General features: G+C 43.7%; 1 protein-coding gene, 1 non-coding gene and 2 pseudogenes across 2 annotated transcripts; 3 read left to right on the forward strand and 1 right to left on the reverse strand.

The window, feature by feature from the left end:
* Nucleotides 1–1,269, forward strand: part of LOC123458686 — a 2,573-nt pseudogene extending 1,304 nt beyond the window's left edge.
* A 27,405-nt stretch (nt 1,270–28,674) lies between these two features.
* LOC123459128 lies at nt 28,675–28,801 on the forward strand. Its single transcript, XR_006636039.1, has one exon. It is a non-coding gene; the product is annotated as a small nucleolar RNA SNORA31 (small nucleolar RNA).
* A 7,955-nt stretch (nt 28,802–36,756) lies between these two features.
* Nucleotides 36,757–88,992, forward strand: Hpse (heparanase). The gene is made up of 12 exons (XM_045143538.1): nt 36,757–37,073; nt 52,330–52,475; nt 56,073–56,198; nt 67,725–67,898; nt 69,724–69,892; nt 70,529–70,576; nt 72,836–72,929; nt 73,785–73,891; nt 76,736–76,850; nt 80,070–80,188; nt 83,754–83,900; nt 88,663–88,992. The coding sequence occupies exons 1-12, from the start codon at nt 36,757–36,759 to the stop codon at nt 88,820–88,822; spliced, it is 1,722 nt and encodes a 573-aa protein (XP_044999473.1). The 3' UTR covers nt 88,823–88,992.
* Nucleotides 67,193–67,283, reverse strand: LOC123459079 (annotated as a pseudogene).
* Nucleotides 88,993–115,890: the final 26,898 nt, after the last annotated feature.

Here is a 115,890-nt window from a genome sequence, read left to right on the forward strand (position 1 = left end):
CTGGATATTAACCCTCTGTCAGTTGTATAGCTGGATATGATTTTATAAAGAAGCTTTGAAGAGCCAGGCGTGGTGGTGCATGCCTTTAATCCCAGCACTCGGGAGGCAGAGGTAGGAGGATCACTGTGAGTTCGAGGCCACCCTGAGACTCCATAGTGAATTCCAGGTCAGCCTGGGGTAGAGTGAGACCCTACCATACCTCAAAAAAACCAAATAAAAACCAGAAAAAAAAAAAAAAACTAACAAAAAAAACAGCTTTGAACATAAAGGTTTTCTTTCAGTTTCAGGCTGCAAAAATAAATACCAGGAATTGGCCATAGAGGGGATGCACAGAGAGCTTGTGTTCTGGCTCAGTGGAGTTCAGACACTGCTTTTGGCTCCATTCTGTCCACATTTGTGTGATCACATCTGGTCACTCCTGGGAAAGCCTGGCTCAGTGATAAATGCCCCATGGCCTATGGCAGGTCCCATGGACGGATCCTTGATACATTCCCCACAGTATCACGTGCCTTAGATTACGACTCAAGAACTGCATGCTGCCAGCTGAAGGGAGGAAGACTGACAACAGCCGCCTCACGCTGCACCATCTACATGGCAAAGAATTACCCCCTGGCGGCACCCTGCCCTGTCGGTTCTGCATAAGCACTTTGAGGCTGACAATGGAAAATTGCCTGATTACAAAGTCACTGCTGGTGAACTAGATAATTTGCCAGAATTGAAGAAATTTATGCCTTCTGTTACCATGGTTAAAGTAAATACAGAGAAGAAGGGGTCTCATGTCCTGGATTTGCGGTTGGAGTTTGATGAGCAGGCAGTGCTTATGGAGAATATAGTTGTCCTAAGTCTCTTGAGCTGGAACACACAGAAGTCAAGTTTGCCTGGACACAGACATAATGTCAAGGAAGATTGTTGTCCTGGGAAACCACTTAATGTTTTCAGAACAGAACCTGGTGTGCCAGTATCCCTAGTGAATCACCTGTCATCCAATGGCCACTTCTCAACCAAAACTGATATCAAACAAGGAAATAACTATGAACTGATGATCAGGCGTTTAATGAGAATAGACCGAGGAATCAAAGATCTTTATGTGGTTAGACGACCCACTGCTGAGTTCTGGTCCCAGGAAGAGAGCACACTGAGAAGACCCTCATTTGTGAGCATGTTGTTTTCCATGTGGTCCTCATGAGCAAAAAAATCCACCTCACTGAGAATGGGCCACGGGCCAATATTGGTAACACAATTGTTTATCTGGTGTGGCAGTTTGAATAGATGGCCCCCAATATACTCAGTGTTTTATTAGGTTGTAGTTTGCATCTGCAGCCACCTGGCTGGAGGCAGTGTCACTGGGCTGATCTTAAGGTGTGGTGATGGCTTTGAGATTTCAATCTAAAGATAGGCAAAGTGTGCCTAGCTGGAGTTCCTGAAGTGTGCTGTGCTGTGTGGCTTTTGACCTTTAGGCTTGTGCTTCTCCCTCTGCTTGGACTTGTGAAAGCAGGCCAGCTTCTTCTGCCATTATGGAACTTCCCCTGGATCTGTAAACTTCCATGAATCCCTTCCTCCATAACTGTGCCTGGTCTGGACGTTCATCTCAGTGAACCTGAAGCTGTCTGTTACATCTGGCTCATACAAGCTCATACAAGTTGGAGATTTGTTCTGATTTCTAGGGATATAGCTAGACCTAAGTATATATCATTTCTAACTGTCAAATTCTGTATCTAGTCATCGTTATACCAATTCTTCTTTTCTCTCTGGATTGAATAAACTTGTGTCGTTCCCCCCACCCCCATAAAAAAAGAATACTGCAGCCTCTTTGTGTCTGGAAGATAGCATTTATTGTAAGCACTCCTCCCCTTCCTTTGGCTCTTTTGTTTGTTTGGATTGGGGTGGAGGGGTAGGGTCTCACTCTAGCCCAAGCTGACCTGGTATTCACTCTGTACTCTGAGGGTGGCCTTGGACTCACAGAGATCCTCCTACCTCTGCCTCCCAAATGCTGGGATCAATGGCATGCGCCACCACCCTTGGCTCTTTGGGATCTTACATCCTTCCCCCCACCTCTTCCAAAATTGTCCCTGAGCTTTACAGGGTGTGACAGAGATGTTTTACTTAGTGCTGAAGACTCCACTGTCATTTCTTCTCAGCATTTTACTGAATTTTGAGTCACCCCCCTCTGAAAAGAGAAGCTTCTCTAAGCAAAAGTGAGAGTACCCTTAATATATATGGACGTAAACCCAAGTATTTAGAGGGCAGTTTGATGGCTATAATATATCCATTTAGCCAGATAACTGTAGTACACCCCCCCACCCCCCAGAGCTTATGACCTCCCCAGCCATAGGCTTTTGACTAGGTTTTCAGTCCCAGGCAGGAATTCCCTCCCATAGAGCAGGTCTCAGTTCAATAAGATAGCAGTTGTATGTGTGTGTGTGTGTGTGTGTGTGTGTGTGTGTGTGTGTTTCCCTCCCAAAACAGACATGTCACTTGGTACATTTGGCCTGGCTGGCCAGCCATAGAGCTTGCAAGGTCCACTGCTGGTTAAGACCACTGATGACTTTTCTCCCCCAACAGGCTACATAGGTCTCTGCAGCATGCTGACAGCTAGTCAACAGGGAGGAGCTGCAGCGACTTCTCAGTGTCTGCAGCACAAGCATGTGGTGTCTTCAGCAACAGGGTCTTACCATCTACGTCTGGTGGGCAGCCAAGAGCTGCAGCAATAGCCTTGAATGCTTTAATGCTCTGACCAAGAACTTGCTAGAAGGTATGCAACCCCTGGTACTGAAATCTTCTTTTAACAATCTATGGCTTCTGGACATAGCATTATCCACCCATAGGGTAATTCTGCCCAGATTCACTTGCTTTTTAACACATGTTATTAGCTAGTGAAGAAGGAGGTTTCCATATGGCTTATTCATATCTTTTTAAAATATTTTATTTGGTTTTTATTTATTTATTTGATAGACAGGCAGAGGGAGAGAGAGTGTGTGTGCCAGGGCCTCCAGCCACTGTAAAAAACTCCAGATGCATGTACCCCCTTGTGCATCTGGCCATCATGGGTCCTGGAGGAATTGAACCAGGATCCTTTGGCTTTGCAGGCAAATGCCTTAACCACTAAGCTAACCCTCCTCTTGCCCCCTCCTCTTCTCCATTGCCTCACCTGATCCCACTTAGACCATTTCATCCCTAGCACTTTGCCCCTCTATTTACATATCTATAATGCCCTCCCCTTAAATCTTCCCCTCTCCTCCCTCTCTGATAGCCCCTTTCTAGCTTCCTGGCCTCTGCTACTGACTTTTACTCCAACTCAGATACAAATCTAAATATTTGTAGCTGGGATCCACATACAAGAGAGAAAATGCAGCATTTGACTTTCTGGGCCTGGACTGCTTCACTAAGTTCACTAAGTATGTAGTCTTTTCCAGATTCATCCACTTCCTGCAAACTTCATAATTTTTTAAAATTTTGTTCTACGATGCAGGGTCTCTCTCTAGTCCAGGTTGACCTGGAATTCAAGGTAGTCTCAGGGTGGCCTTGAACTCACTGTGATCCTCCTACCTCTGCCTCCTGAGTGCTGGGATTAAAGGGTACCACCACACCCAGCTCAAATTTCATAATTTAATTTTTCTTTACATCTGAATAAAGCTCCATTGTGTAAATGAACCACATCGTTATCAGTTGATGGTCATCTAGGCTAGTTCCATTTCCCAGCTATTGTGAATAGAGAAGCAATAAACAGATGAGCAAGCATCTCTATAATAATGTGTTGAATCCTTAGAATACATGCAAAAGAGTGGTATATCTGGATTACATGGTAAATGCTGGCTTTCTCAGGAACCTCCACACTGATTTCCACAATGGCTATACTGGTTTACAATCCTACCAACAATGGAGAAGGGTTCCTCTTTCCCATATCCTCATCAGCATTTCATTATTATTTGATTTCTTTCTTTCATTTCTTTCTTTTCTTTTTTTTTTTTTTTCAGTTTTTCGAGTTAGGGTTTTGCTCTGGCCCAGGCAGACCTGGAATTCACAATGTAGTTTCAGGCAGTGGCCTCAAACTCACTGCGATCCTCCTGCCTCTGCCTCTCTAAGGATTAAAGGCTGGGATTAAAGGCGTGCACCACCATGCCCAACTGATTTCTTTTCTTTTTAAATATTTTATTTATTTATTTGTTTGTTTATTTTTATTTATTTATTTGAGAGCGACCGAGAGAGAAAGAGGCAGAGAGAGAGAGAGAGAGCGAGAGAGCGAGCATGCCAGGGCCTCCAACCACTGCAAACGAACTCCAGACGTGTGCGCCCCCTTGTGCATCTGGCTAATGTGGGTCCTGGGGAATCCAGCCTGGAACCACGGTCCTTAACCGCTAAGCCACCTCTCCAGCCCACCATCTGATTTCTTTTTTTTTTTTTTTTTTTTTTTTTTATTTATTTGAGAGCGACAGACACAGAGAGAAAGACAGATAGAGGGAGAGAGAGAGAGAGAGAATGGGCGCGCCAGGGCTTCCAGCCTCTGCAAACGAACTCCAGACGCGTGCGCCCCCTTGTGCATCTGGCTAACGTGGGACCTGGGGAACCGAGCCTCGAACCAGGGTCCTTAGGCTTCACAGGCAAGCGCTTAACCGCTAAGCCATCTCTCCAGCCCCCATCTGATTTCTTAATGATAGCCATTCTGACAGGAGTGAGATGTATCTCAAAGAATTTTTTTTTTCATTTTTATTTATTTGTTTGAGAGCAACAGACAGAGAAAGAAAGAGGCAGAGAGAGAGAGAGAGAGAGAGAGAGAGAGAATGGACACGCCAGGGCCTCCAGCCACTGCAAACAAACTCCAGACGCGTGCGCCCCCTTGTGCATCTGGCTAACGTGGGACCTGGGGAACTGAGCCTCGAACCGGGGTCCTTGTGCTTCACAGGCAAGTGCTTAACCATTAAGCCCTCAAAGAAGTTGTAAAATATTAAGCCAACCTTTTCTTCCCAGTACTGGGGATTGAGCCCCTGGCCTTGTAAATGTTACAAAGTGTTCTACCATTAAACTAACATCTCCAACCCTGTTTTACTTAAAAGACAACTTGGGCTGGAGAGATGGCTTAGAGATTAAGGCACTTGCCTGCAAAGCCAAAGGACCCAGGTTTGACTCCCTAGGATCCATGTAAGCCAGAGGAAACAGTGACACAAGCATGCAGTGGCGTGCATGCCCACAGGGAGTGCACACAGTTTGTTTCATACTGGCTGAAAGGCCCTGGTGGTGCGCCCATTCTCTCACTCTCTACCTCTCTCTCTTTTTTGTGTTGTTTTATGTAGTGTTGTTTTTCAAGGTAGGGTTTCACATTAGCCCAGGTTGACCTGGAATTCACTATGTAGGGTCAGGGTGGCCTCCAACTCACAGCAATTCTCCTACCTGTGCCTCCAGAGTGCTGGGATTAAAGGTGTGACTACCAGGCCCAGCTTTTCTGCCTCTTTCTGTCTCAAAAAAAAAAAAAAAAAAAGACAGCACTGCAAAGAACACAGTGAAAAAAAGTGAAAAAAGCAAAGAGGCAACCTACAGAATGGGAAAAAATCTTCGCCAGCTATATATCTGATAGAGGATTAATATCTAGGATATACAAAGAACTCAAAAAGTTAAATAATAAGGAATCAAACAAGCCAACCAAAAAAATGGGCTATGGAGCTAAATAGAGAGTTCTCAAAGGAAGAAATACGAATGACATATAAGCATCTAAAAAAATGTTCTACGTCACTAGTCATCAGGGAAATGCAGATTAAACCTACATTGAGATTCCATCTCACTCCTGTCAGATTGGCCACCATCATGAAAACAAATGATCATAAATGTTGGCGAGGATGTGGAAAAAAAGGAACCCTTCTGCACTGCTGGTGGGAATGCAATCTGGTCCAGCCATTGTGGAAAACAGTGTGGAGGTTCCTAAAACAGCTAGAGATTGATCTACCATATGACCCAGCTATAGCGCTCCTAGGCATATATCCAAAGGACTCATCTCATTTCCTTAGAAGTATGTGCTCAACCATGTCTATTGCTGCTCAATTTATAATAGCTGGGAAATGGAACCAGCCTAGATGTCCCTCAACAGATGAATGGATAATGAAGATGTGGCACATTTATACAATGGAGTTCTACTCAGCGGTAAAGAAAAATGAAGTTATGAAATTTGCAGAAAAATGGATGGACCTGGAAAGTATTATACTAAGTCAGGTAACCCAGGCCCAGAAAGCCAAGCGCCACATGTTCTCTCTCATATGTGGATCCTAGCTACAGATGATTGGGCTTCTGCGTGAGAATGAAAATACTTAGTAGCAGAGGCCAGTAAGGTAAAAAGGAGACATAAAGGGAAGAGAAAGGAAGGGAGGAGGATACTTAATAGGTTGATATTGTATATATGTAATTACAATGATTGTAATGGGGAGGTAATATGATGGAGAATGGAATTTCAAATGGGAAAGTGTGGGGGTGGGGAGGGAGGGAATTACCATGGGATATATTTTATAATCATGGAAAATGTTAATAAAAATTTTTAATTAAAAAATAAATAAATAAATAAAAATAAAATAGTTAAAAAAAAAAAAAAAAGACAGCCTTGCCAGGCATGCTCCACTATGCCGGGCAAGTTTCAGGAGATATTTTTTACCTGATTAACACTGTACAGCATAATGCATGTATTGAAGTATGAAGGTGTCACATTAATGGACAATTTCAATGTTATCAGTTAAATTTTAATAAATATTCTCTTTGGGAAAAAAATAAAAATAAAATATTAAGCCAAGTATTTCCTTTTTGTTTTGTTTTGTTTGTTTTCAAGGTAGGGTCTCACTCTAGCCCAGGCTGACCTGGAATTCACTCTGTATTCTCAGGGTGGCCTTGAACTCACAGCAATCCTCCTACCTCTGATTCCTGAGTGCTGGGATTAAAGGCGTGCGCCACCATGCCTGGCTTGTATTTCTTTTTTCATTAATTAATTTATTTGAGAGAGAGGCAGACATAGGTTTTGGTATATTATATTTTCATTATCATTTTGTTCTGGGAATTTTTTTTTTTAGTTCCTTCTTGAGTTCTTCAATGATCCATTCATCACTCAGTAGTATATTGTTTAATTTCCATGAGTTTGTATATTTTCTAGTCTTTCTTGATGTTCATTTGTAGTTCAATCCCACGGTGATGAGACAGAGTACAAGGAATTATTTCAGTTTTCCTGTATTTGTTAAAATTTGCTTTGTGTCCTACTATGTGGTCTATTTTAGAGAATGTTCCATGTGCTGCTGAGAAAAATGTCTTCTGCAGCATTTGGATGGAATGTTCTGTAGATGTCTGTTAGATCCATTTGTTCTATGATGTCATTTAATCCAGATGCTTCTCTGTTTATCTTTTTGCCAGAATGCCCTGTCGTTGGTGAGAGTGGGGCATTGAAGTCGCCCACTACCATTGGGCTTAGAGTTGTCTTCAACTTTACACCTAGGAGTGCTTGTTGAATGACATTGGGTAAACCCATATGCGGTACACATACATTTGGAAATGTAATAGCCTCTTGTTGGATTGTTCCCTTAAACAATATAAAGTGATTGTAAAGTTTGGGAGTGACTGAGACCACGCAGACCACGCTGAGGCAAAGATGAAAGCTTTTATTCTGGAAAAGCACAAGCTGCCAGTGCTGACTCACAAGAGAGGAGCCCAGCCAACTTGGAATTCCAGACAGTACGCTATATAGGGCTCTTCAGTAGGGGGAGGTGAGGAAAAGAAAAGGTTGTGTTTTCTTTGTGTGTTTTTCCTTAAAGGTTTCTTGGGCTGGAGGGATGGCTTAGTGGTTAAAGCATTTGCCGGCAAAGCCAAAGGACCCAGGTTCGATTCTCCAGGACCTACATTAGCCAGATGCACAAGGGGGCACACACATCTGGAGTTCATTTGCAGTGGCTGGAGACCCTGGTGTGCCCATTCTCCCTTTCTCTCTCTCTCCTTCCCTCTTTCTCTGTCAAATAAATAAATAAAGGTTTCTTTAGGGGTGATCTAAGATAGCCAGGGTGTGACATCAGAACAGTGACCACAAGATAAGGGGGGCAGGAAATCATGACCTGGGGGCATTGTTAAGCAAGGAAGGGATAATGGCTGGGCAGTTTCTTGAGGAATGTGGATAACCTACTTCCTTATCTCTGTCACCACATGGTGACTCCATCTTGGGAGCCTGGCCCAACCTAACGGTGACCTTTTTTTAACTCTTCCGACTAATGTTGGTTTGAAGTCTGTTCTGTCCAATATTAGAAAAGTAACACCTGCTTGCTTCCTCGGCCCATTTGTTTCAAATACTATTTTCTATCCTTTCACCCTAAGGTGCTGTCTTTTATGGAGAGGTGAGTTGCTTGGAGGCAACAAGCAGGATCCTGCCTTAAAAAAAAAGGGAGGGAGAGATGGGAGAGAGAACAGAGAGACACATAAATAAAGAGAACAGACACCCCAGGGCCTCTGCCACTGCAAATGAACTCCAGACGTATGCGCCACTTTGCACATCTGGCTTTACATGGATACTGGGAAAATAAAACCTGGGTTGTTAGGCTTTGTGGGCAAGTACTTTAACCATTGAGCCATCTCTCCAGCCCCCCTTTTTATAGTTATTACAAGTATTTCATGAGATACATGGCTACAGAAAGTTCCTCAACCTAACAAAAGCCAACCCCACTCCCCCAAGGAGGATGGCACGGCCCACACCCTGAGTCCATAAAGGGGAAGCAACAGCATTGGTTTCATGCAAATTATGTATTGCAAATTTTTTAAAATCTTCTTAGTACTTTTTTTTAAAGTTTTTATTTTTATTTACTTGTTAGAGACAGAGGGAGTAAGAGAGAGAGAGAGAGAGAGAGAGAGAATGTGCACACCAGGGCCTCTAGCCACTACAAACAAACTCTAGATACATGTGCCACCCAAGTGCATCTGGCTTACGTGTACCTGGAGGATTGAGCCTGGGTACTTAGGTTTCACAGGCAAGTGCCTTAACTGTTAAACCATCTCTCTAGCCCCTTCTTAGTACCTTTAAAAATATATTTTTTTATTTGCAAGGAGAGAGAGAGGGGCAGACAGATAGACAGTAGGCATGTCAGGGCCTCTAGCCACTGCAAACAAACTCCAGATGCATGCACCATTTTGTACATCTGGCTTTACATGGGCACTGGGGAATCAAACCTGAGTTATTAGGCTTTGCAGGCAAGCACCTTAACTGCTGAACCATCTCTCCAGCTGGCCTTAATACTGTTTTTAATTTGTTTATAGTTTGAATGGTCAGACATCATGAGCCCCTTTTTTTGTCCCCCCAACTTAAAATGTATGAAGGCTTTTGGTCTCCCTGGGAGTGGATTGAGGTGTAAAGGCAGCCTGGACTGACATGGTGATGCACACCCTTAATCCTAGCACTTGGGAGGCAGAGGACATCGCCTTGAGTTTGAGGCCACCCTGAGACTTCATAGTGAATTCCAGGCCAGCCTGGACTAGAGTGAGACTCTACCTTGAAAACAAAACAAAACAAAACCAATTATAATTTTTTCGAGGTCACCCTGAGACTACATAGTGAATACCCAGCTGCTTTGCCTCTGCCTTGTCCTTTAGGCCGGATCTGCGCTTTGCTGGGTTGCTTCACTTTCCCTCTTTGGGGCAGGCTCCTCAGCCTTTTCCCATACTGGGTTGGCAATGGCTGTGCCCCTCCACCTCCAGTAGCCTCTCTCCCAACACGTACCAACAATTCCCAGAAAGAAGTGACCAAGCTGAAGTAAGGTTTCCACTCTCGGTCAGTCAGCAGTAGCCAGGAAGCAATGGCCATCACATAGGATAAACTTACAACACGGAACCATTTCTAGATGGGTGGGGGTACAGTTCTCAGAGGCATGAAGACCAAGCAAACATATCATAGAATGAGCATAAGAACAAAGGAACAAAGGCTGTTGTTCTTTGTTTGTTTATTTTTGATACTCTTATTTATTTATTTGCAAGCAGAAAGAGAGGAAGAGAGAGAGAGAATGGGCATGCCAGGGCAGGGCCTCTAGCTGCTACAAATGAACTCCAGCTGCATGGGCCATTTCGTGCATCTGGCTTTACATGGGTACTAGGGAATTGAACCTGGGCATTGCTGGCAAGCACTTCAATGGCTAAGCCATCCCTCCAACTGTGTTTCTTGTTTTGAGGCACAGTCTTGCTCTAGCCCGGTGGTGGTTTAGATCAGATATCCCACATAAACTCAGTTGGTGGAAGTTTAGGAAGCAGAGCCTTGCTGGAAGAGATGTGTAATTGGAGGTGGGTTTAAAGCATGTTATAACTAGCTCCTCCTTGCTAGAATTCAGCTCACTCTTCTGCTGCTGTTTTCCACCTGCTGTGGCAGAGGTGATGTCCAGTCTCTGCTCATGCCATGCTTTCCCCTGCCATCATGAAGTTTCCCAGACTGTAAGCCAAAATATATCCTTTCCTCCCATCAGCTGCTTTTGGTTGAATGCTTTGTCCCAGCAATGAGCAGGTAACTATAGGCCCAGACTGACCTGAAACTCCCTTTAGCCCACGTTAGCCATATATTCATAGCAATCCTCCTACATCACTCTCCCAAACTCTGGTATAATAGGCATGAGCCACTGGCTCAAGATTTTGTAACGTTAAAAAAAAAAATTGCTCAGGCAATAAAACCACAGATTAATCACTGGGACCTCATGAAATTACAAAGATTTTGCACTGCAAAGGACACAGTGAAAAAAGCAAAGAGGCAAACTACAGAATGGGAAAAAATCTTTGCCAGCTATATATCTGATAGAGGATTAATATCTAGGATATACAAAGAACTCAAAAAGTTAAATAATAAGGAATCAAACAAGCCAATCAAAAAATTGGGCTATGGAGCTAAATAGAGGGTTCTCAAAGGAAGAAATACGAATGGCATATAAGCATCTAAAAAAATGTTCTACGTCACTAGTCATCAGGGAAATGCAGATTAAAACTACACTGAGATTCCATCTCACTCCTGTCAGATTGGCCACCATCATGAAAACAAATGATCATAAATGTTGGCGGGGATGTGGAAAAAAAGGAACCCTTCTACACTGCTGGTGGGAATGCAATCTGGTCTAGCCATTGTGGAAAACAGTGTGGAGGTTCCTAAAACAGCTAATGATTGATCTACCATATGACCCAGCTATAGCACTCCTAGGCATATATCCAAAGGACTCATCTCATTTCCTTAGAAGTACATGCTCAACCATGTTTATTGCTGCTCAATTTATAATAGCTGGGAAATGGAACCAGTCTAGATGTCCCACAACAGATGAGTGGATAATGAAGATGTGGCACATTTATACAATGGAGTTCTACTCAGCAGTAAAGAAAAATGAAGTTATGAAATTTGCAGAAAAATGGATGGATCTGGAAAGTATTATACTAAGTGAGGTAACCCAGGCCCAGAAAGCCAAGCACCACATGTTCTCTCTCATATGTGGATCCTAGCTACAGATGATTGGGCTTCTGCGTGAGAATGAAAATACTTAGTAGCAGAGGCCAGTAAGTTAAAAAGGAGACATAAAGGGTAGAGAAAGGAAGAGGGGAGGATACTTAATAGGTTGATATTGTATATATGTAATTACAATGATTGTAATGGGGAGGTAATATGATGGAGAATGGAATTTCAAATGGGAAAGTGTGGGGGTGGGAAGGGAGGGAATTACCATGGGATATATTTTATAATCATGGAAAATGTTAATAAAAATTTAAAAAAAAATGGAGCCAGGTGTGGTGGTGCACACCTTTAATCCCAGCACTTGGGAGGCAGAGGTAGGAGGATTACTGTGAGTTCAAGACCCTGAGACTACATAGGGAATTCCAGGTCAGCCTGGGCTACAGTGTGACCCTACTTGAAAAACCAGAAAAAAAGAAAAAAGAAAGAAAAAGGGGCCGGGCGTGGTGGCGCACCCTTTAATCCCAGCACTCGGGAGGCAGAGGTAGGAGGATCGCCATGAGTTCGAGGCCACCCTGAGAATACAGAGTTAATTCCAGGTCAGCCTAGACCAGAGTGAGACCCTACCTTGAAACACCAAAAAAAAAAAAAAAAAGAAGAAAAAAAAAAAAGAAAGAAAGAAAAAGGCAAAAAATGGTGCTAGAGATATGGCTTAGAGGTTAAAGGTGCACACTTGCAAAACCTACCAGCCTGGGTTCAATTCCCCAGTGCCCATGTAAGACCAAAGGCACAAAATGGCACATGTACCTGGGATTTGTTTGCAGCAGCCTGAGGCCCTAACATGCCCTATACTCTCCCCCACCCCCACCATCTTTCTCAAATAAATAAAAACAATTTTTAAAAATTTCATACATGTGTATGTTGCACATTGAGCATATTCCCCTATACCTCTCACCCCTCCTTTTCCCCATAAGATTTTGTAACTTTAGTGGGAAAATAATATCATTGTTAAATTGTCTACATATAGGAATTTCATGATTTTCACATTTAAAAACTGATACTCTTTGCATATGAATATGTATTCTTTTTGTTTGTTTGGTTCTGAGGTAGGGTCTCACACCAGCTCAAACTAATCTGAAATTCGTTGTGTCATCTCAGGGTGGCCTCAAAGTCACGTTGATTCTCCTACCTCTGCCTCCTGAGTGCTGGGATTAAAGGTCTCAGCCACCACGCCCGATTAAATATGCATTCTGAATAGCTCACATTAGCTCAGTGGCTTTAGAATTTCCCTGTGCAAGCAGTATCACAAGACTGCTGTGAGAATAGTTATCACACCAACTAGAAACTTAATTAGTGAAATAAATAAAAATAGAATCCTAAATGTGCCAGATGGCTAAATTGAGCTCAGGATGCAAATTAGGCGATTAGAAAGGGCCACCCATTTACTCAAGCCACTAGAGCCCCGTTGAAGGAATTCTGACTCTGGCAGATGGGGGTAAATAGGACCCTGGTGACCGGACACTTCAGCTCTTCCCAAAGTTCTAATTTGCACCTGGGAGTAAAGAAGAGTCTGGGGGAAATAAACAGCCAGGGAAATAATGCCAAAGTCAAGTATCTGGGCCAAGGGAGGAGCTGTGTATAAGAAACCTGCCACTGCCGGATGTAGCGGCACTCGGGAGGCGGAGGTAGGAGGATCGCTGTGAGTTTGAGGTCACCCTGACACTACATAGTGAATTCCAGGTCAGCCTGAGCTAGAGTGAGACCCTACCTAAAAAAGAAAAGAAAAGAAACCTGGCACCAAAGGGCGTTTTACAGCGTACTTCACAAAGACCCACGGCAAGCTGGTTGGCACAGAGCTTTGGCACTGGGATGTCGGCACCTAGCAGGTATGGCTCACTGGTCCACATGCGTCCCAAGACAGCTATGAACACAGAGAAACATCTGTAGATGACAACCAGTGTCATGTCTCAATGTCAAAAGTTGACTAGGGTTCTTGTACATATGAATTCACAGTTATCTACGTTCCTAGACAAAGTTACCTTTGAGCTTGGGATTTAGACTCCACACATGGCAGATGCCAGTCTGGGCAAGGGGAGCAGGAGCCTCTGCCACCTGGCTGGTGGTGACTCTGCTTTCCACACCTGTGCTCCTCACTGTGGGTGCAACACAGATCTCTCCTCGACGGCACACAGATTTTTAGGACAAGGGTTTTCTATATCTACACTACTGGTGTCTGCACACAGAGTTGTTTTTACTTTAAAATTTATACTGAGGGGGGCTGGGGAGATGGCTTAGTTGGTTAAGCGCTTGCCTGTGAAGCATAAGGACCCTGGTTCGAGGCTCCATTCCCCAGGACCAACGTTAGCCAGATGCACAAGGGGGCGCACGCATTTGGAGTTCGTTTGTAGTGGCTAGAGGCCCTGGCGCACCCATTCTGTCTTTCTCTCTCTCCCTCTCTCTCTCTCTCTCTCTCTCTCTCTCTCTCTCTCTCTCTCTCTGCCTTTCTCTCTCCGTCTGTCTCTCTCAAATAAATAAATAAAAATAAACAAAATTAAAAAAAAATTATACTGAGGGGTGGAGAGATGGTTTAGCAGTTAAGGTGTTTGTGTGCAAAGCCAAAGGACTCAGGTTCAATTCCCCAGGACCCACATATGCCAGATGCACAAGGTGGCACATGCATCTGGAGTTCATTTGCAGCGCTGGAAGCCCTGGTGTGCCCATTCTCTCTCTGTCTCTCTCCCTCTCTCTCTCTCTCTGCCTCTTTCTCAAATTGTTCTTCATGTCATAATTTAAGTATTTATTATGCAGAGGCACAGTGCTTTGGAGCCATGGTAATTTTTTTTCCCTTGAGGTAGTCTCACTCTAGCCCAGGCTGACCAAGAACTCATTCTGCAGCACCAGGCTGGCCTTGAACTCACAACAACCCTCCTATGTCTGCTTCCTGAGTTCTGGGATTAAAGGTATATGCCATCATGCCTGGGAGCCATGATAATTTGGGGTGACAATAAATGCTTTATCTTTACGTTCTTTTAAAAATTGGAAAAAGACTTTAATTTAAGAATCATGGCCTATAAAAGCATATACTCCACAAAGTATGAAAATCTGAAAGAAATGGATGATTTCCTTGATTTATATGACCTACCTAAATTAAATCAAGATGAGATTAATCACTTAAATAGACCTATAACAAACATGGAGATCTGAACATTTATCAATAATCTCCCAACTAAAAAGAGCCCAGGCCCAGATGGATTCACTGCTGAATTTTACCAGACCTTTAAGGAAGAGCTAACACCATTGCTTCTTAAGCTTTTCCAGGAAATAGAGAAAGAAGGAATTCTACCAAACTACTTCTATGAGGCCAGCATCACCCTGATACCAAAACTAGGCAAAGATAGAACAAAAAAAAGAAAATTACAGACCAATCTCCCTCATGAACATAGATGCAAAAATTCTCAACAAAATATTGGCAAACAGAATACAAGAGTATATCAGAAAGATCATTCACCCTGACCAAGTAGGCTTTATCCCAGAGATTCAGGGATGGTTCAACATATGCAAATCTATAAATGTAATACATTATATAAACGGGTTGAAGGACAAAAATCACGTGATCATCTCATTAGACACAGAGAAAGCATTTGACAAAATCCAACATCCCTTCATGATAAAAGTCCTACAGAGACTGGGAATAGAAGGAACATATCTCAGAAGAATAAAAGCTATTTATGACAAGCCAACAGCCAACATATTACTAAATGGGGAAAAACTAGAAGCTTTTCCACTAAAATCAGGAACAAGACAAGGGTGTCCACTGTCCCCACTTTTATTTAATATAGTTTTGGAAGTCTTAGCCATAGCAATAAGGCAAGAGAGACACACATAAAAGAGATACAAATTGGAAAGGAAGAAATCAAGTTATCATTATTTGCAGATGACATGATTCTATACATAAAGGAACCTAAAGAGTCCACTAGCAAACTGTTAGAGCTGATCAAAACCTACAGCAATGTAGCAGGATACAAAATAAATACACAGAAATCAGTAGCCTTCATATATGCTAACAACAAACACACAGAGGATGAAATCAGAGAATCACTCCCATTCACAATTGCATCACACACACAAAAAAAAGTACCTTGGAATTAACCTAACCAAGGAAGTAAAGAATATCTACAATGAGAACTTTAAAACACTCAAGCAAGAAATTGCAGAAGACACTAGAAAGTGGAGAAAAATCCCTTGTTCCTGGATTGGAGGAATCAATATTGTGAAAATGGCAATCTTACCTAAAGCAATCTACACATTTAATGCAATCCCTATCAAAATTCCAAAGGCATTCTTCATGGAAATAGAAAAAACAATCCAAAAATTCATTTGGAATCACAAAAAACCTCGAATATCTAAAATAATACTGAGCAACAAAAATAAGGATGGTGATATCACCATACCTGATTTTAACCTGTACTACAGAGTCATAGTAACAAAAGCAGCGTGGTACTGGCACAAAAACAGACATGTAGATCAGTGGAACAGAATAGAGGACCCAGATGTAAGCCCAAGTAGCTATAGCCACCTGATATTCGATAAAAATGCCAAAAATACTCATTGGAGAAAAGACAGCCTCTTCAGCAAACGGTGTTTTGAAAACTGGATATATATCTGCAGAAAGATGAAAATAGATTCTTCTCTCTCGCCATGCACAAGAATTAAGTCCAAATGGATTAAAGACCTTAACATCAGACCTGAAACTCTGAAACTGTTAGAGAAAAAAGTAGGGGAAACCCTTCAACATATTGGTCTTGGCAAAGACTTTCTAAATAAAACCCCAATTGCTCAGGCAATAAAACCACAGATTAATCACTGGGACCTCATGAAATTACAAAGATTTTGCACTGCAAAGGACACAGTGAAAAAAGCAAAGAGGCAATCTACAGAATGGGAAAAAATCTTCGCCAGCTATATATTTGATAGAGGATTAATATCTAGGATATACAAAGAACTCAAAAAGTTAAATAATAAGGAATCAAACCAGCCAATCAAAACATGGGCTATGGAGCTAAATAGAGAGTTCTCAAAGGAAGAAATACGAATGGCATATAAGCATCTAAAAAAATGTTCTACGTCACTAGAAATCAGGGAAATGCAAATTAAATTAAATTAAATTAAATTAAATTAAATTAAAACTACATTGAGATTCCATCTCACTCCTGTCAGATTGGCCACCATCATGAAAACAAATGATCATAAATGTTGGTGGGGATGTGGAAAAACAGGAACCCTTCTACACTGCTGGTGGGAATGCAATCTGGTCCAGCCATTGTGGAAATCAGTGTGGAGGTTCCTAAAACAGCTAAAGATTGATCTACCATATGACCCAGCTATTGCACTCCTAGGCATATATCCAAAGGACTCATCTCATTTCCTTAGAAGTATATGCTCAACCATGTTTATTGTTGCTCAATTTATAATAGCTGGGCAATGGAACCAGCCTAGATGTCCCTCAACTGATGAGTGGATAATGAAGATGTGGCACATTTATACAATGGAGTTCTACTCAGCGGTAAAAAAAAAAAAAAAAAAAAAAAAAAGAAGTTATGGGGCTGGAGAGATGGCTTAGCGGTTAAGCGCTTGCCTGTGAAGCCTAAGGACCCCGGTTCGAGGCTTGGTTCCCCAGGTGCCACGTTAGCCAGATGCACAAGGGGGCGCACGCGTCTGGAGTTCATTTGCAGAGGCTGGAAGCCCTAGCGTGCCCATTCTCTCTCCCTCTATCTGTCTTTCTCTCTGTGTCTGTCGCTCTCAAATAAATAAATTAATTAATTTTAAAAAATGAAGTTATGAAATTTGCAGAAAAATGGATGGAACTGGAAAGGATTATACTAAGTGAGGTAACCCAGGCCCAGAAAGCCAAGTGCCACATGTTCTCTCTCATATGTGGATCTAGCTACAGATGACTGGGCTTCTGCGTGAGAAGGAAAACACTTAGTAGCAGAGGCCAGTAAGGTAAAAAGAAGACATAAAGGGAAGAGAAAGGAAGGGAGGAGGGTACTTAATAGGTTGACATTGTATATATGTAAGTACAATGATTGAGATGGGGAGGTAATATGATGGAGAGTGGAATTTCAAAGGGGAAAGTGTTGGAGGGAGGAGGGAGGGAATTACCATGGGATTTTTTTTTTTATAATCATGGAAAATTTTAATAAAAATTAAAAAAATTAAATAATAAAAATTTAAAAAAAAGAATCAAGGCCATATAATATCAACTTCTGCTTGGATTGTATTCATCTGTATACCAGTACAATGACAAGATATATTTTTTCCCACAAAGAAAAAAAGTTTTCATAGGGCCCAGGAAGTCAGACTGTGGCCTTAGTCATTTTTCTTCTTTCCTCTTCTCTTCCCTTTTTTTCTCTCCTCTCCTTCTTTCCCCTCCCCTCATCTCCTTTCTTCCTTCCTTTGCACTTTTTGGAAGCAGGGTCTCACCGTAGCCTAGCTAACCTGAAACTCACTTTGTAGCTCAGATTGGCAGTGATCCTCCTAGCTGAGCCTCCGGTGTGCTGGGATCTTAGGTACAAACCACTTCACCCAGCTGGGACTTAAACCTTGAATGCTCTTCCAGGACTCTGACGACGTGCCACCTGGACTGGCCCATCATGTCAATACATTTTGCAATTCATTGGCTTTTCAGAGTTTTACATCTCTGAATTCACAGAATCTTGTGTTTTATTTATTTATATATATTTCTATGTGGAAGGGCACATAAGCCTTAAACTCATGAAAATACTATCTGGTGAGCAAGTATTTTGACATGTTATAAAGGAGCCCATTCAAATGGTCAATTAGCATGTAAAAACCATTATTAGTCATCAGAGGAATGAAACTAAAACCTCAGTGGATAAGACTATACTCCCACCAGTATAGCCAAAATCTTACAACTGGCTGGGCGTGGTGGCACATGCCTTTAATCCCAGCACTTAGGAGGCAGAGGTAGAGGATGGTATCATGTTATGAAATGGCTATCACACACACGCAAAAAAAATGGCTGTCACTTTAAAAAATGTTTTGTCTAGAGCCAGGCTTGTTGAGGCATGACTTTAATCCCAGCACTTGGGAGGCAGAGGTAGGAGAATTGCCATGAGTTCACGGCCAGCCTAAGACTACATAGTGAATTCCAGGTCAGCCTGGGCTAGAGTGAAATCCTACCTCAAAAAAAAAAAAAAAATCATTCTCTCTCAAATAAATCTTTAAAATATTTTTTAAAAAAATTTAAGAAGTGCTGGAGAGATGGCTTAGTGATTAAGGTGCTTTCCTGCAAAGCCTAAGGATCCAAGTCTGATTCCCTAGGACCCATGTAAGCCAGATGCACAGGGTGGCACATACATCTGGAGTTTGTTTGCAGTGGCTAGAGGCCTTGGCATGCCCATTCTCTCTCTCTCTCTTAAATAAATTAATTCAAAAAATTTAAAAATCAAAAGAAAATATGGGTCTGTAAGAAGATTCAAAGAATGTGCTTAGTAAAGAAAAATTTCAGTAGCAGGTGTGAGATACCTTCCAATGAGTTGTTGGCTCCTTGATACCCCCAAAACATTACAGGCCACTGCTAAGTCTCTTGGTTTCCCACCAGAAGTAGATGGTTAGACCCTATTGATGAAGACTCCACATGCCTGGGCTGCAAGGTCACTGAGAAATCAAACTGGGGCTGAGCTGAAAACCTCCCTGTAGGCCAGCTGACTGAAAGCTGGAAAAAGCCGCAGTGCATGCAGCCTTATGGGAGACAGAAGCCATCAGTAGTGAAAACAGTGGACACTGCAAGCCTCAAGTTTGGCCAGACAGGCCAAATGACCAAATGGGTGCAATAGTAGCATATCTGTTCTGGAGGAAACAAACTGCTCTCTAATTAGACTGGAGACCCACTCTATGGGAGGGAATTCATGCCTGATACTGAAAACCTAATCAAAAGCCTATGGTGGGGGAGGTCATGAGCCTTAAGAGTGTAACACCTGCTCTTATCTAGCTAAATATATATATATTATGCCCACCAAACTGCCCTGTGAGCACTTTACTCTCAGGCTTGGTTAGAGAAGCTTCTCTATTCCAATGGTGGGGACCTTGGGATAACCCAAAAGGCACCATCGTGCTGAGAAGTGACAGAGGAGTGCTCCGCATTGAAACATCTTTATCCCACCTTCCAAGGCTCAGGATCCATTGTGGGAGAGGGGGCAAAAAGAATGTAAGGGCCAAAGGAAGGGTAGAACTGCTTACAATGCAATCATCTACACAGAAATTGGTCTGGATATCCATGACCTTGCAGTGCCTAGCACTACCTTCACAAGACCCTCAGAATAGGAGGAAAAGATGATAATATCAGAATAAAAGAAAGACTAATGGAGATGGGCAGAGGATATGATGGAGAGTGGATTTGTGGAGGGGAAGGGGGGGAGGGGAGGGAATGATCATGGTCTATTGTCTATAAGCCAGCCAGGCCAAATGTGCCCACAGTTGCAATGGTGTCACGTCTGCTCTCTCCTTGCACTGTAGGCACACTCCATGGGATGGAATACATACCTAGTATTGACAATCTAGTCAAAAACCATTGTGGGGGGAAGTCTAGAGCCCTAGGGGAGTAATGCTTGCTGTTGTCTGACTAAAACTGCCCTGTTAACACTTTTTAAGGTTTATTCCCATATATTAATGCTACAATTTTGGCTACCAAAGCTTCTCTTGGGGCTGGAGAGATGGCTTAGTGATTGAAGTACTTGTTTGCAAAACCTAATGGCCTGGGTTTCATTCCCCAGTGCCCACATAAAGCCAGATACACAAAGTGACATGCGCACCTAGAGTGCATTTGCAGGGGCAAGAGGCCTTGCTGCATCCATTCTCTCCCTCTCTCTCTCTCTCTCTCTCTCTCTCTCTCTCTCTCTCTCTCTCTCTCTCTCTCTTTGCTTACAAATTAAGTAAAAACATTTTTAAAAAGCAGGACATCAAAAGACAACATAGTGCTGAGAAGAAGGGATGGAGGAGTGTCGAGCACTGAAACATCTCACACCCTCCAAGGCTCAGGGTCCATTGCGGAAGAGGTAGCGGAAAGAATGTAAGAGCCAAAGGAAGGGCACCACTCCTTACATACAACTGTCTGGACAGAAATTGGCCTCGATGTCCAAGTCCTTGTAGTGCCTAGCAATACCTTCACAAGACCCTCATAATAGGAGAAAAACATGATGCCATCAAATTAAAAGAGAGACTAATGAAGATAGGGAGGGGATATGACGAAGAGTAAAGTTATGAACAGGAAAATGGTGGAGGGGAGGGAAACACCATGGTTTGTTGTCTATCAGTATAGAAGTTGTCAATAATAAACTATCAATAAAAAGTTAAATTTAAAAAAAGAATGTGGGCTGGAAAGATGGCTTAGCAGTTAAGGTGCTTGCCTGCAAGGCCAAAGGACCTAGGTTCCTCAGGACCTATGTAAGTTAGTTGCACAATGTGGCACACATGTCTGGAGATCATCTGCAGCATCTGGAGGTCCTGGAGTGCCCATTCTCTCTCTGTTTTTTTCTCTCTCTCTCAAATAAATTAAATTAAATTAATATTTATGATTAAAAAAGGAAGAATGTGGGGCAAGAGAAATAGATTAACAGTTAAGACACTTGCCTGCAAAACCAAAAGACCCAGGTTCGATTCTCCAGGACCACATAGGTCAGATGCACAAGGTGGTGCATACCTCTGGAGTTCATTTACAGTGGCTGAGGCCCTGGCACACCCATTCTCTATCTGCCTCTCTCTCTCTCTCTCTCTCTCTCTTTCTCATGAATAAATAAATAATGCAATTTTAAAAATGAGATTCTTAAAAATGTGTTTAATAACTTTATTGACAGCAGCCAGAACCCTCAACACCTCAAATGTTCCCAAATAGGAAAATGGATCAGGAAGTTACTGTATATTCATGCCACAGAGACTACTTAGAGATGCCGGGTATGCGCCCGCACAGCAGGCACATGTGAATTTTAATTGGAGAGAAGCTAAACTCACTTATAATGAACAAAGTCAGAATAGCGATTGCCTCTGGGGGAGGGTGGGATTTACTAGGAAGGACTTCAAGGAGCCTTCCAGAGTGAAAGAGGTTTGGGTTCATACATTTATTGAAACATCCAATGTTATATTTATGCTTTGTATATTTCACTGCACAACTTTTACCTAAAACCAAAAAGAATCATAAATAAATGCTGAACTTGGGCGGGAGGGATGGCTTAGCAGTTAAGGCATTTTCCTACAAAGCCAAAGGACCCAGGTTTGATTCCCCAGGACCCATGTTAGCCAGATACACAAGGGGTACACATATCTGGAGTTTGTTTGCAGTGGCTGGAGGCTCTGGCGTGCCCATTCTCTCTCTCCTTCTCTGTCAAATAAATAGAAATTTTAAAAAATAAATGCTGAACTCTAGCTGATAATAAGATCGAAGTATAAGAATAAAGCATCTTGCTGGGAGTGGTGGCGCATGCCTTTAATCCCAGCACTCGGGAGGCAGAGGTAGGAGGATCACTGAGAGTTCAAGGCCACCCTGACACTACATAGTGAATTCCAGGTCAGCCTGGGCCAGAGTGAAACCCTACCTCAAAACAAACAAACAAACAAAAAAAAACCCACAAAAAACAGCATCCTAATGTCTGCTGCTTACATTGAAATGTCACATGAAACATCTGGTGATAGACGAAAGATATTTTGGGGACAGAGGTGGCTGAGACAAGGTTTCATGCAATCCAAACTGATCTCCAATTTTCTATGTAGCTAAAGATGATCTTAAACTCTTGCTCTTCCTGTCTCCACCTCCCAAGTGCTGGAATTATAGGTATGTACCCTCATATCTGCCTAGGCAAAAGGCTTAGACATTTCTCCAAAGAAGACGTGAAAACGGCCCATGAGCATATGAAGAGACAGACGTTCAGCGGAGAAGTACAGATCAAAACAGCAGTAAGCTGTCACTTCACAGCCAGTGGGAGAGTGAAGGGATTCCGTACATAACACCTCCAAATATGCCACTTTTGCCTACTGAGTATTTTGATCATGAGAGGCGGGGGACTTGAGAAACAGCAGATGCAAGAAGAACTCTATGCACCCTCCCCAAGTCCACACAGAAGCAGGCTGGGAGTTTTACCCACCCTCTCAAGTATACAATTCATGTATGAAAAGGTACAGAAGATTTTGGGCTAACTGGCTTCTTTGAGTTTTCATCTTTCTTCCAAGCACGTGCGTATACCTGTAGAACTCCTATGTGAGTTTCTATGTGTGTCTCTGGCTGATCTGTCTGCCAGCATCTTTCAATTCTTAGGCACATCAGAGAGCGTCAGAGACTTCCATGGGATAAGAACCAGATAAGTTCTCTGGCCCTAAACCACAACCACTTATCCACTAAAATAAAATATGTCTTTCCCCTACCCTGCCTTTATAATAGTCTGTGGAATGTGCCCTTCCCTCCCTTCCCACTCTTAACTGGGGACCAGATCAGCTGAGTGCGTCATCATGACCAGGGTAGTGCCATGATGTCTCCAGTGATGAACTGGCTGCTGATCTGTATCTTAGGAGGAAATTTCTTAATAAGCACTGTACCCAAGACCAGTGGAACATTACCAGGCCCTAATCTACTCCAACAACCCAATAAAGGGCCTGCCATTCCTCCATGGCCAATATTCTAGTTGTGTGATATTTCCCTCTGGTGCTGTCCCCACGTCTGGAGGAAGACCCTCCACTGTGTTCATACTCTTGAGCATGGCTCATCTCTCCTGTCCCCAGAGAACACTCCTGGTTGGGGTGCCACAGCTACAGCATGGAAGAGGCAGAAAGATTTTTCCCTTCTGTAATCAGACCCCAAACAAGGGTCAATGAAAATGCAGGGAAAGGGGGACTCAAACTGCTGATGAAAATGTAATTTGAGGGTTGGAGAGATGGCTTAGCACTTATGGCACTTTCTTGCAATGACTAAGGACCCAGGTTTGACCCACCAGTACCCACATAAACCAGATGCGCAAGGTGGCTCATGTGTCTAGAGTTCATCTGCAGTGGCTAAAGGCCCTAGCGCACTCATTCTCTCTTTATCTACCTACCTCCCCCCCCCCACTCTCTCTCTCTCTCTCATAAATAAATAAAATATTTGCTGACACAAAGCTGGAAAAAGCCATTCTGTATGCAGTTCAATGGGAAAAAGAGAAATCACCGGTGAAGACACTCAACAGTGGATATTGCATGCCTTATATTTGGCCAGCCAGGCCAAATGAGCCAACAGGTGCAATAGTGGCACATCTATCACGGTGGAAACCAACTGCTCTCCAATTGGACTGTAGGCCCTCTCCATGGGAGGGAATACATCCCTGATACTGAAAACTTAAATCAGGGGTAGTCATGAGCCCTAGGGGTATAACAACTGCTGCTGTCTGGCTAAATGTATAGACTATGCTTATCAAACTGCCCAGCAAGCACTTCTCTTAATGTTCATACCCTTATATTAATGCTACTCTCACTTTTGGTAGAGAATCTTCTCTTTTCAGATGGCAGTGACCTTGGGATGACTCAGAAGGTATCATAGTGCTGGAAAGAAGTAACTGGAGTGCTCAATACTGCAATATCTCTATCACACCTTCCAAGGCTCAGGGCCTAATGTGGAAGAGGTGGCGGAAAGAATGTAAGAGCCAAAGGAAGGTTAGGACTCCTTACAACATGCTCTTTCCAGACACAAAATAGCCTGAATATCCATAACCTCACAGTGCCTGACACTAGCTACATAAGACCATCATAAGAGGAGGAAAAGATCATGACATCAAAGTAAAAGAGACTGATTGAGAGGGGGAGGGGATATGATGGAGAGTGGAGTTTCAAAGGGGAAAGTGGGGGGGGGAAGGTATTACCATGGGGTATTTTTTATAATCATAGAAGTTGTTAATAAAAATTTGAAAAAATAAATAAAATATTTAAAGAAAAACAAATGTAATTTGGCACAGTTCCCTACAGAAAGCAGTTTGGCACTTGTCTGAACAGTTAAACATAAGGTTACTATTACATAACTCACAAATTCCACTTCTACATATACACCCTTATGTAGGAGAATATAACCCAACAGAAAAAATTCTTTTTATACATTTTGATTTATTTATTTGATCAAGAATGGGAACACCAGGGCCTCTTGCTGCTGCAAACCAATCCCAGATGCATGTGCCACATTGTGTACTGGCTTTATATGGGTACTAGGGAAGTGAACCCAAGCCTGCAGGCTTTATAAGCAAGTGCCTTTAACCACTGAACCATCTCCCTAGCCTCCCTAAGATATTGTACATAAAAGCCAAACAGCATAAATGTTCAACTGACTAATGAACAAATGCATGTGGTATATTCAAATAGTAAAATATTATTTGGTCATAAGTAGAAAGAAAGTACTAATTCATGCCACAGTACAAATGATGTGAGAACATTGTAAAAGAAGTGATAGAGTCCAGACGCAAAAGGTTATATACTCTCTGGTTGCTTTTGTATGGAATGCCCACACAGGCCACTCCTTGGAGACATAAAGAAGATGGCAATGGTGAGAGGCTGCTTACTGGGAATGAGGTTTCTTTTGGAGGTAATAGGAAGATTCTGAACTTAGCAGTGATGGTCGTGCAACCTAGTGGGTATGCTTAAAACATTGAACTTTATAAAGGTGAATTTATGATATGAGAGTTACATCTTAATTAAAAAACAAGATGGGGGGATGGAGAGATGGCCTAATGGTTAAAATGCTTGCCTGCAAAGCCAAAGGACTCAGGTTCAACTCCTAGGACCCATGTGAGTCCAATGCACAAGGTGGCGCATGCATCTGGAATTTGTTTACAGCAGCAGGAGGCTCTGGCCAGCCCATTCTCTCTCTATCTGCCTCTTTCTTTCTCTAGTAAGTAAATAAAAATATTTTTGAAAAATGCAGGGCCAGGCATAGTGGTACATGCCTTTAATCCCAGCACTCAAGAGGCAGAAGCAGGAAGATTGCCATGAGTTCGAGGCCACCCTGAGACTACATAGTGAATTCCAGGTCAGCCTGGACTACAGTGAGACCTTACCTTGAAAAGCCAAAATAAATAAAATAAAAGCAAGATCAAGATAGGGGAGCCATGGCAAGATGGCTCAGCAGTTAAGGGTGAGTTTGATTTCCCAGTGCCCACATAAAGCTGGATACACAACGTGATGCATACATCTGGAGGCCCTATCATCCATTCTCCTCCCTCTATCTGCCTTTCTTTTTCTCTCAAATAAATAAAATATTTTTTAAGAGTAAGATATAGAACGGGGTGTGATGGTGCATGCCTTTAATCCCAGCACTCTGGAGGCAGAGGTAGGAGGATCACCGTGAGTTTGAGGCCACCCTGAGACTCCGTAGTGAATTCCAGGTCAGCCTGGAGTAGAATGAAACCCTATTTCAAAAGAAAAAGTGCTTTCCTGCAAAGCCTAAGGACCTTGGTTCGAGGCTTGATTCCCCAGGACCCACATTAGCAAGATGCACAAGGGGGCGCATGCGTCTGGAGTTTGTGTGCAGTGGCTAGAGACAAGCATAGAGAGATAGAAAGATAAAGAGAAACACGGAGGGAGAATGGGCATGCTAGGGCCTCTAGCCACAGCACACAAACTCCAAAGGTATGTGCCACCCTGTGCATCTGACTTTATGTGGGTACTGGGAAATCAAACCTGGGTTGTTAGGCTTTGCAGGCAAGCACCTTAACTGCTAAGCCATCTCTCGAGCCCATATCTAGCACTCTTCCATAGGTTCTTTAACATCAAGTTCTCCTTCAGAAATGAATGTACATTTGATATGTTTGAGTCTGAAAGACGTGAGATTGAGGCTACACTTGCTTCAGATTCCTGATCTCAAATACACTAACCCTGATTTGCACATTAATGTTGCAGTCAGGTTCGCACCGCTGGTAGAAATCACCCAACCACGAACAGCTTCTGGGAAAAAGAGGTTTATTTTGGCTTACAGGCTTGAGCGGAAGCTCCACGATGGCAGGGGAAAACTATGGCATGAGCAGAGGGTGAACATCACCCCCTGGTCAACATAAGGTGGACCATAGCAACAGGAGAGTGTGCTAAACACTGGCATGGGGAAATACCCAAAAGCCCACCCCCAACAATACACTCCCTCCAGGAGGCGTTATTTCTCAAATCTCCATCAGCTGGGAACCTAGCATTCAGAGCACCTAAGTTTATGGGGGACACCTGAATCAAACCACCACATTCTACCCCTAGCCCCCATAAACTGATAACCATACATGATGTAAAATGCAATGCATTCATCTAACTTTAAAAGTCCCCATTGATAGTTTTTAATCAATCCCAATGATGTTCATACATCCCTATAGTCAAGATCTTTTAACTGAGCCATAATACCAAAAAATAACCTCAAAAAATCCATAATGGCACAAAATAAACATTCATACTGCAGAAGATGGCATTGGGCATAGTAAAGAAACATTCAGCCAATACAGGGCAAACATCAAACTATAACTCCAACTCCAACAACTCTAGTCGATGACAAATCTCCAAGTCTGATAATTCTAACCAATAACAAGTCTCTGGCATTCCAATCCCGCCCCTCCAGCTGGCTACTCACGGTCCTGGAAAACTTCATCAGGGCAGGCAGCTTTCCTTAGCAGCCATCTCATGGTCCCATCTCCACTGGGTCTCTACTGCAAGCTACGGATCATCCTCATGGCCCCATAGGGTCTCTATGCAGGCAACCAGCAAACCTGCCTCACACTCCCATGGCCATTTTAAAAACACAAGATCATGTTGCAAACTCAATGACCCTCTCTTTCCTGCATTTCTTATACTCCACAATACCAGGTAGGGTGCCAATTTGTTAATCCAGTGGGGAATAAAGTAGACTTTGAAGAACAGGACACTCCTTGAGCACTCAGCCCCTCCAAAAGAGTCGACATTCTTCCTGTTACCCCAGTACAGGTCAGCTGGCCCAGTCTCAAAGGTTGTAATCTCTCAATTGCAGCTGAACAGGCAGCAGTTTTGACCTAAAGATTTCTTTCTGTGCCATATCCTTCTGCTCACACCATTTCATCTCTACACAAAGCAACCCTGCACAACTTCTCAGGACATGGGCATAAAAGCAAGCTTCTCACACAAACTGCTAGCCCAGTCCAAGAAAAGCTCTTTCTCACCCTCATAAGCCAAACCTCACAGTCCATAGTTCTTACTGCATTCAGGTCTTTCAACTCTAACCAGAATAGTCCACCAAGCTGTACTTACAGCACTGCAAGGCATCTCTTAGGCCAAGGTTTCAAATCCTTCTATGTTCCTCTTGAAAATTAGCTCCAAAAGGCCAAAGCCACATAGTCAGGTGTCCAGCAGCAACCCCACTCCTGGTACCACTTTACTGTTGCAATCAGGTTCACGTTGCTGGTAGAAATCACTCAACCAAGAGCAGCTTCTGGAATAAAGAGGTTTATTTTGGTTTACAGGATCAAGGGGAAGCTCCATGATGGCAGGGGGAAATGATTGCATGAGCAGAAGGTGGACATCACCCCCTGGCCAACATAAGGTGGACCATAGCAACAGGAGAGTGTGCCAAATACTGGACGGGGAAACTGGCTATAACACACATAAGCCCACCCCCAACAATACACTCCCTCCAGGAGGTGTTATTTCTCAAATCTCCATCAGCTGGGAACCTAGCATTCAGAGCACCTAAGTTTATGAGGAACACCTGAATCAAACCACCACAACATGGTACCCCATAAATATTTACAAATTTTAAAAAATATTTTTATTTATTTTATTTGCAAGCAGAGTGAGAAAGAGAGAGAATAAATGGATGTACCAGTGCCTCTAGACACTGCAAGTAAACTCCAGACGCATGTGCCACCCTGTGCATCTGGCTTTATGTGGGTACCAGGGAATTAAACCAGGGTGACTTTTTTAAGGTTTTGCTAAGCAAGTGCCTTAACCACTGAGCCATTTCTTTGGCCCTCTGTACAAATTTTTTATGTTCCACATTGGATCTGAAATGTCCCTCAAAGGCCACATGGTGACAAGCTCCCTGATGTGTGCTTCCATCAGGATGTGCACACGCCACCTCAGGCCCAGTGATGATGTCACCGTGTACTGAAACCTTCAATACTCTGAATGAACCCGGGAAGCAGAGGTAGGATCGCTGTGAGTTTCAGGTCACTTTGATAGTACATAGTGAATTCCAGGTCAGCCTGGGCTAGAGTGAGGCCCTACCTTGAAAAATTAAAAAACTACATGCACTGATAAACCGGGAAGAGTTTGCGGTTCTTGTGGTTTGCACTAGGATACAAAAATGAAGAATCCTATGCTTTCTGCCTGTCTTTGTGGTAGCCCAGATTGAACTGGGGAAGCACACCAATGTGGTAGGAAAGTTGTGCTGAAGTTGGGAAGAGGTGTTAATGCACTCTCCTGACTCACAGCAACACACTGGTAGTCATTTGGATCTACCTCCTGTCATTGTAGCTAGCTGCTGCTTGCCATCCGTACAATACTAGGACTAGATGAATGGAACTGATGTCATCTTGACCTTTTATTTTGACTGTTTATTTGGAGTGGAGGCATTTTTTTTAAAGAAAAAAAAAGTGTCATGTAGGTCATCTAAAAATAAAGTGTGTTTAAACTAAACAACAAAAAAAAGTGAACCAAATAAACTACTGCTCTTTTTAAGAGGATTTTCCTCGGGTATTTCTTACAGTTATAGAAAGTTGACTAATAGGCTGGAGGGATGGCTTAGTGGTTAAGGCACTTGTCTGCAAAGCCAAAGGACCCAGGTTCTATTCCCCAGAACCCATGTTAGCCAGATGCACAAAGGGGCGCACTCATCTGGAGTTCATTTGCAGAGCTAGAGGCTCTGGAGTGCCCATTCTCTCTCTCTCTTTATCTCTCTCTCTCTCTTTCTTGTTCTGCAAATAAATAAAAATAGAAAGTTGACTAACGCATAAGCTGGGCATGATAGTTTTTTAAAAAAAATTGTTCATTTTTATTTATTTATTTGAGAGTGACAGAGAGAGAGAGAGAGAGAGAGAGAATGGGTGGGCCAGGGCTTCCAGCCACTGCAAACGAACTCCAGACACGTGCGCCCCCTTGTGCATCTGGCTAACGTGGGTCCTGGAGAATTGAGCCTCAAACCAGGGTCCTTAGGCTTCATAGGCAAGCGCTTAACTGCTAAGCTATCTCTCCAGCCCAGTTTTTAATCCCAGTACTAAGGAGGCAGAGGTAGGAGGATCACTGTGAGTTCCAGGCCACCCTGAGAATACAGAGTGAATCCCAGGTCAGTCTGAGCTAGAGTGAGACCCTACCTTGAAAAAAAAAGAAGAAGAAGAAGAAGACTAACACATATGTCAAAATGTCTCTAACAGTATAGCTAATGATTTTTAGCTGGTTGCAAAGTAAGGAAGCTAAAGACCCATACCACTTACAAACAGATTTATTTTCCATTTTTCTATTCACTTTATGAATCATGACAGAACCTAATACAACATTCAAGCAATTGCAGAGTTATTAACTACCTCAGTCTATTTTGTGCTGCTTTAAGAGAATTCCTGTGATGAGCTGGGTCTGGTGGTACACACCTTTTCCTTCTTTCTTTCTTTCTTTTCTTTGGTTTTCTGAGGTAGGGTCTTATTCCAGCCCAGACCGACCTGGAATTCACTACGTAGTCTCAAGGTGGCCTTGAATTCATGAAGATCCTCCTACCTCTGCCTCCAGACTGCTGGGATTAAAGATGTGCGCCACCCCGCCCAGACTTGGTGGTGCATGTTAGGTCAGGACAAAGTGGAGTCACCCAGGACAGCAGGAGGGCAACAGAGACACAAGGGAGTGGGTCATCCACATTCCTCGATGAACCACCCAGCCATCACCCCTTCCTTGCCTAGCAATGCCCCAGGTCTAGGTTTCCTGCCCCCTTATGTCCCAGGTCACCAGGTTACTGTTCTGGTGCCACACCCTGGCTATCTTAGATCTCCCCTAGAGAAACCTTTTCTTTACTTCTCCCTTCCTCACCTTCCCCCAGCTGAAGAGCTCCATAAAGCCCACTATCTGTAAATCCAAACTGACTGCCCAGCTCTTGAGAGTCAGTCCTGGCAGCTCTTGTTTTTCCTGAATAAAAGCTTCCATCTTTGCCTCAGAGTGGTCAGCGCGGTCTTGGTAGCTCCTGTACCTTACAGTGCACACCTTTAATCCCAGCATGCAGGAGGCTGAGGTTAAGAGGACCACTGTGAGTTTGAGGCCAGCCTGGTGTTACAGAGTGAGTTTCACATCAGCAGAGAGAGACAGAGATTGAGAAGGGGGAATTCTTGTAATGAATAATTGATAACTAACGGACATGTATCCTTCATAGTTCTGGAGGCTGGGCTGAGAGGCCAACATCTCATAAAAGCTTTTGGCTGCATCATCCCATAATGAAGGGTGGAAAGCAAGGGCAAGAGAGAAAGCACCAGAAGGGTTGAACACATCCTTTTATAAGGAATCCATTCCCATAATTTTATTGTGTTTTTAATATTTTTATTTATTTATTTGCAAGCAGATAGAGAGGAGAGATGGACAGAGAAAATGAACACACCAGGACTTCTAGCCATTGCAAACAAATTTCAGATCATGTGCCACTTTGTGCATCTGGCTTTACATGGGTTCTGTGTCTTTAGCATTTGCAGGTAAATGCCTTAACCACTACACCATCTCTCCAGCTCTAATTTTTATTTATTTATTTTTATTTGGTGGGGGGTTTGGAGATAGGGTCTCACTCTGGCCCAGGCTGACCTGGAATTCACTATGTAGTCTCAGGGTGGCATCGAACTCAAGGCGATCCTCCTACCTCTGCCTCCCGAGTGCTAGGATTAAAGGTGTGCACCACCATGCCTGGCTTATAATTTATTTTTTATTACTTGAGAGCTACAGTCAGTGAAAGAGACAGAGAGAGAGAGAGAGAATGGGTGCACCAGGGCCTCCAGCCACTGCAAACGAACTCCAGATGCATGCACTACCTTGTGCATCTGGTTTATGTGGGTACTGGGGAAGTGAGCCTTGAACTGTGGTCCTTAGGCTTCACAGGCAAGCGCTTAACCACTAAGCCATCTCTCCAGCCCCATTCCCATAATTTTTAACTTGTTCCCCCCAAAACCTTTTAAAGATCCTGCCTTTAAATTTTTGTTGTTGTTGTTATTGTTTTTTTTTAATTTTTTGTTTATTTTTATTTATTTGTTTGAGAGCTACAGACAGAGAGAGAGAGAGAGAGAGAGAGAGAGAGAATGGGCGCGCCAGGGTTTCCAGCCACTGCAAATGAACTCCAGATGCATGCGCCCCGTTGTGCATCTGGCTAATGTAGGTCCTGGGGAATCAAGCCTCGAACCGGGCTCCTTAGGCTTCACAGGCAAGCACTTAACCACTAAGCCATCTCTCCAGCCCTGTTGTTATTGTTTTTGAAGTAGGGCCTCACTGTAGTCCAGGCTGACCTAGAACTCATTCTGTAGACCCAGGCTGGCCTCAAACTCACTGCGATCCTCCTACCTCTGCCTCCAGAGTGCTGGGATTAAAGAGGTGCATCACCACACTTAGCTGTTCCTTCCATTTAATAATATTACAGTGGCAATCAAGCTTTACCACATGCTTTTGGAGTTTGCATTCAAACCACAGCAATGCCAGGACAACTTGGGCAATAAAACTTGTAGAAGCAATCATTTAGTGAGTCAGTGACCACTCCACTCTCCCTGTACTCGGGCCAATATCTGGATGCAAACAGCAGCTAATACCAGGCCCCAGTCACCAAGCTGAATCAGTTCCACCATGAGAACTATACCTGAGGGACATTTTCTGCTGTCGCTAATATATTTTGGCTCAGTGGCTGCTGCCCTTTACAGATCCCGAGCGACACGTATCTTCTGTTACATAATGTAGCATATACATTATAACAACATGTGCCCATGTAAACTCAATAAAAGAAATGAAGGTCGGGCGTGTGGCGCATGCCTTTAATCCCAGCACTCAGGAGGCAGAGGCAGGAGGATTGCCGTGAGTTCGAGGCCACTCTGAGACTCCATAGTGAATTCCAGGTCAGCCTGAGCCAGAGTGAGACCCTACCTCAAAAAAAAAAAAAAAAAAAAAAAGTAGGAAAGCACAGAAGCACAATCTATATCTTCAAGTATGGATCTGTCTTTGAAGTTGTCCTAAGAATTTCTTCCTGAATTATTTTCATAATATACTAATTTTCTTATATGGTGAGTTATTACTGGGATAGGGGCTGACCTGGAATTCACTATGTAGTCTCAGGGCGGCCTCTAACTCACGGCAATCCTCCTACCTCCTGAGTGCTGAGATTAAAGGCATGTGCCACCACACCTGGCTTTTTAAGTTAATTTTTAATTTTAATTTAATTTAATTAATTAACTTATTTTGGGGTTTTTTGACACAGAAAGAGGGAGAGAGGGCGAGGGAGAGAGAATTGGCATGCCAGGTCCTCTAGCCACTGCAAACAAACTCCAGATGTGTGTGCCCCCTTGTGCATCTGGCTAATGTGGGCCTGGGGAACTGAACCTGGGTCCTTTGACTTCGCAGGCAAACGCCTGAACAGCTAAGCCATCTCTCCAGCCCTTTTTTTTTTTTTTTTTTTTTTTTAAGGTAGGGTCCCTCTCTGGTACAGGCTGACCTGGAATTCACTGTGTAGTCTCAGAGTAGCCTTGAATTCATGGTGATCCTCCTACCTTTGCCTTCCGAGTGCTGGGATAAAAGGTGTGTGCCACCATGCCTGGCTGATAAGTAGTTTTTAAATCTTTCATCTATTGAAGACATACTTCACACTGCAAATGGCACTAAGTGTGTTGCATATACTAAAATCAATTAATTTTTTTAAACTTAATTTAATTTTAGAGAGGGAGATAGGCATGCCAGGGCCTCAGCCACTGCAATTGAACTCCAGACACTTGTGCCACCTAGTGGGCATGTGTGACCTTGCTCTTTCCTCACCTATGTGCATCTGGCTTATGTGGGATCTGGAGAGCCGCACATGGGTCCTTAGGCTTCGCAGGCAAGTACCTTAACTGTTAAGCCATCTCTCCAGCCTCAATTAAGTTTTGAAAAGAAAAAGAACTTTGAGCTAATGTATTATTACCTCTACTTTTCAGATGAAGAAATTGAATTTCTGAGAAGTTAAAAACCTGGTCCAACACTCTGTACCCTATTCAGCACCAGGATGAACATAAAGGGACTTTAGCTAGATGTAAAATGTCCTATTCTGAAGTGTCTCTGAAGGCGTTGCCTCTTACCCATAACTGATGGCTAGCCCCACAGTGCATGACCCACATTTCTCAAAGAAGAGGGTCCCTGCGGGGAGAATAGGGAGGAGGCTAATGATGGTACCATCATGGTTGTATGCACACTATGTACGTAACTAATAATAAAATAAAGCGTCTCTGAAGCGACAATTTACATATTTGCATGTCTTCCTCCCCCCTGTGAGCCTACATAGGCCTCTTCTCTGCCATCCTGGGTCAAACAACATAGTCAGGAGCCAGCAGTGCTGGCCTCAGCCAGCAGATCATCACGAGCAAGTTGCCTCTCTGCTTCCTCATTTGTATTTTCAGTTTCTTTATGAATACCTTGTGTGTAGACCACCCTCACCCACATCTCAGGATGTCACCAACACAGAAACATAAAGGCTTTGCAAGGCCCAGGGTTTTTTTCTTTTTCTTTTACTTTGTATGGATACATCATGGGTTGGCACAATCTTTTCCCTCCTCCCTGCCCCCATTCCACTGAGGCCCCTCCTCAGTGGGGTTGTGGGTTCTGCATTGTGGGGGCAGCAGCCAGTTATTGGGGGAAGGCACGACCTCTGGGCACGACATCCCAACCTGTGACTCTTACAATCTTTCTGCCCCTTCCTCTGCAAAATTCCCTGAACCTTGGTGGGTGTGTTTTAAGTCTAATGCAGTGACGAGCTCTTTAGGAGCCTCTGGGTCTCTGTTTTGGTAGGTGTTGAGTGTCCTCAGCATCTGTCGCCTTTACCGTGGCGGCTCACCACGGAAGCCACGTTCTTGCTCTTCTCCCCAGTTCCTCTGTGGTTTCACCTGGGCCTTGGCTGGAATGAGAGGAGTGGTTTATCTCCTTGGTGTGGATAACTTCTGAAAAAAGAAAAACAGATTTCTGTGTGCACCCTCCTGCACAGGGGATCCAGGAGTTGGGGGCCCAGAGGCAGGTCAATCAGGAAGCCCAGCAAAAGGCCTGCTTCGGAAGCATATCCTGTCTTTTTTCTTTCTTTTTTTCTGAGGTAGTGTCTTATTCTAGCCCAGGCTGACCTGGCACTCACTCCATAGTGAGTCTCAAACTCCAGGCTGGTCTCAAACTCACAGGGATCCTCCTCTCTCTGGGTACCTCTGAGTACTGGGACTAAAGCTATAGACCACCACCCCCAGCAACAGTCCAGTTTTCAAACCACCAAAATATTTCAAAGAAACTGGCATGACTTTTCCTGGTGACACCAGGAGACAAGGGCACCCAGCGAGATGTAGGATCATCAGATACAGATACAGGTGGAAAACTAGTCTACTTTCCCACTTCCATAGGATTGTGTCATCTGGACAGTCTTATGTGTACTTATGAGAGTTCTCCTCATGTATACTGTCACTGTAGGATACCAACCCGGTTCCTGTTACAAAATTATGCATGTAACTCTTTTGTTTTATTTATTTTTATTTTAAAAATATTTTATTTATTTATTTGAGAGAGAGAAAGGGGCAGAGAGAGGAGAGAGAATGGGTGTGCCAGGGGCTTCAGCCACTGCAAATGAACTCCAGACGCATGCACCCCCTTGTGCATTGGGTTTATGTGGGTCCTGGAGAGTCGAACCAGGGTCCTTTGGCTTTGCAGGCAAACGCCTTAACCACTAAGTCATCTCTCCAGTTCCTGTTTTACTTTTTTGAGGTGGGGCTTCACTCTAGTCCAGGTTGACCTGGAATTCACTATGTAGTTTCAGGGTGGCCTCGAACTCATGGCAATCCTTCTAGCTCTTTCTCCCGAGTGCTGGGATTAAAGGCGTGTAACACCATGCCCAGCTGTTTTCTTTCTTTCTTTCTTTCTTTCTTTCTTTCTTTCTTTCTTTCTTTCTTTCTTTCTTCACGTAACTTTTAAATTGCTTGAGGAAAGACAGATTGAAGCAAATTAGATATCCATTTCAAAAGAATCCCCTTTTATTTGTCACTTTACCGTTGGTATAATCCAAGCAGAAAAGCCTAAAGATTTTGGTGTCATTTGCTTGAACCGTGTGTGAGCTGTGGCCAGACCCCATTTCCGCTTTGGAGGCATCTTCAATCCAGTGGATAAAACCAGTGCTAAGGTACCTCCCGGTCCTAACAAGGGCCGTCAGTTCTGCCCTGTTCAGGATGCTCCGAGGGTTTGCCCTGGGGCGTCATGGCTGTCTGAGGTGCAGGGAAAGCGTGAGCGCGCTTGTGGGCAGACAGGCTTCCATCTACTTGGGATCCTGCAGCTGCAGTCACACCTCACCAGGCGCTTGTGTGTAAAACGAAGCAAATCTGGTTTTGGTAGGGTAGTTGTGGGAAGGTGAGGTGACTCTGGTTCGAGCTCCTCTCACCTGTCAATCGTACAGTAAGCCCCAAGCAGACAGTGTTCGCTATAATTATGTATCAGTGTAAGCATGAAGATACACCAAAGCAAAGTTTGGGCGATGGCTAAAGATTCATGCATGGAGTTGACTGGGCTGGGGGGTGAGCTTGCAAAGGCTCTGGACTCAAATACAGTCCGTGTGCACGCTTGTATGGGGAGGGGAAGGGGGCTTCGTGTCCCTCTTCAGATCCAAGCACTAGAACTCTCAGCTCCTCTAAACAGTGTTTTCACGCATCCGTAGAGAATTCTTGAGGGTCGATTTCTTTCTACCTGCTACTGTGCAGCCAATCAGATTTTTTCAAACTCAAGGAAGCTATCTGGGAAACAGCTCCCCAGACCGAAGACCCAGGAGTCATCAGATTTTTCTGGCGGACCCAAGTGACAGGCATGTGTTTAAGGCAAGGGTCTCTGGACGTTCTGGTGGGGCCCGGAGGAGGGAACGCTCGGCTCCTTCCCCCACCAGCGGGCGCAGGTCACCGGGAAGCTGGGTCCCGGCGCTCCCGGCCCAGGCCTCGCGGACGCTTGGACCCTGGCCATCTCCGCACCCTTCAGATGGGTGTGAGCGCTTTCCCAGCGGGACGTGACCGCCACCGGGGCGAGGGCCAGCCCGTGAGGAAACGCAGGCGGAGCGTGGGAGGAAGGGCGGGGAGGCGGGGAGGAGGAGGAGGGGGAGGAGGGGAGGAGGGATGCAGGCGGAGGGAGGGATGGGGCGCGCACGGAGGGTGGCGCAGGGCTTGAAAGGCGAGGCGCGCGAGCTCCCGGCCGGGTGGCGGTGGCTGGCGGCGCGGCCAGGTGAGCCCGAGATGCTGCCGCCCGCCGCGCCCGGGCCGGGGCCGCTGCTGCCGCCGCTGCTGCTGCTGCTGCTCCTCGGGCCGCTCGGGCCCCGCGCCGCGCAGGCCCCCGACGCCGCCGAGCTGGAGCTCTCCACCGAGCGGCCGCTGCACCTGCTCAGCCCCGCCTTCCTCTCGGTCACCATCGACGCCAACCTGGCCACCAACCCGCGGTTCCTCATCTTCCTGGGGTAAGCCAGCGCCAGCCTGCACGTCCCGCCCGCGTCTCTCGGGTCCCCTGCGGACGCCCGAGCCCGCCCGACGGCGCGTCTCCTCCACCTCGCGGAAACTTCACGTTTGGATCTTGGGCTCCTCCCCTGCCACCTCCAGCCAATCCCAGCCAGCCCCATGCAGCTCGCTCCCATCCCATTCATTCAGGGCTCTTCGCTGAGCACCTCCTAAACCCAGGAGAGGGAGAGGGAGAGAGAGAGAGGGAGGGAGAGAGAGAGACAGGAAAGAAAGAAAAGTAAAAATAAACCTACCTCAACATCTCAGTAGGATGGGACCTGGGCAAAACCCCTGGAGCGCTTAAGTCTTTGAATTTGATGCCCAGTGTAGGACAAGTAAGCTTGTGGACAAGGCTATTGTCCTTAAAACTCTGTTAGGAAGATGCTTTAGATATATATAATTTATTTGAGAGAGAAAGGTGGGGGGAGAGGCAGAGAGAAAGAGAGAATGGACACATAGGGCCTCCAGCCACTGCAAACAAACTCCAGACGCATACGCCCCCTTGTGCATCTGGCTTACATAAGTCCTGGGGAATCGAACCGAGGTCCTTAGGCTTTCCAGGCAAACGCCTGCCTTAACCACTAAGCCATTTCCCCAGGTCAGGATGATGCTTTAACAAATTTTTTTTTGAAATTTATTTCAGAGAGAGAGAGAGAGACGCAGAGAGAAAAAGAGAATGTACACATAGGGCCTCCAGCCACTGCAAATGAACTCCAGACCCATATGCCTCCTTGTGCATCTGGCTTACGTGGGTACTGGGGAATCCGTTGGCTTTGCAGGCAAGTGCTTTAACGACTAAGCCATCTCTCTAGCCCCATGAAGATGCTTTCTTAAAAAAGAAGTAAGCAGGGTGTGGTGGCCCAAGCCTTTAATTCCAGCACTATGGGAGGCAGAGGTAGGAGGATTGAGTTCAAGGCCACCCTGAGATGACATAGTGAATTCCAGGTCAGCCTGGACTAGAAAAAACAAAAATAAAACTAAATAAACAAGAAATAAGAAGGTAGGGAAAGAGGGAGGGAAGGGAAGAAGGAAGGGAGGGAGGGAAGGAAAGATAGGCCTTAAAGGAAAACAAGCACTACTCACTTCTTTTCAACTTCTGAGCATTAGGGGGCTGCGAATGTGGCTCAGTTGGTGGAGAGCCTAGCATGCAGGAAGCCCTGGGTTCCATCTCCAGCACCACATAAACCCAGTCCTCTGTCCCACATCTATAATCCCAGTGCTTATGGAGGTGGAAGATCACAGATTAAGATTATCCTTGGCTACTTATCACATTTGAGGGCAGCCTGGGCCACATGAGACTCTGCCTCAAAATATAGAAATAAGACTCCATCTGAACATTGAAGAATTAGACAGGTGAGCCCTAACAGGCTGTAGGTACGAGGCTGTCCCCTGCAGTGCAGCTTCATCTGCTGCCTGGGGACATCCCTCCCATCATCCCCAACCTGTACCTGGTGTGTATATTGCTCCTGCTCCATGAATACAGACTGACCCAAGATGAGGGGCTCCAGGGACATGCCTGGGTTGTCTAGGCCACAGGAGCCTCAATGACACCACATTTTTGTTGCTTTTGGTCTGAGGTATAGTGTCACTGTGATGCTTAGGCTGGCCTTAAACTCACCTTCCTGAGTGCCACCATTCCCAGCTATTGACTACACATTTCCAGCCCACCATTGCACCATTGTGAAAGACCCTACCCCCTGCCCTTCCTGAGCCCACACTGTCAAGTACCATTACTGATGTCACAGGAAGCCTAGTGGCCAAGAGATTGGCAGTCTGACCAACCTGGCTGGACTCCCCACTGTGACAAAGCTGGGTGGCAGTTTTTATAGGTCGCTTGGCTGGTCCAAGGCTCAGTTTCTTCATCTGTAGAACAGGCTTTCTAGAGCCTGCCTCATGGGCGTAGTAAGGATGTCTGATGAGCTAATAACTGACTCAGTTTAAAGTCTAAGCTAATTTCTTTTCACAGGCAATGGTGTTTGCTAAGCATTTGCCAGTTCCAGTTCTATTTTTCTTTTGATTGTAGTTAACCTGTCTCTTTCCTCCTATGCCAATAATAATTTCCCAGAGGAAAAGAGCCCTGATTTTTGCCTCTCCCCTTGGGGACAGGACCTGACAGCTGATTGGGGGATGGAAGAATATTCAGGAGAGCTCGTGGTGGCACATGCCCTTTATTCCACAACTCAGAAGGGCAGAGATTGGAGGATCGCTGTGAATTTGATGCCACCCAGAGATTACATAGTGAATTCCAGGTCAGCCTAGGCCAGAGCAAAGCCTTACCTCAAAAAAAAAAAAAAAAAAAAAGGCTCACAGAGATCCTGGAGAAATGGCTTAGTGGCACTTGCTTCTAAAGTCTGAGGACCAGGCTTCAAAACCCCATTATGCACAAAGTGACACATGTGGCTTTTGTGGTGCAGGTGTCTGGAGTTTGCAGTAACAGGAGGCCCTGGTGTGCTCATTCTCTCTCTCTCTCTCTCTCCCTCTCAAATAAATACTTTTTTTTTTTTTTTAATTTGAGAGCGACAGACACAGAGAGAAAGACAGATAGAGGGAGAGAGACAGAATGGGCGTGCCATGGCTTCCAGCCTCTGCAAACGAACTCCAGACGCGTGCGCCCCCTTGTGCATCTGGCTAACGTGGGACCTGGGGAACCGAGCCTCGAACTGGGGTCCTTAGGCTTCACAGGCGAGCGCTTAACCACTAAGCCATCTCTCCAGCCCTCAAATAAATACTTTTAAAAAAAGAAAAAAGGAAGGTCCTACAGGGCCCAGGCCCGATCACCGTGCAGTCAAGCTCTCTCCAGTTTATTGGCACTCACTCCAGGCACGTGGACTTCCCCTTTACATGTGAGTGAGGGTGACGCTTCATGCTTCCCACAGCACTCTTCCTTCCCCTCGCCCCACGATGGCAATGCCATAGACACAACTGGTTTGATGTGTTTTCTTCTAATTTTTGCCTGGGTCCTGTCACCACAGGCTCCCCAGGACTGGCTTCTGACCATTCCCTGTCCCCTTCCTTGGCAGAGGCTTCTTGCGCCCTGTGCCTCAGAAGCTACGCACAAGCCACCAGCACTAGCCTCAGCTGAGACCTAGAGCGGTCAGGAGCACCCCGCCCGGGCCCTGTCATTGGCCGGCCTCCTTGTCAGCGCCTCTTGGCTATTTCTTTATCAGTGCTTGTGGCAACACTGTGAGACCAGAACTGTGATTATCCTCATTTTGTTTTATTTATAATTTGTTCTTTTAGCTTATATATACATATATATATGTGTGTGTATACATATGTATATATATATATATATTATTTATTTATTTATAAGCAGAGAGAGACAGAATGGGAAAGCCAGGGACTCCAGCCGATGTAAACAAACTCCAAATGCGTGCTCCACCGTGCATCTGGCTTTATGTGGATACTGGGAAATCAAACCCAAGTCCTTATGTGTTGTAGGCAACTTTATTAGAATAAGAGAAAACGAGACTATAAAGAGCTCCTGTCCATGTAAAGACAGGAGGGGGTAAAGTCCACCTAGACACCCAAATTGTGAAATTTATGGGTTCTGAATGGGGACTGAGCTAACAAACCACAATGCCAGGTTCAGATTTAATCCTTCAGCAATCTTTTTTATTCTATTTTTTTAATTAACAACTTCCATGATTATAAAAAATATCCCTTGGTAATAACCTCCCTCTGCCCACTTTCACCTTTGAAACTCTATTCTCCATCATATCCCCGCCCCATCTCAATCAGTCTCTCTTTTATTTTGATGTCATGATCTTTTCCTCCTCTTATGATGGTCTTGTGTAGGTAGTGTCAGGCACTATGAGGTCATGGATATCCAGGCCATTTTATGTCTGGAGGGAGCATGTTGTAAGGAGTCCTAACCTTCCTTTGGCTCTTACATTCTTTCCACCACCTCTTCCCTAACAGACCCTGAGCCTTGGAAGGTGTGATAGAGATATTGCAGTACTGAGCACTCCTATCACTTCTTTCCAGCACCATGATGCCTTCTGAGTCATCCCAAGGTCACTGACATCTGAAAAGAGAAGGTTCTCTACCCAAAGTGAGAGTAGCATTAATATATGGGTATGAACATTAAGAGAAGTGCTTACTGAGCAGTTTGATAAGCATAGTATATGCATTTAGCCAGACAACAGCAGATGTTACACCCCTAGGGCTCATGACTACCCCTATTTTAGGTTTTCAGTATCAGGGACGTATTCCCTCCCATGGAGCAGGCATCCAGTCAGTTAGAGGGCAGTTAGTTTCCACCATGACAGACATGCCACTATTGCACCCGTTGTCTCATTTGGCCTGGCTGGCCAAATATAAGGCTTGCAGTGTCCACTGTTGAGTATCTTCACTGGTGATTTCTCTTTCTTCCATTGAACTGCATGCAGCATGGCTTCTTCCAGTTTCTGTCAGCTGGTCTACATGGAGGAGGTTATCAGTTCAGTTCCAGCAGGATTTCTCAGTGGCCTTGCAGCCCAAATATGTGGAGTCTTCAGCAATAGGGTCTTACTTCGGGAATCTTAATTCCAGGAAAGGAGAACTCCTGCCTAGGGAGGGGCTCAGGTTGTTCATGGACAAACAGATCTAGGGAACTCCTTTATGCAAGAAATAAGAAGTCAGATGAGCATGCCTTTAATCCCAGTAATCCCAGCAAAGGTAGGAGGATCACTGTGAGTTCAAGGCAACCCTGAGACTACCTAGTGAATTTCTGGTCAGCCTGGGCTAGAGTGAGACCCTACCTCAAAAAAAAAAAAAAAAAAAAGTCAGATCCTTCCCTGACCTTTAGCAAAGTAGAGACTGCCAAGGGCAAGTTCAGAGACATTCTTTGCTTCTACATTTTTTTTGGGGGGGGAAGGGCCTAGTCATCCTCAACTGGCTCAACCCCCCTCTGAAGAAGCAACCCTAACTGCCATTATGGCATTGGAGCAATGCCTGATCCAGCCTCTTCAAGCTGAGTGGGGACATGGAGTGTGGAGGTGGGAAACTTCTCCTGTTGGTCTAGCAAAGGGACCCTATTTAAAGCGCATATGCAACATAATTAGCTCACACAGAGTGAGAGAGCGGCAGAAATCCTATGTACTGCAGTGCAGAGCTGCTACTGAACAGCAGTAGTATTCATGCAGTTTGTTTGCTTTTCATAGTAATTTCTTGTGTTTTTTTTTTCTCTCTTGACATCTTTATTCAATTCAGTGTCTCTAGCCATAATCTAGACATAACCATAAACCTAGTATTGGTTTTCTTTTTTCAGTATGCTACAGATAGCATACCATAAATGAATTATTATTTTTTCTCAATTTTTATTAACATTTTTCATGATTGTAAAAAATATCCCATGGTAATACCCTCCCTCTCCCTCCACTTTCCCCTTTGAAATTCCATTCTCCATCTCAATCAGTCTCTCTTTTATTTTGATGTCATGGTCTTTTCCTCCTCTTATGATGGTCTTGTGTAGGTAGTGTCAGGCACTGTGAGGTCATGGATATCCAGGCCATTTTATGTCTGGAGGAGCACGTTGTATGGAGTCCTTCCCTTCCTTTGGCTCTTACATTCTTTCTGCCACCCCTTCCCCAACAGACCCTGAGCCTTGGAAGGTGTGATAGAGATATTGCATTGCTGAGCACTCCTCTGTCACTTCTTTCCAGCACCACAATGTCATCCCAAGGTCACTGCCCATCTGAAAAGAGAAGGTTCCCGAACCAAAAGTGAAAGTAGCATTAATATTAGGCTATGAACATTAAGAGAAGTGCTTACTAGGCAGTTTGGTGAGCACAGTATATACATATAGCCAGACAGAAGCAGACATTACACCCCTAGGGCTCATGACTACCCCTGTTTTAAGTTTTCAGTATCAGGGACTCATTCCCTCCCATGGAGCAGGCCTCCAGTCTAATTAAGGGGTTTCCTCTAATTTCCACCATGACAGACGTGCCACTATTGCACCCATTGGTTCATTTGGCCTGGGTGGCCAAATAAAAGACTTGCAGTGTCCACTGTTGAGTATCTTCACTGCTGGTGTCTCTTTCTCCCATTGAACTGCATGCAGCATGGTTTCTTCCAGCTTCTATCAGCTGGTCTACATGGAGGAGGTTATCAGTTCAGTTCCAGCAGGATTTCTCAGTGGCCTTGCAGCCCAAGTATGTGGAGTCTTCAGCAATAGGCTCTTACCATCTATTCCTGGTGGGAAACCAAGGTCCTAGGCAATGGCCTGTAATGTTTTGGGGACATCAGGGACCTCCCTGGCCAACAACTCACTGGGAGGTATCCCATCCCTGGCACTGAAAATTTTCTAGTAACAATCTATGGCTCCTGAGTGTTCTGTTGTATATATATGATGCCATCCTATTAAGTATCCCCCTCCCTTCCTTTCTCTTCCCTTTATATCTCTTTTCTAGCTTACTGGCCTTTGCTACTGAGTTTTCTTCCTACTCACACAGAAGTACAATCATCTGTAGCTAGGATCCACTTATGAGAGAGAACATGGCTTTCTGGGCCTGAAATATCTTCTATGTTTTTGAAGTAGGGTTTCACTACTCCCTCAACTTTGATGTCATTATTTTCTTCCTATTATGAAGGTAGTATCAGGCACTGTAAGGTCATGAATATCAAGGCCATTTTGTATCTGGAAGATTGCCTGGTAAACAGTCCAACCCTTCTTTTGGCTCTTACATTCTTTCCACCACCTCCTCTGCAACAGACCCTGAGCCTTGGAAAGTGTGATAGAGATGTTTCAGTGCTGAGCACTCCTCTGTCACTTCTCAGCACTGTGGTGCCTTTTGAGTCATCCCAGTGGTCACCACCATCTGAAAAGAGAAGCTTCCCTAACCAAAAGGGAGAGTGCCTAGAGGGTAGTTTGGTGGGCAATAATATATGCATTTAGCCAGACAACAGCAGGCATTACTCCTCTAGGGCTTATGACCTCCCCTGCTTTCTTTTTATTATTATTGTTATTATTTATTTTAATTTTTTTCGAGGTAGGGTTTCACACTAGCTCAGGCTGACCTGGAAATCACTATGGAGTCTCAGGGTGGCCTCCAACTCACAGTGATCCTCCTACCTCTGCCTCCTGAGTGCTGGGATTAAAGGAATGTGCCACTACACCCAGCTTATGTTATTTTTTATTAACAACTTCCATGATTATAAACAATATCCCATGGTAATGCCCTCCCTCCCCCAACTCTCCCCTTTGGACCTCCCCTGCTTTTGACTAGGTTTGCAGTATCAGGCATGATTTCGCTCCCATGGAGTGAGCCTCCAGTCCACTTAGAGAGCAGCTAGTTTCCTCCGTACCAGACAAAATGCATCCTGTTGTGTGTGTGCGTGTATTTGGTGTGTGGTATGTGTGTGTGGTGTGTGGAGGGTAGAGGAGAGTAGTGCTGTCCCCTTCAGCTGCTTGTTTTCTTGGGGCCACGTTTACACCAATTCTAGAGCTCTGGTGAATTTACAAGCCCTGGCAATTTTCCAGTCTCTGCTTCCCACAGGACTAGGGATACAGGTGTGTGTGGCCATTTACATGTATGCTGGGGAATCAAAGTCAGCCGTCTCAGACCCCCTCCATCCAGTGCTCAGGCTTGCACAGGAAGCACTTTTAACCTCTGTGACAGCCCTAAATGTATGATTCAGAAGCTGATGTTAGAGTCACAGGTTGCCCATGTGCCGATTGCTGACAAAAATAACTGGCTGGGCTGGAGAGATGGCTTAGCGGTTAAGTGTTTGCCTGTGGACCCCGGTTCGAGGCTCGGTTCCCCAGGTCCCACGTTAGCCAGATGCACAAGGGGGCGCACGCGTCTGGAGTTCGTTTGCAGAGGCTGGAAGCCCTGGCGCGCCCATTCTCTCTCTCTCCCTCTATCTGTCTTTCTCTCTGTGTCTGTCGCTCTCAAATAAATAAATAATGAACAAAAAATATTTAAAAAAAAATAACTGGCTGAAGAGATACAAAGAGCACATCCAAGGCGGAGGAGTGCTAGCTCCTCACTGAGCCTTAAATGTTCTTTCCATTCTCAAGCCTTTCCACCATGCTCCCTGGAGCCTTTAGCTTGGTAACCCTGCCATCGTCCCCCGAGCTGATACACGGCACTGCCCTCAAGACTTCTCTTCCCCTGCACACCTTTTGACCGCAGGCTGTGCATTCTCTCATGCTCCATGAGTTGCCCATGAGTTTGAATGTAGACTGCTATAGTTCAAATCCCTCTTGGCTTCTTTGTTGTTTTTAATTTTTTATTTATTTATTTGAGAGCGATAGACACAGAGAGAAAGACAGATAGAGGGAGAGAGAGAGAATGGGCGCGCCAGGGCTTCCAGCTTCTGCAAACGAACTCCAGACGCGTGCGCCCCCTTGTGCATCTGGCTAACGTGGGACCTGGGGAACCGAGCCTCGAACCGGGGTCCTTAGGCTTCACAGGCAAGCGCTTAACCGCTAAGCCATCTCTCCAGCCTGACTTCTTTTTTTTTATCGACAACTTCTATACTTACAGACAATAAGCCATGATAATTCCCTCCCCCACTTTCCCCTTCACAACTCCCCTCTCCATCATAGCCCCTCCCTCTCTCTGTTAGTCTCTCTTTTATTTTGATGTCATCATCTTTTCCTCCTGTTATGACGGTCTTTTGCAGATATTGCTAGGCACTGCGAGGTCATGGATATCGAGGCCAATTTCTGTCTGGACAGTTACACTGTAAGGAGTGGTAGCCTTCCTTTGGCTCTTACATTCTTTCCGCCACTTCTTCGGCAATGAGCCCTGAGCCTTGGAGTGTGTGATAGAGATATTTCAGTGCTGAACACTCCACGGTCACTTCTCAGCACTACGCTGCCTTTGGGTCATCCCAGTGGTCCACGCCATCTGAAAACAGAAGATGCTCTAACTAAAAATGAGAGTAGCATTAATATGTAAAAATGAACATTAAGTGTGGTGCTTACATTACGTGGAAATGCACAATATATGCATTTAGCCAGACCATAGCAAGCTTTAAACACTTAATATTCATGACCTCCCCCACCATAGGCTTTTGATTAGGTTTTCAGTACTAGGCATGTATTCCCTCCCATAGAGCGGGCCTCCAGTCCAATTAGAGAGCAGTTGGTTTTCCTCAGAGCAGACATGGCACTGTTGTACTTGTTCGGTCATTTTGCCTGTCTGGCCAAACTTGAGGCTTCCAGTGTCCACTGTTTTCACTGCTGATAACTTGTCTCCCATAGGGCTGCAAGTAGGGCAACTTTTTCCAACTTTCAGTCAGCGGTCTATAGGGAGGTTTTCAGCTCAGCCCCAGCTTGATTTCTCAATTTTTTTCTTTTAATACTTTATTTATTTGCAAGCAGAGAGGGAGAGGGAGATAAGAAGAGAGACAGAAGCTAGGCATAGGGGTGCCTTTAGTCCCAGCACTTGGGAGGCAGAGGTAGGATGATCACCATGAGTTTGAGGCCACCTTGAGACTACATAGTGAATTCCAGGTCAGCCTGGTCCAGAGTGATACCATGCCTCGGAAAACAAAAAGAAAAGAGAGAGAGAATGGGTATGCCAGGGCCTCCAGCTACTACAAACAAACTCCAGACATATATGCCTTGTGCATCTGGCTTATATGGGCTCAGGGGAATCAAACCTGGGTCCGTAAGCTTCACAGGCAAGTACCTTAACTGCTAAGCCATCTCTCCAGCACTTGACTTGTTCTGTTATTCCAGTTAGTTCAGCTTCTTCATTTCTTTTTCTTTGTTTGATTTTTGAGGTAGGTTTTTACTCTAGTCCAGGCTGAGCTGGAATTCACGATGCAGTCTCAGGGTGGTCTCGAACTCATGGTAATATTCCTACCTCTGCCTCCTGAGTGCTGGGATTAAAGGTATGCACCACCACACCCGGCTTGGCTTCTTTTAGTAGAGGCTCCGTGTTTGTAAACTCAGGATAACAAGGTACCCACCTCATTGGGTTGTGTTGAGACTAAATGAAAAGAAATCTTTGGGTGACTCCAAGTCCACCTGAACAAACAAGCCTCTCAGTCTCTTCACCCCATCTTTCTCCTCCTGGTTTGATTATTGTCACTCAGTGTTGCCATGGGCCAGTCTGCCTCACCTCATGAAATGTGCATTTCTCTACTCTGCATGCAGTGATGCAGTGACTCCACATTGCTAACTTGGAAACAGCTGTGGGGAAAATATTTACACCATGGAAATTGCGAAACGCTACAAAGCAGGCCACTTTCTCCTAGAGCTGGGTTATCAGCACGCGGGGCTCCACTACTGCGCGTGTCTCGCTCGTCTCTTCATCACTAGTAACTCCACTTTCAGTAGCTGAGAACTTAAATTCTAGCCTCTGTTCTTACAGCGCAACTTGCCCTCCCAGCTCCTTTATTCTATAGCAAAAGTAAATTCTTTTTGGGTTTTTCGAGATAGAGTCTCACTGTAGCCCAGGCTGACCTGGAATTCACTATGGAGTCTCAGGGTGGCCTTGAACTCACAGTAATCCTCCTACCTCTGCCCCCAAGTGCTGGGATTAAAGGCGTGCGCCACCACGCCTGGCAAAAGTAAATTCTTAACACATCTGAGTGTCTGGGATTTTTGTGGGTTTCTTTTTTGTTGTTGTTAATTTGAGAGAGGGAAAGAGGCAGAGCAAGAGAGTGAGAGACAGAGAGAATGGGTGTGCACCAGGGCTTCCAGCCACTCCAAACGAACTCCAGACGCATGCACCACCTTGTGCATCTGGTTTATGTGGGTCCTGGGGAACCAAACCAAGGTCCTTTAGCTTTGCAGGCAGGTGCCTTAACCACTAAGCCATCTCTCCAGCCCTGAGTGTCTGTTTTTTTTTCTTTTTTCTTTTTTGGTTTTTCGAGGTAGGGTCTCACTTTAGTCTAGGCTGGCCTGGAATTCACTATGGAGACTCAGGGTGGCCTTGAACTCACAGTGATCCTCCTACCTCTGCCTCCTGAATGCTGGGATTAAAGGCATGTGCCACCATTCCTGGCTGAGTGTCTGGTTTTTAAAGTACTTTCCTGCACAGCTTTCTCCTGTCTATGGTTTCCATGTCTGATTTGGGCTTCTTGGTTTATCACCCAAACTTCTAGTGACAACAACCCCGCCCCACACCTCTGCCTTATTGTTCTTCCCATTAAAACTGCAAACCTAAGTCGGGCATGGTGGCGCACGCCTTTAATCCCAGCACTCGGGAGGCAGAAGTAGGAGGATCGCCATGAGTTCAAGGCCACCCTGAGAATACATAGTGAATTCCAGGTCAGCCTAGGCTAGAGTGAGACCCTACATCGAAAAACCAAAAAAATAAAAAAGATAAAACTGCAAACCTTAGTCCTGCTATATTTGCTCCCTTTTGGATCTGTAGAAGTGGTTTCTAAATCTGGGGGTAGAAATGTATTAATGTTTAATTCATAGTAGTAAACTACCTCTGCATTTTGCATCAGAAAATAAGCAATTTAGCAGGGTGTGGTGGCGCATGCCTTTAGTCCCAGCATTAGGGGGGCAGAGTAGGAGGATAGCCATGAATTCCAGGTCAGCCTGAGCTAGAGTGAGACCCTATCTCAAAAAACCAAAATAATAATAATAATAATAACAACTTACTTTTGCACAAAAGGTAAAATAAAAATGCCTGTAGATTTGTGTTCCCTTCCTCACATGCTCCTCTGCAAACAGAATAGCTGTGGCTGTCTGTGTGCATTCTTTGTTATTCCCGTGTGGCTGTGTTAAATCTGGTTTTTCTTTTTAAATCAGAGAGCATCAATAAATATTATATTCTTAAAACAAAAATATCCCATTGCAAAAGAAACAAAAGGGCTCTTAATATCACAACACTGAAACATGTGACTTCCTTTATGTGGTAAGAGCCGTAGCAATGGGTTTTAATATAATCTTGTTCAAAATGGCCATTGGCTGGCCTCTTCCTGCCCTTTCTTCAGGCTGACTTCCTTGTTCATTCACTTAACATCAACAAATATTTATCAAGCACAACTGTGTGCTGGACATTTGTCTAGGTGTTTGGAAGATTCTCATAGCCAGACAGAAAATGGCCTGGTTTTAAGGAGCCTGTATCCGGGATGGCAACTGGTATAGACAACTAGTATAGACACAACTTGGTATAGACCAAGGAAACATGAGGAAGCTGATTTCAAAGAGTGGGAAATGCTGTTGGAAATAAAGCAGAGGAGACATAAAGGGAAGAGAAAAGAAGGGAGGAGGATACTTAATAGGTTGATATTGTGTATATGAAAGTACAATGATTGTAATGGGTAGGTAATATGATGGAGAATGGAATTTCAAATGGGAAAGTGTGGGGGTGGGGAGGGAGGGAATTACCATGGGATATATTTTATAATCATGGAAAATGTTAATAAAAATTTAAAAATTAAATAAAAAGAAAGAAAGAAAGCAGGATGGTTTGTTGGGAGAGTGACCCAGGGTGCTCCAGGCCATACTTCTAGAGACCAGGAATGGTGCTTGGGTATCTGAGCACAGTCATCTATGGATTCCTGAGCTCCATTTCCAGGTGTTAGTCTTCCCTCCAGTTCTTGAAGAGCACCAGTCTCTTGCTTAGTTTCCATTGCTTACATATAGTAGCTACACAGATTTAAGTAAGTTCTGTCATCAAACAAAATCAAAATGCCAAGGACTATAATGAAGGCCTGGCTAAAGTGGAATGGTGCCAGGCCTAAGGGACTCTTTCTTTTTAATTTTTTTTTTAATTTTATTTATTTTATTTTATTTTATTTTATTTTATTTTATTTATTATTTTTATTTGAGAGAGATAGAGAGAGAGAGAGAGAGAGAGAGAGAGAGAGAATGGTCGCGCCAGGGCCTCCAGCAACTGCAAACAAATTCCAGATGCATGCGCCCCCTTATGCATCTGGCTTACGTGGGTCCTGGGGAATCGAACCTCAAACTGGAGTCCTTAGACTTCACAGGCAAGCACTTAACTGCTAAGCCATCTCTCCAGCCCCTAAGTGACTCTTTCTGAGGAAGTTCCTCATTAGAGCTTCAGGGCCATATCTTGCCACCTATGGCCTAAGTCTTCCCAGTCATTGACTTTATGCTGAAGAGTTTCCAGTTTCTATCTGCAGCCTAGATGTGTCTCTGGAATTCTAGTCACACATTGCCAACAGCCCCATGGACAGCTGTTTTTTGGTATCCATTGACGTATTAGTTACTTTTCCATTGCTGTGACAAAATGCCTGATGAAAGCAACTTGAGGGAGGAAGGGTTGGTTTTGGCTTATGGTTTGAGGATACAGTCCATCAAGTTGAGAGCCATGGCAGCAGGAGCGTGAGATAGCTAGCTGGTCATACTGCATCTCTGCATACTGAAGCAGAGAGCAATGAATGCGTGTGCTCAACTCATTTCCTGCTGCTTATTCAGTCTGGGATCCCAGCCTATGGGGATGTTGCCACTCACATTCAGGGTGGGTCTTTTTTCTTCAATGTGGAGGTTTGAATGTGAAATGTACTCCATAGCCTCATGTGTTTGCGATTACACCCCACATTTAATCCCCAGCTGGTGAAGCCTTTGGGAGGTAGAGCTTTGGACAAAGTTGTATCACTGGGGGCAGGTCTTGGGGTCTCATAGTTCAGCCCCCTTGCCAGAGCTAGCTCACTCTTGCTACCACTTCTCAGTTTTCTGCTCCACCGTACTTTCCCCGACATAATGAAGCTTCTCCTTGAAGCTGTAAGCCAAAACAAACCCTCTCCTCCCATAAGCTGCTTCTGGTTGGGTGTTTTGTCCAGGCAATGAGAAGGTAAGTGCTACACTGACTTAAGCCTTTCTGGAAACACTCACTGGTATACCCTGGGGTGTATTTCCATGGCAATACTAAATCTAGTCAAGTTGACAATGAAGATTAACCATCACAATTGACATCTCACATTGTACATATTTGTCTGCCTCTACATTCCTCTCTCCTATCCATCACTCATTCTCAGCAATGCCATTACTGTCATCCAAGGTGCTTCCCAGAAGTAAACCTTGACTCCTCTTCCAAACTGATCATTACCAAGCCTGTTCTTTCTGGTTTTGTTTTTTTTCCCCCAAGGTAGGGTCTCACTCTAGCTCAGGCTGACCTGGAATTCACTATGTAGTCTCAGGGTGGCCTCGAACTCATGGTAATCCTCCTACCTCTGCCTCCCAGGTGCTGGGATTAAAGTCGTGTGCCACAACACCTGGCTTATTTCTGTTTTTTAAATGTTTTTATTTATTTGTTTGCAAACACGGAGAAAAATTGAGAGAACGGGCACTCCATTGCCTCTTGCTGCTGCAAACAAAGTCTAAATACATAAACCACTTTGTGCATCTGCCTTTATGTGGGTCACTGGGAAATTGAGCCCAGACCGTTAGGTTTTGCAAGCAAGCTCCTTAACTTCTGGGCTGTCTCTCCAGCCTCCAAACCTATTATTTCTGTAGATAAATCTATCTTGCAATTATCCACCTCTCTGAAGACATCACACAGAGGCAGGAAGCAGGCAGAAGTTAAGAAATAAGTTTCACCAACAGAGAAAGAAGTAAAAAGGTATGACTTTTTCTCAAAAAAAAAAAAAATTACAAACTAGATTCAATGCCTGTAATTTTAGCACTCTCCAGAGGCCAAGACAGGAGGATCACAAGCTTGAAGCAAGCCTAGACTACATAGGGAGACCCTGTCTCAAAAAACCAAAATAGGAATCCAGGCGTGGTGGCGCACGCCTTTAATCCCAACCCTCGGGAGGCAGAGGTAGGAGGATCACCGTGAGTTTGAGGCCACTCTGAGACTATGTAGTGAATTCCGGGTCAGCCTGGACCAGAGTGAGACCCTACCTTGTAAAACCAAAAACAGAAAAAAAAAAAAAAATAGGGGCTGAGCCGATGGCTCAAATGCTAAAGGGGCTTGCTTGCAAAGCCTGCCTGTCCAAATTCAATTCCTAAGCCACCCACAAAAGCTGGACACAAAAAGTCTCACAGAGCTGGCCGTGGTGGCACACACCTTTAATCCCAGCACTCGGGAGGCAGAGGTAGGAGGATTGCGTGAGTTCAAGGCCACCCTGAGATTACATAGTGAATTCCAGGTCAGCCTGGGCTAGAGTGAGACCCTACCTCCAAAAACTAAAAAAAAAAAAAAAAAAAAGTTTCACAGATGTCTGGTGTTTGCCTATAATAGCAAGAGGCCCTGGTGGGCCTATACACCATACATCTGAATATAAATAATTCAACAACCCAAAATAATAATAATTACCATTTTCCTTTCTTGTTTGTCTTCCTGACAGTTCTCAAAAGCTTCGCACTCTGACCAGAGCTTTGGCTCCTGCACACTTGAGGTTTGGTGGCACCAAGACAGACTTTCTAATTTTTGACCCCAGTAAGGAACCAACCTTTGAAGAGAGAAGTTACTGGCAATCTCAAGTCAACCACGGTGAAGCTTTTTTTCAAGATTGTACATATTTTAGTTAATCTGTGTCAGTCATGAGAGGACTTGGAGAAAAGTGTTATTGCTTGTACCTGGTAATTAATAAGAGATTAAGGACCACCTCCCCCCTCCCAAATGACCCATAGAGAATCCAAACAAAAAGAAGAAGCTCTGGGTGGATCTCTTCTTCTCATGCTTCATGATGGGGAGGTGTTGGGGGGTCTCACAGGTAAGCTGCGCTGCACGTAGCTGAGGATTAGCTAGAAGGGTGGTTGTAGCTGAAACTCAGGACTGCGTGGAGACAGCATGTGAGTGGACATGTTGAGCTTCAGACAGTGTTTGTAGTTGACAACCCAGAAATAGACTGAAGCCTGCTTGTTCTGGAAATAGAAGGTAGAAGAAAGGAACATGCAGAGGCAACTTGGCCCAAGAAAAGGGTTTTCAGGACTTGATTTTCTCAGTGACAGCTGTCAGCTTTATTAATTGTCCATATTGCCTGCATTGAGTTTGAGTTGTGAGTTCCGAGGCTTCAATCTTAGATTCGGTCTTTGGCATGCTCATCAGATAATCTTGGAAAATATGTGGATTTATCCTGAGAATCCTGCCCTAGTGAGTCATGAGGGTTTGTCTGTGACTTTCAGAAATGCTAGCAGATGTCAAATGTCACTTAAGTCATTATCTGAACAACTGTGAAATATATACTATGCTGTATGCAATATATTATATAGTAAATATATTGAACTATAGTAATGTGTACACAATATCTATCTTAATACTGTTTAATTATTGCATATATTACATATTTTTCTGATACTTTTTTTTCAGTTAGAAAGCATTTAGAGCAAAATTAGCTATTGGGCCAAAACTGGCTTAGTAGAAAATAGAGAAAAGTAGAAAGTGGCTGTAGAGATGGTTTAGTGGTTAAGCACTTGCCTGTGAAGCCTAATGACCCCGGTTCAAGGCTTGATTTCCCAGGACCCACGTTAGCCAGATGCACAAGGGAACACACATGTCTGAAGTTCATTTGCAGCGGCTGGAGGCCCTGGTATGCCCATTCTCCCTCTCTCTATCTGTCTCTTTCTTTGTCACTCGCAAATAAATAAATAAAAATGAACAAAAAAGAGAGAAAAAAGTAGAAAGAAGGCAGAAGGGTCTCTTTAAATAATAAATTGGCTGAGCTTGGTGGTACATGCCTTTAATCCCAGCACTTAGCAGGCTAGAGGTAGGAGGATCGCTGTGAGTTCAAGGCCAGCCTGGCACTACACAGTGAGTTCCAGGTCAGCTTGGGCTAAAGCGAGACCCTACCTTGAAAGCAACAACACCCGTACTTATAATAGCAATAACAATAATAACCTGGAGTAGCTTGCTTAGCCTTGGCCAAAGGCACCAGGGTTATGCATCCACAGTTTAAGTTTAGATGAGAAGCTGACCCTTGCATATTGTGTCTTCATCGTGGAGCTGGGTTTCTGACCTTTCCCAAGTTTCTCTGCAGCATCTTTTGTGAGCACTGGGATGGAGGAGGCACCGGATGCCGGCCGGTCCCAGTGTGTAGCTTCCCGGAAAGGAAGTCAGGGGCCTGTCAGCGTGCGCTGGCATTGAACACTTGGCAGCCCTGTTGCCTTGTGATAAAGACACACTGGCTTCTTAACAGAATGATGGGAAGAGGGAGCAGCAGTTTCCAAGGGCACACGTTATGCTTCCAGAAATTTGATGGTAGGAAGTTAAAGAGAGAGAGAAGTCAGTAATTCCTGTCCTGTCTTCATCACAGCAAGAGGAAATCACCATCGAGCATATACTGTATAACAATATTCTGTTTTGTTTGGGGCAGGGTTTTGCTAGATAGTCAAAGCTGGACCCAAACTCGTAATCCTCCTGTCTCAGCCCCACGAGGACTGGGATGGCAGGTGTGTGCCACCACCCCTAGGTGCATTTTGAAAATGCTATTTTTTTTAGGGTTTAAAAGAATGAAGTTGATTTCAAAGTAAGTGGAAAAGAAAGCAGAGAGAACAACAGACTCCTCTGGGAGAGGGGATTGGAGAGCTGGAAAATCCCTTGAAAGTGAATTTTAAGAGAGCTGAGCTAGGTCTTTCGGAATTGAACCTGGGTCTTTTGGCTTTGCTGGCAAGTGCCTTAACCACTAAGCCATCTCTCCAGCCCACATTTAAGATTTTAAATTTTATTTTTTTTATTTATCTGAAAGCAGAACAGAGGGAATGGGCACACTAAAGCCTCTTGCCACTGCAAACCCCAGATACATGTACCACTTTGTGCATGTGTACTGGGGAATGGAATCTGGCCATCCGACTTTGAAAGCAATTGCCTTTAACTGCTGAGCCACCACTCCAGCCGTAGGATTTATTTTTCTTTTTTACAACTTTCATGACTATAAACGATATCCCATGGTAATTCCCTCCCCCCACACTTTCCCCTTTGAAACTCCACTCTCTATTATATTGCCTCCCCCTCTCAATCAGTCTCTCTCATCATTTTGATGGCATGATCTTTTCCTCTATGACGATGGTCTTGTGTGGGTAGTGTCAGGCACTGTGAGGTCATGGATTTCCAGGCCATTTTGTGTCTGGAGGAGCATGTTGTAAGGAGTCCTACCCTTCCTTTGGCCCTTACATTCTTTCCGCAACCTCTTCTGCAATGGACCCTGAGCCTTGAAAGATGTGATAGAAATATTTCAGTGCCTTGTGAGTCCTCCCAAGGTCACTGCCATCTGAAAAGAGAAGGTTCTCTAACCAAAAGTGAGAGTAGCATTAATATATGGGTATGAACATTAAGAGAAGTGCTTATTGGGGGAAGCTTGGTGAGCATAGTATATTCATTTAGCCAGACAGCAACAGACATTACACCCCTAGAGGGCAGTTGGTTTCCCCCATAACAGATGTGCCACTATTACACCCGTTGGCTCATGTGGCCTGGCTGGCCAAATATAAGGCTTGCAGTGTCCACTGTTGAGTATCTTCACTGGTGATTTCTCTCTCTCCCATTGAACTGCACACAGCATAGCTTTTTCCAGCTTTCTGTCAGCTGATCTACATCAGCCCCAGGATTTTTGTTTTGTTTTGTTTCACTCTATCCCAGGCTGACCTGGAAATCACTATATAGTCCTAGGCTGGCCTTAAATTCATGGCAATCCTCCTACCCCTGCTTCCTGACTACTGAAATTAAAGGTGTGGACCGCTATGCCCAGCACATGCAAGATTTTAACTTTGTCACTATGAAACTAGAACCCCAGCTGGGCATGGTGGTGCACAGTTAACCCAGCACTTGAGGTCCAGGTGGGTCTGCAATGAGACCCTACTTCAAAAGGAAGGAAGGAAGGAAGGAAGGAAGGAAGGAAGGAAGGAAGGAAGGAAGGAAGGAAGGAAGGAAGGAAGGAAGGGGGGAGGGAAAGATAGAAAAAGCCAGGTGTGGTGGTGCACGCCTTTAATCCTAGCACTCAGGAGGCAGAGGTAGGAGGATCTCCATGAGTTCAGGGCCATCCTGAGACTACATAGTGAATTCCAGGTCAGCCTGAGCTAGAGTGGGGCCCTACTTGAGGGAGGGGGAAGGTAAAAGAAAATAGAGTCCTGATGTTCTCTGTCCCACTTGCAGATATTTGCCAATCTGGACCTGTGCCTCCTGATGTGATGAGAAGGCTACAGGTGGAGTGGCCCTTGCAGGAGCAGTTGCTCCTCAGAGAACAACGTCAGAAAGAGTTCAAGAACACCACCTACTCAAGTAAGAAATGGCAGTCCAGCCACAAGTGTATCTGGATAGGGTGCATTTGCCCTGGGCTCTAGGAAGTCCTGCAGCAGTTTGGTAGAGCCGTGTTACATTTCAGTGCTCCCCAGAGTTAACGAAGGACTGGGTGGGGGGGGGGGCTGACTGGTTCACGTTCAGATCCCCAGCACCCATCCCATGTAAATGCTAGGTGGGCATGGCAGCCGCCCTGGAATCATGGCAATCAGGAGATGGACACAGGGAATTCTCTGGAGCAAGCTGGCTGGCTACATCAGCCACATAAACTCTGCATTCATGTGTGAGACCCTACCTCCCTAAATAAAGTGGAGCTGTGGTCAAGGACACTTAACCTTAACCTTTGCCTCCATACATGTACACTGTGTGTACCTACAAGATGTGGTATACTCACATGCATAGGAACACACACACATTTAAAAATGTCTACCTTTTTTTTTTTACTTTTTATTGACAATATTCGTACATGTGCATTTTGATTCTGTTCTCCTCCTATTACCTTCTCTTGACCCCACCCATTCCACTGACCTCTCTTTTCAACTGGTTTCTCTTCCACTTTTTTTTTCTTTTCTTTCTTTCTTTCCTTTTTTTTTTTTTTTTCTCACTCTAGTCTCAGGGTGGCCTTGAACTCAAGGCGATCCTCCTACCTCTGCCTCCCAAGTGCTGGGATTAAAGGCGTGTGCTACTATGCCTGGCTCTCTTCTGCTTTTTATTTTATTTTATTTTTGGTTTTTAAATATTTCTCTAGTTCTTTATTTTTCACAATTTTACATTTTTGCAATGATGTTTCCATGGTGGATAGGAGGGAATTTATTTTCTATATTTTTAATTTTTATTTATTTATATATTATTATTTGGTTTTTCAAGGTAGGGACTCACTCTAGCCCAGGCTGACCTGGAATTCACTATGTAATGTCAGGGTGGCCTCGAACTCACAGCAATCCTTCTACGTCTGCCTCCAGAGTGCTGGGATTAAAGGCATGTGCCATCACTCCTGGCTTAATAATAGGGAATTTTCTTCTCTTGCACAGTTCTAGTCCTATGATCAATACCTCTGTCTTACAACCTCACAAGCATACTCTTCCTCTACTTTATTTGGCAATGGCATTTCCAAACATATATGCTGCAGCATTTGGATGCTTTTTATTTTTTGTTTCTATTTATTTTAGAGATAGAGAATGGGTATGCCGGGGCATCCAGCCACTGTAAATAAACTCCAGATGCTTGCACCGCCTTGTGCTTTACATGGATACTAGGGAATTAAACCTGGGTCCTTAGACTTTGCAGGCAAGTGCCTTAACTGTCTACTTTTTTTTAAGTTAATAAAATAGACTGAGAGTGTAGCTAAGTGGTAGAGTACATACTTGGCATGCATGAGGCCCTGGACTCAATAACCAGCACCAAGAAAAGAAAAATAATCAATGGGAAATCTTGAGCCCAAAACTTTTATTTATCTTCTGACTTTACCTGTTAGCCACAGAAATCATTAATACTTCATTGTTATCTTCCCTTCCAAATGCAAAAATCCTGCCAGGCATGGTGGTTCACGCCTTTAATCCCAGCATTTGGGAAGCAGAGGTAGGAGGATCCACTGGGAGTTCGATACCACCTAGAGACTACAGTGAGACCCTACCTCAAACAAACAAACAAACAAAAACAAATAAAAAAAATCCCACACAATAAAATCAGAAATGCTTCTACTCCCAGGAGAGAGTCGGAGAGTCAACCTATCATTGGACAGTGACTTCTGAGTCATATCAGGCAGAAAATAGGCCAATAAGTGACTTTCCATAATTTTCAGGAACATTTAAGTCTTGGCCACCAAATAGCATTGTTATCTTATTTCCTCTGTGCTTTATAAACACAGGGCTAACTCAGCCAGTCAGGAATTTATTTCCCTTCACTGAAACAGTTTTTCCAGTTTCCAAACTAAAATGGCATTATCCCACAGAGCTTTAACATAAATGAAACAAGCAATCTTCATTTAAAGTACAAGCATGCCTCATTTTATTGTGCCTTGCCTTAGCCCAGGCTTGTCTCAGGCTGGCCTCAACTCACAGTGATCTTCCTACCTTTGCCTCCCAAGTGCTGGGACTAAGCCCTTGTCTCTCTCTTTTTTTTTTTTTTTTAATTTATTTATTTGCAAGCAGAGAATGAGAAAGATAGACAGACAGAGAGAGAATGGGCACGCTAGGACCTGTAGTCACTGCAAACGAACTCCAGACACATGTGCCCCTTGTGCATCTGGCTTACATGGGTCCTGGGGAAACAAACCTGGGTCCTTTAGCTTCGCAGGGAAGGGCCTTAACCGCTAAGGCATCTCTCCAGCCCCCTTGTCTTTTTTTTAATTGACCAATCTAGCCTTGAAGTCACACTGTTCCTGCCTCAACCTCTGGGATTACAGGCATGCACCATATGCTCAGTCACAGGCTTTGGCTTTTTCTTTTTCTTTTTCTTTTTCTTTTTCTTTTTCTTCTTCTTTTTTGTTTTTGTTTTTGTTTTTCAAGGTAGGGTCTCATTCTAGCCCAGACTGACCTAGAATTCACTATAGAGTCTCAGGGTGGCCTCGAACTTACGGTGATCGTCCTACCTCTGCCTCCCAAGTGCTAGGATTAAAGGCATGCGCCACCACACCTGGCATTTTGACATTTTCTATAAACTGAGGGCTGTGGGAAGCCTGCATCAAGCAAGTTTAGCAGCACCATTTTTATAACAACACCTGATTATTTCATGTTTCTATCACATTTTGGTAATTCTCAAAATATTTCAAATGCACTATTGTATCTTTGTTAGTGTTCTGTGATCAGTAATCTTTGATGTTAGTATAGTTGTTTGGGGGTGTCACAAACCACACCCACATGAAACAGGAACTCAATTGATAAATATGTGTATTCTGAGCACTCTACCCAATCACTGTTTCCCCATCTTTCCCTCTCCTGAGGGTCCTCATTTTCTAAAATCTGAGAACATTGAAGTTAGACTGAGGAATAACTAGATAATCAAGTGAAAAAATAGTCATATATCTCTCACTTTTTTTTTGTTTTGTTTTTTGTTTGTTTTTCAAGGTAGGGTCTCACTCTAGCCCAGGCTGACCTGGAATTCACTATGTAGTGTCAAGGTGACCCTGAACTCATGGTGATCCTCCTACCTCTGCCTCCCAAGTGCTGGGACTAAGGGCATGCGCCACCATGCCTGGGTAAAAAGTATGTTTTTTTAAATTTATTTGCAAGGAGAGAGAGAGAGAGAGAGAGAATGGGCATACTAGGGCCTCCAGCCACTGCAAACAAACTCTAGATACATGTGCCACTTTGTGCATCTAGCTTTACATGGGTACTGGGGAATTGAACCTGGCCCATCAGGCTTTGCAAACAAGTGCCTTTAGCTGATAAGCCATCTCTCCAGCCCCATCTCTTACTTTAACTCAAAAGCTAGAAATGATTAAGCTTAGTGACAAGGTGGCATATGTATCTGGAGACGATATACAGTGGCTAGAGGCTCTGTTGCACCCATTCTTTCTCTCTCTCTCTCTCTATCTGCCTGTCTCTCCCTCTCGAATAGATAAACTAATTAATTATTTTTTTAAAGCTGAGGTAAACTAAAAGTTGGGCCCCTGCACCAAAGAGCCACATTCTGAATGTGACAGGAATGTTCTTAAAGTAAATTGAAGGTTCTACACCAGTGTATGCAGGAAGCCCCCCAATTTCAGTTTTGAAAACATTTCCTCTCTTGGTGAGATGCTGTCAAAGAGCTCCATTTTACAGAGGAATCTTTTTGAAAAGAGTCAGTTGATGAGAGAAACTTCATTTTGTTCTTAAGAAATTGCCATAGTCCCCCCCCCCCCCGCAACCTTCAATAACCACAACCCAATCAGCCTAAAGCTGTCAAAAATCAAGGCAAGAGGGCTAGAGAGATGGCTTAGCAGTTAAGGTGCTTGCCTGCGAAGCCTAAGGACCCAGGTTTGATTCTCTAGGTCCCACATAAGCCAGATGCACATGGTGGCACATGCATCTGGAGTTCATTTGTAGTGGCTAGAGGCCCTGGTGTGCCCATTCTCTCTCTCTCTCTCCCTTTCTGTCTCTAATAAATAAATAAATAAAACATACCTTTTTTTTAAAGAATCAAGGCAAGACCCTCCACACCATCGCAAGGGTTATGACTGGAAGCTCAGATGGCAGTTGGCATTTTTTTTAGCAATAAATACTTAAACTATGTACATTTTAATTTTTAAAATTTTTGTGGTTTATGTACATTTTAAACATAATAGTATTTATTGTTCCCTGAATAGACCACAATATAATGTAAACATAATTTATATATATTGGGGAAGCAAAAATTTGTATGACTTACTGTGTTGTAACAGGTGATTTATTGCAGTGCTCTGAACACACTGTCTCCTAGGCATGCCTGTACATTATTTATTTAAAGCAAATTATTTATCTGTGTAAGATTTACTGTAAACCACCTGGATTTCAGTATATCAAGTAGATTTTTCCTTTTATATATTTTTGTTTACAAGGCATAGAAAAATGTGAGCCATAGGAAATCAAAAAAGAGCATGTGTTAACAGCTAATACCGTTCTCTAATATGGAATTATTTTCTTTTAGACCTGTTTATCAACAATTTTCACACATGTATGTAATGTATTTTAATCATAATTCCCTCCCTAAATGCAGACTTTGTTGTTGTTGTTGTTGTTTTGTGGTTTGTTTGTTTGTTTTTTCCCGAGGTAAGGTCTTAGTCTAGCCCAGGCTGACCTGGAACTCACTCTGTAGTCCCAGGCTGGCCTTCAGTTCAACAACCATTGTCCTATATCTTTATCCCAAGTGCTGAGATTAAAGGCATGTACCACCACACCCGGCCCTAAACTCAGGCATTTTATTTATTTATTATTTGTATTTTATGCTTAATAGTTTATCTTCTTTTATCCCCTCACCCCTGATCCCATTATCCTGGAGCCCTCCTCAGTGGGGTTATGGGATTCACTGTGGAGTCATGAAGGCCTCAGCCAGTTCCTATGGTAGTGAGGGCGGCGCTGTGCCTCAGGGAATTCCTCCCTACTCTGTGACTCTTAAACTCTTTCCACCTCCTCTTCTGCAAGGTTCCCTGAGCCCTGGAGGCCTGTTGGCAGTCTGACTTAGTGTTGAGTTCTCTGCAGCCTCTGGATTTCTGCTTTGATAGGTTTTGATTGACTCCCATGTCTGTCACCATCACCCCGGAACCGACTGGCAGACTAGCCTAGCCACAACAGCAGTATGCATGTCACCTCTTCCTCTACAGTTTCTCCTGGGCCCTGGCAGATATGGTGGGGTGGCAAGTGCTGTGGTGGGCAGTTGGCTATCTTCTTGTCTTTTCGATGGTTCTTGGCTCTCCTCCATTTTCTGTGCCATCTGTAAAACAAAACACATTCTCCAGTTAAGGCTGAGAGGAGCATGGGTCAAAGGGGGCATGCAGTTATTTGAGAGATTTTTTTGGTGTGAAAACCCACTCTTTTTCTCCCGAGGGCAGTGGGTGCTTCTCTCTGAAGTCTATGAGTTTCCTGGCCATGGGATTCTGACTTGGTTTCCAGTACCAGATATGAGTTCTGTCCCACTGAGCAGGCCTCATGTCCAATCAGAGAACAGTTGGTTACCTGCCAAGGTTGTGTGGCTCTATTGCACAAGTGTGTGCTTCTTGTACGGCTGGTTGAAATCTCAGGCATTTTTTTTAAAAGGCTTTTTTTTTTTAAAATTATTTATTTATTTATTTATTTGAGAGAGACAGACACAGAAAGAAAGGCAGAGAGAGAGAGAGAGAGAGAGAGAGAGAATGGGCGCGCCAGGGCTTCCAGCCTCTGCAAACGAACTCCAGACGCGTGCGCCCCCTTGTGCATCTGGTTAACGTGGGACCTGGGGAACCAAGCCTCGAACCGGGGTCCTTAGGCTTCACAGGCAAGTGCTTAACCGCTAAGCCATCTCTCCAGCCCAATCTCAGGCATTTTTAAGAGGAGTGGAGACTATTCTAGTATTTTAGTAAGCTTGATTTATTGTTAAATTAAATTTGGCATAAGCAGGGCCATCTGAGATCCCACTAAAGGAATGACAAAATCCACAGTAGTGTGGTCTCATTTGCAATAAGCTATGATATAGGCCACTTAGAAGACTCCATGGTATTAACCAGTGGAGTCCTACATTTTGGGGAGACAATCATATTAAATATTATACCAGTAAAACCACATTGAGATTCCATCTCACCCCTGTCAGATTGGCCACCATCATGAAAACAAATGATCATAAATGTTGGCGGGATGTGGAAAAAGAGGAACCCTTCTACACTGCTGGCGGGAATGCAATCTGGTCCAGCCATTGTGGAAATCAGTGTTGACGTTCCTAAAACAGCTCAAAATCTCTAGGACACAATGAAGGCAGTTCTAAGAGGTAAATTTATAGCCTTAAGTGCCTATATTAAGAAATTAGAAAGGTCGCAAGTAAACGACCTAATGCTTTACCTTAAAGCCTTGGAAGAACAAGGCAAACCAAGATAGGAAGAATAATAAAGATTAGGGCAGAAATTAATGAAATAGAAACAACAAAAAAAACAATCCAAAGAATTAAATATTATACCAGTTTATCTTCAGTTTTCAAAAACTAAAAAGGTTTGCTACCTCACATCATCATGTTTTTGATTTTTTTAAAGTGGGGTCTCACTCTAGCCCAGGCTGCAGCAATCCTCCTACCTCTGCCTCCCGGGTGCTGGGATTAAAGGTGTGTGCCGCCACACTCGGCTGCCACTTTGTACATCTGGCTTTATGTGGGTACAGGGGAATCAGACCTGGGTTGTTAGGCTTTGCAGGCAAGCACCTTAACCATTGAGCCATCTCTCCAGCCCCTGGTTTCTAAATGTTAATGTGCATGTCATGGAATCACTGACCATGTTTAATTCAGGTGTCTGTTTGTTATACTGACAAACATCTCAGAAGCCAGCAGGGGTTTCCACACATTGTGCTAAATTTGTGGCTGAGGTTACTCATGGCTAAGTGACTTTAGAAGTAGGGTGTGATGAAAGAGGGAATGTGACCAGGATGTTCTCATGATTGGGTTAATAGCCTACATCCTTAAAAACTGGTGTCCTAGAAGTGAGTTTTCTAATGCAGGTCTTCTTGGATTTTTTTTTTTTTTTTTTTTTTTGGTAGGGTTTCACACTAGCCCAGGCTGACCTGAAATTCACTATGTAGTCTCAGGGTGGCCTCAAGCTCACGGCGATCCTCCTACCTCTGCCTCCTGAGTGCTGGGACTAAAGATGTGTACCACCACACTCGGCTGAGTGGTATGTTTTGTTTTTATTTTATTTGAGAGTGCAAGAGAGAAACAGGCAGACAGAAAAAAAGAGAATGGACATACTGGGGTCTCTAGCCACTGCAGACAAACTCCAGACACATATGCCACCTTGTGCATCCGGCTTTACGTGGGTACTAGAGAATTGAACCTGGGCCCTATGGCTTTGCCGGCAAGCGTCTTAACTGCTAAGAGATCTCTCCATCCTAAGTGATAAATCTTACTTAAGCAGATGATGAAACTTTTGTCATGAGAACAGACACTCATGTTGTAAACTTGTTTGGGCAGGTCAAAGAAGTGGCCTTACAGATGTAATTCCAGGTGTGACTGCAGAAAGGCGGCTCCCTTATTATATTATCTGTTTAATGGTTTCCTTTTCCTTCGCCTCTTCCTCATCATTACACTCTCCAGCCCTATGATGGATTCTTTTATGCAAACAATGACACACATTAAAGACTAAAAAAAAAAGATCCAGTTCCATTATTTAATTTATTTTTTAATATTTTATTTTTTATATTTATTTATTTGATGGAGAAAGAGGGAGGGAAAAAGAATGGGCATGCCAGAGCCTCCAGCCACTGTAAACAAACTCCAGACACGTGTGCTCCCTTGTGCATCTGGCTAACGTGCATCCTGGGGAATTGAACCTGGGTCCTTTGGCTTTGCAGGCAAATGCCTTAATCGCTAAGCCATCCCTTTAGCCCATTTATTTTATTTTTTAATTAATACTTTTTTTAAAATTAGCTTTGAAAGTAACAGATTGCCTTGTGACATTTTCATACAAACCTCATTTTGGCTGACTCTTCCTTCCTCCATCTTCTACCCCACACCCTCCATTTAAGTCTCTCTTCCCATCTCGTGGACCCCTTTCTAGTTTCTTGGCCTTCACCCTTTATTCCTACCTAGATATACATGTCCCATAGTTAGAAGCTAGGATCCACATATGAAAGAGAACATGGGATATTTGTCTTTCTGAGACTATATTACTAACTTATGTGTGGGTTTTCAGTTCCATCTACTTTCTACAGGTTTCATAATTTCATTTTTCTTTATAGCTGGGTAAGAGTCCATTGTGTATATGTACCACCTTTTCTTTAGCCATTCATATTTTGGTGTATATGTAGGCTGACTTCATTCCCTTGCTATTGTGAATTAAGCAACAATAAAAATGAATTTGCAAGTATCTTTGTGGTAGAAGATAGAGTCCTTATAGATATGTCTTATGGTAGTTCTGTTCCTAGGTTTACTTTTCCTTTTAATATCTTTTTGTTCATTTTTTATTTTTATTTATTTGAGAGCGACAGACACAGAGAGAAAGACAGATAGAGGGAGAGAGAGAGAATGGGCGCACCAGGGCTTCCAGCCCCTGCAAACGAACTCCAGACACGTGCGCCCCTTGTGCATCTGGCTAACGTGGGACCTGGGGAACCGAGCCTCGAACCGGGGTCCTTAGGCTTCACAGGCAAGCGCTTAACCGCTAAGCCATCTCTCCAGCCCTTATTTTTCCTTTTAGACAGAGCAAGAGAGAGAGAGAGAGAGAGAGAGAGAGAGAGAGAGAGAGAGAATTGGCATCCCAGGGCCCCAGCCATTGTAATCAAATTCCAGACGCTTGTGCCACCTAGTGGACTTGTGCGACTTTGCGCTTGCCTCTTATGCATCTGGCTTAGGTGGGTTCTGGGGAATCGAACTTGCATCCTTAGTCCTCTAGGCATGCACCTTAATCACTAAGCAATCTCTCCAGCTCCCTGCACTTATTTTACAACTGAATTTGTAAGTGGATATTTAGATTATGAAAGGTGAGATTTATGTTAACTAATGGAAGTGGGGCCTAGAGTCCTATGCTGCTTTTACCATTAGTCATTTGAACAAAACCTAACTGCCAAAGGAGCATGTCTTGTCCCTTCTACCAGATCTTCCAACAGCTATAGTAGATAAAGTGAAATTTTTGTTTTCTTTCTCTCTCTTTTTTGTTTTTTTGAGGAAGGGTCTCACTCTAGCCCAGGCTGACCTGGAATTCACTATGTAGTGTGAGGGTGGCCTTGAACTCATAGTGATCCTCCTACCTCTGCCTCTCAAGTGCTGGGATTAAAAGCATGCACCACAATGCCTGGCGCGCGCGCATGCATGCACCCCCCCCCTCTCTCTCTCTCTCTTATTATTTTTATTTATTTGCAAACAGAGGGATAGATAGAATGGGAACACCAGGGACTCCAGCTGCTGCTGCAAAAAAAAAAAACCTCTGCAAACATGCGTACTGGGGAATTGTATTCACGTCATTAGACTTTGCAGGAAAGTGCCTTAACTGCTGAGCCATCTCTCCAACACCTTTTTCTCTTTTTTTGAGATAGGGTCTCATGTAACCCAGGCTGGCCTCATCCTCCTTATGAAGCCAAGGATGACAAAATTCTGGTCCTCTTGCCTCCACCTCCTGAGTGTTGAGTACTGGCCACCATACTTGGCTTATTCAGCACTTTATGCATGGTAGAGAAGCCCTCTGCCTATGAAGCCACATTCCCCAGTTTTATTTTTGAAATGTGGGTTTTTCTATTTCATTTTTAATATTTATTATTTATTTGAGAGAGAGAGAAATAAGCAGGTAGAGAGCAAGATAATCGGTGTGCCAGGGCCTCTGGGCACTGCAAACGCATGCACAACCTTGTGCATTTGGCTTTATGTGGGTATTGGGGAATCGGACCTGAGTCCTTTGGCTTTTCAGGCAGGTGCTTTCACTGCTAAGTCATCTCTCCAGCCCCGCCTCCTCCCCCTTTTTTTTTTTTTTTTTTTTTTTTTAGTTTTCCAAGGTAGGGTCTCACTCTAGCTCAGGCTGACCTGGAATTCACTCTTCAGTCTCTGTGTGACCTTGAATTCTTGGTGATCCTCCTACCTCAGCCTCCTGAGTGCTGGGATTAAAGGTGCGCACCACCACGCCCGGCTCCATTTTTCTTTTTCTTTTTTTTAGTTAATTAAGTTTGGTTGCTTGTGTGCATGTATGTGTGGTGCATGTCTGACGTCTGAGTGTGTGCCCTTGTGGTGCCCCACGTGCTCGCGAGCCGGAGGGGAGGGGATGCTGCCTTGTGTGGCCAGAGCTGAACATCGGGTTTCCAGCTCCATCCATTCTTACTTGAGCCGGAGTCTCCTACTGAGGCCGTGTTTTTTTGTGAGCAGGGAGGTTCCCTGGTCCCTATTCCCCTTTGTGGGACTTAAGTTACAGGCAGTGTGGCCATGCCCAACTCCTTAGGTGGGCTCTGGAGACCTGAACTCAAGTGGTTTCAGGCCCCCTCAGGTCTTCATGCTTGCATGGGAAATGCATTTACCCATCTCTCCAGCCTACATTATGTAGTCTCAGGGTGGCCTTGAACTAACTATCTCTCTCCCTCTCTCTCTCTCTCTCTCTCTCTCTCTCTCTCTCTCTCTCTCTCTCTCTCTGTCTCAACAAGCCTCCTACCTCTGCCTCCCAAATCCTGGGATTAAAGACATGTGTCACCATGCCCGGCTTTTTGTTTGTTTGTTTGTTTCTTGAGGTGAGGTTTCACTTTAGCCCAGGCTGACCAGGAATTCACTATGTAGTCTCAGGATGGCCTTGAACTCACAGTGATCCTCCTACCTCTGTGTCCCAAGTGCTGGGATTAAAGGTGTTATTTTAATTAAAGGCCCAGCCTTTTTTTAAAAAAAACTCTTTATTCTTTTATTTTAGGGGCCATACTAATCTTCTCTATATTGTTCCTATTTTAGGATATGTGCTGTCAAATCGAGCACCACATTTTTCCTTTTAAATTTGCTACAGGGAAGAGAATGTCAAGATAGAAAAAATCATGCCAAGAGGGCATACTTAGGCATACTGATAGTCACTTATTAGAAGCAAAATTCCTCTGGGTTAACAATAAAAATAACTAATGAAGGGCTGGAGAGACAGCTCAGAGGTTAAAGGCAATTGCTTACAAAGCTTGATGGGCTGGCTCGAATTCCCCAGTCCTCATGTAAAGCCAGGTGCACAAGGTGGTGCGGGCATCTGGAGTTTATTTGCAGTGGCAAGAGGCCCTGGTTTGCCCATACTGTCTCTCTCATCCTACCCCCACCCCTCCCTTCTCTGGTTGTAAATAAGGAATAAATAAGCAAACAAATAAATGGAGAGCACGCCTGGAGGTCGTCTTGTCTGGGGTGCAGATGTAACCATTAAACGGAGCCATTTTCTTCTAGGAAGCTCAGTGGATATGCTGTACAGTTTTGCAAAGTGCTCAGGATTGGACTTGATCTTTGGTCTAAATGCATTGCTGAGAACGGCGGATTTGCGCTGGAATAGCTCCAACGCCCAGCTTCTCCTGGACTACTGCTCCTCCAGGGGCTACAACATCTCTTGGGAGCTGGGCAACGGTATGTATCTCTGGGAATATTTCATTCACAAGAAAACGCCCTCTTGGCATGATTTTTTCTATCGTGACATTCTCTTCCCTGTAGCAAGTATCCTTTCTGAGCACACTCTTGCAAGTGCCCAGTCATACAACTTAAATTTATTTTTATTTATTTATTTGAGAGTGACAGACAGAGAGAAAGAGGCAGAGAGAGAGACAATGGGTGCGCCAGGGCCTCCAGCCACTGGAAACGAACGCCAGATGCATGCGCCGCCTTATGCATCTGGCTAACGTGGGTCCTGGGGAATCAAGCCTTGAACTGAAGTCCTTAGGTTTCACAGGCAAGCGCTTAACCCTGAGCCATCTCTCCAATCATACAACTTTTATAACTGCATTTGGAAGAAAACTCCTTTCTGGAACCTAGAGCCTATTGTTAATCCCAGTTTATGCTGTTTTTTGTTTTGCTTTGTTTTTTGTTTTACAAGGTAGGGTTTCACTCTAGCCCAGGCTGACCTAGAATCCACTATGTAGTCTCAGGGTGGCCTCGAATTCATGGCAATCCTCCTACCTTTGCCTCCCAAGCCTCCCAAGTGTTGGGATTAAAGGTGTGCACCACCATGCCTGGCTTGTTTATGCTGTTTTTAAGATGATAAATACTATTGGAGCCAACAATATCTACCCTGATCCCAGGTTATCTCAGGATTCCCGGAGTCTCTTAAATCTATTATGCTTGACACGCTGGATTCAGCCAAACTATGGAGTAGGCAGTTTGAGTTTACTTTTCCCTTCCTTTCTCATGTCAGCTTGTCAGGTCTTCTCAACAACCCCAAGCTGACATTCATGACCTACTCAAGCTGTCTCAAGGACACCGACATAGACTCTTACCCAAGCCAACCTTCTAAGCGTCTCCTCATTTTTTTTTTTTTGCAAAAACCTTATAAACTCTAAGTAGTATATTAATGACTAGTCACATTTATTAAGATATGTTTATAGGATATCTACACATCAGACAATAGAACTATATATAAGATACAAAATGGAATGTAGGCTGAATGTGGTAGTGCACTCCTTTAATCCAAGCACTTGGCAGGCAGAGGTAGGATAGCTGTGAGTTCGAGACCAGCCTGGGACTACAGAGAGAGTTCCAGGTCAGCCTGTGCTAGAGTGAGATCCTACCTTGAATCCACTCCCCCTCCATACATATAAAAAGCAAGACACTAATTAGAGCATTAAACATTTTCTCCCTACCCAGTTTTTTCTTTTGAAATATTTCATTTATTTATTTAAGACGAGAGAGAGAGGGAGAAAGGAAGGAAGGAAGGAAGGAAGGAAGGAAGGAAGGAAGGAAGGAAGGAAGGAAGGAGGGAAAAGAAGGAAGGAAAGGAAAGAAAGAGACAGATAAAGAGAGAATAGGCACACCAGGGCCACTATCCACTGCAAACAAACTCCAGATGCATGCACCATCTTATGCATATGGCTTTACATGGGTACTGGGGAATTGAACCTGGTTTCTTTGGCTTTGCAGGCAAGTGCCTTAACCACTAAGCTGTCTCTCCAGGCCCCTACCCATTTTTTTAATAAAATAAAGTTATTAAATACTGGATACAGACTACTTTCTGAATAGCCAGTGATTTAATATTTCCATTATTAATTTGTTTGCCTAATACTTCTTCATACCCATTATATAATTAAAATTTTTATTCCTAGAATATCTTCTTAATAACTAGGGGTCTTACTTTTCATGACTTTGGATTATGAGCTTATAATTTAAAAAATGTTTTTTGCTGTTTGCTTGTAAGTAAAAAATATTTAGGTAGGTGATCAATGTGAGAATCACTGTCTTTCAGAACCTAACAGTTTCAGGAAGAAGGCTGGCATTTCCATTGATGGATTGCAGCTGGGAGAAGATTTTGTTGAGTTGCATAAACTTCTAAGAAATTCCACATTCAAAACTGCAAAACTCTATGGTCCTGATATTGGTCAGCCTCGAAGAAAGGTAGTTCAATTGCTGAGGAGGTAAGACCTGGGGGGGGCACAAAACTTCTTTTCTTAGAAATAAATGGAAAAGAGAGAGAGGGAGGGAGAGAGAGAGAGAGAGAGAGGGAAAGAGAGAGAGAGGGAGAGAGGGAGAGAGAGAGAGAGAGGAGAAGAGGAAAGGAAAGGAAAGGAAAGAAAAGAAAAAAGAAAAGAAAAGAAAAGAAAAGAGTGGTCCTCTCTGGTGGCGAAACACCAGCAGTCACATGTTATAAACAATGTGCTGCAAGCCAGATGTAGTGACACATGCCTTTAATCCCAGTACTGGGGAGGCAGAGGTAGGAGGACCTCTGTGAGTTTGAGGCCAGCCTGAGACTACATAGTGAATTCCAGGTCAGCCTGGGCTAGAGTGAGACCCTACCTCGATCTGGCGGGAGGGGGGGGGGCAGGGTAGGAGAAACACAAATAAATAAAGAGTATGCCGCAGGCTACGTGGTAGCTTAATGGGGTTACACTGACTCAGAGTCCTGAAGACTCGGAGATGATTGGTGCTTGTGATTAGAATGTTTGTGCGCCTGAAACCAACATTGTAATCAGCCACCCCTGGGTAGTAAAACGCTGCTGAAGATGTACCTGTGTCTGAGGACTAAGTGATACCATCATAGAACTTTGTTCCAGTTTCCTGATGGCTGGTGGAGATGTGATTGATGCGGTTACGTGGCATCAGTAAGTATAGACATTGATTTAATATCCCCATTATTAAGTTCAATTTGGTTAGTATACCTCACACCTCAGTTATTTTTAAAAATATTTTTGATTTTTATTTATTAGAAAGAGAGAGAGCCAGGCATGGTGGCACACGCCCTTAATCCCAGCACTCGGGAGGCAGAGGTAGGAGGCCGTGAGTTCAAGGCCACCCTGAGACTACAGAGTTAATTCCAGGTCAGCCTGGACCAGAGTGAGACCCTACCTCGAAAAACCAAAAAAAAAAAAAAAAAAGAGAGAGAGAGAGAGAGCTAGAAAGAGGAAGATAGAGAGAATGGGCATGCCAGGGCCTCTAGTCACTGCAAACAAAATCCAGATGCATGCACCACCTTGTGCATCTGGATTTTGTGGGTCCTAGGGAATTGAACCTGGATCCTTTGGCTTTGCAGGCAAGTGCCTTAACCACTAAACCATCTATCCAGCCCATACCTAAGTATTATAGTTATATTAGAGTAGGGCACCTGGGTGTGGTGGCTCATGCCTTTAATCCCAGCAATTGGGAGGCAGAGGTAGGAGGATTGCCATGAGTTCAAGGCCAGCCTGGAACTGCGGAGTAAATTTCAGATCAGCCTGAGCTAGAGGGAGGTACTAACTTGAAAAAAAAAAAATCAGAGAGAGAAAGAAGGGCTTCAGTGGCTCAGTAGTCTAGCGGGATGATTGCCACTTAAGATGTATGGAAAATAGGACTGGGCATTGTGGCTTTCTCCTGTTATCTCAACATTCAGGAGGAGTAGGAGGACCACTATGAGTTCTAGGCCAGCCTGGGCTACAAAGTAAGTTTCAGGTTAGTCTGAGAGTGGGGTCACTCTAGCCCAGACTAACCTGGAATTCACTATGTAGTCTTAGGGTAGCCTTGAACTCTTGGCAAACCTCCTACCTCTGCATCCTGAGTGCTGGGATTAAAGGTGTGTGCTGCCCCACCCAGCATAATGCTACTTTTTTTAAAAAAGATATTTCATTTATTTATTTGAAAGAAGGGGGCAGAGAAAGAGAGAGAATGGGCAGGCATGCCAGGGCCTCCAGCCACTGGAAGCAAACTCCAGATACCTTGTGCATCTGGTTTTTTGTGTGTCCTGGGGGAATCAAACCTGGGTGCTTTGGCTTTGCAGGCAAGCACCTCAACAGCTAAGCCATCTCCCCAGCCCAATGCTACTTTTATTCATTGCCAGTTTTCAAAAATTATTTCCACTTAACTGTTAATTGGTTTTTAGCTCAAGTAAAAAATAAAAAAAAAATGTAGGGCTGGAGGGATGGCTTAGCAGTTAAGCTCTTGCCTGTGGAGCCTAAGGACCCCGGTTCGAGGCTCAATTCCCCAGGACCCATGTTAGCCAGATGCACAAGGGGGCACACGCATCTGGAGTTCATTTGCAGTGGCTGGAAGCCCTGGCACGCCCACTTTCTCTCTCTCTTTGCCTTTTTCTCGCTCTCTCTCTGTCACTCTCAAATAAATAAATAAAAATAAACAAAAAGATTTTTTTTAAAGTAGTATCTCATCAAGCAGCATTATAATAGAACTTTTTGGTTGTTGTTGTTTTTTCAAGGTAGGGTCTCGCTCTAGCCCAGGATGACCTGGTACTCACTCTGTAGTCCCAGGTTGGCCTCAAACTCACAGCAATTATCCTACCTCTGCCTCCTGAGCACTGGGATTAAAGGAGTGTGCCACCATGCCCAGTTTATCCCAGAATTTTAATAGCAATAAAACAAAAAAATCAATATAATTTTAAATAATGTGGTAGTCATTATAAATAACAAGATATACTACTAACTAAGTCATGGAATATAAAAGCAGCTGGAAGAAAGGACAGGTACCCTATCTCGGCTGTCTCTTCTGAAGGTGGAATAGCTAAAGCATTTAGATAGAATAAACTCTTCCCCATGGCTCCCTCCATTTTGGTACCTCATAGAACTTTTCTTTTCTTCTTCTTCTTTCTTTTTCTTTTTCTTTTTTTTTTTTTTTTGTTTGTTTTTCAAGGTAAGGTCTCGCTCTAGCCCAGGCTGATCCGGAATTCTGGAATTCACTATGTAGTCCCAGGGTGGCCTCGAACTCATGGTGATCCTCCTACCTCTGCCTCCCAAGAGCTGGGATTAAAGGCGTGCGCTACCACACCCAGCTAACTTTTTTTTTTATAGTAGGGGATGAAAAAGGTAGGAAAGAGGACAAGATTCACAAATGACTTTAAAGCATACAGTAAACTGTTTTTTTTTTTCTGAATATTTTAGCTACTATTTGAATGGACGTAATGCCACCAAAGAAGACTTTCTGAGCTCTGATGTACTGGACACTTTTATTTTATCTGTGACAGAAATTTTACAGGTAATGATCTTTATAAATTTTTCATGTCAAGCCAAACTTTATAGTCTAATTACTTCTAAATTCTGTAGGTATATATAGTTACATCTGTCTAATATGAAAGACTAAGCACTATGTCTAATTCACCCTTGGTGTCTCCTCAGCATTGGCTCTTAGCCATTTATTGTAATTAGGAATTGAGAGGTTTGGGGAAATGGCTTGGCAGTTAAAGACGCTTGCTTGCGAAGCCTGCTGGCTCGGGTTTGGTTCCCTAGTACCCACATAAAGCCAGACGCAAAAAGTGGCATGTGCTTCTAGAGTTCATTTGGAATGGCAAGAGGCCTTGGAACACCCTCAGCCATACAGACACACACAGAGTGAGAGAGAGAGATAAAAAGTAAAGAAATGTGGGCTGGAGAGATGGCTTAGCGGTTAAGTGCTTGCCTGTGAAGCCTAAGGACCCCGGTTCGAGGCTCGGTTCCCCAGGACCCACGTTAGCCAGATGCACAAGGGGGCACACACATCTGGAGTTCATTTGCAGTGGCTGGAGGCCCTGGCGTGCCCATTCTCTCTCTCTCTCTCACTCTCAAATAAATAAATAAAATTGAACAAAAAAAAAGATAAAATAAAGAAATGTAAAATATTGCCAATAGTCTTTTCAATTAAAATTATTAGGCCATATATGGATTTGCTTCTACTTCAATCATACACTAATAGGGCAATAAAAGAAAATGGCAGAGACCTGGATGCCTGTAAACGTGTTTTGTAACTGGATGGGATGGATGCGTCTGGGAACGTAAGGCTTTGAGTGCAGTTGGTCTTCAGCCCCACAGTGGTTTGTTTGTTTGCGGTTACCATGGAGACTTTCCTGTTCCCTAGGTGGTTGAGGAGACCAAACCCGGCAAAAAGGTGTGGTTGGGAGAAACAAGCTCTGCATATGGCGGTGGAGCACCCTTGCTGTCTGACACCTTCGTGGCTGGCTTTATGTGAGTGAAACTGTGCTGGCTTCGGAGACCGAACTTCAGCTCCATCCTCCCTATCACTAGTGCCAGCCAGAACCAGGTCAAAGGCAGTTTCTATGGCACAGCCCCCACATTTGTGCCAGGTCTTGCAAAAAAAAAAAAAAAAAAGTGGCTTACTACATCTTGCAGGACATCTTTAATAAGCATCCCAAATTAAACATTTTAAGGATAAATTGTTTTAGAAATTTTGGATAGGCCTTAGGAAGCTGAAGCAAGAGGATTGAAAGTTCAAGACATGCCTTGGCTACAAAGTAAGTTCAAGGTCAGCCTAGACAACTGAGACTCTATGTAAAAGTATAAAAGTAGGGCTGGAGAAATGGCTCAGCAGGTTAAGGCACTTTCCCTCCATGCCTAACTACCCAGGTTCGATTCCCCAGTACCCACTGGGGACTAAAGTGAAAAGTAAAGCCAGATGCACAAAGCAGCTCATGCATCTGGAGTTTGTTTGCAGAGGTTAGAGGTCCTGGAGCTCGCTCTCTCCCCCTCTCTCTCCTTGTACATAAACAGTATCTTTTAACAAGTACAAAGGTGCCAGGCATGGTGGCGCACGCCTTTAATCCCAGCACTCGGGAGGCAGAGGTAGGAGGATCACCATGAGTTTGAGGTCACCCTGAGACTATGTAGTGAATTCCAGGTCAGCCTGGGATAGAGTGAGACCCTACCTCAAAAAACAAAACAAAGCAAAAGAAAAAAGTATTAGAGAGATGGCTTAGCAGTTAAGGTGCTTGCCTGTAAAGCCTAAGGACCCATGTTCAACTCTCCAAGTCCCAGTAAGCCAGACGCACAAGATGATGCATGTACACAAAATGGCACGCAAGTCTGGAGTTCAGTTGCAGTGGCTGGAGGCCCTGGTACATCAGTTCTTCCCTCTTTGTGCTCAATGTCGCTCTCATAAAAAAAAAAAAAATTACAAAAGAATAAAAAGTAAAATGAGCTGGGCATGGTGGTGCACGCCTTTAAATCCCAGCACTTGGGAGGGCAGAGGTAGGAGGATCACCATGAGTTGAGGCCATCCTGAGACTCCATAGTGAATTCCAGGTCAACCTGAGCTACAGCAAGACCTACCTCGAAAAACCAAAAAAAAAAAAAAAGTAAACTGAAAGCTGAGGATATAAGTCAGTGGTGGAGTGATTGCCTAGAATGTACAATACCCTAGGTTTAATTCTCAGTACTACAAAAAATAAAAAAATAAAAAAAAAGAGGAAGAAGGAGGAGGAAGGGAGAGGGGGAGGGAAGGAGGAAAGAAGAAGGAGAGGGAAAAACAGAGGGAGAAGAAGAGAGAGTAACAAAGGAAGAAACGGATGGCAGAAGAAAGGAAGGAAGAGAGAGAGAGGGAGGGAGGGAAGAAAGGGGAAGTGTGGTCGGTTATTATGGCCAATATGTATGCCAAGGAATTTGTGTGAGTCAGCTTTCTGTTGCTGTAATAAAATACCTGAGATAAACAATCTAAAAGGAGGAAAGGTTTGTGTTGGATTATACTTTCCAAGGTTTCAGCCCTTGAAAATGTGGTCCTGCAACTTTGGGTCTGTGGTAAAGCAGCCCTTCATGGTGGACACACACGGCAGAAGAAACTGCTGGCCTCGTGGGTGACGGGAGAAGAGGGAGGGGTTCCAGTGTCCCCTTCAAGGGCATTCTGCAAAGTGACCTGCTTCTTCCAACTGAGCCCTGCTTCCTTACATTTCTACCACCTCACAAAGGCACCTGTAGTGAGGGCCAGGCTTCAATACATGAGCCTTTGGGGGACACCTGAGATTGAGACCTAGGAGTCCCTCTTCTGAAAAAGCTTGATCTTAACCGGGCACTGTGGTGCGCGCAATACAGCCCCAGCACTTGGAGCCTCCTGATCAGAGTTCACAAGGACCCCCCTGTCAGTGTAGGAAGCCAGGGAGGAAGTGTAGAGGAGGAGGGGAAGTGTGAAAGTCTCCTTCCAGAGCTTTGGCTCTGAGAAAGATACTGTGTACAGGTAGCTGTGTTGCAGATTCTCAAGTTTCAAGCCTAAAGTATGAGATCACACCAAAGAGGCTACCCCCGTGAGTTTCAAGATGGACTGAAGCACTCCTTACCCAGCACTACAGACTTGACTGCTTTAAACTACTGGTTTATTTATGTCCATTACAACCCAGGACTCTTTAACTTTAGAGGTTTGCATCTTTTCACATGGAGAGTCTGGGTTTTTAAATTTTTTTTCCCTCCCATCCTTATGCTTTCCTCCACCATCTTTGTTGTCCAGATAACACACAAATCCTTGACTATTAATGGGCACGTGAGGAATAGAGAAAAGAATGAACATGCTTGCTTTACCATTTCCTAAAGACAGAGCAGGAGACAGAGGGCAGGCAGATCAGAGGAGGTGATGGAGTTCAGTCGTGCTCTGTTATTCAAATGCTTTCCCTTTTCCTGAAGACACAGGGGACCGAGGGCAGATCAGAGGAGGTGGTGGTTAGAGCTTAGCTGCGTTGCCATGTCGCTCACATTTGGTCCCGCTGATGGGGTCTTCCCTTCAGCCCTCACACAGTGTGCGTAGGGAAGGACTATTGGATGGGGACTTGTCCACAGTGGTGGCGTTTGCTCGGTAGAAGTTGTCCTGCCTGAAAGGGACACAAGTGGGAAGATAGAAAGGGCGTGTGTGTTTGTGCAGCGCATGCACTGCACGTCACCATCTCATTTCAAACTGCTTGTCTGTAATTAATGCCACTCTTCTAGTTTCCTGTTAATTCCTCCCACGCAGCTGAACAAAGCACTGTGTAATCAGAATCGAATACTTTTTGTTTCTTCAAACTGAAGAAAGCTGGTGTTGCTCTGTCTTAGGTGGCTGGATAAGCTGGGCCTATCAGCCCGAATGGGCATAGAAGTCGTCATGAGACAGGTGTTATTTGGAGCTGGAAACTACCACTTAGTGGATAAAAATTTCGAGCCTGTACCTGTAAGTGACCCTGTTTTTCTGTTTCCGTGAGTAAATGGAGGCTGCTCAGGGCTCTGTACTAACCTGCTATGAACGATCCGGCCCCTCAGTAAACTGCTAAATGTGGGGTGAAGAGTTAGGAGGGCCTGAGAGATGATCTATCCTAATGTTTCTTTGTGTCTCAAGAGGTGACATGCAGAGCCAGGAATGACTCTGAGAATGTGGTCCAGTTGGAGTATGGTGTGCATTTGTTTTGAAAGGGATAATTTGTATTTTTTAAATAATTTTTTTGTTTATTTTTATTTATTTACTTGAAAGAAAGAGGCAGACAGAGAGAGAGAATGGGCACACCAGGGCCTCCAGCCACTGCAAATGAACTCCAGATGAATGTGCCCCCTTGTGCATCTGGCTAACATGGGGCCGTAGAGAATCAAGCCTCGAACTGGGGGTCTTTAGGTTTCACAGGCAAGCGCTTAACCACTAAGCCATCTCCCCAGCACTGAATTTTTTAAAATATATTTTATTTATTTATTTATTTGAGAGAGAGAAAGAGGGAGAGAGAATGGGCACGCCAGGGCTTCCAGCCACTGCAAACTCCAGATGCATGCACCCCCTTGTGCATCTGGCTTACATGGGTACTAGGGAATTGAACCAGGGTCCTTTGGCTTTGCAGGCAAACACCTTAACCACTAAGCCATCTTCTCCAGCCCTAGTTTAAATTCTTTTTGGCGGGAGGTTGTTTCGAGGTGGGGTCTCACTCTAGCTCAGGCTGACCTGGAATTCACTATGGAGTCCCAGGGTGGCCTCGAAGTCACGGCGATCCTCCTACCTCTGCCTCCTGAGTGCTGGGATTAAAGGCGTGCGCCACCATGCCTAGCTTAGTTTGAGTTTTTTATGACTCATTTTATGACAAATTTGAATAAAAAATGTTTTGTGAGCAAATCAAAGTTGAAACTGTTGTCATATCTGAAAGCGTCAGCCATGTGTGGTGGCTTGTGCCCATAATCACAGCGCTTGGGAGTCTGAGACAGGAAAATCACCATGAGTTTGAAACCAGCCAAAATTACGTAGTAAGCTTTAAGCCAGTCTGGATTATAAAGTGAGACCTTGTCTCGAAAATACTTATGGTGTGAAATTATGATTTATGTAACTTTACAAGCCAGGACCATGCATTTGTTTTGGAAAGCATCATTCTAATAATTGAATGTGTTTTGGGGTTTTGGGTTTTTTTGCTTTTTTTTTTTCCTTTTTGAGGTAGGGTCTCACTGTAGCCCAGGCTGACCTGGAGTTGACTATGTAGTCTCATGATAGCCTCGAACTCACAGCAATCCTCCAACTTCTGAGGCATGCCCCACGAGGCCTGGCTAGTAATGGACTATTTTATTAAAAGTCTTCAATATATTTATGAATAAAATTTAATTTTTACTCTTTGTATCCAACATTTTGGTTAAACCAGGAAATGTAGGCTTTTACCCCAAATTCCACCTCTCACATGTATGGGTATATATCAAAAACTTAAGGTATTATATACATAACCCTAAGAATATAACCTTGATCTTTTTAGTCTAAAATGGCATTTGAACTGGGCATAGTGGCACACCCCCATAGTTCTAGCACTTGGATCTCAGTAGGAGGATCAGGAGTTCAAGCCCACTCTTGGCTACATAGTTTTTAGCCAGCCTGGGCTATATGAGACCCTATGAAAATGAAATAATCATAAGAAAATAAAATGAACCAGGCATGGTGGAACATGCCTTTAGCCCAGCACTCAGGAGGCAGAGGTAGGATCACTGTGAATTCAAGGCCAGCCTCTGGCCAACATGGAACCTGGAGATTCGTACAAGTGTTCTGAGGTTTCTTTCATAGGCAAGCACCTTAACCAACTAAGCCATCTCTCCAGCCCTTCAAATTTGTTTTATTATTTTTTTTGAGACAGAGGGAGAAAGAGCAGTACATCTTTTATGTCTGTTCATCTAAGTTCCAACCCCCCTCCCGCTTTTTTCTCTCTCTCCCAGGCTGACCTGGAATTCACTCTGTAGTCCCAGGCTGGCCTCAAGCTCATAGTGTTCCTCCTACCTCTGCCTCCTGAGTGCTGGGATTAAAGGCATATGCCACCATACCTGACTACAACAATCCTGCGGAGCAAGAATCCTTCTGTGATAATGTGTTCTCCATCTGGAAGCCATTATGTCTGTTCATCTTTTTACGTTTTGATAGCTAAGGATGACTGTTGCCTAATCCACTGTGGGATTAGAACAGCCATAGGTTTGAAAGGCAGTTATTTGGTAGGGGAGGGTACAAATTAGAAGAAAGTATAATGACATTTTTGTTTTACAACCTTGTCTTTTGTGTGATTGTGTGTGAATCTAACAGTTCTGCTTTGAGCTTTGCTTTTGAATTATGGGACAAAAGATAATCAAGAATATTCAATCTTCCTGAGCAACATATTGTATTCTACAAATATGTCTTCTAATGACTATGACCCTGTGAGTTTCAGCCCAGGGGCCTTGGGGACTAGAAGCAGCAAAGAAGATATTTCCTTCAGATTTACTGTGGTCATATGCATAAAAAAGAATCCACTAGGGCTGGAGAGATGGCTTAGTGGTTAAGGCACTTGTCTGCAAAGCCAAAGGACCCAGGTTTGATTCCCCATGTAGGCCAGATGCACAAGTTGGTGCATGCATCTGGAGTTTGTTTGCAATGATTGGAGGCCCTGGCGCATCCATTCATTCTCTCTCTCCCTCTCTCTGCATCTTTCTCTCTCAAATAAATAAATACTTTTTTCAAAAAAGAATCCCAGCACTCAGAAGGCAGAGGTAGGAGGATCACTGTGAGTTTGAGACCAGCCTGAGAGTACATAGTGAATTCCAGGTCATTCTGGGCTAGAGAGGGACCCTACCTCGATAAACAAAATAAGAATAAGAAATGAAATAAGCTGGAGAGATGGCAAGGTGGTTAAAGGCTCTTGCTTACAAACTCTGATGGCTTGGGTTCAATTCTTCATTGCCAGGTAGAGCTAGATGTACAAAGTGGCACGTGAATTTAGAGTTTATTTGCAGTGGCAAGAAGCCCTGGTGCTCACATTCTCTCTCTCTCTCTCCCTCTCTCTCTCTCTCTCTCTCTCTCTCTCTCTCTCAAATAAATAAATAAATAAATAAATAAATAAATAAATAGAATAAGAAAATTACCAAGTTTTCCCTATTTTTGTCTATTTTTGCCCTCTCCCACCACTGAAACTAGGATTATTGGCTATCTCTGCTGTTCAAGAGACTGGTGGGCACCAAAGTATTCATGGCGAGCGTGAAAGGCCCAGACAAAAGCAAACTTCGAGTGTACCTCCACTGCACAAACACCAACCAGTAAGTACGAAACACACCTTTACCAATCAGCAAGTTTGAACTGGTAAGTACTTAATGGCCTGTCCATCGCTGTGGAGGGTCTGAGCATCTAACTTCCTGTCCACCTCTGTCAAGGGCCAGAGCACCTAACTTCCTGTCCATCTCTGTCGAGGGCCTGAGCACCTAACTTCCTGCCCATCTCTGTGGAGGGCCTCAGCACCTAACTTCCTGTCCATCTCTATGGAGGGCCTGAGCACCTAACTTCCTGTCCATCTCTGTCGAGGGTCTGAGCATCTAACTTCCTGTCCACCTCTGTCGAGGGTCTGAACACCTAACTTCCTGTCCACCTCTGTCGAGGGCCTGAGCACCTAACTTCCTGTCCACCTCTGTCGAGGGCCTGAGCACCTAACTTCCTGTCCACCTCTGTCGAGGGCCTGAGCACCTAACTTCCTGCCCATCTCTGTCAGGGTCTGAACACCCAACTTCCTGTCCATCTCTGTCGAGGGCCTGAGCACCCAACTTCCTGTCCACCTCTGTCGAGGGCCTGAGCACCCAACTTCCTGTCCACCTCTGTCGAGGGCCTGAGCACCTAACTTCCTGTCCACCTCTGTCGAGGGCCTGAGCTCCTAACTTCCTGTCCACCTCTGTCGAGGGCCTGAGCTCCTAACTTCCTGTCCACCTCTGTCGAGGGCCTGAGCACCTAACTTCCTGTCCACCTCTGTCGAGGGCCTGAGCTCCTAACTTCCTGTCCACCTCTGTCGAGGGCCTGAGCACCTAACTTCCTGTCCACCTCTGTCGAGGGCCTGAGCACCTAACTTCCTGTCCACCTCTGTCGAGGGCCTGAGCACCTAACTTCCTGTCCACCTCTGTCGAGGGCCTGAGCACCCAACTTCCTGTCCACCTCTGTCGAGGGCCTGAGCTCCTAACTTCCTGTCCACCTCTGTCGAGGGCCTGAGCTCCTAACTTCCTGTCCACCTCTGTCGAGGGCCTGAGCACCTAACTTCCTGTCCACCTCTGTCGAGGGCCTGAGCACCTAACTTCCTGTCCACCTCTGTCGAGGGCCTGAGCACCCAACTTCCTGTCCACCTCTGTCGAGGGCCTGAGCTCCTAACTTCCTGTCCACCTCTGTCGAGGGTCTGAGCACCTAACTTCCTGTCCACCTCTGTCGAGGGCCTGAGCACCTAACTTCCTGTCCATCTCTGTCGAGGGTCTGAGCACCTAACTTCCTGTCCATCTCTGTAGTGGGTCTAAGCTGTATCCTTTTTCTTTTCACTTTTTGTCTTCATGGTGATGTAACACCAAATCCAACTTCAATGAAACATGTCTAAGTATAGGCCTTTTCAATCCATCCAAGATCGATAAGATTTTAGTTGTTATCATCTATAATGGAAATATATCCTGAGGGCTGGGGAGAGAGCTCAGTGGTTAAAGGTCCTAGCCTGCAAAGCCTGACAGCCTTGGTTTGATTCCCCAGTACCTGTGTAAATCCAGGTGCACAAAGCAGTCCATGCATGTGAAGTTAGTTTGCAGTTGCTGAAGGCCCTGGGCGTCCATACTTATCCACACATACTTGCTCACTCGCTCTCTCTCTCTCTCACTCAAATAAATAAATAAAAATATTTTACAAAAAAAAACCTATATCCTAAAAAATTTTAAAGAATAGTACTCATGTAAGAAAGTATAATCACATTCCTATGAACAAGTAATTCCTCAAAGGACTATGAGTGACTATAATATTAATATAAGTTAATATGAATAAATAGTTCTATGAACATATTTATGTCCTTGCATTATGTGTGAGAAATTTACTAAGAAAAAAGACTCAATAGATGGGGTGTAATAAATAATAGCAATCTTATTTGCTTTCCTTTGTGTGGATTGGGTGAGTTTGAAGCAGGGTTTCACTCTAACTCAGGCTGACCTGGAACTCACTCTATAGCCCCAGGCTGGCCTCAAACTCACAGTGATCTCCTACATCAGCCTCCCAGAGTGCTAGGATTAAAGGTATGCACCACCTCATATCAATCTTATTTTTTTCTTAATATTTTCCTTATTTGAGAGGGACATAGAGAAAGAATGGGCACACCAGGGCCTCCAGCTGCTGCAAACAAACTCCAGATGCATACGCCTCTCTGTACATCTGACTTTACATGGATGCTGGGGAATCGTTTTGAAAACCTGCTGAGCCATCTCTTCAGCCCTAATCTTATTTTCAAAAGGGTAACCAGGCATGGTGACACATACCTTTAATATCAACACTTAGAAGGCTGGGACAGCAGGATCACTGTGAGTTCAAAGCCAGCCTGAGGCTACATAGTGAATTCCAGGTCAGCCTGAGCTAGAGTAAGACCCTACCTTGAAAAAAATAAAAAAGAGAGAGAGAAGCTGGAAAGATGGCTTAGTGGTTAAAGTAAGGTATTTGCCTGCTAAGCCTACGGAACCAGGTTTGATTTCCTAGGTCCCATGTAATAAGCCAGATGTACAAGGGGTGGTATATGTGTCTGGAGTTTGTTTCCAGTGGCTAGAGATCCTGGCACCCGTTTTTCTCTCTTGATGTCTCAATTTTTTTTTAATTTTTATTTTTATTTATTTATTTGAGAGCGACAGACAGAGAGAGAGAGAGAGAGAAAAGCAGAGAGGAGGGGCGCGCCAGGGCCTCCAGCCTCTGCAAACGAACTCCAGACGCGTGCGCCCCCTTGTGCATCTGGCTAACGTGGGTCCTGGGGAATCAAGCCTCAAACCATGGTCCTTAGGCTTCACAGGCAAGCGCTTAACCGCTAAGCCATCTCTCCAGGCCTCAATTTTATTTATTTATTTATTTTTTTAAACAGGGCTAGAGAGATTGTTCAGTGGTTAAAGGTGCTCCCTTGCTGTGTGGTGGTCTGATTCAGGTGTCCTTCATAAACTTAGGAGTTCTGAATGCTAGGTTCCCAGCTGATGGAGATTTGGGAATTAAAGCCTCCTGGAGGCGGTATATTGTTGGGGGCGGGCTTATGGGTGTTACAGCCAGTTTCCCCATGCCAGTGTTTGGCACACTCTCCTGTTCCTATGGTCCACCTTATATTGGCCAGGGGGTGATGTCCACCCTCTGCTCATGCCATTGTTTTCCCCTGTCTTCATGAAGCTTCCCTCAAGTCTGTAAGCCAAAATAACCCCTTTTCCCCACAAGCTGCTCTTGGTCAGGTGATTTCTGCCAGCAATGCGAACCTGACTGCAACACTTGCAAAGCCTGGTGGTCCAGGTTTGATTTCCCAAACCCATGTAAAGCCAGATGCATCTGAAGTTCATTTATAGTGTCAGGATGCCCTGGTGTGCCCATTCGTTCCCTCTCTCTCTCCAAATAAATAATAAAAATAAAGGAAATGATTTTGTGAAGACTAGTATTTTTATTATGTTTTCAAAATAGGACCACAGGGGCCTCCCCCACTCTTCCTAGAAAGAAAGATATTAATAAGTCCTGTCATTATTATGGACACTGGTACTTAGTACCTATAATTGTATTTAAAGTCAAGTTTGTAATTGCTTCAATTAAACAAACATTTTATTGACTTGACCTGTTTGCTTTTTTTAACCTGTTTGTTTTTAGCCCAAGGTATCAAGAAGGAGATTTGACTCTATATGCCTTAAACCTCCATAATGTCACCAAGTACCTGAGGTTGCCCTATCAATTATTTAACAAAGAAGTGGATAAGTATATTGTAAGACCTTGGGGACCTGATGGATTATTTTCTAAGTGAGTAATTTTCCTTGTTATTTTCAAACTTTATATACACTTATTTGGTATTTGTCAGAATAGAGAATTTCATTAGGGAACCAAAAAAAGGCAACTTTTAAATTCTAACATTTCTTGTTCTTCTTTTTTGTTGTTGTTGTTATTGCTGTTTGTTTTGGAGACTTCTTAGTTTTGAAGCAGGGTGTCACCTAGCTTAGGTTGACCTGGAACTTGCATAATGGCCCAGGCTAGCATTGGACTCATAGTAATCATCCTACGTCAGCCTCCCCAGTGCTGAAATGAAGACATGTTCCAGGGCTGGGGAGATGTCTCAGTGGTTAAAGAGCTTGCAAGGCCTGACATCTTGGGTTTGGTTCCCCAGCACCCACGTAAAGCCAGATACACAAAGTGGCACATGCATCTGGAGCTCAAGTTTGTTTGTCATGTCAGGAGGCCCTAATGAGCCCATTGTCTCTCTCTGCCTAGCTCTGTCTCTGTCTCAAATAAATGAAAATATATTTTTTAAATGGCATGTGTCACTTTGGCAATCCTTCTACCTGTGCTAAAATTAAAGGCATGTGCCACATGTCCAGCCAGCTCTTTTGAAAATTAGTATTATTTTAGCATGTCCATGTGTGAGGCCAATAAGGAAAAAGGGTTTTTTTGTTTGTTTGTTTGTTTGTTTTAGTTTTTGGTTTTTCAAGGTAGGGTCTCACTCTAGCTCAGGCTGACCTGGAATTCACTATGTAGTTTTGGGGTAGTCTCGAACTCATAGCAATCCTCCTACTTGTGCCTCCTAAGGTCTGGGAAAGGCATGTGCCACCATGCCCAGCCAGGGAAAAGCTTTTTTATTTTATTTTTTTAAAGATTTTACTTTTATTTATTTATTAGAGACAGAAAGAGAAAGAGAGAGACAAAGTGTGAGAATGGGCGCACCAGGGCCTCTAACCACTGCAAACAAACTCCAGACACATGTGCCACCATGTGCATGTGGCTTACGTGGGACCTGGAGAATTGAGCCAGGGTCCTTAGGCTTCACAGAGAAGTGCCTTAATCCCTAAGCCATCCCTCCAGCTCAGAAAAAGCTTTTTTAAAAATATATATTTTTTAAATTTATTTGTAAGCAGAGACAGAGAGAGAGAGAGAATGGGCACACCAGGGCCTCTAGCCACTGCAAGCAAACTCCAGATGCATGCACCACTCTGCATCCAGTTCTATATGGGTACTAGGGAGTCAAACGTGGGTTGATAGTTCTTACAGGCAAGCACCTTAACCATGGAGCCACCCCTCCAGCCCTGGAGAAAGCTTTTCTAATGTAACTGTCACAGTTACAGAGTGGGTAGTGTCATCAGAGATCATTTTGTGCATCGCCCTATCAGCTCTGCAGGATTCTTCCTGCTGGAACAAAGACTTTCAAGCACTTGCTCTTTGTGTCTTGCTTTGCTGTTCTGGGCCTAGCCAACAGCAGGGGCACCCAACTTTTTTTTTGTTTTCTGAGGTAAGGTCTCATTCTAGCCCAGGCCGACCTGGAATTAACTATGGAGTCTCAGGGTGGCCTCGAACTCACAGTGATCCACCTACCTCTGCCTCCCGAGTGCTGGGCTTGAAGGCGTGTGCCACCACGCCTGGTGCGTCCAACTTTTTGACATTTCAACATGACATTGTTATCTGCAAATAATGTCTTGGACAGCGTCCATATCTCTCCTGGGACACGTGCAGCCTGTGGGCTGTAAATTAGACACACATGCTAGGGTTGGGAGCTGCACGTCATACCTATAAACAAGTAGATTTAGAGGACATTTCCCCCTTTTTCAGGTACAGGGGGTTATTATGCACTTTGTGTTCATTTTTGTTTTTAATAAACTGCCAACTTTTACAAATTGACAATTACTAAAATATCCATATTTTTAGCTTTTGGGGAGGGGGCGGTGCTAGGGATCGAACCCTGGGCTTCGTACATGCTAAACACATGCTCTATACCTGTGCTGAGTTTGTTTTCTCTTTTAGCTGGGACTTGACTTGGGGTTGTTTGCCTGAAGCAGGTCATCCCACTTTCTCAGCCCTGTGCCTGGCTCTTCCTGACTGTTGTCCTCTGCCTGTCCTCCCCCTTTTCCATGGCGTGGGGTTCTCTGAGCCTGCCACCCCTCAGCTACAGCAATGCTGCGTGACCCATTGTCTCCAGGGTCTCTCCCCTGTGTATGAAGAATGAATGGATTGTCTTCTGTCCATGCTAAGTAGACCCAGATGCCATGTTCCTCCCTTTACCCACAGCACCTAATTCACAGTGATTAGGTTGAGGTTAGTTAAGTTGCAAAATGTTAAAAGTAAGGGCTGGAGAGATGGCTGTATGGTTAAGACATTTGTCTGCAAAACCTAACAAGCAGAATTTGATTTCCAAGTCCTCACGTGAAAGCCAGATGCACAGAGTGACACATGCATCTGAAGTCTGTGCAGTGGCTGGCATGCCCATCCTCTCTGTCTCTCTCTCTTCTACCTCTCTCCCCCTGCAAATAAATAAAAATATTTTTTAGGCCAGGCATGGTGGTGCACGCCTTTAATCCCAGCACTCAGGAGGCAGAGGTAGGAGGATCACCTTGAGCTCAAGGACAGCCTGAGACTACATAGTGAATTCCTGGTCGGCCTGGGCTAGAGTGAGAGACCCTGCTCCCCACCCAAAATACATACATATATATAACAACACTGAAAGTAATTCTAGAACTTGAGGGTTTATTCTTGCAAGGTCCTTCATTTCATGCAGAATAGACCCTTAACTACCATCATTTAACAGTTCTTTTCAGAACCTATGTTTAGTTGTATTGGATGATGGTCATGACATTTCTGCTCCCATCCATGTCAAAGTTGATATGCTGTATAGGTGTTAAAGCCAAAGCCAGTGTGTGACGATGCAGTCCAATGCACTGTAGGCTTGTTAGCCTCCAGCACAGTCACGGGTGTGTTACTAACATGTCTCAAGTTACAGGACCCAGGGTTAAGGGTTAAATGGAAATCAGTTTTTCTGTTCACTAATTCTTGACAAGGATAAGGGGTGAGAGAGCATTAAAAATGAAAACTACAAGCCAGGAGTGGTAGATTTTGCCCATAATCCCAGCTCTCAGTAAAAGCAGGAGGAGGATTACCCATGCATTGGAGCCCAGCTTGGTGTACATAGTGAGTTCCTAGCCAGCTAGGGCTATGTAAGACATGTCTCAGAAAAAGGGAGAGGGGGTGGGAGGGGGAAGGCAGGAAGGAAGGAAGGAAGGAAGGGAGGGAAGGAGAAAAATACATAGTAATTCTGCATAGAAACAACAAAATACTTAACAGTAGAGGATGACTCATAACATGGAAACATATAAACCTATGTGTCCATTAAAATGATATAGTGACTGGGCATGGTGGCGCACGCCTGTAATCCCAGCACTTGAGAGGCAGAGATAGGATTGCCGTGAGTTCGAGGCCACCCCGAGAGTACATAGTGAATTCCAGGTCAGCCTGGGCCACAGTGAGACCCTACCTCAAAAAATAAATAAATAAATAAATAATGATATAGTGGTCCAGCATGGTGTCATATGCCTTTAGTCCCAGCACTTGGAAGGTAGAGGTAGGAGGATCCCTGTGAGTTTGAGGCCAGCCTGTGACCACAGAGTTCTAGGTTGGCCTGGGCTAGAGTGAGACCCTATCTCATAAAAAACAACAACAAAAAAAAAAAAAAAGAAAGAAAGAAAAAATGGCATACTGTATTAATCCTATTTGGTGTGAACAAATGCTAGGATGTGCTAAAGGGAAAAGAATCAAGTTTTAAGAAAACTATACTATATATGTATATGTATATACATATGTATATATGTATACTAAAGTAAAAGTGTGTATATGGGCATGGAAAGATGGATTAAGTATATATCAAAATACTACAAATAGTTATGACATAACAAGTTACTGTTTTGTTTTGTTTGAAATGGGGTCTTATATAGCCCAGAGTGGCCTCAGACTTGATCTGAAGCCAAAGATAAACTTGACTCCTGAGTGCTGGGATTACAGACATGTGCCACCACACCCAGCTTGTTAGGTTTATTTATCTAAACCATAATGACATGTAGCACTTGCATAATGCTTTCTGTCTACAAGACACTAAATATTCTATGTATAGTACATATGTGGCATAAATAGACATTAATCTTGTCAGTTATCAACAATTAAAAAAAAAAAGAAAGAAAGAAAGGCCAGGCATCACGGTACACACCTTTAACCCCAGTGCAGTGAGTTTGAGGCCACCCTGAGACAACATAGTGAATTCCAGATCGGTCTGGGTTTGAGCAGAACCCTACCTGAGGCAGGAGGGGCTTAAAAAAAAAAAAAAAAGGAATGGAATTTCAAAGGGGAAAGTGTGGGGGGGAGGGAGGGAATTACCATGGGATATTTTTTTATAATCATGTAAAATGCTAATAAAAATTTTTTTAAAAGGTAACTGTTTTATGATGCCAAAAAAGAAAAAAAAAAGATAAAGAAGCTGGGTGTGGTGGCTCATGCCTATATCTTAGCACTCAGAGAAGTGATGCAGAGATGGGCAGGAGTTCTAAGCCAGCCTCAACACTGTCTCAAACAACAAACTGTAAAGTTACATGTATAATCTGTCCTGTTCCATCTGGGTCAAGCACCTCACCATCGTGTTGAAATACAAAGTATAAAACACAGGCTGTTCAAATTTTGGTCTCAAATTACTTTCCATTATGGGGCTCACAGTGTGTGCACACCTTGTGTGACTCGGGTGTATTTTCCCTCCTCACAGATCTGTCCAACTCAACGGTCACACCCTAAGGATGGTGGATGATGAAACCCTGCCTGATCTGACAGAAAAACCCATCCGCCCGGGAAGCCCACTAGGCATGCCTGCCTTCTCATATGGGTTTTTTGTCATAAGAAGTGCCAAAGTGGATGCTTGTTTATGAGCATGAAAGGCATCACTAGCTCTGAGTGGAAAGGTTTCAAGTGTGCTGATAAGAGGAAAGAAGCAAAATCAAGTGATAGGAAGGCAAGCTGGCTTGTTAGTAAACCACCAAGAACCTCAGAAACACAGGGGCATTTGAGTGCGAGATTTAGCGCAGTATTTTAATCTCAGTGGAACCCTGCAAAGAATGGTAGCTAAAACTACCATGTGCTGAACCTATATTTAGCACTTTGCATTTTTAAGCACTTTGTTATTTTTAAGGTTATTAAAAATGTACAGTGGAAGCCAGGTGCAGTGGCACACGCCTTTAATCCCAGCACTCAGGAGGCAGAGGTAGGAGGATCTCCGTGAGTTCAAGGCCACCCTGAGACTCCATAGTGAATTCCAGGTCAGCCTATGCTAAAGGGGGACCCTACCTTGAAAAAAAAAGAAAAAAATGTACAGGGGGCTGTGGAGAAGGCTCAGTGGTTAAAGTCACTTACTTGCAAAGCCTGCCAGCCTGAGTTCAATTCTGCAGACATCCATGCAAAGCCAGACGGGGATTTGTTTGCAGCAGAAAGAGACCCTGGCACGTGTGTGAATACACGCACGCGCACACGCGCACGGGCACATACATATGCAAATAAATATTTTTAAATGTTTTCAATATGACAGGAGGCAAATAAATGAAGGATATATTTAGAAAGTTCTCACTTGTTTTTAATTTGTAAAGACCACCAGAAGAGTGTCAGATTCTTCCCATCTCCACAGGCTTCTTGGGGGAGAAGCTTATTGCCACGGCTCTGAAAGTGGTTGCAGGAAGGAACACCCTGTGCATTTCCTGACGGGGTCTAGATTCAGCAGCAGCTCCTCTTCGTTCTGTTGGCCTTTTTTGGCATCTATGGGAAGGCTAGATGCAATCATGTAAAAAAAAATGTGAATGATAATTTAGGGAAAAGGATTGTATAAACTTCAAAATGACTGTAAGGGCCACACATGGTGGCACACGCCTTTAAATCCCAGCACTCAGGAGGCAGCGGTAGGAGGATTGCCATGAGTTCAAGGCCACCCTGAGACTACATACTGAAGTCCAGGTCAGCCTGGGCTAGAGGGAGACCCTGCCTGGAAAGAAAAAGACTCTAAGGGGTGGGGGAAGGCTCAGGATAAAGCACTTGTTTAAGCATGAGAACCTGAGTTCTTATCCCCAGAGCCCACATAAGGCTGGACACTGTAGTGCAGCATCTGTAACCTTAGCATGCCTGGGGGCCAAGGGGGTATAGACAGAGAATCGGCACGAAGTTTGCAGGCCAGCTAGCCTGGCGGACAGCGGTGAGCAGGGCAAGACCGTGCCCCATGAGAGGGACGGCAAAGACTGACACTGAAGGCTGTCCTCTATCTCCACATGCACACGCTGTGGCTCACGCATGCCTGCACACACATGAGCACAGAGCACAGACACACCATATGCGTGGCAAAAGATAAAAATGAATAAAATGGGCTGGATGGATTGCTTAGTGGTTAGGGTGTTTACCTCCAAAGCCAAAGGACCCAGGTTCAATTCCCCAAGACTCATGTTAGCCAGATGCACAAGGGGGTGCACGCGTCTTGAGCTTGTTTGCAGTGTCTGGAGGCCCTAGTGCGCCCATTCTCTCTATCTCTCTTTCTCTCTCCCTCTTTCTCTGTCAAATAAATAAAATAAAATAAAATAAAAACATTAAAAATAAATAAAATTGCCAGGTATTAACCCCAGCATTCAGGAGGCAGAGGTAGGAGGATTGTTGTGAGTTTGAAGCCACCCTGAGACTGCATAGTGAATTCCAGGTCAGACTGGGCTAGAACAAGACCCTACCTTGAAAACCCAATAAATAAATAAATAAAATGACTGTGAATGAGATTGAGTTACTAAGAGGAGGAATTTTAGAAAATACCTACTACACCATCACCATCCATTCATGTTTGCCTTTTTTCTACCTTTGGTTCTTGTTTCATTTGGGATGCTTTGGGAGCAAGTAACAAAAAGCCCTGGATCAAATGGGTTAAACAAAAGGGAACGTGTCACGCCACATAAGAAGCTCAGGAAAGGCAGGGTCCTGTAGTGTCCGACTTTCCCTTTCCACCATCTGTGTTCTTGGGCTGGTAGAATGAGCATGGTAGCTGAGCTCTGGGCTGCTTGAGACCTGGCAGCAGTCACAAAAAAGACTTGAGCGGTGTTTTTTCTGTCTTCATTACAGAGCCGGCAAGCTCTTCCTCGCAGTTTCTCCCAGCAAACCTTTTCTCATGTCTTACTGGTCAAGAATAGATTGGGTCATTTACCCAATATCTGCCCCTGACCACGAAATAACCTTTCTTCAAGTAGCCCTCCTTTAGCACAGAGAGCTTGGAGGGTTCCACAGCGCCAGACACTACAGTTCTGTGCTTGACAAAGTACATTATTTCCCCCACTATTTTAAACCACTTAAGGAATATGATTCTTGATATTTATACTTGCTATGAATATTATGTCAATTGGCTTACATTTATAAACCTAGACTTTAATGTTTGGATGCCTCAATACTCTCAAATTTTATATGTGAGTAGTATTTATATTTTCACATTTGAAATAAAATGATATTTATTTATTTATTTGAGAGCAACAGACAGAGAGAGAAAGAGGCAGAGAGAGAGAGAGAAAATGGGCACGCCAGGGCCTCCAGCCACTGCAAACGAACTCCAGACGCACACGCGCTTTGTGCATCTGGCTAACATGGGTGCTGGAGAATCAAGGCTTGAACCAGGGTCCTTAGGCTTCACATGCAAGTTCTTACCCACTAAGCCATTTCTCCAGCCCCTGAAATAAAATAATTTTATAGCCTCCATATTGCATGATTATTCTTCAGATAAAATGAAAGCTTTTAGCTTCTTGCCTTTGAAAAAAGGCTTCTTGTGCTGGGTTGGAGGTGTGGCTGACGGGTAGGATGCTGGTCCCACATGAACAAGGCCCTGGGTTTCATCCTCCAGCATTGCAAAGTGAATTGGAAAGTAAAATTCAGTTAATAAATATTTGTATAAGCACACACACACACAAAAGATAAAAAAGGGTCTGGGCTCTCAAAGCTAACTTTTTGGAATGTCAATAAAAATCCCTTCAAATCAGAGATCTCCATTTATCTTCATATTTTCTGACATAGAGATACTTCATTGCTCCTTAAAACAGCAATACCAAGAGAGATAGCGCCCTGGCCTTCCGGGAACCTTGGGAGCTTATGGTACATGAAGAGCAAGAGACAAAGCTACCAATCCAGGTGACGGAGCCAAGAAATCTACAGCTAGGGATAAAAGCAGTGGAAATAAGGCGCTCGAGGCTGGAGGACAAAATAAGGTCCCTCTGTCTCATGCAGCTGAGGAGGAAGTAAAGAAAAAAACATGGGTAATTCCCAGGAAGGACCAGAAAGAAAAGAGGAGTGGCTGGAAACTGAGATATCACATACTGGCAATCTGGAAAGGCCAGAGTCCAACCTAGAAGAAGGAAACACTCTGGGCACTGAAGCTGAGCCAAGAATCACTCATGTCAAGATGTGTGTGGAAAAAATAAAAATAAATAAACTGGGCTGGAGAGATGGCTTAGTGGTTAAGGCACTTGATTGCAAAGCCAAAGAACCCAGGTTCATTTCCCTAGTAAGCATATAAAGCCAGATGCACAAGACGTTGCATGCGTCTAGAGTTTGGTTGCAGTGGCTAGAGGCCCTGGCGCACCCATTCTCTCTCTGTGTCCCTTTCTCCTTCTCTCTCTTTAAATAAATAATTTTTTTAAATAAAAAAGCCATGCATGGTGGAGCATGCCTTTAATCCCAGCACTTGGGAGGCAAAGGTAGGAAGATTGTTGTGAGTTTGAGGCCAGCCTGAGGCTACATAGTGATCAGATCAGCCTGGGCTAGAGTGAGGCCCTAAAAATAAATAAATAAATAATCCAGACATGGTGGCACACACCTTTAATCCAAGCGCTCAGGAGGCAGAGGTAGGAGGATTGTTATGAGTTTGAGGCCATCCTGAGACTAAATTAGTGTTGCAGTCAGGTTTGCATTGCTGACAGAAATCTCCCAACCAAGAGGAACATTTGGGGGAAAAAAGGGGGGGAGCTATTTTGGTTTACAGACTCTAAGGGAAGCTCCATGAGGGCAGGGGGAAACAATGGCATGAGCAGAGGGTGGACATCACCTCCTGGCCAACTTAAGGTGGACAATAGGAACAGGAAAGTGTGTCAAACACTGGCAAGGGGAAACTGGCTTTAATACCCATAAGCTTGCCCCCAACAATGCACTCCCTCCAGGAGGTGTTAATTTTCAAACTGCCATCAGCTGGGAACCTAGCATTCAGAACACCTAAGTTTAAGGGGGAGATCTGAATCAAACCACCACATTCCACCCCTGGCCCCCTAAACTGATAACAATACAGGATGTAAAATGCCATGCATCAATCCAACTTTAAAAGTTCCCATAGTTTTTATCAATCCCAATGATGTTCATACATCTCCATAGTCTAAGATATTTTAACTGAACCATAATGCCAAAAAATCCCCCCCCCCAAACCCATAATGGCACAGAATAAACATTCACACTGCAAAAGATGGCACTGGGCATAGCAAAGACATATTCGGCCAATACAAGGTTTAAAACAACCAGGGAAAACATCAAACTCTGTAGCTTCAAATCCAACAACTCCAGTCACCGACAAATCTCCAAGCCTGATAATTCTAACCAGCAACAAGTCTCTGGCATTCCAATTCCGCCCCTCCAGCTAGGCTACTCACAGTCCTGGGAAACTTCATCGGGGCCGGCAGCTCCTTGGCAGCCATCTCGTGGTCCCGGCATCTCCACTGGGTCTCCACTGCAATGCACAGTTCGTCCTCATGGCTCCATCAGGTCCCCATGCAAGCAACCCTGCTTCACACTGCCCATGGCCATTTCCAAAACACAACACTGTGTTGCAAACTCAATGACCCTCTCTTTCCTGCATTTCTTATACTCCACAGTACCAGGTAGGGTGCCAATTTGTTAATCCAGGGGGAAATAACACAGACTTTGAAGAACAGGACACTCCTTGAGCACTCAGGCCCCTTCAAAAGAGTCTACACTCTTCCTGTTGCCCCGGTGAAGGTCATCTGACCCAGTCTCAATGGTTGTAATCTCTCATATAATTGGCAGCAGTTTTGGCCTAAAGATTTCTTTCTGTGCCATATCCCTCTGCACACACCAGCCCATTTCTATGCACTGCAACCCTGCACAAATTCTCAGGACATGGGCATAATAATAGTAAACCTCTCACACAAACTGCTTCTAGCCTAGTCCAAGCTCAGCTCTTTCTCACCTTCATAAACCAAACCTCACAGTCCATAGTTCTTACTGCATTCAGGTCTTTCAACTGACCAGAATGGTCCATCAAGCTGTATGTACAGCACTGCAAGGCATCTCTTAGGCCAAGGTTTCAAATCCTCCTATTCCTCTTGAAAATCAACTCCAAAAGGTACACAGTCAGGTGTCTAGCAGCAATCCCACTCCTCGGTACTAACATTACTGTTGCAGTCAGGTTCACATTGCTGGCAGAAACCACCCAACCAAGAGCAGCTTTGGGGGGGGTGGTATTTTGACTTCCAGACTTGAGGGGAAGCATGATGATGGCAGAGGAAATTGATGGCATGAGCAGAGGGTGGACATCACCCCCTGGCCAACATAAGGTGGACAATAGCAACAGGAGAGTATGTCAAACACTGGCAAGGAGAAACTGGCTATAACACTCATAAGCCTGCCCCCAACAATACACGGCCTCCAAGGGGCATCTAGCATTCAGAACACCTAGGTTTATGGTGGACACCTGAATCACATCACCACAGTTAGTGAATTCCATTTCACCCTGGGCTCAAGTGAAACCCTGACCTCAAAAAATCAAAAAAGGGTGTGGTGGCACACATCTTTAATCCCAGCACTCGGGAGGCAGAGGTAGGAGGATCACCATGAGTTTGAGGTCACCCTGAGACTACATAGTGAATTCCAGGTCAGCCTGGGCCAGAGACCCTACCTTGAAAAACCAAAACAAACAAACAAAAACTCAAAAAAAAGTAAAACGATTTATTTAAAAAAAAACACAAAAATTTGGACTTCTGGTTAAGATGGTGACGCAGGAACCATGCCAAAGCAGCCTACGGAAGAAAAAGCCAAAAAAAAAAAAAAAAAAAAAGGCAAAATACACTCTTCTACTAAAAAGTCCTTGTCATTTCCTAAGTTTATGCTAAGGAGAAAATTCAAGGTGACTACAGAGAACTGCAAGAGAAGGACTGGTGATAAGGACAGAGGCCTGGGACTTTCAGTACCACCCACTAAAGACTGAATCCAATGGCCAACGGTTTAATCAATCACGTCAATGTGCTGGAGCTCAGTAACACCTAGGACAAGGAGGCTAGGAGAGCTTCCTGGTAAATGTGCTGATACAACAGGAAGGTGAGGCAACCAACCCGAGCAAGTCCCTGTGCTTGGGCCATTGTGAGCCTTGCCCAGTGTACTTCTCCTGGATGCCAACCTATATCATTCATAAGAATCTAGAATCATAAGTGTAGTGCTTTCTTGAGACATGTGGATTGTTCTAGGGAATCACCAAGTCTGAGTCATAGGAACACCTGCATTTACCGGAGGCCAGGCAGAAGTGCAGATAAGATGGAAAGTCCATTGTGGCCGGTGTCTGAGGCAGGGCAGACGCTGGTAGAACACAATCTTTAATGTATGGGATCTGCCCTAAGTCTGGAAGTTAGTGTCAGAATTTAATTGTAGGATGCCAAGTTTGTTTCAGAGAAATGAGATTGTGGCTGGTAAAACATTGTCCTCCTTTCTAGCTTGTGCCCACCCTAGAACCTGTGTTCTCCCCTCACCTGTGCCCACCCCAGAACCTTTATTCTCCTCTCTCACCTGTGCCCTCCCTAGAACCTTCGTTCTCCTCTCACTTATGCCCTCCGTGAGAACCCTTGTCTCCTTGTGTTGACCACAGTGTTTTCAAAACTATGAATTCAATGAATATGTACATACATTCTTTACACAGGCTCTGACTTTAAAGAATTTAATTGATAAATTGCTATACTGCTTTTTTTGTTTTTTTAGGTAGGGCCTCACTCTAGCCAAGGCTGACCTGGAATTCATTATATAGTCTCAGGGTGGTCTCGAACTTACGGTTATCCTTGTACCTTTGCCTCTGAGTGCTGGGATGAAAGGCATGCACCACCACACCCACCCACCCCCTTTTTTTTCGAGGTAGGGTCTCACTCTAGCACAGGCTGACCTGAATTCACTATGTAGTCTCAGGGTGGCCTTGAACTCACAGCAATCCTTCCACCTATGCCACCTTGTGTGTCTGGCTTACGTGGGTCCTAGGAAACCGAACATGAATACTTTGGCTTTGTGAACAAGCTCCTTAAGCACTAAGCCATTTCTTCAGCCTTCCTTCTACCTATGCCTCCCAAGTGCTGGTATTAAAGTCATGCACCACCAAGAGGTATTCTGCTCGTATTTAGAGAAGAACTGGGTGTGATGGAACATACCTAATGCTCCGTGCTCAGGAAGATGAAGCAGAGGATTGCACATTCTGCCCACCTGCGTCACATTGTGAGGTAGAGACTAGTGTGTGCAATTTAGGAAGTCCTGTCTCAAAATTTAAAAAAAATATATATTTTTAGGAAGCTGAGGAGATGGTCCAGTGGTTAGTTGCAAAGCCTACCAACCAGAGTTCAATTCCCCAGTTACCCATGTAAAGCCAGACACAAAAAGTAGTGTAGAGCTGGCCATGGTGGCACACACCTTTGATCCCAGCACTGGGGAGGCAGAAGCAGGAGGATTGATGTGAGTTTGAGGCCAGCCTGGGACTAAACAGTGAGTGCCAGGTCAGCCTGGACTAGAGTGAGACCCTACCTTGAAAAAACACTAAGAAAAACGTAGTGCATGCATCTGGTGTTTTGTTTGCAATGACAAAAGATCCTAAAATCTAAACACACACACACACACACACACACGTGCAAATAACTATAAATAAAACTGATTAAAAATTTATACTGAATAGGTTGATATTGTATATATGTAAGTACAATGATTGAGATGGGGAGGTAATATGATGGAGAATGGAATTTCAAAGGGGAAAGTGTGCGGGGGAGGGAGAGAATAACCATGGGATATTTTTTATAATCATGGAAAATGCTAATAAAATTTTAAAAAAAAATTTACCCCAACATGGCGACACATGCCTTTAATCCCAGCACTTAGACAAAGGTAGGATCACTATGAGTTTGAGGTCAGCCTGGTTCTACAAAGTGAGTGTCAAGTCAGCCTGGGCTAGAGTGAGACCCTACCTCAAAAACCAAAACAAGGGCTAGAAAGATGGCTCAGCAGTTACAGCGCTTGCTTGCCAAGCCTAACGACCTGAATTCAAATCCCCAGTATCCACATAAGCAAGATGCACAGAGCAGTGTATGCATCTGGGGTTTGTTTGCAGGGACTGGGAAGACCTGTCATACCCATTCTCTCCCTCTCTCTCTCCCTCTCTCTCTTTCTCCACTGCAAATAAATAAATAAAATATAAAAAAGACTTTAAAACAACATCTTTAAAGAAATGAAGATATAGCTCAGTAGTAGAGCACTTCCCTAACATGAGTGAAGCCTTGGGCGTGATCCCCAGTACCCACCCCCAAAAAAAGCAACAGATGAGAGAAGGAAATCCATGTCATAATTTCAGATTGCATGGCAATGAGAGAAGGACGATGCTACTTTTGCATATAAATTTCAGCATTGGAGCATGTAATCTAACAAAACAGCAGACTTGTTGGGTGTGGAGGCGCACACCTTTAATACCAGCACTTGAAGGCACAGGTAGGAGGATCGCTGTGAGTTCAAGGCCAGCCTGGGAATACAGACCAAGTGCCAGGTCAGCCTGGGCTATAGTGAGACTGTACCTAAAAAAAAAAAAAAAAAAAAGAAAGCAGACTTGAAAACCAACCCACCAACCCTGCCTCCCAGCACTTGGGAGGCAGAGGTAAGAGGACCATCATGAGTTCAAAGCCACCCTGAGACTACATAGTGAACTCCAGGTCAGCCGGGTTAGAGCGAAAGCCTACCTTGAAAAACCAAAAATTTTAAAAATGGGGGGGGGGTAGTGGTGGCTGGAGAGATGGCTTAGAGGTTAAGGTGTTTGCCTGCAAAACCAAAGGACCTCAGTTCAATTCCCCAGGACCCACATAAGCCAGCTGTACAAGGGGGCATACGCATCTGGAAACTGTTTGCAGTGGCTGGAGGATATGGCGTGCCCATTCTCTCTCTCCCTCACAAATAAATAAAAATAAAGTTCAAGGGGCTGGAGAGATGGCTTAGCACTTAAGGTATGTGCCTGCAAAGTCAAAGGATGTCAGTTCAATTCCCCAGGACCAATGTAAGCCAAATACACAAACAAGGTGGTACATGTGTTTGGAGTTTGTTTGCAATGGGTGGAAGCCCTGCTGTGCCCATTCTCTCTCTCTCTCTCCTTCTTTCCCTCTCTTGCTCTCTCTCAAGTAAATAAATAATTTTTTAAAAATAAACTTTAAAAAATGGCTGGAGAGATTGCTCAGTGGTTAAGGCATTTGCCTGCAAAGCCTAAGGACCTAGGTTCAATTCCCCAGTATCCATGTAAAGCCAGATGCACTAGGTGGCAATGTGTCTGGAGTTTGTTTGCAGTAGCTAGAAACTCTGGCATGCCCATTCTCTTTCTCTCAGCCTCTTTCTCTCTCACATAAATATTATTTTTTAAAAATTTTTTGTTTATTTTATTTATTTATTTGAGAGTAACAGAGAGAGAAAGCGGAAGAGAGAGAGAGAGAGAATAGGTCGCCAGGGCCTCCAGCCATTGCAAACGAACTCCAGATGCATGCGCCCCCTTGTGCATCTGGCTAACGTGGGTCCTGGGAAATCGAACCTCAAACCATGGTTCTTAGGCTTCACATGCAAGCGCTTAACCTCTAAGCCATCTCTCTAGCCCTCAGATACTTTCTAAATTGGGAACAAGCTAAGTGCTGATGTGCCAACAGAAAGGATGTTCCAAGACCCAAGGCAATGTCTTCAGTGAGACAATTCAGATGAAAGCATTTCAACACGTGGATAATAATGAATGGATGTCCTCCAGCAATGCTGGCCTCTGGCTAAACATTTCATCTGTCCTCCAACATCACAAAACTCCTTGTGAAGACATACATTTCCAAAGAGTACTTACTGTCACTCTGGTATAAGAAATTTAATAAAGAAATCAGTCCCAGATGATACTCCAAACCAGAGTTTCTATTGTACAAGCTTTAATAAGAGACAGCATGACCCTGAGTCTCCTCCCTATATATGCAGCTATGCCCTGCTTGTATGTGATCTGGCTAGTGCTGAGCCATCGGCACAAACAATTTTTTTGTTTGTTTGTCTTTTGGAATTAGGGTCTCACTCTAGCCCAGGCTGACCTGAAATTCACTATGTAGTCTCAGGATGGCCTCAAACTCACAGTAATCCTCCTACCTCCGCCTCCTGAGTGCTGGGATTAAAGGCATGCGCCACCATGCCTGGCAGTCACAAAACAATCTTGAATCTTGTATGTTCTTATCATTGACTTTTTGCTAAGGAATTTTCTGTTTGTGCTCCCCAAATCATATAACCTTAGAAACTTGTAACCCACCAATAGTGTAAAGAACTGAAGGTATTGTCAGACTGCCTGCCACACCGTCTATAAAACCCCTGAGCTATCAGAGCTCAGCACTCAGGCTTTAGTAATAATTCCCTTGAGTCCAAGTGGACATGAATATATTTTCTGATTCTCCACAGTATCTCTGTTGCCATCTCTGTGTGACTCAGTTTCCCATAATATCACTGAGAGTGACTGCAAACTCAGAAGATCAGCACTGCCACCTAGTCACACAGTGCTGCAGGAACTCCTGTGACTTCATGTCATCCAGCAAAACACTGTGACTTTTATCTGGAGGAGCAGTATGAAAGGCCCCTGGCAGATGTCTGAGGTCAACAAGGGCTATCATACTTGAGTTCTGCTCAGTCTTGGAAGTAGGCATACAAGCCATCAAATGAGGCACTTTTTTGGAAGCAGTTGAAGTAGGGTCTCACTCCAGGACAGGCTGTAATCCCAGACTGGTCTTGAACTCACAGAAATCCTCCTATCTCTGCCTCTCAAGTGCTTGAATTAAAGGCATGTGCCACTATGCCCAGCTCAACTGAGTCATTGTATCTGAAGCTAAAGGAAAGTGAAAGAGAAAAGCAAACCAGACTTGATCTCAACAGAGACTGTTTATTGAAGCAGGATGGAGGCTAAAGCTCTGAGCTAGGCTGGGGCTCAAGCTTATACGGAGGATCCTAAGAAAAACAGACTGGATCAGGTACACATCCAGGGGAAGTAGATAAGGAACTGTAGCTATTTGTGTTCTTGCTCAGAATAAGCTTTGTCAGCAAAACTGTCTAAGGGAGGATGCCCCATATGGTTTCTGTATCTTCAAGTCCTTCTGTTCTTAGGGATAGTTATTAAGCCTTAAGTTCCCTCTGGTTTTGAGAGAAAGTCATTAGCCCTTCAATCAGGACTCTGGAAGGATAAAAAAAGATTGGGAAAAATTGGGGAGTGAGTGGGGCATCTCAGAATTGGGCTGTGCAGGAAGGAACTGGGGTGAGGTCAGACTCAGGGAGATGTAGAAGTCAGACTCCTGCTGGGAGATGTAGACCTTTCAGGGGTGTCCTGTGCAGTCCCATGAAGGTTGGATGCCCAAAGGCTGATATCCTGTGGCCAAGAAAAATTCAATGGCTCCCTTTGAAGAGAAGGCATGTATTCTGTCTTGGAGGAATTCAGTGAAACATCTGAGTATGCATGGACCACAAAGGAGAATTAGTAAGGTCATAATAATGGGGTAAAGTAAGGAGCTTAGCCATGGAAACCATTGTGTGAAACCTGACCAAAAGTTGCTCTCATAGATCTTGTTAACATTGATTAATTTTATCTGTTTGTTGCTGAATAATCTTAGAATTATCTATAATGTTGAAACAGCACATTCCAAGGACTTGTTGAAAACCAATACGATGTTTTCATAATAAAATATCAAGAGACAGAGTGACTCCAGCAATGGCGGCACCAGGTCTGTGGGGCCACACCTGCCAGCCTCGGCATGAGCCACAGGAAAAGCCAGGTGAGGGGATTATCTGCACACAGCAGAACTCTTTAAAAACTCAAGAAATGTGAAGGGAGGACCGCAGTGCACTACGGAGGAGCAAATCATGAGGTAGAGGATCACATGGACCAGCAGGAAAAATCAAGCCACCATCCACAGACTCCTCTCATCCACCACCGGCACAAGCATCAGCAAGCACCAAAGACCTGAGGAAGGAAGCTCACAGCACCCAGCACTAGTGACCAGAGCAGCAATCCAGTGACCCAGCCAGCCTACCTGAACCCACAGCACACCAAAGAGGGACCCAAGCAAGAGTGCAGCATAAATGAGACCAAAATCATCCCAAAAGGTAACTGGGATTACACCAGGTCAGTACCCGTCAAATAAGCCTGGCATATAAGCCTGAACCAGAAGTGCTAATGCACCTTCCATATCAGGATAAATCATATGTTAAATCTAATGGATGGTCAGACTTGCCATTTTGTTTGTTTGTTTTTTCTTTTTTGCGGTAGGGTCTTACTATAGCCCAGGCTAACCTGGAATTCACTGTGGAGTCTCAGGGTGGCCTCGAACACATGGCAATCCTTCTACCTCTGCCTCCCAAGTGCTGGGATTAAAAGCATGCGCCACCACACCAGGCTGATTTGCCATTCTTTAATAAGCTATATTTTGGGCATTTTATTTGTTGCTTCTTCATTTATAGTAGCTTTGTTTCCTCTTCTGTTGTACATTAGGGAAGGGTCTCACTTGGTCACAAGCTGACTTGGAACCCTCAACAGACCAGAAATCTTAACCTCCTAGTTGACAGGAGTAAGAGTGTGGGGCACCACACAACCTAAGGGATGGTGACTATGTTAGAAGATCTAGTTGTCATAATACCTAATCTTGCATAAATACTCTGTGCTGTTTTTCATTGAATGTGTACATTGTTTAGTTAAATTTTAGAATCTGCCTGTATTTTGTTCCACTCAACCTACTTCAATACTTGAATAGCAGGCAAACCCAACATCAAAGGTCACTTTTGTAGATACTCTGAGAGTCTTAAGAGTCACACCTAGCACCTTAAGCTCCTTCCCTGAAGATATGTAACATCAGATTAAATGGTACATTTAACAACACTGCAGCTAACTAGAAAAATCCAAGCAGTAAATTAATCCAAGAGGCAAAAATATATACATTATAACACAAGAAACACCAAAAATCAAAACAATATAAATCCACCAAAAAGTATTAAGGCATCAGAAATGACCTCCAGTGAGAATGAACTAGAGGAACTACCTGAGAAAGATTTCAAAAGAATGATTACAAATATGCTCAAAAAAGTCAAGGACGAAATCAAAGGAATCAAAGAAGACACAGGAAACCAATTTAATGAAATAAAGGGGTCAATACAAACATGATAAAGGAAACAGAAATAATAAAGAAAAACCAGTCAGAATTACTAGCAATGAAGAACACAATCAATGAAATAAAAAACTCTGTAGAAAATCTCACCAGTAGAATGGATGAAGGAGAGGACAGAATATCTCAACTAGAAGACTAGGTGGCAGATCTAATATAGTCCAACAAAGAGAAAGACAAACTAATAGGAAAGTTTGAATTGGAATTTCAAGATATTTGGGACACTATGAAAAGATTAAACATAAGAATTCAGGGTATAGTAGAAGGGAAAGAATTTTGCTCCAAAGGCATAGTAGGTGTTTTTAACAAAATCATAGAAGAAAACTTCCCCCAAATTGGGAAAGAGGTGCCAATGCAGATACAGGAATCTTTTAGAACACCAGCCAGACAAAACCTGGAAGGAACCTCTCTGCACCATATTATAATCAAACTTCCAAACACACAAACCAATATATATATATATATATATATTGAAAGCAGTTAGAGTGAAAACTCAAGTTACATACAAAGGCAAGCCCATCAGGATTACAGCAGATTACTCAACACAAACTTTAAAAGCCAGAAGGGCTTGGAGTGTTGTATTCCAAGTTCTTTTTTGTTTTGGTTTGGTTTTGGTTTTCTAAGGTAGGGTCTCACTCTAGCTCAGGCTGACCTGGAATTCACTATGTAATCTCAGGATGGTCTCAAACTCTCAGCAATCCTCCTACCTCTGCCTCCTGAGTGCTGGGATTAAAGGTGTGCGCCACCACGCCCGGCTTGTATTCCAAGTTCTGAAAGATAACAACTGTCAACCAAGGATACTTTATCCTGCAAAGCTATCCATTCAAGTAGATGGAGAAATAAGGACATTCCACAACAAAAGCAGGCTAAAAGAATATTAGAAGACAAAACTAGCTCTATAGAAAATACTTGAAAGGATCCTCCATGCTGAAGAGAAAGAAAAGCACACATGTAAGAAACCTGGAAAAAACAAAAAATATTCAAATACAAGAGAGCAAAGGTAAAACTGGAAGAACTACAAAAAAATGGCAAAAATAAATACACACCTTTCAATAATATCACTTGATATCAACGGCTTCAATGCCCCAACCAAAAGACATTGGTTTGTAGGGTGGGTTAAACAGCAGGATCCTTCAATTTGTTGCCTCCAAGAAACTCACCTTTCTACAAATCTATCTTAGGGTGAAAGGTTGCAAAATGGTGTTTCAAGCAAATAGGCCTAGGAAACAAGCAGGGGTTGCTATCCGAACATCTGACAAGGTAGACTTCATTCCAGCCTTAGTTAGAAAAGATAAGGAAGGTCATTTTATATTGATGAAAGGCATACTCAAACAGGAGGACATTACACTCCTAAACATACATGCACCTAACATGAGGGCTTCCAAGTTCATCAAACAAATACTATTACAACTAAGGTCACAGATAACACCAAACACAACTGTACTGAGTAACTTCAACACCCCACTCTCATCAATTGACAGGTCATCCTGGCAAAAAATAAGTAGAGTCATCTGGATTAAATGAGGTCATAGAAGAAATGGACCTAACAGATATATATAGGACATTTCATCCAAATGCTGCAGAATACACATTCTTTTCAGCAGCACATGGAACATTCTCTAAAATAGACCATATATTAGGACACAAAGCAAATCTTAACAAATAGAAGAAAATTAAAATAATTCCTTGCATTCTATCTGACCACAACTGAATCAAACTACAAATCAATAGCAAGAAAAGCTGTAGAGAATACACAAAATCATGGAAATTAAACAATATACTACTAAATGATGAATGGGTCAATGAAGAAATCAAGACGGAAATCAAAAAATTCATAGAGTCCAATGATAATGAGAACACAATATACCAAAACCTTTGGGACACAATGAAAGCAGTCCTAAGAGGGAAATTTATAGCTTCAAGTGCCTGTATTAAGAAGTTAGAAAGGTCACAAGTAAATAACCTAATGCTTCACCTTAAAGCCTTGGAAAATTAAAACAAGGCAAACTAAAAATCAGTACATGGGAAGAAATAATAAAGATTAGGGAAATTAATGAAATAAAAACCAAAATAACAATCCAAAGAATCCATGAAACAAAGAGTTGGTTCTTTGAAAGGATAAACAAAATTGTAAACCCTTAGGAAATCTGACTAAAAGAAAGACAGAAGAGACACAAATTAACAAAATTAGGGATGAACAAGGCAGCATCACAACAGATACCAGAGAAATTCAAAAAAATCATAGTTACACACTATAAAAGCATATACCTGGCTCAGGGTCTATTGCGGAAGAGGTGGTGGAAAGAATGTAAGAGCCAAAGGAAGGGTAGGACTCCTTACAACGTGCTCCCCCTGACACAAAATGGCCAGGATATCCATGACCTCACAGTGCCAGACACTACCTACACATAACCATCATAAGAGGAGGGAAAGATCATGACATCAAAATAAGAGAGAATGATTGAGAGGGGGAGGATATATGCTGGATAATGGAGTTTCAAAGGGAAAAGTGAGGGGAGGGAGGGTATTAGCATGGGATATTTTTTATAATCATGGAAGTTGTTAAAAAGAATTGAAAAAAAAAAACATATACTCCACTAAGTATGAAAATCTGAAAGAAATGGATTATTTCCTTGATTCATATGACCTACCAAAGTTAAATCAAGATGAGATTAATCACTTAAGTAGACCTATAACAAGTATGGAACTCCAAGAAGTTATCAAAAATCTCCCAACTAAAAAAAGTCCAATCCCAGATGGATTCACTGCTGAATTTTACCAGACCTTCAGGGAAGAACTAACACCATTGCTTCTTAAGCTTTTGCATAAAATAGAAAATGAAGGAATTTTACCAAACTCCTTCTATGAAGCCAGCATCACTCTGATACAAAAACCAGGTTAAGATAGAACAAAAAAAGAAAATTACACACCAATCTCTCTCATGAACGTAGATGCAAAAATTCTCAACAAAATAATGGCAAACAAAATACAAGAATATATCAGAAAGATCATTCACCCTGGGCTTTATCCCAGAGATGCAGGGATGGTTAAACATACACAAATTAATAAACGTAATACGTTATATAAATGGACTGAAGGACAAAAAAAAAAATCACATGATCATCTCATTAAATACAGGGAAAGTGGGCTGGAGAGATGGCTTAGCGGTTAAGGCGTTTGCCTACAAAGTCAAAGGACCCAGGTTTGATTCCCCAGGACCCATGTGAGCCAGATGCACAAGGGGCACATGCGTCTGGAGTTCATTTGCAGTGGCTGAGGGCCCTGGCGTGCCCATTCTCTCCTCTGTCTCTCTTCTCTCTATCTCTCTCTGCTTGCAAATAAATTAATTAATTAAAAATTTTAAAAAATACAGGGATCTCCATGAACAAAAATTAAGTGCAAATGGATCAAAGATCTTAATGTCAGACCTGAAACTCTGAAACTGCTAGAGGAAAAGTAGGGGAAACCCTTCAACACATTGGTATTGGCAAAAACTTTCTGAAAATAACCCCAGTCACTGAAGAAATAAAACCACCAATCAACCACTAGGACCTTATGAAATTACAAAGCTTTTGTACAGCAAAGGACACTGTGAATAGAACAAAGAAGCAACCTACAGAATGGAAGAAAATCTTTGCCAGATATACATCTGACAGAGGATTAATATCCAAAATATACAAAGAACTCAAAAAACTAAATAATAAAAAATCAAACAGCAGGCTATAGCTGGGCATGGCAGCACACCCTTTTAATCTCAGCACTTGGGAGGCAGAGGTAGGAGACCACCACGAGTTCAAGGCCACCCTGAGACTACATAGGGAATTCCAGGTTAGCCTGGGCTAGAGTGAGACCCTACCTCAAAAAGCACAACAAACAAAAATAAAAGGGGCTATGGAACTAAATAGAGAGTGGTTAAGCGCTTGCCTGTGAAGCCTAAGGACCCCGGATTGAGGCTCGGTTCCCCAGGTCCCACGTTAGCCAGATGCACAAGGGGGCGCATGTGTCTGGAGTTCGTTTGCAGAGGCTGGAAGCCCTGGCGCGCCCATTCTCTCTCTCTTCCTCTATCTGTCTTTCTCTCTGTGTCTGTCGCTCTCAAATAAATAAATAAATAATTTTTAAAAATTATTAAAAAAAAAAGAAGAAATACAGATGGTATATAAGCATCTAAACAAATGTTCTACATCCCTAGCCATCAGGGAAATTCAGATTAAAACTACGTTGAGATTCCATCTCACTCCTGTCAGATTGGCTACCATCATGAAAACAAATGACCATAAATGCTGGCGAGGGTATGGAAAAAGAGGAACCCTTCTACACTGTTATTGGGTTCAGCCATTGTGAAATCAGTATGGAGGTTCCTGAGACAGCTAAAAATAGATCTACCATATGATGCAGCTATAGCACTCCTAGGCATATATCCTAAGGATTCTCTCACTACCTTAGAGATACTTTCTCGACCATGTTTATGGCCGCTCAATTCACAATAGCTGGGAAATGGAACCAGCCTAGATGTCCCCCAACTGATGAGTGGATAATAAAGATATCGCACATTTACACAATGGAGTTCTACAAAGCAGTAAAGAAAAACGAAGTTATGAAATTTGCAGGAAAATGGATGAATCTGGACAGGATTATACTTAGTGAGGTAACCCAGGCCCAGAAAGCCAAACATCCCATGTTCTCTCTCATACATGGATCCTAGCTACAGATGATTGGGCTTCTGTGTGAGTAGGAAGAAAACTCAGCAGCAGCGGCCAGTAAGCTAGAAAGGGAGGGAGGACTGGAATCTAGAACTTGCACGTGCTGGGCAAGCACTCCACCAACTGAGCTATACCTCCAATCTTCTTTACTGATGTTTTTATTTTTAAGACAGGGTCACAAATTTGACCAAGCTGGCCTCAAATTTGTGATCCTCTTGCCTCAGCCTCTTCAGCAGCTGGGATTATAGGTGTGCACCACCATGCCTGACAGAAATGTATTTTTGAAGGAAGGAAAATTATTTTTATGGTGACATTGTAACAACCTGGAAAGTCATTTTGACAAAGCGTTAAGCATTTTGTAAAAGTATGCATAAGTTATTACTATTACGAGACACATAGGAATAAAATGTTTATGCTTTGAAAAAAAAAATACAGGGAAAGTATTTGACAAAATCCAACATCCCTGTAGGATAAAAGTCCTACAGAGACTGGGAATAGAAGGAACATGCCTCAATACAATAATGTCTATTTATGAGAAGCCTACAGCCAACATATTACTAAGTGGGGGAAAACTGGAAGTTTTTCCACTAAAATCAGGAAAAAGACAAGGGTTCCACTGTCCCCACTCTTATTTAATGTAGTACTGGAAGTCTTAGCCATAGCAATAAGGCAAGAGAAGCACATAAAAGGGATACAAATTGGAAAGGAAGAGATCAAGTTAACATTATTTGCAGATGACATGATTCTATACATAAAGGACCCTAAAGACTGTACCAGCAAACTGTTAGAGCTGATAAACACCTATAGCCATCTATCAGGATACAAAATATGTATACAGAAATCAGTAGCCTTCCTATATGCTAACAACAAACACACAGAAGAGGAAATCAGAGAAGCATTCCCATTTACAATTGCATCAAAAAATAAATAAATAAGTAAAGAAAGAAAAAAAGAAAGAAAGAGAGAGAGAGAGAGAGAGAGAGAGAGAGAGAGAGAGGGAGAACGAACGTTGGAATAAATCTAACCAAGGAAGTGAAGGATCTCTACAATGAAAACTTTAAAACTCTCACACAAGAAATTGCAGAAGACACTAGGAAATGGGAAAACATTCCTTGTTCCTGGATCGGAAGAATCAATATTGTGAAAATGGCAATCTTACCAAAAGCAATCTACACATTTAATGCAATCTCCATCAAAATTCCAATGGCTGCCTCTTTCTCTGTGTCTGTCTGTGTCAAATAAATAAATAAATAAAAATATTAAAAAAAAATTCCAATGGCATTCTTCACAAAAATAGCAAAAACAATCCAAAACTTCATTTGGAATCACAGAATATCTCAAATATCAAAAAACATCCTGAGCAACAAAAATAAGGCTGGTGGTATCACCATACCTGATTTCAACCTATACTACAGAGCCATAGTAACAAAAATACCATGGTACTGGCACAAAAGCAGACATGTAGATCAATGGAACAGAATAGAGGATTCAGATGCAAGTCTGGGTAGCTATAGCCACCTGATATTCTATAAAAATGCCAAATACAGCCTGGGCTAGAGTAAGACCCTACCTCAAAAAAAAAAAAAAAAGGCAAATATACTCATTGGAGAAAAGACAGCCTCTTCAGTAAATGGTGCTGGGAAAACTGGGTATGTATCTGTAGAAGGATGAAAATAGATTCTTCTCTCTCTCCGATACACAAGAATTAAGTCCAAATGGATTAAAGACCTTAACATCAGATGTAAAACTCTGAAACTACTAGAGGAAAAAGTAGGGGAAACCCTTCAACATATTGGTCTTGGCAAAGACTGTATGAATATAATCTCAATTGCTCAGACAATAAAACCACAGATTAACCTCTGGGACCTCATGAAATTACAAATATTTTGTAAGGCAAAGGACACTGTGAGTAAAGCAAAGAGGCAACTTACAGAATGGGAGAAAATCTTTGCCAGCTATACATCTGATAGAGGATTAATATCTAGGATATACAAAGAACTCAAAAAATTAAATAATACAAAGTTAAACAAGCCAATTAAGAAATGGGCTATGGAACTAAATATAGAGTTCTCAAAAGAAGAAATACAGATGGCATATAGCATCCAAAAAAATGTTGTACATCCCTATCCATCAGAGAAATGCAGATTAAAACTACGTTGAGATTCAATCTCATTCCTGTCAGATTGGCCTACCATCATGAAAATATATGACCATAAATGCTGGCAAGGATGTCGAAAAAGAGGAACCTTTCTACACTGTTGCTGGGAATATAATCTGGTCCAGCCATCATGGAAATCAGTGTGGAGACTCCTAAGACGTCTAAAAATAGATCTACCACATGACCCAGGTATAGCATTCCTAGGCATACATCCTAAGGACTCATCTCACTACCTTAGAGATACTTGCTCAACCATGCTTATTGCTGCTCCAGACACAATAGCTGGGAAATAGAACCAGCCTAGATGGCCCTCAACTGATGAGTGGATAATGAAGATATGGCACATTTATACAATGGAGTTCTACTCAGCAGTAAAGAAAAATGATGTTATGAAATTTGTCGTAAAATAGGTGGATCTGGAAAGGACTATACTAAGTGAGGTAACCCAGGCCCAGAAAGCCAAATGTTGTATGTTCTCTCTCATATGTGGATCCTAGCTACAGATGACTGGACTTCTCTATGAGAAGGAAGAAAACTCAGTAGCAGAGGCCAGAAAGCTGGAAAAGAGATATAAAGAGACTAGAAAGGAAGGGAGGGGGTACTTAATAAGATGGTATTGTAAATATGTAAGTAGAAGAATAGATTAATGAGAATGAAAAGGCCCAAGTGAGGTCAGGGGAAGAGACTGAGTAAAGGAAAGGTGGAGGGAGGACTAATCAAAATGTAAGAGGATATAAATAAATCATATGAAAGCCTACTTTTTAGGACAATGGAACACTCAGTAGCCGTAGATTGATGCTAGAAAATTTTCAGTGCCAGGGATAGGATACCTTCCAATGAATAGTTGGCCAAGGATGTCCCTGATGCCCCCAAAACATTATAGGCCATTGACGAGGCCCTTTGTTTCCCACCAGGAACAAATGGTAATACCCTATTGCTGAAGACTCTACATAGTTGGGCTGTAAGGCCACTGAGAAATCCTACTGGAACTGAGCTAATAACCTCCTCCATGTAGACCAGCTGACAGAAAGCTGGAAGAATCCATGCTGCATGCAGTTCAATGGGAGAGAGAGAAAACACCAGTGAAGATACTCAACAGTGGACACTGCAAGCCTTATATTTGGCCAGCCAGGCCAAATGAGCCAATGGGTGATATAGTGGCACGTCTGTCATGGTGGAAACCAACTGCCCTCCCATTGGACTGGAGGCCCGCTCCATGGGAGGGAACACATCCCTGATACTGAAAACTTAAAACAGGGGTAGTCATGAGCCCTAGGGGTGTAACATCTGCTACTGTCTGGCTAAATATATAGACTATGCTTATCAAACTGCCCAGTAAGCACTTCTCTTAATGTTCATACCCTTATATTAATGCTACTCTCACTTTTAGTAGAGAATCTTCTCTTTTCAGATGGTAGTGACCTTGGGATGACTCAGAAGGTATCATGGTGCTAGAAAGAAGTGACCAGAGTGCTCAGTACTGCAGTATCTCTATCACACCTTCCCAGGCTCAGGGTCTATTGCAGAAGAGGTGGCAGAAAGAATATAAGAGATAAAGGAAGGGTAGGACTCCTTACAATGTGCTGCCCCCAGACACAAAATGGCATGGATATCTATGACCTCACAGTGCCTGACACTACCTACACAAGACCATCATAAGAGGAGGAAAAGATCATGACATCAAAATAAGAGAGACTGATTGAGATGGCGAGAATGGAGTTTCAAAGTGGAATGTGGTGGGGGAAGTGCATTACCATGGGATATTTCTTATAATCATGCAAGTTGTTAATAAAAGAATTTCTTTTGAAAAGAAAAATAAAATAAAATAAAATAATTTTTTAAAACTATGTTAAGATTCCATCTCATTCCTGTTGGATTGGCTACCATCATGAAAACAAGTGACCATAAATGCTGGCGAAGATGTGGAAAAAGAGGAACCCTTCTACTCTGTTGGTGGGAATGCATCTGGTCCAGCCCCTGTGGAAATCAGTGTAGAGGTTCCTAAGACAGCTAAAAATAGATCTACCATATGACCCAGCTATAGCACTCCTAGGCATATATCCTAAGGACTCATCTCATTACCTTAGAGATACTTGCTCAACCATGTTTACTGCCACTCCAGTCACAACAGCTGGGAAATTGAACCAACCTAGATGTCCCTCAACTGATGAGTGAATAATGAAGATATGGCACATTTATACAGTGGAGTTCAACTCAACGGTAAAGAAAAATGAAGTTATGAAGTTTTCTGGAAAATGGATGGATGTGGAAAGGATTATACGAAATGGGGTAACCCAGGCTCAGAAAGCCAAGTGCCACATGTTCTCCCTCATATGTGGATCCTAGCTACGGATGATTGGGCTTCTGTGTGAGAAGGAAAAAACTCAGTAGCAGAGGCCAGTAAGTTAAAAAGGACATATAAAGGGATGAGAAAGGAAGGGAGAAGGGTACTTAATAGGTTGGTATTGTATATATGTAAGTAGAGGAATAGATTAATGGGGGTGAAAAGGCCCAAAGTGAGGTCAAGGGAAGAGATTGAGTAAAGGAAAGGTGGAGGGAGGGCTAATCACAATCTAAGAGGACACAAATAAATCATATGAAATCCTCTGGTTTCAGACAATGGAACACTCAGGAGCCATAGATCGTTGTTAGAAAATTTTCAGTGCCAGGGATGGGATACCTCCAGTGAGTTGTTGGCCAGGGAGGTCCCTGATGCCCCCAAAACATTATCGGCTATTGCTGAGGCCCTTGGTTTCCCACCAGGAATAGATGGTAAGACCCTATTGCTGAAGACTCCACATACTTGGGCTGCAAGGCCACTGAGAAATCATGCTGGAACTGAGCTAATAACCTCCTCCATGTAGACCAGCTGACAGAAAGCTGGAAGAAGCCATTCTACATGTAGTTCAATGGGAGAAAGCAATACCACCAATGAAGATACTCAACAGTGGACACTGCAAGCCTTCTAATTGACCAGCCAGGCCAAATGAGCCAACGGGTACAATACTGGCAGGTCTGTCATGGTGGAAACCAACTGCCCTCCCATTGGACTGGAGGCCTGCTCCATGGGAGGGAACACATCCCTGATACTGAAAACTTAAAACAGGGGTAGTCATGAGCCCTAGGGTGTAACATCTGCTGATGTCTGGAAAAATGTTTATACTATGCTTATCAAACTGCCCAGTAAGCACTTCTCTTAATATTTATACCCTTATATTAATGCTATTCTCACTTTTAGTAGAGAATCTTCTCTTTTCAGATAGCACTGACCTTGGGACGACTCAGAAGGTATCATAGTGCTGGAAAGAAGTGACTGGATTACTGAGTAACATCTCGATCACACCTTCCAAGGCTCAATGTCTAATGCAGAAGAGTTGGCAGAAAGAATGTAAGAGCCAAAAGAAGGGTAGGACTCCTTACAATGTGCTCCCTCCAGACATAAAATGGCCTCGATATCCATGACCTCATAGTGCCTGACACTACCTACACAAGCCCATCATAAGAGGAGGGAAAGATCATGACGTCAAAATAAAAGAGAGACTGATTGAGATGGGGAGGGGATATGATGGGGAGTGGAGTTTCAAAGGGGAAAGTGGGGGAGGAGGGAGGGTATTACCATGGGATTTTTTTTTATAATCATGGAAAACGTTAATAAAAATGAGAAAAAATAAAAAATAAAAAAGAGTTGAAAAATAAGAAAAAATAAGAGTTGAAAGACCTGAATGCAATAAGAACTATGGACTCTGAGGATTGACTTATGTGGGTAAGAAAGAGCTTTGCCTGGACTGGGCTAGAAACAGTTTGTGAGAGAGGCTTGCTGTTATGCCTGTGTCCTGAGAATTTGTGCAGGGTTGCTTTGTGTAGAAATGGACTGGTGTGAGCAAAGGGATATGGCACAGAAAGAAATATTTAGGCTGAAACTGCTGCTTGTTCAGCTGCAATTGAGAGATTACAACCAATCAAATTGGGCCAGCTGACTTGCACTGGAACCACAGAAAAAAATGCGGTCTTTTGGAGGCGCCTAAGTGCTAAAGAAGTGTCCTGTTCTTCAAAGTCTGCTTTGTTCTCCCCTGGATTAACAAATTGGCACCTACCTGTTATTATGGAGCATAAGAATTGCAGGAAAAAGAGGGTCATTGAGTTTGCAGCAAGGTCTTGTGTTTTGGAAACCGCCATGGGCAGTGTGAAGCAGGTTTGCTGGATGCCTGCATGGAGACCTGATGGAGCCGTGAGGATGGACCATGGGTTGCAGTGGAGACCCTGTAGAGGTGCCAGGATCACAAGATGGCTGCTAAGGAGAGCTGCCTGCTCTGGATGAAGTTTTCCAGGACTGTGAGTAGCCTAGCTGGAGGGGTAGAATTGGAGCTCCAGAGACTTGTTGCTGGTCAGGACTTAGAGACTTGTCACTGGCTAGAGTTATTGGACTTGGAGATATAAAGTTTGATGTTTGCTCTGGCTGTTTCAAATCTTGTTTGAATTGGTTAAATATTTCTTTGCTATGCCCAATGCCATCTTTTGAAGTGTAAATGTTTATTCCATGCCATTATGGGTTTGGGGGGGGATTTTAATTTTTATTTTTTGTATTATGGCTCAGTTAAAAGAGCTCTGAATGGGCTAGAGAGATGGATTAGGGGTTAAGGCCTTTGCCTGCAAAGCCAAAGGATCCTGGTTCGATTCTCCAGGACCCACGTAAGCTAGATACACAAGGGGGCACATGCATCTGGAATTCATTTGCAGTGGCTAGAGGCTCTGGCATGCCCATTCTCTCTCTCTTTCTCTGCCTATTTCTCTCAAATAAATAAATAAACTATATTTTAAAAAGAAAAACAAAGTCACCTGAGGACTGCTCCACTTCTATGGGAAAAATAAATTAGGTTTCAGATAAAACGCCTCTGTTGAGTTGGGCATAGTGGCACATGCCTTTAATCCAAGCACTTGAAAGGCAGAAATAGGAGGATTGTGGGTTCAAGACCAGTCTGGGATTACAGCCTGGGCTACAGTGAGACCCTATCTCACACTCTCCACCCAAATGTGCACACTACAGACATAAGACACAAACTCCAAAGACTTGAAAAAGGACTTATGACTCCCCCAACTGAATGGCTTGACTTTACTTTCAAAGTCTTTAATGGTAGACAGGAAGAGGCTAGAATGGAGAGAGGAAGTGATCAGTAACCAACTAGGAAAGAACACTAGGCTGATTTTCAGTTCCTGGCTGCTACCCTACACTGGCCCCAGCCACTGCCTTCACAACTCTGTCTCTAGAAGACAGGGATCATCCCCTAACCCCTCCTTGTTTCCATTGTGGGCAACCTGGCCAATGGGCAAAGGAATGGCAAATCAGCCCCTTTCCAGGATCTGTCCAGTCTATAGACAATAGGGACACTGGAGAATGGCTTGTCCGTCCAATCAGCTGTCCAGCCTGGGCTAGAGTGAGACCCTAACTTGATAAGCCTAAAAAAGAAAAAAAGAAAGGTCTGTTTGCATAGTTGACTCTTGGCAAGCATTTAGGTACTTAATTTGGGGAGGGTTCCCACCATTCATCAAACTGGTAAAACTGGATCACTGTAAAAATAAGTGGTTTGCTGGGTGTGGTGGCACAGGCCTCAAATTCCAGGTCAGCCTGAGCTAGAGACCCCTACCTCAGAAAACCAAAAATAAGTAAATAATAAATAAATAAATAAATAAATAGTTTTACAAGTACTATGGCTAACACTGAATATCTTTCCTTTGCATGCCTGGAATTTTAGAACATATACAATGAGGGTGCTTACATGACCAGACCATGTTAAAAACTGGACACTGAAGCCAGGCGTGGCACACACCTTTAATCCCAGCACTCAAGAAGCAGAGACAGGAGGATCGCCATAAGTTCGAGGCTACCCTGGGAATACAGAAGGAATTTAGCCGCAGCTAGGAGACACTATCTCAAAAAACAAAAAACAAAACAACTCTGAACACTGAGTCACTAATAAGCTCTTCTGGTAGGTGACATTTCACACATTTGATAATTCATCCCTGAAGAAATTGTGTTCTTTCCTGTGTGACTTAATTAGAAGACTCTTGGAAACTCATGCCTAAGTTCCCACAAATACCTCCCAACAGCCTTTTCCTTTGCTGATTTTGCTTTGTACCCTTTGGCTGTAATAAAATCACAGCATTAGCAGAACGATATGATGAGTACTCTGAGTCTTCTCTTAATTTTTTTTATTTTTTGCTTTTCGAGATAAGGTCTCACACAAGCCCAGGCTGACCTGGAATTCTCTATGTTGTAGTCTCAAACTGGCCTCGAAATCACAATGATCCTCCTACCTCGACCTCCGAGTGTTGGCATTATGATAAACCTGTGAGTCTTAGTGAATCATTGTACCTGGCACTGGACATGGGAACCCCATATTATCTAGATAGAATTTACTAAGTAATCCTGTAGGATTGGAATAAACAAGAACGATGTTAATGCTTTTCACAGGTAAGATGATTTTATTTTATTTCACTTATTTATTTGTAAGCAGAGAGAGACAAAACAGAATGGATGCGCCAGGGCCTCCAGCCACTGCAAACGAACTCCAGACGCATGCGCCTCTTTGTACATCTGGCTTACGTGGGTCCTGGGGAATCGAACCTGGGTCCTTCGGCTTCGCAGGCAAGTGCCT

This window comes from Jaculus jaculus, chromosome 2, assembly GCF_020740685.1.
Source record: "Jaculus jaculus isolate mJacJac1 chromosome 2, mJacJac1.mat.Y.cur, whole genome shotgun sequence".
Taxonomy (NCBI): domain Eukaryota; kingdom Metazoa; phylum Chordata; class Mammalia; order Rodentia; family Dipodidae; genus Jaculus; species Jaculus jaculus.

Excerpts from the sequence above, each read along its gene's own strand:
- Hpse (XM_045143538.1), top strand. The coding sequence starts at position 36,757 with ATGGGGCGCGCACGGAGGGTGGCGCAGGGCTTGAAAGGCGAGGCGCGC. Across the intron at positions 70,577-72,835 it reads GATGCGGTTACGTGGCATCA|CTACTATTTGAATGGACGTA; the intron begins GTAAGTATAGAC and ends TGAATATTTTAG. Across the intron at positions 83,901-88,662 it reads CCTGATGGATTATTTTCTAA|ATCTGTCCAACTCAACGGTC; the intron begins GTGAGTAATTTT and ends CCCTCCTCACAG.